Source organism: Mesoplodon bidens (genome assembly GCF_964165515.1).
Source record: "Mesoplodon bidens genome assembly, chromosome: 18".
NCBI classification, from domain to species: Eukaryota; Metazoa; Chordata; class Mammalia; order Artiodactyla; family Ziphiidae; genus Mesoplodon; species Mesoplodon bidens.
Window position 1 is genome coordinate 46,505,072 of NC_138175.1, and position 144,179 is coordinate 46,649,250.

A 144,179-nucleotide genomic window follows, 5' to 3' on the forward strand; every position below is an offset into this window, starting at 1 on the left:
AACATTCTCCAGGATAGACCATATCCTGGGTCACAAATCAAGCCTTGGTAAATTTTAAAAAATTGAAATCGTATCAAGTATCTTTTCTGACCACACGCTATGAGACTAGATATCAATTATAGGAAAAATACTGTAAAAAATACAAACACATGGAGGCTAAACAATATGCTACTAAATAACCAAGAGATCACTGAAGAAATCAAAGAGGAAATCAAAAAATACCTAGAAACAAATGACAACGAAAACATGACAACCCAAAACCTATAGGATGCAGCAAAAGCAGTTCTAAGAGGGAAGTTTATAGCAATACAACCCTACCTAAAGAAATAAGAAAAATCTCAAATAAACAACCTAACCTTACACCTAAAGCAATTAGAGAAAGAACAACAACAAAAAAAAACCCAAAGTTAGCAGAGGAAAGAAATCATAAAGATCAGATCAGAAATAAATGAAAAAGAAATGAAGGAAACAATAGCAAAGATCAATAAACCTAAATGCTGTTTTTTTGAGAAGATAAACAAAATTGATAAACCATTAGCCAGACTCATCAAGAAAAAAAGGGAGAAAACTCAAATCAACAGAATTAGAAATGAAAAAGGAGAAGTAACAACTGACACTGCAGAAATACAAAGGATCATGAGAGATTACTACAAGCAACTGTATGCCAATAAAATGGATAAAGTGGAAGAAATGGACAAAATCTTAGAAAAGCACAACCTTCTGAGACTGAACCAGGAAGAAAGAGAAAATATAAACAGACCAATCACAAGCACTGAAATTGAAACTGTGATTAAAAATCTTCCAACAAACAAAAGCCCAGGATCAGATGGTTTCAAAGGCGAATTCTATCAAACATTTAGAGAAGAGCTAACACCCATCCTTCTCAAACTCTTCCAAAATATAGCAGAGAGAGGAACACTCCCAAACTCCTTCTATGGGGCCACCATCACCCTGATACCAAAACCAGACAGATGTCACAAAAAAAGAAAACTACAGGCCAATATCTCTGATGAACATAGATGAAAATATCCTCGACAAAATACTAGCAAACAGAATCCAACAGCACATTAAAAGGATCATACACCATGATCAAGTGGGGTTTATCCCAGGAATGCAAGGATTCTTCAATATACACAAATCAATCAATGTGATAAAACATATTAACAAATTGAAGGAGAAAAACCATATGATCATCTCAATAGATGCAGAAAAAGCTTTTGACAAAATTCAACACCCATTTATGATAAAAACTCTCCAGAAAGTAGGCATAGAGGGAACCTACCTCAACATAATAAAGGCCATAGATGACAAACCCACAGCCAACATCATTCTCAATGGTGAAAAACTGAAACCATTTCCTTTAAGATCAGAAACAAGACAAGGTTGCCCACTCTCACCACTATCACTCAACATAGCTCTGGAAGTTTTAGCCACAGCAATCAGAGAAGAAAAATAAATAAAAGGAATGCAAATCGGAAAGGAAGTAAAACTGTCACTATTTGCAGATGACATGATACTATGCATAGAGAATCCTAAAGTTGCTACTAGAAAACTACTAGAGCTAATCAATGAATTTGGTAGAGTAGCAGGATACAAAATTAACGTACAGAAATGTCTTGCATTCCTATACACTAATGATGAAATATCTGAAAGAGAAATTAAGGAAACAGTCCCATTTACCACTGCAACAAAAAGAATAAAATACCTAGGAATAAACCTACCTAAGGAGACAAAAGACCTATATGCAGAAAACTATAAGACACTGATGAAAGAAATTAAAGATGATACAAACATATGGAGAGATATACTATGTTCTTGGATTGGAAGAATCAACAGTGTGAAAGTGACTATACTACCCAAAGCAATCTACAGATTCAATGCAATCCCTATCAAACTACCAATGGCATTTTTCACAGAACTAGAACAAAAAATTTCACAATTTGTATGGAAACACAAAAGACCCCAAATAGCCAAAACAATCTTGGAAAAATAATGGAGCTGGAGGAATCAGGTTCCCAGACTTCAGACTATACTACATAGCTACAGTAGTCAAGTCAGTATGTTACTGGCACAAAAACAGAAATATAGATCAATGGAACAGGATAGAAAGCCCAGAGATAAACCCACGCATCTACGGTCACCTAATCTATGACAAAGGAGGCCAGAATATACAATGGAGCAAAGACATCCTCTTCAATAAGTGGTGCTGGTAAAACTGGACAGCTACATGTAAAAGAATGAAATTAGAACACTCCCTAACACCATACACAAAAATAAACACAAAATGGATTAAAGGCCTAAATGTAAGGCCAGATGCTATTAAACTCTCAGAGGAAAACATTGGCAGAACATTCTATGACATAAATCGCAGCAAGATCTTTTTTGACCTACCTCCTAGAGTAATGAAAATAAAAACAAAAATAAACAAATGGGACATAATTAAACTCAAAAGCTTTTGCACAGCAAAGAAAACCATAAACAAGACGAAAAGACAACCCTCAGAATGGCAAAAACTATTTGCAAACAAAGCAACTGACAAAGGATTAACCTCCAAAATATACAAGCAGGTCATGCAGCTCAGTATGAAAAAAACAACGCAATCCAAAAATGGGCAGAAGACCTAAATAGACATTTCTCCAAAGAAGATATACAGATTGCTGACAAATACATGAAAAAATGCTCAACGTCATTATTAGAGAAGAGCAAGTCAAAACTACAATGAGGTGTCACCTCACACTGGTCAGAATGGCCATCATCACAAAATCCACAAATAATAAGTGCCGGAGAGGGTGTGGAGAAAAGGAATCCTCTTGCACTGTTGGTGGGAATGTAAATTGATACAGCCACTATGAAGAACAGTATGGAGGTTCCTTAAAAAACTAAAAATAGAATGACCATATGACCCAGCAATCCCACTACTGGGCATATACCCTGAGAAAACCATAATTCAAAAAGAGACAATGGGGCTTCCCTGGTGGCGCAGTGGTTGAGAGTCCGCCTGCCGATGCAGGGGACACGGGTTCGTGCCCCGGTCCGGGAAGATCCCACATGCCGCAGAGCAGCTGGGCCCGTGAGCCATGGTTGCTGAGCAACGGGAGAGGCCACAACAGTGAGAGGCCCACGTACCGCAAAAAAACAAAACAAAACAAAAAAACAGACAATGTACCACAATGTTCATTGCAGCACTATTTACAGTAGCCAGGACATGGAAGCAACTTAAGCGTCCATCGACAGATGAATGGATAAAGAAGATGTGGCACATATATACAATGGAATATTAGTCATCCATAAAAAGAAATGAAATTGAGCTATTTGTAATGAGGTGGATGGACCTAGAGTCTGTCATACAGAGTGAAGTAAGTCAGAAAAAGAAAAACAAATACTGTATGCTGACACATATATATGGGATCTAAAAACAAGAAAAGAAAGGTTCTCATGAACCTAGGGGCAGGACAGGAATAAAGGCACAGATGTAGAGAATGGACTTGAGGACACAGGGAGGGGGAAGGGTAAGCTGGGATGAGATGAGAGAACAGCATTGACATATATACACTACCAAACATAAAATAGGTAGTGGGAAGTAGCTGCATGGCACAGGGAGATCTGCTCGGTGCTTTGCGACCACCTAGAGGGGTGGGATAAGGAGGGTGGGAGGGAGACGCAAGTGGGCGGGGATATGGGGATATACATAGGCATATAGCTGATTCACTTTGTCATACAGCAGAAACTAACACAACATTGTAAAGCAATTACACTCCAATAAAGATGTTAAAAAATAAAGATAAAAAAATAAAAATAAAAAAGAGCACCTACACAAAACCTATAGCTAACATAATACTTAACAGTGAAAGACTGAGAGTTTCCCCCTAAGATCAGAAACAAGGCAAGGATATATGCTTGTACCACTCTTACTCAACATAACACTGGAAGTAATAGTCATCATAATAAGGGAAGAAAAACAAAAGACAGACAAGAAAAAAACTGTCCCTGTTTATAGCTGACATGATTATCTATGTAGAAAATCCCAAGGAATGTACAAAACAAAAACTTCCAGAACTAATTAGTGAGTTCTGCAGCAAGATAATAGATTACAAGATCAATATACAAGTTATTTGTAACCCACATACAAATTATATTGATATTACAGTCTATGACTTTGCTGTAGAATTCACCAATTATATAATTTGTATATTGATTTGTATATATGTATATGTACATATATAATTTGTGTATACTAGTGATTAATAGGTAAAAGGAAAAACACACCATTTACTTTTCCAAAGAAAATGAAACACTTAGATATACACTTATAAATCATGTATGCCATCTGTATGCCAAAAATTACAAATCCTAATAAGAGAAATCAAAGACTATATTAGTTTTCTAGGGCTGCCATAACAAATTACCACAAACTTAGTTTAAAACAACTTAACTTTATTTTCTCACAGTTCTGGGGGCTAGAAGTCCAAAATCAAGGTATTGGCAGGGCCATACTTTCTCTAAAGGAGCTAGGGGATGATTCTTTCTTGTCCTTTCCAGTTTCTGGTAGTTATTAGTAAGCCTTGGTGTTCCTTGGCTTGTAGATGCATCATTCCAACCTTGCCTCTGATTTCACATGGCTTTCCTTATGGGTCTGTGTCCATATTTCCCTCTTCTTTTAAGGATACTAGTCATTAGAGTAGTGCTTACTCTAATCCAATATGACCTCACCTTAATTTGATTACATCTGCAAAGTCTCTATTTCCAAATAAGGTCACATTCACAGGTACTGAGAGTTAGGACTTGAGTATTTTGGGGAACACAATTAAACCCATAATAAAGACCTAAAAATGGAGAGACATATCATGTTCATGGATTGGAAGACTCAGAAAGTAAAGATGTCAATTATCCCCAAATTGAAATTCTATTACAATTCAGCAAACTTTTTTTTTGTAGATATAGGTTAGTTTATTCTAGAATTTATATGAAATGGCAAAAGACCAAGAATAGTTATCAATTTTAAAAAGGTAAAGTGGGAGGAATCACTCTACCCAATATTAAGACATCCTATAGAGTGACAGTAACTAAGACAGGGTGGTATTGGCAGAGGGATAGGCACATAGATCAACAGAAGAGAACAGAAAATCCAGAAATAGACATACACAAATATAAAGGCACAGAATCAATTTACTGAAGGTAGCCTTTTCAACAAATGGTACTAGAACAACTGGACACCCATAAGGCAACAACACAAACAAAGAAATAACATGAAGCTAAAGTTTATAATTATGCAAATATTAACTCAAATGGATCACAGACTTAAATGCAAAACATAAAACCATGAAAACTGCAGGCAAAAATGTAGAAGAATATCTTTGGGATCTGGAGCTAGAAAAGGAGTCCTTATATATATATATATATATTTTTTTTTTTTCTTTTGCGGTATGCAGGCCTCTCACTGTTGTGGCCTCTCCCATTGCGGAGCACAGGCTCCAGACGCACAGGCTCAGTGGCCATGGCTCACGGGTCCAGCCACTCCACGGCATGTGGGATCTTCCCAGACCAGGGCACGAACCCGTGTCCCCTGCATCGGCAGGCAGACGGACCCTCAACCACTGTGCCACCAGGGAAGCCCGAGTCCTTAGATTTGACACCAAAAGCTAGATCCGTAAAAGGAAAAAGTAATAAGCTAAACCTTACCAAAATTAAAAAGTTTTGCTTTTCAAAAGACCCTGCTAAAAGGATGAAAAGCTACACACCAGGGAAAATTTTTGCAAACTACATATCAAACAAAGGACTAGTATTGTCTAGAATAAAGAAAGCACTCTCTCGCAATCCAACAGTTAAAAAAAAAAGATACAATTCAAAAATGAAGGAGTAAAAGACACAGTCATTTCACCACAGTGGATACAGGGATGGCAAATAAGCACACCATCATTAGCCCCTAGGGAAATGGAAATTATAACCACAAAGAGATATCATTATACACCTATCAGATGGCTAAGATAAAAAATGGTGAAAAAACCAAATGCTGGTAGAGATACAGAGAAACTGGGTCACTCATGTTCCTGGTGTGAATGTAAAATGGAAAAGCCACTTTGGAAAATGATTTGTCCATTTCTTATAAGAGAAACACTCATTTACTATATAACCCAGAAAGTACTCTCTTAAACATTTAGATTGAGAAATGCAAGTTTATGTTTACGCAAAAATTTATACAAAAATGTTCACAAGCAACTTTATTTGTAAGGGCAAAACACTTTTTTCCCCTTAGGGTTTCCTTTTAGTAAGAATTTTGATTCAGAACCAGGTATAACCTCACATTAATACTACTAGAATGTTTTGTTCCAAAATGATTTACCTGATGCTTAGTAAGAGTGATGAAAGATTTACCGTATGTACTGTATTTGTAAAGTTTCCTTCTCATTTGAATTCTGTAATAGTAATGATTAAAACACTAAATAAAAGTAATGTTTACAATAATAGCTAATATTTATTAAGCATTAACTATGCAGTACACATTGCTTTAAGGCTTTATGGTATATGTATTTACTTCTTTAAATTGCAGAACGCTATGATGAAATATATGATATTAATGGAAACTAAAACAAACAGGGGTTAAGTAACTTTTGCAAAGGAACACCCACATAGTAAACGGTGGAGCTCAGGTGATACTGTACAAGAGAACCCTTCATTTTAGGGTTGAGCTCTCATATGAATTCACTTATGTCTAACTAGGATTGAAATATGATGGAAAGTAATTCTGCACTTATATTAATCTAGCCTTTCTTAAATGTGAATTCTCTGAAGGTGAGTTACCTATGAGTTTAAGTAAAAAAGGATTCTCACATTCATAATCTGAATTTTCTGATATCCCAAAGGTGAATGTCATGGGCAAACAGGTAAAGGATTTACTACATTAATTTTTTCATACAGTTTTTCTCCATTATGAAGTTTCTTATGTTGAGTAAGGTGTGAATGACGTCTAAAGTCCTTACCACATGCATTACATTTATAAGGCTTCTCGCCAGAATGAATTCTCTGATGTTGAGTAAGTTGTGATCCACGATTAAAGGCCTTTCCACATTCGTTACATTTGTATGGTTTCTCACCAGTATGAATTCTCTGATGCTGAGTCAGATGTGAACCACGAATAAAGGCCTTCCCACATTCATTACATTCATAGGGCTTCTCACCAGTATGAACTCTCTGATGATAAGTTAGCTGTGAACTACGAATAAAAGTCTTACCACATTCCTTACATTCATATGGTTTCCTACCAGTATGAAAAATCTGATGTAGATTAAGTTGTGAGGCACAAATGAAGATCTTCCCACACTGCTTACATTCATAGGGATTCTCACCTGTATGAATTTTCTGATGTTGAGACAGTTGTGAGCCATAAATAAAGGTCTTTCCACATTCTTTACATTCATAAGGTTTTTCACCAGTATGAATTCTCTGATGCTGAGTAAGATGTGAGCCACGAATAAAGGCTTTCCCACATTCCTTACATTCAAAGGGTTTTTCACCAGTGTGAATTTTTTGATGTTCAGTAAGTTGTGAGCCACGAATAAATGATTTCCCACATTCTTGACATTCATATGGTTTCTCGCCAGTATGAATCCTCTGATGTCGAATAAGCTGTGAGCCATAGTTAAAGGCCTTTCCACACTGCTTACATTCGTGTGGTTTCTTACCTGTATGGATCCTCTGATGTTCAGTAAGTTGTGAGCCACGAATAAAGGACATCTCACAATCTTTACATTTATAAGGCTTTTCACCAGTATGGAGTCTATAATGTAGAGTAAGCTGTGAACCATAACTAAAGGCTTTCCCACATTTCTTACATTCATAGGGTTTCTCACCAGTATGAATTCTCTGATGTTCAGTAAGTTGAGAGCCACGAATAAAGGCCTTTCCACATTCCTTACATTGATAGGGTTTCTCTGCAGTATGAACTCTCTGATGGTAAGTAAGTTGTGAGCCACGAAAAAAGGCCTTCCCACATGCATTACATTCATAGGGTCTTTCACCAGTATGAATTCTTTGATGCTGAGTAAGATGAGAGCTACGAATAAAGGCCTTCCCACACTCTTTACATTCATAAGGTTTCTCTCCAGTATGAATTCTTTGATGATAAATAAGTTGCGAGGCACAGATAAAAGCTTTTCTACATTCCTTACATTCATAGGGTTTCTTAGCAACATGAACTCTCTGATGGTAAGTAAGTTGTGAGTCCCAAGTAAAGGCCTTTCCACATTCTTTACATTCATAGAATTTTTCATCAGAATGATTTTTCTGATGTTCAGTCTGTTGAAAGCCAAGGATAAAATATTTTCTGCACACTTTACACTCACAGAATTTCTCAGTAGAATGAATTCTCTGTTGTAACGTAAGGGATGTGGTTTGACTAAAATTAGGCATTTCTTCATAGACTACTAGTTGCCTAAAAAGTCCCTCTTTATTTCCTAAATGGCTTTCAAACTGGTCTCTGTATTCCTTATCATCTTGAAAACTGTTGCACTCACACTTACAGCTTATAAGTTGTTCTACTATCTCCCATTGAGATGCTTCTAGTTCATAAATTTCTCTTTTTGATGATAGCTTCTTGGTTTCACACCTGGATTCCCAGTCTGTAAGATAACAAGTAAACAAATGCTATTTTCATATTCCTGGAAAAATGAAACTTCTAAGGTAGAAATGGTGGACTCAAACTGAGTATCATACTCATAAGATGTCAGTGCAACCAATAGAACAGAAAAGAAAAATCCATAAATAGACACAATTATAAGTGCAAATTTAGCATACAATAAAGGTAGCAGCTAAAACAAGTAGGGAAAAGATGGACTCTTTTTTAATAAATGAAAGTGATAAACATAAGGATAAACATAGGAGACACTGTTTTGGGGAAGATCCCCAGTGCTCTCCTTACTTGCTGCAAATAATGAAACCTTCCTTCTCCCTTAAAAAAACAAAAACAAAAAAACAATACAACATAAGGATAAACATACAGAAAAAAGATGAAATTGCATTAGTACCTTAGAGCTTACAGTAGGATAAATTCCAAATGGATCAGATACCCTTACTTAGAGAAATGAAAACACAGAAATAACTAGAATAAAACTTGGGTGACTTCTCCTATAACTTAGGAATGGGGAAATTTTTCCAAATCACAACTTGATAAAAATGACCACATTGGGACTTCCCACATCCAGTGGTTAAGACTCCATGCTTCCACTGCAGGGGGCATGGGTTCAATCCCTGGTCGGGAAACTAAGATCCCACATGCCATGCGGTGGGGCCAAAAAAAAAATGATGTTGGATTAATTATCTATGTAGAAAAAGTAAAATAAAAAAAATGACCATGTTACAGTAAAAAACAAAAACAAAAGAAAAGGTTAGCATGTCAAAAACACATTAAGGGAAGTAAAAGGACAAGCTGGGAAAAAATAGATATGTATAGATATCTATACTTATGTGAACTCTATCTCAAAATTGCACTAGCGGGACTTCCCTGGTGGTCCAGTGGTTAAGACTCTGCGCTTCCACTGCAGGGGGCACAGGTTCGATCCCTGGTCAGGGAACCAGGATCCCACATGCTGTGTGGCATGGCCAAAAAACAAACAAAAAAATAAAGCAATAAAAAACTTTTTTTTAATTGCACCAGCAAATTTCAAAAATTCTGATGCAGAAAGTTTTCACTGAAGCATAATTTGTTACAGAAAAAGATTAACAATAACCCAACTGTCCATCAGTAGGTGGCTGGTCGAAATAATCCATGGTATATCCACATCATGGTGTACTACGAAGCAGTTAAAAAGGAATCTCTCTTTATATTAATATGAAGTGCTGATTGAAATACACTGTTAATTGTAAAAGAAATGTTGAGCTTCCCTGGTGGCGCAGTGGTTAAGAATCCACCTGCCAATGCAGGGGACATGGGTTCAAGCCCTGGTCCAGGAGGATCCCACATGCCATGGAGCAACTAGGCCCGGGTGCCATAAGTACTGAAGCCCATGCACCTAGAGCCCATGCTCCGCAGTAAGAGAGGCCACCGCAATAAGAGGCCCGCACACCACAATGAAGAGTAGCCCCCGCTCACCACAACTAGAGAAAGCCCACACACAGCAGCGAAGACCCAATGCACCCAAAAATAAATTAATTAATTAAGAAAAAAAAAGAAATGTCAACAAAAGTATGTATAGTTATGCTCTTTTTATCTTAGGAAGGGGAGGAGGTAGAAGAAGTATAAAAGTATAATACACATTTGCTTTTATTTTAAAAAGGGGGAGGAATAAACCCCACAGTTACAGGGTAGGGAAGGAACAGGTGGAGGAGCCAGGAATAGAAGTCAGATTTCTTTGAATATAACTTGTTTTGTAGATTTGACTTTGGTGATATAGAAATATATTAAATAATTATAAAACAAAATTAAATTACAAGAAAGCACAGCTTAAAAATTGAGAGAAAAAAAAAAGAACCAGTATTTACAATTGGTGGCATAACCATACAAGGAAACTACTTCAAATAACTTTCAAACATAGTAATTTGACTGTGAGATATACCCTATGAAGGGAACAAAAAACTGCCAAAACAATTATCTCAAACTGTTTTGAGTAATAGTATTTTTAGTGGTAGTGTTGATCTTCTCATTTTAGAGGCTTCTTGTATTATGTGGGATAAAATATGTAATTATGTGATATTCTAATTGCATCATTCTTAGTGTCCTTGATAACTAGGACTCCTGGCATGGGAGAAAATAGATGCAGCTGTAAGATCTTAAAAAGGGTTAAATAAAAAGCCTATAATTCAGAATCTGAATTGAATTGGTATGAACCCATGCTATAGTTTATCTTTTTTTTTTTTTTTTTTTTTTTTTGCGGTACGCGGGCCTCTCACTGTTGTGGCCTCTCCCGTCGCGGAGCACAGGCTCCGGACGCGCAGGCTCAGCGGCCATGGCTCATGGGCCCAGCTGCTCCGCGGCATGTGGGATCCTCCCTGACCGGGGCATGAACCCGTGTCCCCTGCATCGGCAGGCAGACTCTCAACCACTGCGCCACGAGGGAAGCCCTCCCCCCATTACTTTGTGATTCTCTGTGCTTCTTATTTTGCTTCATAACACTCATCACTCTTTGTATATTTTTATTTGTTACTATTTTTTCTGCTAGGAAAGATCAATGGGGATAGGGAATTTTTCTTGTTTACTGTTATATTCTCAATACTTAGAATATAGAGGGTATTTAAAAATATTTGTTGGATAAAGACTCATACAGGTTTCATTGGATCAAAAATATAAAATGTTAAACTGGTTATCATTGAAAAAGGAGGGCTATTCCCTATTTGAAAATACAGGGGAACATGAAAGAAAACAAGGGAAGTGGTAAATGGAGCAAAGAAGGGGATTCCTTAGGTAACTGATGCTAAAACAGTTTTGTCCTCCAGGGCTCAGGATTTTACTCCACAGGCCTAGGAGTAAAAGGCCTTGGTTGGGTCTGTGAGGAGAACTTTGGAGCTAATAACTCAAAGGTGTGGCCAACTTATTAAGGAATTTAACAACGGCCTCCCTTTGCCTGATCATCTCTTACTCACCTGGGCTCAGACCTCTTGCCACATCCCGTACAACCTTCCAAGGGTCCTTGCCTTGCTCCAATAAGGAGAGCACATCTGGCTTAGAAATGGAAAATCCTGCTTATAAGAATGGAAATGGATATGGTTACACTCTGCTTGTCCAGAATTAAAATTGAGTCCACTGTTCATTAAGTAAGAAGGTCAATTACAGAAAGATTCAGAGAAAGGATATCTGAAGAAAAGAGTAGATAAAAGTGCCCAATGGAGCTGTCCATTTCAAAGTCTATAAGGCACAAAAAATTTATTTGGGACTAGGGGTCTGAAATTCAGCTAGGCACTTGGAAACTTTTCTAAATTTCACAAAGACTGAAGCTAAAATATTGGGAACAAACAAAATTACCCAGTGAGACCAGGTTGCTGTAGTTCTCCAACATCACATCTCTGTACAAATCCTTCTGTTCCAAGTCCAGGCACTCCCACTCTTCCTGTGAGAAGTCTATGGCCACATCCTTGAACGACACCAAAGTCTGAAATGACAACTCAGGGTTAATGGTAAAATAAAGAAATATTTTTTAGAAGTAATGAGAGGAGAAGAAAAGTATTACATAAAGTGGCCAAAACAGAAATACGTTGAAGCTGGAAGCTTGCAATATGGCTAAGTAATGGAAAGGAAGGGAGTGTGATAAATGCAGAGCACCTAAATAGTTCCTAAACATTCCTATTACTCTGTCATAGCTTCTTGTGAACAGTTACAAGAATGAACAAAAGCCAGGTAAGTGGAGTTCTCTGATTAAATGAAATACTGGGTGCATGCACATAACACATGCAAATTCTCAAATAAGTTGCAAATTCCTTCCTCCCCTCTTCCCTTTAAAGAACTGAAAATAAGAAAAAGGAAGGAAGGAAGGGAAGGAAGAAAGAGAGGATGGAAGGAGGAAGGGAGGGAGAAAAAAGAGAAAAAAACAAAACTGATGGGCCCATTCCAAATGTCTTTTAAAATGTTTATCTTAGAAAATAAGATTTCTATATAATTTAAGAATTTATTTCCAACTCAAGTCTTAGAATAACTTAGCAATAATATTCTTCCTTGTCCTGGCAAATCCTTTCATAGACATCATTTTTATAAGGTATATAATATTCCATATTATAATTGTAATCATTTTCTTTTTTTTTTTTTGCTGCACAGTGCAGCTTGTGGGATCTTAGTGCCCCCACCAGGGATTGAACCCCGGCCCTCGGCAGTGAAAGCACAGAGTCCTAACCACTGGACCGCCAGGGAATTCCCTGTAATCATTTTCTTATTTTCCAGTATTTAGTTTGTTTTCCTTCTCTAACATCAGATCTGTTTCTAAAATTCGCAAATATCTAACCCTCTGGCTGATCATTTTACCACTCATCATTGCTCACTGTACACTTTGCTTATTCTGAGCTACAGAAAACCAATGAAAGATGAGCTAAACTCACATAGATGTGGTCCCTGACTTACACATTCTATTCAAATTTGAAATGGATCTTGTCACTGGTATTCACCTCTGAGGTATTCACTGACATGACATGCTCTCTCTCTGTTCTCAATCCTACATTTGATCACATTTCCAATCTTAAAAGCCTCACAGACCAAAGATTTCACCACATTCTGAGATAAGCAGCAATTTTCTATCCTCATCAACCAGAAAATGGAGGTCAATGAGAAAGAATGAATTTTGCATGTGAGTCCCATCTCATCAAACCACATTCTGACACAAGAGGTTCTACTCTTTCCTTAATACATTTCCTGATTTGCAGAATGGATCCCTAAATATGGCTAGAGAAGAGAGGGGCGGGGCTTAGTGAGACAGAAAATCTGGAGATAAGAATATTGACCATTCATATCCTAGAAAACAATGACTATTTGATGAGGGGAAGAAAAAACACCAACTCACATGGGGCATGGCTTAGAAGGGCAAATTATTAGTCCTCCTCTGGAGAAGTGCTGAGTCCTGAGAATACAGAGTCAGGAAAGAAAAAGGAAACCGTGAGAATAGGCTTCCTTCTAAATGACTAAGTTAAGATAAATATTTCCTTCCCTTTTCATGGCACCTGGTCCCTTCCATGCCCCAATATATATACTGAGATTTGCAGAAATATAAACAATCAAATCCCTTCCCCAATCCGAAAAAACATAGATACAGAAGAATTAATTTATGCTAAAGCAGTACCCAATTCCTATGGTGTTCTTAGGGTTCTCTGACCTGTCCTGAGTGGTTAATATTTTCAGACTAGGGGCCTCTGATCCAAAATGTATCCAAGTCATACCTGCTTCAAGGACATTGATGAGGCCCTCAGGCCTAGAAGTGCTGTGTATCCATGTAGGCCAAATCCTGGAACAAACACTTCCCACAACTAAGATCTGCCTTTTCCCCCCAGGCCCAACACACTAAATAGCTCAGGGTGCCTCTCTGGCTCGTTCTCACATTCCAAGGTGCAAGAAGCATCTTGAGTCCAAACTGTAGGCTTCATCCAGGCCACGTGAAGTCACACTAGACTCATCAAGTAACCAAGGAACAAATCCAAAGCATTCTTTTTGTTTTTAATTAATTTTTTAAAATTTTATTTAATTAATTTATTTTTTGGCTGCATGGCTTGTAGTATCTTAGTTCCCCAACCAGGGACTGAACCTGGGCCCTCAGCAGTGAAAGCACAGAGTCCTAACCACTGGACTGCCAAGGAATTCTCCAAAACATCCTTTAACAGAAAACTGCCTGGGGACTTCCCTGGCTGTCCAGTGGTTAAGACTCCTTGCTTCCACTGCAGGGGGCGCAGGTTCAATCCCTGGTTGGGGATCTAAGATCCTGCATGCCACGTGGTGCTGCCAAAAAATTAAAAACAAAAAAAGAAGAAGGCTGCCTGTTGCAGCCAATCATGGCCTCAGCTGAACTCAGGAATTCTGGAGGCAGCACTCCCTTGTTATCCTGCTGTAAATCATTCTGCCTCTAAATGTAAGGCTGGGGATGACTTGCGAAAGTGGCTGTACAACTAATAGTTTCCACAGAGCACATACTATGCGCTAGATTCTTTATACAATTAACACTTACGTGATCAGCAAACAGGTCTGTGAATTTAACCACTCTCTGCCCCCACTGGCTATAGAATCTTCCTTATACTTGTTTCTTTTCGTAACAGCTTCATTGATATAACTCACATTCCATAAATTCATCCTTTTAAAAATACAACTGAGTGGTTTTTAGTATACTCACAGAGATGCACAACCATCTAATTTTAGAATATTCTCATTATCCAAAACCCCATACCCCTTAGCAGTCACTTCCCACTCTTGTTCCCTCAGACCCTGGCAACTGCTAATCCACTCTTTGTATCTACACATATGCTTATTCTAGTCATTTCATATAAATGGAATCATACAATATGTGGTCTTTGTGATGGGCTTCTCTCACATAGCATAATGTTTCAAGGTTAGCATATGTTGCAGCATAGATTAGTACCTTTGCTTTTATACATATTGCTAAATAATGTTCCATTGTATGGATACACCACATTTTCCCCACTCATCAGTTGACGGACATTTGCATTGTTTTCACTTATTGTTACTAAGAATAATGCTACTAAGAACATTCATGTACATGTTTTTGTGTGGACATATGTTTCATTTCTCTTAGATATATACACCTAGGAACAGAATTGCTGGATCATATGGTAACTCCATGTTTACCTTTTTGAGGAACTGCCAACTCTTTTTCAAAGCAGCTGCATCATCTTACAGTTCCACCAATATATCAAAGTTCCATTTTTTCCACATCTTCACCATCTTTTGGATTAAATTCATTCTAGTGGGTTTGAAGTGGTATGTCATGATTTTGATTTGCATTTCCCCAATGATGTTGAACGTCTTTATGTGCTTATTTGTCATTTGTGTATTTTCTTTGGAGAAATGTGTATTCCAATTCTTTGCTCATTTAAAAAATTTGGTGGTACTTCCCTGGAGGTCCAAGTGGTTCAGACTCCGTGCTTCCACTGCAGAGGACATGGGTTCGATCCCTGGTTGGGGAATGCGTCGTGGCATGGCCAAAAGGAAAAAGGAAGAAAAAAGAAAAAAATTTTGGTTATTTGTCTTTTTATTGTTCAGTCGTAATAATTCCTCATATATTCCAAAATACAATTCCCTACCTGAGCTTGTGATTTTCAAATTTCGGGTCCCACTTTGTGGGCTGTATCTTCACTTTCTTGGTGGTGTCCCTTGAAGCTTGAAAGTTTTTAATTTTGAGGAAATCCAATTTATGTATTTTTTTCCCCTTTGGCTGCTTGTACTCTTACATTTAGGTCAATGGTGCATTTTGAGTAAATTTTTGTGTGTGGCATGAGGTACAAGCCTGTGATAAAATATTTCACAAGTGCTGTCTTGACCCAACGTTGATGTCATGGCTAAAAACTCTCAATTCCTCTTCACAGGAAGTTTGCTAAACCCACACCCTAAATACTTCTCTTATCAAGGTCTAACACAATGTACCTTTGCCAGGCTACCCACGGATACGTCAGTAGCCCTGCCACTGTACACAACCTTAACTGCATCCACCTTTTTCCAGGAGCACAGGTATGACATTATATGGACAACATCCTCCTCTGAGGAGATTCACTTAACATGCTCATTAAGGACATAAAAATACTCACAAAAGAGCTCACAAAAAAAGACATAGGCCACTGCCTCACACATAATGCAAAGCCCTGACACCTTGGTTAAATTCCTGAAAAGTATTGGTAAAACAGGGCAACTCTATGCCTGACGCTGTCAAGAAACTACAGTAAAATCTCTCAGCACCCATAATGTCTTTCAGTCTTATTTGGGTCTGGAAGCAACATATTCCTTACTTACAAATTTTAGTTAATCTCACTGATGCTGTTACTTACAAATCATCCCACCTTGGAAAGGAAGCTTCCAACAAAAGGCTCCAGAATCTGTTCATATTAAAATCAGTAGTCACTCCTGTTAGTGCCCTCAGAGACTCCTTCTCTGCAGAGGCTGCAGCAACCTCCTCTCACGCCTCTGAACCCCCTCTGACGGCCACCAGGTGCCTACAGGCTTATGATGCAAGAAGGTGCCCCTTTTGGCCCTATACTATACACCATTAGAGTGACAACTGCTGGCTATATACTAAGATCTCTTGGAGATAAAGGCTTTCAAAGACCCTAAGCCTGGGACTCTCTGAACCCAGATGCCTACTATGCCTTGGATCATGGAGGGAGCACCCCCACAAACTCAGCACAGGTATACCCCATAGGCTCGGCCAAGCCTGAGCCCTCTGGAATGTTCCACCTACAGGAAGGAGTGGTCTTCCCTGTCCTTAGTCCCTTGCCAGATGCCATGGTGCTAGAGGAGGTCACCCCTCCCTCAGAGCCCTCGACTAGGAATCCCCCTGGGGTTAACTAAGTAAACAGCAATGTGAGCCCACAGACCTTATGGATAAGCACTGCCACCATCATAGGTGATGGAGCTAAGTGGAATGTTGCTGCTTTCCTTTCCTTAACTAGGATGTCCCCCATAAGGGACAGGATCCAAGGATCAGAACAAGTGGTCAAACTTTAGGAAGTCATCTCTGCACAAATGTCCTGACAAACAAATGGTCCCATCTGCATATTTTTACAAACTCTTGGGCCACTGCCTAAGAGTTGTCCCTTTAAGGGTAAAGAAATCTGGGAATCTCTTGCCTTACAGATACTCAAAATATAAATCAAAGTCACTCGTCTCTACATATACAAGGACTCACCAGGACAATTCTTATTCCCTTCAGAGTTCAAGACATTACTACTAGTGACCAAGGCATACATTTCACTCTCAAAACACACAATGCTGGATTCTTGGGAAAGGCATTCAATGGAACTTTCATCTCCCAATAGGTCTCAGGCAGCTAGCTTAATTAAGAGACACAATGGTCTCTTTAAACAGCTCCCTTTTAAGTGTCAGTGTGTATGGGGATATATGTATACATATAGCTGATTCACTTTGTTGTACACCAGAAACTAACACAACATTATAAAGCATTTATACTCCAATAAAGATGTGAAAAATAAATAAATAAATGGCAGTGTGGCAAAAGGACACCTACATGTGTCTCTCTTGCCTCAAGCCTTAATCTCTCTTAATTTAAGGCCCCCTGTCTGGCTCACATCTCAAAGAAACTTTAGGAAACCTCCTTATCACTATTTCCTATATTTAGAGGGAGCATGTCTCACCTTCCATGCACATGAAGACTCATCACATATGAGGTGTTTTAATAATAATGTCTCCCTCTAACTTTATGGATTTTCAATCCTGCTGCCATTTCATAAGGGCTGTAGGTCAGATTGAGGGCACATATGCTCCTCAGACCCATTAACCATAGATTGTCCCATGGGAGAAGCAACTGTCCACCTGGTATGTGATCCATTTGAGCCTGAACTTTCCCTACCCAGGAAACCTTCCCCAATATTTGGATTATAAGGTGTTGAAAATTAATCTGGGATCTCCTTCTGATCCCATCCAGGAAATTCAAATTGGTGCATGTAGGCTAAGGCTCTTAATCTACAGGAAATACAGAAAAACATGTTAATGATACTAGACTGTGGGAAACTATACAGAACAAGTCGCCCAGTTTCTTCAACAAATACATTATAAACCAATTGCAACACATAGGTCTTATTTGGACCCAGATTCAAAGAAATTTTAAAATTTAAAAAAGATATACCCTGAGAAGCAGTCTAAACTCTAACTGGATATCTGATATTAAAGAAATATTGTTGGGCTTCCCTGGTGGCGCAGTGGTTGGGAGTCCACCTGCCGATGCAGGGGACACGGGTTCGTGCCCCGGTCCGGGAGGATCCCACATGCCGTGGAGCGGCTGGGCCCGTGAGCCATGGTCGCTGAGCCTGCGCGTCCGGAGCCTGTGCTCCGCAACGGGAGAGGCCACAGCAGTTGAGAGGCCCGTGTATCGCAAAAAAAAAAAAAAAAAGAAATATTGTTTGAGAGAAAATAATGGTATTGTGATTAAGTTTTTTGTTTTGTTTTGTTTTGGGTTTTTTTGGCAGTACGCGGGCCTCTCACTGTTGTGGCCTCTCCCGTTGCGGAGCACAGGCTCCGGACGCGCAGGCTCAGCGGCCATGGCTCACGGGCCCAGCCACTCCGCGGCATGTGGGATCTTCCCGGACCGGGGCGCGAACCCGTGTCTCCTGCATCGGCAGGTGGACTCTCAACCACTGCGCCACCAGGGAAGCCCCTGTGTTTAAGTTTTTTAAAAGACTCATCATTCACACACACACTGAAATGTTTATGGATGAAGTAATACAACAACATCTGGCATTTGCTACAAAATAATTCTGGGGTGGGCAGAGGTATAGATCAAACAAGACTAGCTATGAGTCAATCATTATTGAAGCTGAACAAAGGATGGTACATAGAGGTTCATTACTATTTTGTCTATTTTTGTACAGTTTGAAGTTTTCATAATAAAAAGTTTAAAAAAATGCTGATCATGGCTCAGTGAATTGATTTTACCACACACACACAAAATAAGGTAACAACACCATAGTTTTAAAACTCTACAATAGCATATTAATAATTTTCTTAAGCTTTCCAACAACTAGCAAAGTACCTTGAATAAAACATAAAATCAAAAAATAGTGATTAGTAAAGTAATGATACAGCCTATCTGAGGGAAAATATAGCAAGAAGTATTAAAATTTAAAGTCCACACATAAGTTGGCCCAGAAAGTAGCATTCATCCTACTAATAAACTCATCAAATGAGAATCTATATTTATCCCACCACCGTTTACAATAGTAAAAGACTGATAGCCATCTGAAAGTTAGTAAGGGTCAGTTTTTAAACATGGAAGAAGTATGGAATACAGTTCAGCTATAAAAAACGAATAAGCCCGTCATGTACTAATATATGCATAGAATCCCCCTGGAAGTACTCAAGAAACTAGTCACACTGGTTGCCCTCTGAAGTGGGAAAACTCCGTGACTAAGGGCAGAGCTGGGAGGGAGAATTCGCTGAATGCTCTTTTGAACCTTTTAAATACTTACAATATCATCTCTTAAACAATAAAATTGAGAAGAAAATACTAAAAGGCTTCAAATTTCACTCTGGGATTTATTCTATTCCTTCAAAAATCTTAGAAAAGGACTAAGTATACAGGCGGCATTAAAATATTTGGCACATGAATATGTGTACCTCAGGTTAAAAGGAGAGAAGTGGAGTGGAACATCTTCTTTGGGTCCATTCCTCTAACCTCCCCCCATCCCCATTATTCTTTGGAATAGCAACGCCCAAGAACCAGATCACTAAAAGGATCCTTGCTATAGATTTTTCGAGGGCAGAAAGATATATCTTGAAAATCCAGAAAGCAATCCAGAGACAAAAAAGAAAAACAACTTACCTTGGATAAAAATCTTAGTTGTCCAACAGCTACTCTTCCCTTGTTCTCTGGTCACCTGTGTCAGAGAAGTTGGTAAGAGTTAAATAATCTTGAGACATCAAGCCTTTCTTTGAGCCCAGACTGATTTGTTAGAAACAAATATCTTCTACTCCCCCTGATCCACCCCACGCCCCCCACCCCACGAGTTAAGTTAAAGTAGACACTCAGCCGAAGCTCAGCGACTGACCTGAGCAATGATGCCCTCCCTCTTTGGGAACCAGAGTGGAAGTCGAGAATCCGCATAGGGCTCCCCAGGTGGATTCCTGAGGGGAAATTGGAATCTTACTACCTCGATTTTTGCCTCCTCTTTTCTCAGCCCCCCGAACTTGAGGCTGTTTCTGGCTCTAAAATTCTCATTCTGAGATCAGGTCTGTGACTTAGAGACAAGCTTCTTTATCTGGTCATTCTCGCAGCTTAACACAACCGCTCTCACGTCTGAAGACACAATTACCACTCTCTCAAGTGGTCACACACAAAATCACGCAGTCCCACAGGCACATCACGTTACACACACACACACAAACACACAGTGGCGTGCTAAGGTCTGAGGCTCTAGACACGGCCGGTCTTTGTCCCGGGGCTCAGACAACGCCTCACCTTCTGCTTCTCCGGCGTCCTGCCGGGTCCCAGCGGTCCGGTCCACATCGACAGTCCGCGCTCCCTAAGCCGCTGCACGGCTCAGCTCGTTCCAGCATTAACAGCGCTGACAACCTGGTAGAAAGTGACGTTACACCCGCAGGCTTCTGGAAAATGTAGTCCAGTACCCAAAAGATCCGAGAGAGCCAGCAACCCAAGCCTTCCGAGCCGCTCTCAGTACCGTACTCCTCCCAAGACTACAAGCCGCGACCGGCGGGTCCTCCGCCGACTCCGCGAATCACTCCGCGCTTCTACCGTCCCAGCTGTGATGTGGAACCTCCGGTCGCGCTCTGGCGGGAAGCTTATTTCCGGCCGCGGGGACTTCTGGGACGTGTAGTGTGGACTAGGAGCCCCAAAGGGCCAAAAGGGGTCGTCCTGTTCTCTCAGCCTCAGCTTACCACGGGTTGGCGCTGGATGCCGCCAGAGTCCGAAGGCTCTGGCAGGTGGGGGGGAAGATAGAGCGGTTTCCGAGGAGGCTAAAGGAGATGAATCTCCAGGCCGTTACCGCAGCCTGGCCTGTGGAGGAGGACTTAAGGAGAGTGACCCTTTACTGCTGGTGAGTGCATTTGCTTCAGTATGTGACCTTGGGGGTATGGTTGTGCAGCTGTTCCTGATACAGTTTTTTTTTTTTTTTCTTGCGGTACCCGGGCCTCTCACTGTTGTGGCCTCTCTCGTTGCGGAGCACAGGCTCCGGACGCGCAGGCTCAGCGGCCATGGCTCACGGGCCCAGCCGCTCCGCGGCATGTGGGATCTTCCCGGACCGGGGCACGAACCCGTGTCCCCTGCATCGGCAGGCGGACTCTCAACCACTGCGCCACCAGGGAAGCCCCGGCAGGTGGATTCTTAACCACTGCGCCACCAGGGAAGTCCCATTCTCTAAGTTTTAATAGCTGGTGTTTTTTGATCATTTGCATTTGAGTATTTTTGGCCTTTTTTTCTCTTGATGTAAATCATGATTAAATTAGACATCACGCCACTGTTTTTTGTACATGGCATTTGGTAATAAATTCAATATTTTTGTTATAAAAAACACACCCATTTATTAGCTCACAGTTCTGTAGGTCAGAAGTCCTGTATGACATGACTGGTTTTCTGCTCAGGGTTTCATAAGGCTTAAACAAGGTGTTAACTGGCCTGAGTTCTCATTTGGTGAGAAAAAGTGACAGACAACCCAATAAAAATAGGCAATAGGCTTGAACAGACACTTCACAAAAGAGTATATTTAAATGGCTAACAAATGACATAGGAAAAGATGCCAGAAGTCAGTACTTCTCAGAGAAATGCAAATTAAAACCACAATGTAATTCTGCTACATGCTCAGTAAAATAGTTAAAATTGAAAAGACTCACCATATCAGTTGTTGATGAGGATGTGGACCAAATAGAAATCTCATACATTGCTACTGGGAATGCAAAATGGCATAGCCACTTTTGCAAAACTGGCAGCAGGTAGTTGGCAGGATAAGGTCCCCCAATGATATTCATAGTCTGGATATATTAGGGTTCTCCAGGAAAACAGAACATATATATATTGTGTCAACCTGGAATTCTAAATATATCCAGAAAAATTAAAATAATATACATATTCTGACAAACAAAAGCTGAGATATTTAATGGCAGTGTAGCTGCACTAAAATAAATGCTAAAGGAAATTTTTGATGTAGAATGAAAATTATGCCAGATGGATCAACATTTTTTCAAAGAAATCTTTGGACTTTGTGTAAACTATAGAAATATTGCTCAGCTTTTTTGGAGTGAACAATACTCTAGATTTAACTGAATACACTTGGGAATTTAAATTACTGATTTATTTGGGATGTTACACAAATATTCATAATTGGTACCATAAGTGTTGTTTTCCCCTTTTAGTTTAAAATTAAGGTTATGCAAGAGTCATAGAATTAAATATCAAACTTTCATGTTCAAATATTCTATGAGGAGATCCTTAAAGTTTTGGGAATTTTGCCTATAAAAAGGATCAGGCAATTTCTTTAGAAATGGCTAGATGTTTATTCAGTTTTTATTGGACTGAGTGTTCCTATCTCTCTTGACTCAATTCTGGAGATTTCTATTTTTGAAAAATAAGCATTTTACTTTTTCAAAATTACTGGCAAAAGGGGTATATATGCTACCCATAAAATCTCTAATTTGTAGTAATGTCAGTTTCTTAGTCATAATGCTTATCTCCCTTTTTTTCACCAGTACTTCTACAATTGTTTTCTTCAAGAAGCACCATTTGGGGCTTCCCTGGTGGTGCAGTGGTTGAGAGTCCGCCTGCCGATGCAGGGGACACGGGTTCGTGCCCTGGTTCGGGAAGATCCCACATGCTGCGGAGCGGCTGGGCCCGTGAGCCATGGCCGCTGAGCCTGTGCGTCCGGAGCCTGTGCTCCGCAGCGGGAGAGGCCACAACAGTGAGAGGCCCGCGTACTGCAAAAAAAAAAAAAAGAAAGAAAGAAACACCATTTGTGCTTTTCATCCATTTAGACTTTTCATTTTTCTATTTCAGTTATTTTTACCTTCATTTTTACAAATGCATTCCATTGTCTTTAGATATTTCTGCGATTTTTCTTAGTTTCTCAAAACTATATACTTATTTAAAAATTTTTCTATTATTCTAATACATCTATGAATGTAGAGCTGTAAATTTTCTTCCATGTAGTTTTGTCAGGCACCATTTTCTATGTAGAATACCCACTATTATTTATTCCTAGTGAAATTGTAATTTGTGTTGATTTCATCCTTAATCAAAGGGCAATTTAGATGAGAATTGAATTAGTATTTGGATATTTTGGCTACCCAATGTGTTCTAAGTTAGATAATGTGTTCTATAATATTACTATTTTTTTGTACACTTCTCATTATTCTGATAGCTGTGGTCTCAACCACCCCATACACATTTATGGACATTTTTACTCTGGTATGTCATGATTCAGCATAAAGACTGAGTTCTACAGGAAGGCTTTACTACATTTTAACATCTTTATTTAATTTTGGTTTTAAGTTTTTTTCTGATATGAAGTGTCTTGTTATTGCATAAGGTATATATTGTGGTGAAACACCATTCCATAATTGAAAGAGATGAAGATTACAGTTGCTAACATTTACTGAACAAGCCACCAGTTACATACACGGGTTCATTAACTCATGTAATCCTCATTACACTCTTTGACAGTTATTATAGTCACCTCCATTTTTCCATACTTGAAGTATAATACATAAGATTGAAAGCAATATTACATTTCTACAGATGATAAACATTATGTGTGTATATATATATATATATATATATATATACACACACACAAACATACATATATACTTATATATGTGTGTGTGCCGTTGCATAAAAAGGCTCTTGAAAATAAAGTAAAATAAAAAGGATCTTGAATGAAACTGCCAACAGTGGTAAATTTAGGGAAGAAACCAGAGTAAGGGAACTAGACAAAAGGGAGTTTAGCTTATCTGTAATGTTTAAAATTTTTTTTAGGTATAAGGCACCCATGGATAATTTCAGAAATAAAAAATAAAGCAGACAAATATACAAAATGTGCAAACAGGATATTTAAAGAATTGTTTATAAAGGCAAAATTTAGAAGGTAAATATATTTTATCAACAGATTAGTAAAATAATAGTAGAGCCACACAGATAAACACTAACTCCATTCAAGTAAGGATAATGATATGATATTTACTGACTTGGAAAACTGTTCATGATGTGTTCTGTCATAGAAAACGTAGTTTATGAAATATATTTTCTTTAAAAATTTTCTGAAAAGACTTGTTTTGACAATTTGAGAGCGGTTATTATAATGGTTGATAGGATTAAAGGTTTCTTTTGTACCTTCTGAATTCCTCTGAAAAAATTACAATAAAATATTAATATTAAAAGGAACTCTCTTCAAAAAAATAGTGGTATAGTTCTATTTATATTAAGATATATAAAAAGTAAAAATAAGACAAAAAGGTACAGGTACAATTACAGATATATATATATGTATATACATATACATACACACATATATACATATGAATACTTAAATTGTTGCCCTGAAACTTAAGTTTATATAAATAAGAATAAACCACCAAACCAGTAAGAAAGCAACTAGAAAGAATAAGTAGTGATGGGTTCAGAATCTTGGAGAAAAAGAAGTCAACTCAGAACTGCAATGCACAACTAAAAATTAACTTAATTAATATTGGCTGGTAAATAATTAATTTTAATGATCAGTAAATATACATAGGGCAAAATACCTTAGAATTAAATTAGGAAATATAAAATGAAATCCCACGGTTATTCCTTAATAAGTTCTCTGTTGTTTAGGGTTGATCTGGCACAAAATAAGTTTTTATTTTTCTCATTCACAGTTATAAATTCTGATATTAAGTAAGGAATGAACTGTTGATGGTCTTCTGACATTTACTGTATTCTTATGCATTTAGGTTGTGAAAAGCAAATAAAAGTCTCTTTGTATTAATTATGGGATATCTCATCAGCATGAAGTCCTATCTCAAATTAGGTAAATATCCATACTTGAATGCCTTTCCCCACAGATACCTTTCAGTTTCTTACCAGCATGACCTTTCTGATGTTGATTAAGATTTGAACTACGTACAAAAACCTTCCCACATTCATTGCATTCATAGAGTTTCTCACCATATGAATTCTCTGTTGAGAAAGATCTGAGGAATGATGAAAGGCCCTTCTACATTCCTTATATTCAAAGGGTTTCTCATCTATATGAATTCCCCAATGTTGGCTAAGGCCTGAAGGGTGATAAAAAGCCTTTCCACATTCTTTACACACACATGGTTTCTCACCTGTGTGAATTCTCTGATGTTCTATAAGTTTTGAACTGCTACAAAAGGCTTTTCCACAATCCTTACATACCCAGGGTTTTTCACCAGTATGAACTTTCTGATGTCGATTAAGAGATGAACTACTTCTAAATGCCTTAGGACAATTTTTACATTCATAGGGCTTCTCATCAGTTTGAATTCTATGATGTATTAAAAAATATGATGCACTCTTAAAGGCCTTGCCACACTCCTTACATTCATAGGGTTTTTCACCAGTATGGATTCTTTGATGTCTTTTAAGATCTGAGGAATAATGAAGAGTTTTACCACATTCTTTACATAGATAAGGTTTCTCACCAGTGTGAATTCTCTGATGTAGAATAATGGCTGATTTACTACTAAAGGCTTTTCCACATAACTTACATTGATAAGGTTTCTCACTGCTGTGAAGTCTCTGGTGAATATACGGTCTGAGGAACGATGAAAAACCTTCCTACCTTCTTTAGCTAGACAGGGTTTCTCACGTGTGAATTCTCTGATGCGATTTAAATATTGAACCAGTACTAAAGGCTTTTCCACATTCTTTACACTCATAGATTTTCTCCTCAGTATGGATGCTCTGATGTTGTACACTGTCTAAGGCCCCACCACATTCCTTATGTTCATAGGTTTCACCAGGAAGCATGCTCTGATGCTGAGTATGTTCTGAACCTCTACTAATGGCCTTCCCATATTCCTTATAGTTACTGAATTTCTTGCCAGTATCAATTCTCTGATGTGCAGTTAGTTGAAAGTCATGCACCAAACCTTTCTCATAGTCCCTGCATTCACAGGCTTTCTCTTCAATATAAAGTTTTTGATATAGAGTAAAAGATGTGTGCTGACTGAAAGTGTGTATATTTTCATAGTTGAAAATAACTTGATTAAATTTTTTTTCATGAGATCTTTGTTTTTTCCCAGTCTTTCTTTCACATTCCCAATCATCTCTGTAACAGGAACACTCAAGTCCATGTTTTGTAAGATGTCCCAGTATAAACCATTGGGGTTATTCTATTTCATAAATTTCCTTCTTCAGAGATAATTTCTTGGTTTCAGGCCTAGATCCACAGTCTGAAAGAAAGCACAATAGAAAACATTCACTTTTTGTTTTTCATTCACTGTTTTTTTTTCCTGGAAGAAATGAAACTTTTATGGTATAAAAGGGGAATTAAACTGTAATTAGGAGTCAAGATGGTGTACTAGGAGGACGCAGAATTCGCGTCTCCTCACAACTAGGGCACCTACCAGGCACCGGTTGGGGACCACAGACACCTAAGGGGATGGGAGGAACCCCCAGTGACTGGGTAGGACGTGGGGCTTGGGGGGAGGAGAAGTGGAGGCGGGATGGGACTGGCACCCCTGAGGGGTGGCTGGGGGAGGGGAAGGGATCCCATGCCCAAAGGGGGAAGTTGGGGAACCATTGGGAGGGCAGATGATAAAAAGGGAGCATGGCCAGGTAATCCCTGCCAACTTGGGCCCCCAGGAACCTGTTGAGACATCAGGCCCAATCCTCTGCCCACCTAGGCCCCCTCCAGCTGTGCGGGTCCTGAGGGAGTGGGAGGGAGGGAAGGGGGAGCAAAAGTAAAGGCTGGACCTCCGGGACCAGCACCCCTGAGGGGTGGCTGGGGGAGGGAAGGAGTTCCTACACCCCGTGGGACCCACCCATTGGTTAGGGGTCCAGAAGGGATGGGGGAGACCCTGGGGGAGATGGTGGGGGAGGGGTGCGAAGGAACTGAAGGGAACGGGGCCAGTGCTTTCCCCGTCCACATAGGCACCGGGGAGCCTGTTGGGCTCCCAGGCCTAATCCTCTGCCCTTGGAGCCTCCCTCCTGCCATGCCGAGCTCAAGCTCTGCCCCTACACCCCCAAACCAACAAAAAAACCAACAAAAAAAGATGGACCTACTATCCCCAGTTTTCTTTAACGTTTACTGGAAATTATAGACACTGAAGTGAGACTGTGACAAAAACTAAAAGAAAAAGAAAAAAAAGCAAAAGGTCTAACCATTTAAAAGCAAGAAAAAACTGACAAGACAGTTATCTGCAGGGAAACAAATTATGGAAGTTTTCTAAAAGTTAATAAGATCAAAAATCGACAGACATATAAAAGAGAAAAAAAGTTTTAATTGCATTTATCTTTTGAAAATTTTCCTGCTTATTTTTGGAATGAATGACTAGGTGTGAGATAACTGATTAATGAGTAAAATTCATTTGTCATTTCCTAGATATGGCCAAATTCCTCTCATATAAAGTTGTACATTCACTCAAGTAACATTTTAATTTTAGTGCCTATTTCCCCACAGCTTCTCAACTACAGTACATCAGCAAACTCTGGGATATTTGCCAGTCTGATAGGTCTCTCAGTGTGGTTTTAGTTAGCTTTTTTTCTGTAAGGAGCAAGGCTGAACATCTCCTTATGTGCTTTTGTGGATCTGCATTTGTTTTTTCACATTCAAATCTAAGACTCATCTGGAATTTAGTCTGATATATCAATAAAGTGAAAGGGTAACACACAGAATGGAAGAAAATATTTGCAAGTCATGTATATCTGATAAGGGATTAATATCCAGAGAACATAAAGCACTCTTACAACTCCACAACAAAAGCCCAAACAACTCAACTTTAAAATGTGCAAAGGACCTGAGAATATTTTGGCAGTTCCTCAAAAAGTTAAACATTGAGTTACCATATGACTCAGCAATTTCATTCCTAGGTATATACTCAAGGGAATTGAAAACATGTACAATTGACCCTTCAACATGTGTTTGAATTGCACAGGTCCACTTATATGTCAGTTTTTTCCAATAGTAAATTACTACAGTAGTACACAGTCCATGGTTGGTTGAACCCATGGATGCTGAGGAACTGAGGGTAGGGATGGCTGACTATAAATTATACTTGGATTAACCCCCACTTTGTTCAAGGGGCAACTGTAATCATACAGAAACTTGTTCATGAATGTTCACAGCATCATTATTTGTAATAGCCCAAGTGTGGAAATAATACAATGTCTGTCAACTGATGAATGGATAAACCATGATGGAATTTATTTAGCCATAAAAAGGAAGTAGTGATACATGCTACAGTATGTGAACCTCAAGACATTATGTGAAAGGGCCAGTCACAAAGACCACATATTGCATTATGCCATTTACACTGGCAGCCTATAGATACAGAAAGTAGACTACTGGTTGCCCAGGGCTGGGGAGAGAGGGAGAAAAAAGGGGAGTGACAATTAATGGGTACAAGGTTTCTTTGGGGGAGGAAGAAAATGTTCTAAAATTAGATTACGGTGATGGTAGCACACAACTCTGTAAATACAATTAATAGCCATCTAACTGTATACCTTAAAAGGGTACACTTTATTATATATAAATTATAGCTCTAATAAAGCTATTTTTAAATATAAAGCTGTTTTTTTAAAAAAAATGTATACTTGTCATTTTACCATTCTTTGAACTTTTCTGGAGGTTTGAAATATTCAAAAGATAAAAGTTGGAAAACAAACCATAAAAGTATACTTTTAACCAAATATAGATCAAAAGATGTTTTTTTAATTAAGAGTACACATTACTCATGAGGATGTAGTAAAATTTCTCTCTTATTTATGCTAATTGTATTCACTGTTTATGATTCCATTCTATCATACAGGTTTAAATACTATCCATACACCCATGCCTTTCATATTTTCTCTCCAGCCTGTACTCATTTGAAAAACCAGAAAAATAAATCCAAACAACTCATTAACTTTTATATTTGGATATCTAACAATCACCTCAAACCTAGCATGTCCAAAACCAAACTCTTAATTTAACCGTATCTTTAAGTTAACTCAATTCTTCAACTAGTCAAGCCAGAAAACTTGGAGTCATTCTCAACTCTTCTCTTTCTCTTACAACCAACAACCAAAGTATCAGCAAAATCAGCAAATTTCTGGCTCTACTATCCAACCACTTTTCATCACTTAAATTGTTAATACATTGCTCACCTGGACGCTGATTCTTTGGCTTCCCTGCTTCCACCTTGCACCTCCAATATTTTCATTACCCAGCAGCTAGGGTAAGCCTTTTAAAGTATGAGTCAGTAATTAAGACCTTTTATATATGTCACATTTTAGTCACAGTAAGAACATCATCATGATTCAAAAGCCATTACATAATCTGACCCATTCCAAAATCCACAGCTCTGATCACATTTCATATATTTTTTCCCTTCCCTCTCTGAGCCATACTGGCCACCTTGCTGTTCCTCAAACATAGTAATTCTGTTCCTGCTTCATGACGTTTGTACCTACTATGCCTTTTTTGCCTGAAATTCCCTCTTCCCAGATAACCACATGGATTGCACTATGTAATACATGTTAGTTGAATGAACGAACATACCTGTCTGGTTCTCCTCCTTCACTCCTATCTCTCCCTGCCTACACATGCCCTTTAACCCCAGTTCTCTATACAGAGGTGACTATAATCATCCCAATGCTCCAACCATTACATTTCTGTGGGCTACAATGGACTGAACTTTTGTGTCCCTCCAAAATATATATTTTGAAATTCTAACCCCTAAGGTGATAGTATTAGGAGGTGTGGCTTTCAGGAGGTGATCAGGTCATGAGGGCAGAGCCTTCATGAATGAGATTAGTGCCCTTATATAAAAGACCCCAGAGAGATTCCCCCTTCTTCCATGTGAGATTACAATGAGGATATGATAGAATATGAGGAAGTCCATCAGATACTGAACCTTCTGGTGCCTTGATCTTGAATTTCCCAGCCTCCAGAGCTAAGAGAAATCAATTTTTGTTGTTTATAAGCCACCAAGTCTCTGGTATTTTGTTATAGCCACCCAGATGGATTAAGACAGGGGCTTTCCACTCTTCCATCTTTAGCTCTTTCTTTTGGGTACCCTACTGAACTCCTCCTGTAGTTGATTCTACTTTAAAAAAAATATATTTATGGACTTGTTCCTAGGTTCCCTAGTCTATAAATTTCTTTTTTTATTTTAATTTTTAAGGGTTTTTTTATTGATGTATAGTTGCTGTACAATATTATATAAGTTACAGGTGTACAATATGATGACTCATAATTTTTTAAAATTTTATTTACTCTTGGCTGCGTTGGGTCTTCGTTGCTGCATGCAGGCTTTCTCTAATTGCGGCGAGCGGGGGCTATTTCTTGTTGCGGTGCGTGGGCTTCTCATTGCAGTGGCTTCTCTTGTTGTGGAGCACAGGCTCTAGGCATGCAGGCTTCAGTAGTTGTGGTGCACAGGCTCGGTAGTTGTGGCTCATGGGCTCTCGAGCGCAGGCTCAGTAGTTGTGGCACATGGGCTTTGTTGCTCTGCGGCATGTGGGATCTTCCCAGACCAGGGCTCGAACCTGTGTCCCTTGCATTGGCAGGCGGATTCTTAACCACTGCACCACCAGGGAAGCCCCATAATTTTTAAAGGCTATACTCCATTTATATTTATTATAATATATTGGCTATATTCCCCATGCTGTACAATATATCCTTGTAGCTTATTTTATACCTACTAGTTTGTACCTCTTATTCCATATAAATTTCTTTATATATATATATATATATATACATATATATTTTTTTATACCCACTAGTTTGTACCTCTTATTCCATATAAATTTATATATATGTAAATTTATTTATTTTTGGCTGCGCCGGGTCTTCGTTGCTGCTTGCGGGCTTTCTCTAGTTGCGGCGAGTGGGGGCTACTCTTCGTTGCGGTGCGTGGGCTTCTCATTACAGTGGCTTCTCTTTGTTGTGGAGCGTGGGCTCTAGGCGCGTGGGCTTCAGTAGTTGTGGCATTCGGGCTCAGTAGTTGTGGTGCATGGGCTTAGTTGCTCCACGGCATGTGGGATCTTCCCAGACCAGGGTTTGAACCCATGTCTCCTGCATTGGCAGGTGGATTCCTAACCACTGTGCCAACAGGGAAGTCCTATAAGTTTCTTAATAGCTTAAAAATCTTATCATCTTTTCATCATCTAGTAAATATCTTGTACCAATTATAAAATCAGTAATGATTGGAAGAATAAATGAATAAATGAGTAAAATAATGAACAGGAAAACCGGTTCAGGGAAGAAACATCTCAGAAATTTTAAGAAAGTGACACTTACACAAATCTAAATGCACAAGAAAAGTAACTGTGTAAGAATGGTCTTCAAAGTAAAGGTAGAAATTTGTTACTGAAGAGGAACAGGGGTTGTACTTCCCACTTTGAAATGGGAAGGAAGCAAGAGAAGAGAAGTATGGACAGTGAGAGGTAGAGGTAGAGGTAAGGAAGTTTGACAGTTTGGTGTAGAGGTCTTACTTTTCTCTACAGGTTTGGACTATTAATGGAAACTTCCCAGAAAACATCTCAGAGTTGTTTCCTCCATGAGCAGCTAGGTTACATCCTTCAATGCCCTCTCCTTGCCTGACCATCCCTCACTTCCCTGGAAGCAAGTCCCTTGCCACCTCTCTGCCAACCATCCAGGGCTCTTCCCCTTGCTCCAATAAGGATACCACATCTGGCTTAGGAATGGAGAGTCCTGCTCCCAAAAGAAATGGTACACAGTTTTGCTATGGGAGGCTTAGAATTCAAAATCAAAGAAGAGAGGTCACTATTTAGAGAAGATGGAGCCTCAACCCCAACGGAGCTACACATTTTCAACTCTACAAAGCTCAAGCCTTTTCCTTGGGAACAGGGAAAAGAAATGTACAGGATTTGAAAGGAGCAGAGAAATTCTCAATTGGAGAAGGAAATATTCCAGGGGGAAAACTGAATTTTTAGATACAGGTATGCTTACCAACTGAGACCAGGTTGTTATAGTTTTCCAAAATCACATTTCTGTACAAATCCCTCTGATCAGAATCCAGGCATTCCCACTCATGAGAAAAGTCTATAGACACATCCTTGAATAACACTAATCCCTGAAACAATAGATCCATGTATGAAGGATATAATAAAAGCAAATGCTTTTAAGATGGGAGGAGAGAAGTAAAAGGTAAAATACAGGTGATAAAGAAAGTGTTTATAGGAAGTGACACATAGAACAAATAGGCTGGGTCTGGAGGCCTGGAAGTCAGTATGATTTAATTTATGTCCTCAAAAAATCCCATTTCCTGAAGATAGATCAAACTATCTGTTCACAGTAGGATGTTTCCAGTATCCAACCATGTTTGGGACGTACAAAGTCTAGCTAAGTGGAGTTTCTCTATTATGTGAAATAGTAAAGTTATCATCTAGTCTAGTAATGCCTGGTATATAATCAATTGTCAATAAACAGTAGTTCCCTCCACCTACTCTTTACTCATTTAGCTCTAAGGAGAAAAAGTGACCAACTCTACAAAATATCTAAGAATAAAATTTGAGAATAAAAGTGATAAAGAGAAGATCCTTAAAAAAAGTTAAGACAGAAAAAACAGGTCATATATAAAGTATCAGGAATCAGAAATGCAATGGACTTCTAAACATCACTGTTGGAATCAAGAAAACATAAAGATATGTCTAGAGGGGAGTTTCTCAACCTTGGCAATGTCGACATTTGGGGCTGGATAATTCCTTGTTGCAGGGTTGGGGCTGTTCTATGCATTGTTTGTTGATATACAGCACCAACTCTGACCTCTACTAGATGCCAGTGTTACTCCCCTCTCCCAGATATGACATTCTAACACACAGGGAAGCCAAGGGATGACTACTAAACTTGATTATTCCACAAAGAGTAAAATAAGAATAACTGGAAACACTACAGGGATAAATACCAAAGGCAGTTAGCCAAGTCTTTGGACAGGAACTAGGTGATATGGCAAGACCATGCTACTTTAATTAGAAGCATCATATTTCTATTTGAATCATTAATACTTAAATTTTGGTATAAGTTCAAAAATCCCTTTTTAAATAAATAGACTCTGCATATAAGTTAAGAATTTTTTCAAGATGCAGGTTCATTCTTATACCACATGGTAACATAAAGGGATTTATTCTTTTTGTGAAAATTCTTTAATAAACACCATTTTTATTGGAAGCATTATTATCCAGCATATGGAATCAACTGACTTAATCTTTCTTCTCATTTTGATCTTTGGCATTAATAAGACCTTTAAGATCTGTCTGTCTGTATGGGCTCTAACAGTAAGGTTCTCAATCAACTTATGTTCTGGGATGATCCAACCTGTAGCCAGCCATCACTAAACTGTAATAAATGTTCCTGGTTCCTGAGTTGCCAGAATCTCCTGGAGGATGAAGATTCACAAAAAGACTTAGGTCAAATGAAGATTGGACCATCAACACCACCCATTTAGCTTTACTAGGAAGCCCCAGTCTGTGGAAATGATCATGACCAGATGTGAGCTTCCACTCAAGTGCTCAGCTTGACCTCATCACATCACTGTCTGTGTAAAACAGGTCTATTTAGCAGAGAATGTCCACATTTTCCTCCCTGTGCACTTCTGCCCCACCAACATTCCTGACCCCAAAGGGAAAAAGGTAATGATTCACAGAAAAAATCGTGAATACGTGACAAGCAGGGGCATCTAGGCAACAGAGCTGAAAGGATGGAATGAAAGGAAATGGTTAGTAGGCCCTGGAAAAGATGCTCCTGCCCAGGAAAGGTCGGGATAAAGAAGGCAAATGCCCATGTGTTTCAGGAAGCAGAGAGGAAGCAGCACCTCACCTGGGTCATGGCTTTCAGTCTTTCAGGAAATGTGCAGACCTCAGGGCTCCTCTTCTGAAAAAGGGCAGAGTCCTGGGAGACTGCAGGGCTGGCAGGGCCACGCCAGCCTCCCAGTTCCCAGAAAAACCCAGTTCAAAAGGCAGTCCTTTACCTTGTTGTCCCACTGTCCACTCTCTCCACTTCACAGACACATTGATAGGAATGGGAGGGAGACTGGACAAATCCTGCCCCTTCCCTAACCCGGGGGCTCCAGTCTCCAGCTGCAACAAAATAATCTCTGGACAGCTGGCCGTGTCTGGAGACACGGATGCAACGTCCTCTTCCCAGCGCCACCTTATTTCTGAGCAAACCAGTGTCTTCGCTACACCTGGGGAGCAGGACTCCGGCGAGACTAGACCTACAGCAGAAAGACTCGCCTCAGTCAAGACCCTGAGCCGGAGATGCGCCCAAATTCCGGCCCCAGATCAAAGTCTACGGGGCGCCGCTGTCCTCAAGGAAGCCATCTCTCCTCGGAGCACAACTGATCAGTCAACCCTGGACGTCGCCACATGTAAATCACCCTCCAGATGTTAAAGGCGCGGCTCGCTGATAACCGAGCCACTCGCTAAGGCCGCGGCGACAAATACACAGAAAGTTTACCGGGTATAAGGTCTCCCAGTCACAAGGCAGTGCTTACGCCCATTCGGGCTTGGCTGGAAGGCACTCCCGCACTGTGAGCCTTGCAGCCCTAAGAGCCGCTCGTCGGTGCGAAGTAGCCACTGGAACCGGCCGACGCCTCAGGAAGCTATGCTAACTAGGCCATCTACAAAGCAGAGCCGACAAAATTGCATCTGCGCCTGCGCACTTGAAGGTTTTTTGCGATGCAGGAACTACAATCCCCAGAACCCTTTGAGCCCATTCATCACCAGCCGCACAGTCCTGCCTGTACCGCCTGTGCCGAAGTCACACTTGACCTCTTTGGTGGACCGGCACTGAGTGGTGGGTGGATATCCAGACTCCCCTGTTGCTACTCAAGAGCTAATATTATTTAGTGCCTGTGCGGTAGAAGTCAGCCAATGCCCTTGGCTCACTCCATCCCATCTGGGAAGTCATTCCTCTATTCAAAAGACTTTGGAACCCAGGCTCAGAAAAGTTTAGTGACAGCCAAAACTAGAAATGGATTACAACCCAAGATTGATTTTTTAATGATTTTAAATTTTTGTCCAGGGTATTGGTTGACTAATTTTTGCCTATGCTAAATAAAATAAAAAATGAAAAGCTATACAAGGAGAAAAAATGAGCACCTTGCATCCTAGTCTCCAGACACCCAGTATTCTCCAAGCAACCAATGCATTCACCACTTTCTTACCACGACAACATGTGTGCGTCAGTTTGTTTATGTGTGTGTCAGTTTGTTTATATGCGTGTGCCTGAGTCCCTTTATACAGGTACATATGATACATTTTAAATATTAGATTGTTATACACACTTAAATATTATTTTGAGTTTTCATATTAATGTATAGATATCTCATTTAATTTGCTATATATTTCCATTAAATAGATATATGATAATTTAACCAATTTGTTACTGTAATTGACCGCCCCACTCCTCCAGTCTTTTGCTATTATATTGGAGCCATAAGTTATATTCTGTGGATATGTCTAGTAACATCTGTTACACAAATTCCTCCACAAATTCTGGAGACATGGGTACCTGCGTTTCAAGTTTTGATAAGTATTTTGCTACTGCCCTTCTTTAGGTTATATCAGTTCAGCTGTCCACCACCAACATGTATAAATTAGATATGTGATTTCCTTATTCTGTCAATCTGATTAGTGGAAATTGCATTTATAAATTTCACATATCTTATTGAGATAGGAGAAAAAATTTCCAAAGGAGTAAACATTTCTTTGCAGTTTCCCTGATATATTTTTTCATACTCACCCATTTTTTGTTAGGTCATTGCTTATATTTTCTCTTAATGATTTGTATTGCCTTGTTTTGTTATTAAGAATGTTTTCTGTTTAAAAAACTTCCAGTTTGGGATTTACATTTTGACTTTCAATAGTTTCAAATACTTTTTCATGTAAAAGTAAACAAATGTATTTTTTCCTACAATGGCTTCATGGTTTTGTGTTAATTTTACATTATTATTTTCTTCCATGCTTTTCTCTAAGATTTTACGGTTTAACCTTTAATCTTACAATTCTTAATCTACATTTTTTTTTTTTTTTTTTTTTTTGCAGTACGCGGGCCTCTCACTGTTGTGGCCTCTCCCGTTGCGGAGCACAGGCTCCGGACGCTCAGGCTCAGCGGCCATGGCTCACGGGCCCAGCCGCTCCGCAGCATGTGGGATCCTCCCGGACCGGAGCACGAACCCGTGTCCCCTGCATCGGCAGGCGGACTCTCAACCACTGCGCCACCAGGGAAGCCCTTAATCTACATTTTTGATCCATTTGCATTTAAATTTGTTTTGAGCTGGGCATTAGGGATCCATTTTTTAAAATAAATTTATTTATATATTTATTTTTTTATGGCTGCATTGGGTCTTCCATGTTGCACTTGGGCTTTCTCTAGTTGCAGCGAGCGGGGGCTACTCTTCGCTCTGGTGCGTCGGCTTCTCATTGCGGTGGATTCTCTTGAAGCAGAGCACAGGCTCTTGGCATGCAGGTCAGTAGTTGTGGCTGCTCGCAAGCTCCAGAACGCGGTCTCAGTAGTTGTGGGGCAGGGGGTTAGTTGCTCCGGGGCATGTGGGATCTTCCCAGACCAGGGCTTGAACCCGCGTCTCCTGCATTGGCAGGCAGATTCTTAACCACTGCACCACCAGGGAAGTACCCCTATTTGTTTTAAAATCTGTCCCATATGCCTGCCCAATTACATAAGGCCATTTAGCGAATGCCCTTTATTTTACAGACATGCCCATATTTTACACAGGTCCTATGAACTGATATTCTCTAATATAACCACAATAAATACTCAGAAAATTTAACAATCACACAATGTTATGATCTAATATATAGTACATATTCAAATTTCTCCCAATGATCCCAACAATTTTAAAGATTTTTAATCCAAGATACAAAGATCATGAACTATTTTAGTTGTCATATCTCATTAGTCTTCTTTGATTTAGAATAGTTCACAGCTTTCTTGTACTTCAGAATCATATTTTTGGTGTCCAGACTGCTTTTCTCCCTCGAAATGTCCTTCTAAGCATTTTTTTAAATGTCCCCATGTCTAACTTCAGGCTAAATATTTTTGACCAGAATACTCCATGGGTGATAGTGTCCTTAATGTGTCACATCAGGAGCCACATAATGTCACTTTCTCCTATTTCTTATGTTAATTTAGTTCCTTAAGCTTGTGGTCAACAGCCCTATGCACTGTAAAGCTATCTTTTCCCCTTTTTATTATTGCATAAACTATGGGGTGATGTTTTCAGACCTTTTGAATAAACATGGATACAAATTTGTCTTATCTTTGTCATATGGCTACTTAAAACATTTGTTGAAAAATCTATAACATATGATATACATATGAAATAATACATCCAAATCCTCAAGATTTATAACAGTTCAAAAGGGTATTAAATGATCCAAAATGCCTCCATTATCACATACTACCTTTCCTATGTGTTTGGATCTATAGCTGGAGTTTTAGTTCTAGTGAAGAGCTACACTCTTAATTAGTGTAGAGTTGTAATATATCTTAATATCTGATAGTTCTAATTATCCAATTTTTATTATTATTTTTCTGAATTTTACTGGTTATTCTGGTCTCTTTATTTTTCTATATAGACTTTAGAATTAGCTTGTATGTTTAAGAAGAACTCTTGGGTGTTTTTAATTGAGTGCATCACATTTATAACCTAAGGATTTGTGAGATCTTAATGATGTTAGTACTGCAATCACAGAACATGTTACACCCTTTCATTTTTTCATCTTCTATTTGCTCTGGAAATTTTTAATTAATTTATTTTTCAGTAATGATCATAGGGCTTCCCTGATGGTGCAGGGAAGCACCACCATGTTCAATCCCCATCTCTCTCCCTTCTTCTGGGACATGTATAATTCAAATGTTGGTATGCTTAATGTTATCCCAAAAATCACATAAATGGGGACTTCCCTGGTGGCGCGGTGGTTAAGAATCCGCATGCCAATGCAGGGGACACGGGTTTGAGCCCTGGTCCGGGAAGGTCCCATATGCCACGGAGCAACTAAGCCCGTGCGCCACAACTACTGAGCCTGCGCTCTAGAGCCTGTGTGCCACAACTACTGAAGCCTGCATGCCACAACTACTGAAGCCTGCGTGCCTAGAGCCCGTGCTCCACAGGAGAAGCCACTGCGATGAGAAGCCTGCACACCATAATGAAGAGTAGCCCCCTCTTGCTGCAACTAGAGAAAGCCTGTGCCCAGCAACGAAGACACAATGCAGCCATAAATAAATAAATAAATAAATATATATATTTTTAAAAAGATCACATAAAGGTTATCATTTTTAAATTTTTCTTTTTCTTTTGCTGTGTGTGTGTTTTTTTAAGCCTACAGCACCCAGTATTTCCAGGCAGTCTCTCATCCAAGTACTAACCAGGCCTGACCCTGCTTAGCTTCCGAGATCAGGCACATTCAGGGTGGTATGGCTGTAGACACTTTTGCTGTTCTGATTGGGTGATTTTCATTAGTCTATCTTCCAGATCCCTTATGCATTCTTCTTTGTCATTTAGTCGCTATTTCTTCCTTCTGGTGTGTTTATTTCAGCTACTTAATTCTTCAATTCTGTTTTTTAAAAATATTTTCAGTTCCTTGTTAAAATTCTCACTGTGTTCATCTATTCTTTTCCCTAATTCAGTTAACATTCTTATTTCCAGTGCTTTGAATTCTTTATCTGGTTAATTATTTGTTTCATTATTTTTTCAGGAGCTTTCTTTTGCTCTTTCAGTTGAGACCAATCCCTCTTTTTTTCTTTTTTTTTTTTTTTGGCTGCGCCACATGGCATGTGGGATCTTAGTTCCCTGACCAGGGATCTAACCCATGACCCCTGCAGTGGAAGCATGGAGTCTTAACCACTGGACTGCCAGGGAAGTCTGACTTTTCATTTTGCTTAACTTTCTCTGCCTCTATAAACTTAGATAAAAGTTACCTATTGCAGTCCTGAAGGGATGTTCTTATGTGGGAGTGTCCCTATACAGACTGCAGGTGCCCAGTGCCTTTGGTGGGAGAGTTGGATTTGTTGTGGACACAATCACATTCTTCCTCAGGGTCTGCTGGCAGCTATCACTTTGGTAGGAGGTGGGGCTGGAGATGGAGGGGCTAGAGCTGGAGCTAGGAGAGGTGGGACTTCTCTGCTCAGTAGCTGTCACTGCCCTATTGGGGGCAGGGTCTGATTCCAAGTTGTTGGAGCAGAAATCCTGAGGGTCAGGCCCAAGCTGGCTCTGTTTTCTTTAGGTGTGTGCTTTCCCCTCTCCCAGCACAGGCCCCTTGCCCCAGGTCGGGGGCGCTGAAGCAAGAGTGGGGGGCCTGCATGGGCGCTCAGCCCGTGTCAGCTATAGACAGAGGTCTGAGCTGTCTCCAGTGTGCTGCCCAGGCAGACACCAGCAGTTGCTTCCCTTGCTCTGTTCAGACGCAGCCCTGAGTGCTGGCAAAGTTTATCTTACTCTTTCCAATGCATTCAAACTTTCTTTTTTTTCCTACTGCTTCAACCGAGTGCTGGAATCTCTCCTCAGGAAACCTGGACTTCTAAAAGGCTCTCCCATCTGTGGGTGTCTGCTCAAATCAGCAGTCTCCAAGTTTACCTTAATTGCAGCCAAGAGGGACTAGGGCTGGTTCACAGACTCCTGCTGGTTCAACAGCCCATACCAAGGACTGTCCACCTATTACTTGATACACAGGTGGTTGAGACTCCTCCCAGGTCCGTTGGTATACAGTGTTGGATCCCACAACACCCACAGAGGCAAGTTGTGGATGTATGCCAAGTTTTAGTTGTTAAAAGGGGATGTGTGTGCAAAATTGATGGGCATCTTATGCCACCATGAGGCTGATGTTATTCTTCAGTGTTCAGATTTTTATGAAGGATCTATCCCATTTTTTAAGTTTTAGAAGCATAAGTTTCATGAGGTATTTTTCCTTCTTACACTTTACAGTCTTTATTTTTCTTTAAGAAGAATTATTCCTTGTTCAATAAGGAATAAATGTTAATCAAACTTTTCCTATATTCACTTACATAGATGTCTTTTTTCCATGATAATGTCTTTGATGTTGAGTAAGGTAGAGATCACAGTTAAAAGTTTTTCCATAAATAACAAAGACTGAGGAGATAACAATGATGATGGCTAAACTAACCAAGTATTAATTATGTGATGGGCACAACTGTAGAATCCCCATAACCAGCCTCTGAAGTACACTAATTAGGCCCACATTGCCATAAACACAACATACATGCATACAAAAGGATCTGGAGGAATAAGTAAGTTGGTTATGTTGGGGAAGTAACTAAGGTCGGGATGTTAGTCAAAGGGAAGTACAATTTTACCTATAATGTATAAATCAGTAAAAGCAGAAGAGAGCCACATATTATCTCTAAAATGAACAACAAATAAATAAAGCAGACACATTCAAAAGGGGCCAACAAGGTAACTCTTTATAATGGCAAAATTTTCATTATTTGACAAAATGGGGGGTTTGATAAAAACAGGTAAATACTTTTAAGCCAATGGAATAGTAACAATATATTCACAGACAAAGAATATTAAAGGCTGGTTATTCACAGACAAAGAATATTAAAGGCTGGTTATAGCATAATCACACTTTCTCTCAAATGCAATGCCAGATGTAATCTTACAGGATTTGCTCCAAAAATCTGACAGTGATTGTCTATGACTGGTAAGATTACAGATAACTGTAGCTATTTTTTTTACTCATATCTACATTTTTATGGAGGAAACTTGTTCTGCAAAAAGAATAGTATAAGTTTCTAAAAGGAAAATAAAACAATCTTCCAAAAGGTACATATCCACAAGATACTAAAGGATATGTAAAAGTAACAGTAACTTAACACAAACAGGGTGACACACAGATACATAGACAGATATGCAAATTTTAAAAACAAAGACTGACCTGATATCAAATCTTTATATGTATAAAAATAAACTTACCATCAAACATACAATAAAAATATATAAAAATAGATATGGTTATTAAATAAATGGTGTTAGTATGAGAAATGGGGGAGGGAGAAAAAGGGTAAATTAGACCCTCAATAATTTAAAATAATTTTAAAATGCATCAGTAATTCTGTATACTTCACAAAAAATTAAGAACATTAAAAAGAAAGTAGCAGGGTTAGCCCCCAAATAAATTTCGATGCTTAAAATAAGCACAATATACAATAAAAAGGTTTTTCAACTTATAATATTTACAAGTATGAATTTTCTGAAAGTAATGAAGGAATGAATTTAGATTAAAATATTCAAATATTTTATTCAGAGTGTTTATTTTCTGTATGAATTTTCTCAGACTGACTAACTGGTAAAGTGTAAGTATATGTACCTTAATTACATTTGTAGGGACTCTCACTAGTATGAATTCTCTTTATTGTATGGTTCCTTAACTACCTAATTCCAATTTATAGAGTTTCTCATTCACAGAGCTTCTTACCAGCATGACTTTTCTTATGTTGCTGAATTTCTGAACCCCTCTCCAAAGCCTTCCCACAGCCCTTACATTCATAAAGTTTCTCACCAGTATGTATTCTCTGATGTTGAGTACGGCTCAAGCCAGTACCAAAAGTCTTCCCACATTCCTTACATTCATAGGGTTTCTGACCAGTGTGTATCCTCTGGTGCCGATTAAGGGCTGAACCACTACTAAAGGACTTTCTACATTTTTTACATTCATAGGGTTTTTCACCTGTGTGAATTAGCTGGTGTTGAATAAGTTTTGAGCCACTACCAAAAGCCTTCCCACATTCCTTACATTCATAGGGTTTCTCACCAGTATGAATTCTCTGATGTTGAGTGAGGTCTGAACCACTACTAAAGGCCTTCCCACATTCTTTACATTCATAGGGTTTCTCACCAGTGTGCATTCTTTGATGCTGAATAAGTTTTGAACCACTTCTAAAGGCTTTCTCACATTCCTTACACTCATAGGGTTTCTCACCAGTGTGAATTCTCTGATGTTGAGTGAGATCCGAGCCACTATTGAAAGCCTTCCCACATTCCTTACATACATAAGGTTTCTCACCGGTGTGAATTCTTTGATGTCGAGTAAGGGCTGATCCAAAACTAAAAGCCTTCCCACATTCGTTACATATATATGGTTTCTCACCAGTATGAATTCTTTGATGCCGCCTAAGAGCTGAACCACTACTAAAGGCCATTCCACATGCTTTACATTCATAAGGTTTCTCACCAGTATGAATTCTTCGATGCTGAGTAAGGTTTGAACCACTGCCAAAGGCTTTCCCACAATCCTTACATTCATAAGGTTTCTCACCTGTGTGAATTCTCTGATGCCGAGTAAGGGCTGATTCAAAACTAAAGGACTTCCCACATTCCTTACACTCATAAGGCTTTTCACCACTGTGAATTATCTGATGTCGAATAAGGCCTGATCCAAAACTAAAGGCTTTCCCGCACTCCTTACATTCATATGGTTTCTCACCAGTGTGAATTCGCTGATGGTGAGTAAGGTTTGAGCCACTACCAAAGGCCTTCCCACATTCATTACATTCATAAGGTTTTTCACCAGTATGAATTCTTTGATGGTAAGCAAGGTTTGCACCACTACCAAAGGCCTTGCCACATTCTTTACATTCATAAGGTTTCTCACCAGTATGAATTCGCTGATGTCGAATAAGGACTGATACAAAACTAAAATCCTTCCCACATTCCTTACATTCAAGGAGTTTCTCATCAGTATGAATTCTCTGATGCTGGATATTGAAAGTGGGTATGTCTTCAGGAGTAAATATCATTTGACTGAAATGTCCTTCCTGAGATTCCTGTTTTCTCTCAAACTGGCTTTTACATTCCCAATCACCTCTGAAACTTGAACACTCAATGCTGTTTTCTATAAGTCTTTCCATTATCTCCCATCAGGATGATTCTATTCCATAAATATCCTTTTTCAGAAATAATTCTTGGTCTCAACCTTGATTCACAGTCTGAAAGAAAATATAAAAACATTCACTTTTTTTGTGTTCTGGGAGAAATGAAACTTTTATAATAGATAGGAAAAGACTTAACTGAAACTCATTTTAATATAGAGTGGCTTATACAGTTCTCATATATGATTGGGCATTTTGACAAACAGATAAGGAAACAGAATGAGAAGAAACACTAGAAGGTGAAGGAGTTATTTAGGAAAATAGATTAAGTCAATTGTTCCTAGATAGTGATTTAGATAAAAATACCCTAAAGATATGGGGAGCTCAATAAATATAAAGATGTCCAGGCCCCAACTCAATTTTGTTAACTAGTGTCATATACATTTAAAAATGAGTATTATTATCATTTAACCCATTTCTTGGGGTTGTTTGGAGCTTTAAGTAACTACACCAGGAAGGAAAAATCTAGGCTAGATGGTCATAAATTGCATATAATCTGATGGAGATAGAAGAGAAAGTTACTTCAGATGTAGTAGTATCTTTATGAAAGATTAATGAGGGGCTTCCCCGGTGGCGCAGTGGTTGAGAGTCCGCCTGCCGATGCAGCGGACATGGGTTCGTGCCCCAGTCCGGGAAGATCCCACATGCCGCGGAGCAGCTGGGCCCATGAGCCATGGCTGCTGAGCCTGCACATCCGGAGCCTGTGCTCCGCAACGGGAGAGGCCACAACAGTAAGAAGCCCGCGTACCGCAAAAAAAAAAAAAAAAAAAAAAAAAGATTATTGAACTGAGTAAGTCTGGAATGAGCAATAGAGAGTGAAGATTCTGTTGTGGTTAGAATATAGTTTGTTTATGCCATTTGGTAAAATCCGAAGTCTTGAGGCTGAACTTGGGAGAACAAAAAAGGGGACTTAGCAAAGGCCAAAAGCGGAGTAATTGAGAATGTAGTTTTAAAATCAGAGAAAAGGGACAAGAAGATAGGAGGTAATGTGATACTTCTGGAAAATTACAAGGAGGATGCAGATAGATGAGTACTCTGAACCCCAGCTCTGATGATTATTGAAATAATTCTGAAATCACATTAATGTATTGATATTTACACAGTTGTATAAAGTAATGCCACAGTGTTTGGTAGCTATTATTTTGGAAGACTTATATGCCATAAAAGTGACCAGGAAAATAAGAGGATTCAGAGACATCAATTAAGACCCTGAACAAATAAATAACTCAAGCCACAAAAGGTGAAAACATTTCAGCTCCATTCTCTTCCTACAATACTCAAACAGCAAGCTTGTTTAGGCTCGGCCTAAAAATGTCTTGAAATTGTTCTTTCCATTCCCACTGTCAGTAGATAATTCTAGCCAAAATTATCTTTTACTTGGATATGAAAGCAGTATTTTATCTAGCTGCTTGCATTTCCAGTTTTGCACCCTTAACAGCCAGAGTGATATTCAGTCTGGCACTGTTCTGCTCAGAATGCTTCAATGGTTTCCCACTGTCCCTCAGATAAGACCCACACTCCTTAGCTTGGTCTTTAAAATTCCTCAGAGACCTGCCTACTGCCTGCCTCTTCAAGATGATACCTCTCTCCTGTCAGCAATAAGCCATAGTTATACTGGCCTTACTTCGTTCTTCAAATGCACTAAACTGTAACATGCCCCTCCCCAACAATTTAGTCTACTTGAAATAATTCTTCCATACCTCCCTTCCCACTGCCCCCACTCTTCACCTGCAAGTTCCTGGTCATTGTTCAGATCTCTGCTAACTGGCATACCCTAATAAAGATCTTTTCTGAATACTCAGTCTTAATTTTTGCACATCTCGCCATTATTTCTCAAAGCACTTTTTTACTTTTCTTTTTTTCTTCCTTTCTTTGTGTTTAGTGTTTGGTAATGAATGATTACACATTTATCCCCTACAATTGCAAATTTCCTATATTTTTTAAAGGCTTTATTGAATTTGTTACAATATTGCTTCTGTTTTAGTTTTGGTTTTTTGGCCCCAAGGCACGTGGGATCTTAACTCCCTGACCAGGGATCAAACCCGCAACCCCTGCATGGGAAGGCAAAGTCTTAACCACTGGACTGCCAGGAAGTCCCCAGCAAATTTCTTTTTTTTTTTGGAATATTTGCTTAATGTCTGTCTGCTACCACAGAGCCAAGATTGAGGAAGGCAAGGGTAATGTCTGTTACTTTAGTCAGCTTGAACCCTGGCACACACAAAAAGATCAAAATACATTTACTGAATGGCTAATATAATAAATTAGTCTCAAAATTCATTATTCTTAAAAATAAACTTCTAAAAATAATATTTCTCTAGAAAAGGATATACTTTCTCTCAAACAGTGAAAGTGAATCACATGTGGTTATTCCTGTCCTTTAAAAAAATCTCACTAAAAGGAATGAACTGGTTTTTTAACAAAAGGAACCCACAAAGTCAAAGAAAATTGAAGAGGAAATAGCAGCAACACAACTTTTGAAGCTGGAAAGCGTGAAGAGAAATGACGAACAACTTAACAAAGAAAGATGAAACCTAACCCCAAAGTAAGGAAAACACAGAAGGGGATGATTTATGCTGCAAACCCCAGAAAGGCTTAAGAAATGGGAGCATTACATACTTAAGAAGGTCTACTAACTGGCATACAAAAAGTTAAATCAGCTTCTCAGTGTCCACTCTATAATACTGATACTCTATAATACTGATACAAATACCATCATTTGAGGAAATCCTGTAACATAAAAGAGATTAAACTAACACCAAAGGAACTTAGAAGAGAAACCACATAGGAAAACAAAATTCCAGAAGCCACCACTAATATCTTCAGAGGGATATGAGAAGCCATTTCACATGATAGAAGAATAGGATAACATAAAAGGAATAAGAGGCAAAAAAGAATACTTAGAAAATGAAAATATAAAGTGGGAATAAAAACATATCGTTAGAAGAGTTAAAGGATAAGTGAAAAATCTCTTTAAAAAGTACAAAAATATGAAAGTAGAAAATAGGAAATGTATAACACAGGGAACTATATTCAATATCCTGTAATAACCTATAATGGAAAATAATCTGAAATATATACATATGTGTGTGTGTATATATATATATATATATATATATATATATATATATATATAACTGAATCACTTTGCTGTACACCTGAAACTATCACAATATTGTAAATCATCTATACTTCAATTAAAAAAAGAACAGAAAATAGGAAAGACATTGGAAGGTCATGCAAGCCAGGTCAACATCTAATGGGAGGAGACCATTCTTGAAACTGTGCTAAGCATCTGCCAAGTATCAGGCAGGATGTTAGAAGGAATGAAGGAATCTGAAAATTGCCATTTTGAAATCACCAATCTAATAATTGATTCAGGCAAGGATCCTCAATGGGTTCTAAAATCAGAAAGTGAATGGTCAAGATAACGGATATTCACTTAGTCTCTTAGCATCAATCCACATATGATTTACTAATTAAAAAGGGAAACATGTACCTTTATACTGGAAAGGTTTGGTACTCAGTACCTTTAACCTTAAATGATGAAACTTGGTATCATCAACAGTGGAACAACCTGACACTCTGCCTTCTGATGTAATGCAATAGAATACACCTTACCACCTTTGTCAAAATAGGTAAGCTGAATCTAAGCCTCCTATTTCCATAAGAAAACCATCAGACAAATGGAGGTTGTGAGACATTCTATAAGGCAACTGTCTTGAATTCAGTGTCATATAAAACAAACAAAAATGAGAGGGCTTCCCTGGTGGCACAGTGGTTGAGAGTCCGCCTGCCGATGCAGGGGACACGGGTTCGTGCCCTGGTCTGGGAGGATCCCACATGCCGCGGAGTGGCTGGGCCCGTGAGCCATGGCCGCTGAGCCTGCGCTCCACAACGGGAGAGGCCACAGCAGTGAGAGGCCTGCGTACGGCAAAAAAAAAAAAAAAAAAAAAAAAAATGAGAGGCTGTTCTAGATTAAAAGAGAACAATGAAGCCCAACAACCAAAATAATACATGAATCCTGATTGGATCTGAGATCAGGCAAACAAACAACCAAGTAAATAAACAAAAACACAACATCAGCTAAAAAAAGACATTTGGGGGAACCACTGGAGAGATTTGAACATAAAATGTTTGAGGTGGTACTAGTGAGTTTATATTAATTTTCATAGATTTGATATGTCATTGTTATTGTTTGGAAAATGTCCTTATACTTAGGAGATGCACGCTAAAAGTATTAAGGGTAAAATGTCAGGATGTCCCCAATTATTTTCAAATGATTCAGGGGAAAAAAATGCACACGCACGCACACACACGCGTGTGTGTGTATTTAGAAAAATAAAGCAAATGTGTTAAGATGTTAACAATTGGTGATTTTAGCTGATGGCTATATGGGGCAAAGAACTGAATATTCTTTCTAATTTTCTGTATGTTGGAAAACTTTCAAAGAAAACAGAAACCAGAAACAGATTGTTTTTAAAAGTAGCATTTAAGAAGATTTTCCAGAACTGAAGGACACAAATCTCCACATTAAATGGGCTCGCTTGATACCTAGTATAAAGAATAAAAATTATTCACACTAAGATATAATTTCATTAGGTTCTAGGACAGTAGGAACAAAGAAAATACCCTAAAAGAATCCAAACAGTAAAAACACAGTGCATAAATAAAAGACCAGGAAAGAAAATACCTTTGGAGTTCCCAAAAATATTCTAAGCCAGAAGTCCTAAGTTCAAATTTCTGAGAGAAAATAATAATTAGAATCCCATGCCCTGCCAAAGAACCAGTGTACTGGTTGAAACAGCCCTTTCAGATATGCTAGAACTCACAACAAATTTAACACATTTATCTCTTCTTACATGCTATCTACGTCGAAAACCCATTTTGATACCTGGAGTTTTCTTGGAGTAAACCAAGAAACAGGAAGGAAATAAATAGGAATTCATAGTCTTGCCATGATTTCCATGTGAAAGGTAGAGACTTGATTGGGAAAGAATGAGATACTTAAATATGGAACTGGGACATCTGGTTGGGACCCAGATGAAACTGACAATCTTGAACCTCCAACTTGCTTTGGGCCTCTCTTACCAGTGGAAGAAGCTTGCAATCCAGTGTCTGGGAGACTAGCTTTCCTCTGACTGAAAACCCTATAATAACATCACCTGGAGCAGTACCTGAAAAGGCATGCTAATTCTCATGACCCACCAGAACCATTCTGTTGCCACTAGACCTGTAACAAGGGTCCAACCTCATCATGTTCCAGAGGAACAAGTAGATACTATGAGCCAGGAGGAAATAACTTACTATTAGTTTGCAAGGGCTGCCAAACCAAAATACCACAGACTGGGTGATATAAACAACAGAAACTTATTTGCTCACAGTTCTGGAGATTAGAAGTCCAAGATCAAGGTGTCAGCAGGTTTGGTTTCTTTTGAGGCCTCTCTCCTTGGCTTTCAGATGGTTACTTTCTCACTGTGTTCTCACATGGTCTTTCCTCTGTGTGGCATCCCTGGTGTCTCTTTGTGTGTCTAAATTTCCTCTCATATAAGGATACCAGTCAGATTGGTTTAGGATCCACCCTAACAGCCTCTTTTAAAACCCTGTCTCCAAATATAGTCACATTGTAAAGTACTGGGGGTTTAGAGCTTCAACATATGAATTTGGTGGGGGGACACAATTCAGTGCACAATATTCACTAAAACGAAGGTTATGGGAGCACAGTGACACTACTCTAACTGTATCTTTTTGTATAGTTTTAATGTTTGGAACCATGTTCATACAATCAAATAAACAAGAATGGATTAATATTAATTAAAAAATCAAACAATACAAAGGGAATAAATGAACCTAAAAGTATTTGAAATGAATAACGTAACCACAATGAAGGAGCAGATTAAAAAATGAATCCAGGGCTTCCCTGGTGGTGCAGTGGTTGAGAGTCCACCTGTCGATGCAGGGGACGCGGGTTCGTGCCTGCTCCAGGGGATCCCACGTGCTGTGGAGCGGCTGGGCCCGTGAGCCATGGCCGCTGAGCCTGTGCGTCTGGGGCCTGTGCTCTGTGGCGGGAGAGGCCACAGCAGTGACAGGCCCGCGTACCGCAAAAAAAAAAAAAAAAAAAAAGAATCCAAGGGGCTTCCCTGGTGGTGCAGTGGTTAAGAATCCACCTGTCAATGCAGGGGACACGGGTTCGAGCCCTGGTCCGGGAAGATCCCATATGTTGCGGTGCAATTAAGCACACGCGCCACAACTACTGAGCCTGCAGCAACGAAGACCCAAGGTAACCAAAAATAAATAAAATTAAATCTTAAAAAAAAAGAAGACTAAAAAGAGACATGATAACTAAATTCAATGTGTGATCCTAGACTGTATCCTGGATAGCAAGTCAGGGAGAGAGGGTGTGATGTAAGTAGGATGAATTGCTACAAAGAATATTATTGAGACTAGCAAAAACTTTTGTATATGGACTGTTACATAACAGTATTGCACTGTTGTTTAAATTTCTTATTTTAGTGACTGTACTGTGGTTATGTAAGAGAATACTCTTGCTCTTAGGAAATAACACACTGAAGTGTTTAAGGGTAAAGAGGCAAATGTCTGCAACTTATTCTTAAATGGTTCAGATAAAATGTGTGTACTGTGTATGTGTGTGTGTCCTCACATGCACATATAGAGATGCAGAACAATTGCAAGTGCACACAGGAATGATAATACAAATGGAGCAAAGTGTAAACAATTGGTGAATCTGAGCAGAGTACCCAAGAATACTTGGTACTATTCTATTATACAATACATGCAAAAAACACCTGGACACAGGTAAGAAAATTACCCCCCCAAAAAGAAAATTTAATAACATTAAACTCCTTTTAAAAAATAAAACTGATTTGAATTCAATACTGCAACAAAAGAATCTCAAAAAAGGCAGAAAAAAAATTAATGAAGATTTAAAATATGTAAGATTCACAAAAGTCAAACCTTGCTTTTGAAAAAAAATGAAGACTGCTGATTAAACATGTATGTATACCATCGCCTTTAGGTTTTATCCCAAAACACCACTAAAATGACCAAACGGTGATATTTTCCTATTGTTAATTGCTGGTAAGGGCACAGGTATGACAGATACTACTGACTGCCCCCCTCAAAATCATCCCTCCCCTACTTCCTTGCTACAAGAATTTTTTTCCATGGTTTTTTTTCATCAGCTCCAGAAAATGAATCATGATTTGCCTAGGCCAGTGGTTCTGAATTGATTGCTATCAGAATCAATTGGGTAGCTTTTTAAAAAATTCTAAAGCTTGAATCCCACTCCAGACCAATTAACTCTTAATATTTTTCTTCTCATCTTGTATGACTTTAAGTCATTAATTCTCAACTGTGGCAGCACACTAGAATTACCTGGTGATCTTTTAAACATGATGATGTCCGGGTTATATCCCAGACCAATTAAATCAGAATCGCTGGGAGTGGGACCCAGACATCAGTAACCAAGGTTAAGAATAACCAGCTTAAATTAAATGAAATAATTAACTCTGTTCTATTTGTTCCAGTTGTGTTTTTCTGCCTTATGCAGCCAAAAGTAACCTAATGGCAGTGGAAACACAGGTTCTAGCAGAGAGAGCTGGGTGTACTGGAAGTGTTTACTGAAGTTTAGAATATGTGTACTCTATTATCTCCATGATTTCATATTATAAAATATGGCCTTACATGAAGCAATTAAAATGAGCTCTATACTTAAGTGAACAATTCTCCACACAGAATAAAAAGCAAAAACAGTAACAATAACTACAGAGTGACTACTAACTGACACTAAGTAAATGGGCAGGTCCTCTTTTAAGTGTTTTATGTGAACCAACTCAATCCTTGGACCCACTCTATAATTCAGTTACTTTCCACATTTTGCAGGATACACTTATAATCCTTTTTATATAGAAATATTTTTAAGTGACAAAACAGTACCACATACACATTTACATGTGTATGCATGTAAAAGGATATTTAAAAAGGATAAATAATTAACTGATAACAGTGGCTACCTTTGGGTACTTTGGGTAGATACCTTGGATTGGAGATTGTAGTTACATCAGACCTGAACCCCTTCATAACATACAAATTATTTTTATAACAAAATTATAATTATTAACTAAATATAATTTAACTAAAAATAAAATTTAGGGGCTTCCCTGGTGGCGCAGTGGTTGAGAGTCCGCCTGCCGATGCAGGGGACGCGGGTTTGTGCCCCGGTCCGGGAGGATCCCACATGCTGCGGAGCGGCTGGGCCCGTGAGCCATGGCCGCTGAGCCTGCGCGTCCGGAGCCTGTGCTCCGCAACAGGAGAGGCCACGGCAGTGAGAGGCCCACGCACTGCAAAAAAAATAATAATAATAAAATAAAATAAAATAAAATTTAAAAAGGAAAGCACTAGCATTTGGCCTAAGGAGATGCTCATTGTTTATAATGGCAATAATTTGTAAGCAAACCATGTTCAAAAAAGGGGGCTTGGTAAAATGGTAACATGATAAGGCCATTACAACTCATGGTAAAGATAAATGTGTAAAGACATGGACAGTTGTTCACAATGTATTGATATTTTGGCATGATAAAGGCGGGTTACAGGTCAGTAGCCATAGTATGATCACATTTAGAAACAAATTCTCAGTATTGACAGCAGTTGTCTTTTTTTTTTGTGGTGCGCAGGCCTCTCACCAATGTGGCCTCTCCCGCCGCGGAGCGCAGGCTCCGGACGCGCAGGCTCAGCGGCCATGGCTCACGGGCCCAGCCGCTCCGTGGCATGTGGGATCTTCCCAGACCGGGGCACAAACCCGCGGCCCCTGCATCGGCAGGCAGACTCTCAACCACTGTGCCACCAGGGAAGCCCGACAGCAGCTGTCTTTAACTGACAGGATTACAGATAACTTTTGTTACTTATTTGTGCTTCTCTGTGTTTTACAAATTTGTTGTAATAAATTTTTTTTTTTGTAATGAAAGAGAGAATACAGCTATCTTCAGAAAAGTGACATATTTGACCAAGTATTCAAAGATTTTAAAAAAGAAATGATCTAAACATGGCACAGGTACAAGCAGAGACATAAAATTTAAAAATTCAAATACATAATACAAACTATTCAAATAATGTAACAACAGGTAGGCAATGCACAATGGAATACTAGTCAGCCATGAAAAATAATGAAATCTTGCCATTTGCAACTGTGTGGATGGACCATGAGGGTATTATGCTAAGTGAAGTAAGACAGACAGAGAAAGAAAAATACCCTATGATCTCACTTATATGTGGAATTTAAACAAATAAGCAAACAAAAAACAAGCTCACAGACACAGAGAACAGATTGTTGGTTGCCAGAGACAGGGGGTGAGGGGGTGGGGTTGGGTGAAATGGGTAAAGGGGGTCAAAAGGTACAAACTTCCAGTTATAAAATAAATAAAGCTTGGGGATATAATGTACAGCATGGTGTAGCGTTAATAATACTGTATTGCATTTGAAAGTTGCTAAGAGAGTAAATCTTAAAATTCATAAGAAAAAAAATTGTAACTATGTATGGTGATGGATGTTAACTAGACTTACTGTGGTGATCATTTTGCAATACAGTTGACCCTTGAACAACATGGGTTTGAACTGAGTAGTTTTACTTATAAGCAGATTTATTTCAGTAGTAAATACTATAGTACTACAGGATCTGTGGTTGGTTAAATCCGAGAATGCAGATACAAAGGAACTATGGATGTGGAGGACCGACTATAAGTGATATGAAGATTTTTGATTGTGCAGAGTCAGCGCTCCTAACCTCCACACTAAGGGTCAACTGTATGTACAAATACTGAATCATTACATTGTACACCTGAAACAAATATAATGTTATATGTCGATTATACCTCAGGAATTAAAAAAAAAGATCTTTTGGGACGCACCAAAAGACTTTGGGACCCACCAAAAGACTTTTAGGCAACCACTTTATACCATAATTGATTTAGAGGTCCCAAGAATGGGAAATAAAGGAGAGGGGAGCTAACATTTATTTAATTTCTGATGTGTACCAAGTGTTCTACATATCTTATTTCATTCTCAACAACATTGAGAATGAGAACCTCTTGTTTACAGGTTAAACAGCTCGTAGGTGGTGTAGCTGAGATCAGATGTCACATTTGATACTAGAATCCCTAATTTTTATACAATGTTACAGAGACTAGTAGTGTAGGTAAAATAACCCGAGGGATGATTTGTTTCCTTTTTTTCTGAGGGAGCCAATATTTAAACTAAAGTGTTAGTGAGAATAGATGGCAAAGAGGCAGAGGCAGAAACTGCCTGATGGAGGATAGTGTTGGGGAGGGGGTTGAGGGGGCTGGGGAAGAGAAGTGGAAAGAGTAGTTAAAAAAGAAATATAATATAGGGAGGACAGCAAAAGGTACCATACAAAACTGACTTGATTAGACAAGAATGTTATTAAAATAAAAATATTAGACAATAAATATCTACATCTGTATCTAAGTCTATATCTCATTTTTATATCCCCCACTTTCAAAAATGTATTTGAGGAGGCTAAGAATAAATTAAAAATTTTAAATCATACACAAAGGTCATACATCATAGGTATTCAATGTCAAAAACCCAGGCTAAGATTATTACTACAACTGATCATTTCTGAAGAGCTCAAATTCCTGGCAGTCAATGCAGAAGGGAAATACTATATACGATGGATTAAATTATTCCTATTTGCCAAGGACTATTTTTTTTTTCTGGCAGCGCCTTGAGGTATGTGGGATCTTACTTCCCTGACCAGGGATCGAACCTGTGTCCCCTGCATCGGGAGCTCGGAGTCTTAACCACTGGACCGCCAGGGAAGTCCCTGCCAAAGACTATTTACAGGAGATAATCAAGACCTTGATGAGAAACATGCAGAAAATATAATATCAATTGAGAGATTCATGTTATTAGACGATTCCCCAAATTTCTACTCACATAATTATAGACACAATGCAATTCAGTCAAAATCCCGAAAGATGTTTGAGCAGAACCAAACTATTTCAAAAGTGTATATGGAATGAAAAGAAACACAAACAGCCAAGACATTCTTGAGGAACAAGAAGGTAAGAGGACTTGTTCCAAATATTATAAAGTCACAGTGAATAAGATAGCAGAGTATTGCTGCAAGGGGAGACAAACAGAGCAATGGAACAAAACAAAAAGTCCAGAAACAGATGTAGCCATAATGGTCATTGATTTTGGGCTACAATGGCACTGCAGCTCAGTGTAGAAAAGATGAACTTTTCAATAAATGATACTGGAGCAACTGGATACTCACTCACACGGGGGATAAAATGAAACTGAATCCCTACCCTACACAAATCAATTCCAGGTAGTGTAAAAACATACATGTTAAAGCTAAAAACTAGGAAGCTTTTAGAAGAGAACACAAGAAAATCTTCATTACCTTGAGGTAGCAGAAAATTTCTTAAACAAGCACTAACTATTGAAAAAGATTTCATCACATTGAAATCCAAAACCTCTATTCACCCGAAGACACCAGAGTGAAAAACCAAGTCAGAGTAGAAGATAATATTTGTCACATGTGCAACTGACAGTAAACTAAAATATAGAAGATACATATTATGTATATATATTTTATACATATATTCAACTGCTATAAATCAGTTAGAGAAAAACAACCCAGTTAAAAATTGGCAAAATATTTGAACAAGCATTTCACAAAAGAGGATATCCAGGCTGGCAAGAATTAGTGTTCAATTTCATTGACAATACAGGCATATCAATTAAATGTGATAATACTAGATATCTACAAAATTGGCAAAAATTTTAAAGTGTGACGATGCCAAGAGCTGGCATGACTGTGAAACAAAAGGAGCCTTTTTAAACTGCTGATTCAAGTAAAAAACGTGCATAGTATATTTAGAGAACAGTCCAGCACTGTCTAGTAAAATTGAAGATGTGCAAACCCTATCCCTCAACAATTTAATTACAATTTTAGTATATATATTAAAGAAATACAAGCACATGTGTACCAAAATATGTGCACAAAACATTTGTAGTCACATTGCTTATAGCAGCCAAAAACTAGAAGCAAGTCAAATGTCCATGAAAAGTAGAATAGATAAGTAGTAAACTGATACTATTATACAAGATAGTATATAGAGAGCAATGGAAAAAAATAAACTGTAGTTATAGGAAATATGAATGAAGTTCACAAACGTTTTTCATGAAAAAAGACACAAAACAATGTCTATTCATACAAAGATAGATAACAGACAAAAACTAAATCTATGTGGTTTTGGAATTCATATCAAAGCTCTAATGAAAGACAAAGAAATGATCACAGTGGTTATCACCAGAAGAGCATAATTGTTTGTGATTGTGGAGGGGTACATCAGAGGCTGCTTTAGAGATGGCTGTATTCTTTTTCTTGACCTGGGTATTCCTTACATCGGTCTTTATAATTATTTGCACAAATGGGTGTTAAATGCCATTTCTTTATCTAATTTGAAAGAAAAAAAAGACAGGCATTCAAATAAATACGCACCTCTAAAAATGTTTCCAATATTAAATTATGTGGGGAAATACTTAAATATAATTTTATGTGAAAATGTTGTCTGTAAAATGGTAAATGCTGAATAAAATCAATTTTTAAATATCACACTTTATATATGTACATAGAACATACTGGGAAGAAATTATCAAAAAGTTAGCATTGGTTTTAACTGGGAATTTAAATTTTCTTCATTGGGAATTGCATTTTTGAAATTATTTAAGATAATTTCATCTTATAATAAAAAAGAAATATATTTTTTTAAGAGAGCATAAAGAAAAATTAAACCATTTGTCAAATTAGGAAGAGAAAGTCACATGTGTGGGTTGGGTTTTGGAGCAAATCACATTTCTCAAAGGAAAAATTCCATAGATCAGGTCACCTGACAGGCAAGAATTTTCAAGAGAAGGAAAGTAAGTCATATCCTGACATAGAAAAGAGGATTTCAGGAAACAAGGGGAAACGACAAGCTACCTTGCAGGTGCCTTGTGGATGTTCAAGAGCCATTCTTTACTCCACTCTGGAAGACTCTGCAAGCAGAGAAGAGCTGGAGAGAGAGAAAGGAGTCAGGAAAAACCAGGCTCTTCTGGGAGCCCAAGTCAACCTACCACCCACCACCTACAGATATTAGGTCAGACAAGTCTTGGGCGTCCTGCTCAATACCAGCATTACAGACAAGCACGGTCATCTGCAGTTCTGGGCAGAATGTGTCCCTGAGCTCACAGAGGTCTCCTGGTAACAGAGCGCTGGAGTCACAAAGGCACAGACAAACGAGCCCCACATCTACAGTGCTATATGGATACATAATCATAGGAACTCACACCACGGGCACACAGGCACCCCAAACCTCAACAAAATGGGCTGCAGACGGCCACGCAATCATACACACCCCGGGGACAGTCAGTCACAATCGCAGTCATATGTACCCCCACGTACTCATATTCCCAGTGACATACATCATGGGGACACAATGACAAATTCACACGCACCCTACCACCAACAATATCACACACACACACACACACACACCAAGGAGAAACAGTCACAAATCTCAGTTAAGCCATCCCACACCCACGGCTCAGCAAATGATCATAAATACACACACACACATCCCAAGTGTATACACAGTTTTACAACCGCGGTCAAGGAACCTCACACTCGCAAACAGTGCCACACCCGGTCACATAATTAAACCCCCATCACACTTGCACAATCAAATCCACAATCAAGCCCGTCTCCCGCCCTCACAGTTTGGTACAAGGTCACACAGACACAGAGACACAACCACAATCAGACACACACTCCTCACGATCTCCCCTTCCCAGCTGGCTCCCGTAGAGGCCGAAGGTTCTAGACACTCCCGGCTCCAACCCCGGGCTCCAGGCCATCTCACCTACGACTCCTCCGGTGTGGTCAGCACCGCTCCACTCTACTTGAAACAAATAGAGTCCAGCACCTCGCACAGCACCCTGAGGCCGTTTGCCCCAACTCTTCAGAAAATCCCGTCCACTCCTCAGGAGAAGGCCTAGTTCTCGCGGGAAGGAGCACTAGGCCTAGAGGCCTCTGGGAGATGTAGTCCAGAAAGCGACAGGCTGCTAAAAGCTATCTCCTCTTCATCCTGATTCCCCCTGGCCGCGGAAGCCTGGATTCCGCAGCGCACCTGAGGCCTCCGCGAGTCTCAGCTGACAAGAACTCCCTCGACCAAACTTTAGTCAAGTCGACTGCACTGACTCCATCACCCTGCCCAGTGGCTATAAATCCCCAGCTACTGTTACATACCCAGCTGAGTTCAATCTTTCTTCCCTATTGCGATAGTCTTTATAATAAGCCTTCCTTATCTGTTTACCTTGTCTGGTGCAACTTCTTTGACACATCCCAGCCTCAAGTTGCGGTTCTTTCAGGTTTTGGCGCTCACCCTGCAACATCCTGGGCCTCACGGCCTCCTGGGAAATGTAGTCCAGGACTTTGCCGGCGGCGGAGCGGACCCGGCCAAGATAGACTGCGTTCCCTAGGCTCTGAGGCGGGCCGTGGCCGCAGTTAAATGCCCAGGAGGCTGCTAAGAATTACGCTTTGCCCTGGGAGCGCGCAGATGCCTAGAGGCAAGCTGCTGAGGAAAGTGTTGGGGAGCCAGAAGAGCGAACCCGAATGCGGGACGTGAGTGTCTGGGACCAAAGCAGCCTAGGGAGTTTGAAGGGGAGAAATCCACAAGCCCAGTCACGTATGCGAGAGTGGGTGAAGGAGGGCCCGAGTGTGAGACCGTGATGAGATTGCGTGTGTGACTACATTTAGGGGTTAGTTGAATGGAAGAGAGACTGCATGCAGGTAAAATTGATGAGTGTGAGAGAGAGGTGGGATCAAGATTATAAGTGGCTTTGTGAGGATGGAGGGTCATATTGTGGGCTTGTGTGGTTGGGAGTAATTGTGTGTGTGTGCGCGTGGTAGGGCAAGATTGTGTGTGTATGAAAGTATGTGTGTCATCACGTGATTGTGGGCCACTGCCTGGGTGGCTGAGATAGTAGAGGAATCTGAATCCTCTCAGCCTCATTTCCTCTTCAAACTGAGATAATAGGATATGTCTTCCCGTAGATTCAATTTTAAGGAGAAAAAGCTCCCTGTTGATATAATAAATAACTTATATTTAATAAATAACTTACACTTAAGATTCCAAACATTTTGTTCTGGAATAGAATACTGAATCAGTATGGCTTTTTAAACAGGGTGTATTTTATTATGGGGGTGCCTATTTTGGGTTACATCCACAAACTTATCCCCAGATGTTTTTCTCTTCTCTGTTCCTTGGGAGACATTGATGAGGTAAATATCCAGAGATGTGATTGTTCAGCCACAATTAAAAGATGTTTAGAGGAAGTTGTATAGGTATATGATGCTGGAGAACTAGAGCAACATAGCCACATGAGGTATGGCTAACTTCTCCGTATAATCCAACTTTTGAAAATAAAGTGACATCTCTGATATATTTAGAATCTTTACATGGCATAATGATTTCAGCTTTGAGATGTAGGCTTCAGATAGTCTCAAGCCCTCTGTGACATGATTGTATATGCTCAACCTTTAAGGCAAAAGGTTATTTACTTTGTTCCTCTTTATATGGTAACTTCCTTAAAGGCCCAAGGTCAGTCTGAGTTTGGAGATGGTGCTTGAATTCAAGCCTTTTGTGATTTTCCTATATACAGGCTCTCACATCACCAAACTGCATGAAATCTTCAAGTTAGGACAAGAAAATAGGCCATGGGTGGTGAGTAGAAGAAATGAAAAGGAGTGGGAGCCTTTTCTGTACAAGTGAGTGAGTGGGAGCCAGGCAGATGTGCCTGGGACTAGGGAGAGCACAGACAGATGTTCAGTGAGGCAATTTACACCATAAAATGTTTTCCAGGTTTTGCTATATAGACCCTACTCTTCTTGAGTTTTAGTTGATGTGAATCCTTCACTCATCATTCTTCCTCTATCAGTGCCCTCTTTATTTAAGCAGATCCTAGAGGACCATATTCTCTTCATTTTCATAGCCTACATATGCAGTCAGTCCTTCATACATCTGCAGTCTTTTAAAACTCTTATTGTTTCACGCTGCTGATTCTTCTTATTACATTCCATTTTCTATCTTTCCATTGCTAAAAGCGTCAGGGTTATAGTTTACCATTGTCATTGACTTCCCACACTCATATTTCAGCAATCTCCATTACCAAGAGAAGCGGCTAGCTTAGAAATCATTGCTACTTTCCTCTTAGCTCCCCTCTCTGCCAAGTTTTTTATTTCATGATTGTTTTTAAAGGAATCATCTCATCGATTTTAAAAATTTAAATAAGGTTATAGTGAAAAAAGAAGTCTCCCTTTCAGTATTTCTCTTCTCCACATGTATCTACAGTGACTAGTTTCTTATGTTAACTACTTTGAGTTATTCTATGATTATACCAACCTATCCGTATATAGAACATCTTTATTTTTCACAAATGTTAGTATAGTATAAAGCACCTTGTTTTTTACTCACTATTATTTCTTAGAAGACACTCCATATTAATATATATTCCTTATTCTTTCTTATGGTGGTATAATGCTTTATGGTTGGGGAAATGTCATACTTTAACTAATACCATGTTAGTGAATTTTTAGGATGTTTTCAGGTTTATGCAATTTTGGAATGAAATCCTTATATATTCAGCTTTGCACAGATGTGCATGTGCATCTTTCGATTTCTTCTAAGAAGTTCTGGGTCAGAGGTTATGTATAAGTATTTGCAGTCCACAAAAGATGAATCACTTTCCATTTCCACCAAAAAATTTATGTAAGTGCCTATTTCCTGTTGCTGTCAAAATGTATTTCTTCATTCAGCAGATATTTATGGAGCCCTTTATCTGTGCCAGATGCTGTTCTAAGCCCTAGGAAAGCATCAGTGAAAAAAACGGTCCAAATTTCCTGTTCTCGAGGAGTTTACGTTCTAGTCTGGGAAAGTGACCAGTGAACGTGTAAATGAAGTATATAGTGTTCCAGATAAAGGTAAGATCTGTAGAGAAAAATGAAGCTTGGAAATAAGATAGTGAGTGACAAGGGAGTTATGATTTTAAATAGAATGGTTAGGAAAAGCCTTCCTAAGAAGAAAATATTTGAGCAAAAACAAAAGGAAGAAGCAGTGACATTTGAAGATATTTGGATAAAGAGCATTATAAGCAGAGAAAACAGCTGAACATAAATGCCATGTTAGATACAAGCCTGGTGTATCCAAGGAGCAGCAAGTAGGCCAGCCTGACAAAGTAGAGAGTAGTAGATGAGGTGAAAGAGCTAATGAGAGGACAAATTATGTAAGGCCTTGGAGAATATTTTAAGAAGTTTGGTTAGTCTTAGCAAGATGTAAAAGCAATAGTGGGTTTTGAACAGAAGAGTGACATGATCTTATATTTAAAAGACATCATTTGGGGTGCTGAGTAGAGAGTAGAGTGTAGGGGGACAAAAAAGGAAGCAGGGAAACTAGCCAATGGGCTGTTGGAATAATCCAGGTAAGAGATAATGGTGACTCGGTCTAGGGTGATAGCAGTGGTAGTTAGGAGAAATAGTTGGATTCTAGATATATTTTGAAGATAGAGCTAAATGGATTTGATGTGGGATATGAGAGAAAGAGAGGAACCTAAGCCAACCCAAATACTGCAGCCCAAGAAACTAGAAGACCAGAATTGTCATTTACTAAGATAAAACTATAGAATGGGTAGATCAAGAGTTTGGTCTTTGCGCTGCTAAACCACTGAGATCAGTGACATAAGAGGAGAATTCTAAGGAAATCTATTCGGATAAAACTAAATATAGTAACAGGTTGTTTTGGGTTGAATGGTGACACCGTAGAGATATGTCCACATCCTAACCCCCAGGACCTGTGAATGTGACCTTATTTGGAAAAAAAGGGTCTTTACAGATGTAAGTAAGTTAAGGATCGCTAGCTGAGATTATCCCAATTATCTGGATGTGACCTAAATCCACTTAACAATAGACAGAAGATGAGAAGATATAGAAAAAGGCTGTGTGAGGGCAGAGGCAGAGATTGAAGTTATGCAGCAACAAGCTAAGAACACCTGAGTCTAGTTCTGATTGTTGCTTTGCGTTTTGGGAGTGTCTTGATTTTTCTTGCCTTTTCATATGCCTTGAAATTTTTTGTTGTTGTTGAAAGCCAGACATTTTGTTTAGGACAGTAGTGTGCAGAAAAGGATTAACATAGCAGACCTGAGACTTCTTATCCTTAGAAAGGCCTGCTTGAAGTTTGGCCCTTGGCTTGCAACTAGAACTTGGATTTTGAGAAGATTCCCATTATCCTCACTGATAAGGATGGCTTACTGTGCCTAAAGTGTTTGGGCAAACAATATAATTTATACTAAATACCTGCTTTCCTTCTGAGAGTCTGAAATTCTGGTATGTGCCAGGCAGAGACTGCCCATGTGACCAGGCCCCAATAAAAACCCTAGGTACTGAATTTCTAATGAGCTTCCCTGGTTGGTACTATTTCACATGTATTGTCACAACTCGTTGCTGGGGGAGTTAATGGCCTGGGTAACTCTACTGGGAAAGGATCCTTGGAAGCATGTGGCTGGTTTTTCCTGGACTTTGCCCAATGCACCTTTTCTTTTTTGCTGATTTTGCTTTGTATGTTTTGCTGTGAGTTCTCCCAGTGAATCATTGAACCTTGGAGGGAGGGTTGATCTTGGGGTCCTGCAACACCATAATAACTGAGGAAAATAGTTTTTATGCCTGAATGGGGGCATACATTTACTTCTGCAAAGCCTTTAGTGTGGAGTTTTGAGTTAATCCAGTTAGGAGTTTTAACAACTCAGCAAGGTAAGAGAGTCATACAATTTGATTGCATTTATGTAAATTTCAAAGATAGATAAGTGACAAACCAAGATATTATTACATTAACAATCAGGATAGTCATCAGCTGGGGTCTAAGGGGTCAGAAATGATCATATGGGGTGGGCATTTCTTCTTGAGGTACCCACAATTGTCATGGTACGAACGCGGGTTGGAAAAGAATTTCCAGACATAAGGCAGAATGAAAAGAAGATAGAATTTATTAGAGGGAAGGGTCTGCCAGATAGCCAGGGAGACCCTGAGCAAGGGTTACTGGACTGTTTTTATAGCCAGGGAACAAAGGAACCTGCGAGTCATCTGCTGATTGGGCAGGGTATGTATACGTTCAGTGTGCAGAGCATGAGAAGAACGGGACAAATATCTTTCCTTATATGGGACGGGAAAGGGACAGGGCATGCTGCTTGGGAGGGCTCTGGGACATTGTAATGGTCGCAGTGTGACAGAGTGATAAGAGTCCTGTAACTCTTTGTTCCGGCAATGTTGGCCCTTTGAGTTTATCTTGTTCTTTGTCCTTGGAGCACCACAACAATGTACTGTTTCTTCACTTGTATGGCGTTACACTGAACTTACACATTCTATGCAGTTTTCTTCAGGTGTTTTCTATTTCACAATAAAAAAATTTTAAAGAAAAAATATTTAAAGGTTACCTGATGATTTTGAAAATATTGAAAAAATTACTCCTCCATCAGAAAGCTTAGATATACATCTAAATGACAAGCACATAGGAAAGGACGCAAATGAGAAAAGCTGGCAAGTATTAGCTTCAGCAAAAAGAATGGCTCAGACATGAATAACATTTACACAATACTAATGTAACCATGAACATTAATTTAAACCACTTTAAGGGTAATTGGAATAAGGTATTTGTCTGCTGATGTGAAGGATATTACACCTGGGTTCAAGGAGGAGCTCCAATGGCTTCACAGACAGGGGACACCCCTCTCCCTCTCCCGAGGGGTGCCCCATAGATCCTCCCCTTTATCCTACCCTCAAGCCGGGGCTTGTGGGATAAGAGGAATCCACCCGGCCAGGCCGAGGCTCAAGACCTTTCTGCCACATCATATGTGTCACATGCCCAGGCGGCGAGCTTGCAAAGAAAAGAATTACACGCTCCTTCCAGAGGTAGTTTCCACGGCTCTGGACTACATTTCCCAGGGGCCATCGCGTTCACGGCTACTTCCCGTCGAAAGACCGAGTTGGCTTCTGGTCCAAGTTCCCAGAGAGGGCCATTTGTTTGCGGAGGAAGAGCAGTGTGGACTCCTCCATTGAGACTTGCGTTCTAAACGCGGCCTGGAGTTCGTTGACGCTTGCCAAAGATAGAGCGGTGTGAGGACAATGGTCTTTGCCGAGCGAAGTGATAGGGTCCAAGACCGAGGCCTGTGAATTGAGACCACTGGGCTCTGGGCTCTTAAAGGTTGTCCCGGCTCCAGACTACATTTCCCAGTGTCCGCCATATCCGAGGCAAAGTTCTGTCCGCACACCGGCCCTTTCAGGACCATAGCAGGGGTCGTGCGCGAGTCCCTGAGGAACATCCACAGCTTGAGGGAACCGCAAAGTCGAGTGAGTCTAAGACCCGGAAGGGGAATGACCCCTGAGAGGCCGAGGCCGCGGCCGCGGGGGAGGGCAGTGAGGGGCTAACATTTTCGGAGTCTGAGGCTTTACCAGCCAGCAGGTGTGAGAAGGAAGACGGTGGGGAGTTGAGTATGCGTGTCCGCGCGCGCTAGCGATCGCGACAGGGAACCTTGGGTGCTTGTGTGAAATTGATACAGAAGCAAGGTGTGGGAGTGATCGCACGGGAACCGTAGAGGTGTGTGTGTGTGGACGGTGCGATGGTGACGGGAGCAGTATGTGATTGTAATTTAGGTGTGACTGTGCATGTATATGATTGTGACTGCGTCACCATGTGCGTGACCGTGTGTGTAAATATGGTAGCAGCAACTGTGAGGCCAGAGACAAAGAATTGAGCGTTGCGTTTAGTAACATTCACAGTCATTCGTGAATGTGTGGAGAGCAGTTTCTGTGGGGCTATTAGTTGGATTGGAGTAGGGTAACGTAGAATGAGGGGAGAGGAATGGGAGACAGTGTAGACCACATATTCGAAGAGTTTTTCTGTAAATATGAAAATGGAACAGCAGCTGGTGTGGGAGAAGTAACCTATCGGTATGCTGGTGGGAATGAGCCATGAGAGAAGGGAAAGAAGTTCAGGTAAGTGTGAGTAAGCCAGGCTCATCTGTGTGGTGTGTGCTGAAACTGCAAGAATAAAAGAAGGGTAGTAGCGTTGCAGCGAGTGAGCCAGGAGCTCAAGTTGTGAAAAAATAAGGGGAAGGAAATATACAGTGTTTGGTAGATGTCAGCAACAGTGAGGTGTGGTGAGATATATATGATCTATTGGCATGAAATTCAAAGGTAGAGCTTTTGTGGAGGACGAAGGGAGAACGGTCTGAGAGTAATAAGAGCAGGGAGGACACCTGCCCCACTTCCAGACCCAGTGGCAAGAGGCTGTGGGGTGGGGGTGGGGGGGAAACATAGAGAGGGCTGCAAGAGTCCTCTGGAGAGAGCCAGGTTTCTGTTAGATCCAAAGGTGAAGAGAGTGTTCAGGGAGGTAGTTGAGGATAAAAGAGGGGTTTATGACTGTGCATTCTAGAGGGCATACTGGAAAGTGTCAGGAGTTGAGGAGGGGTGAGAAAATGGGACATCCAACTGATGGGGAGTAGAATGTCTGAAAACAGAGATGATCAAGGAGCCTAGGGCTTTTTTGATGCACATAAACATGGATGCAGGGGATACTGATGCTTATTCTGGTTGGATTCACGGCAGTGTTAGAGAGGTAGTGGTGGGCTAGAAAGGTGGACTTTTAAGAATTCCCTCCGAAAGAGGGAAACTGAGGATGGAACCTTTAAGAGTGGTTGGGGTAGGCAGAATAATGCCCCTGCAAGGATGTCTGGACACCTGTGAATGTGTTTGTTACCTTACAAGGCAAAAGGAACTTTGCAAATGGGATTAAGGACCTCGAAGTGAGGAGATTATCCTGGATTATCCAGTTGGGCCCAAACTTATCACCTGGGTCCTTAAAGTCAGTATATCTTTTCCAGATGAGTTTAGAGTCCGAGGGAGATGTGATCACAGAACAGTGGTCAGAGAGATGCAAAGTTGCTGGTTAGATAAAGGAAGGTAGCCTTGAGCCAAGGAGTGTTGGTGGCCTCTAGGAACTGGATAATGTAAGGAAATTAATTCTCCCCTAGAGCCTGCAGAAAGGAGCACAGCCCTGCCAACACCTTGCTCTTAGCCCAGTGAGAACCATGTCAGACTTTTACCTAACAGTAAGATAATAAAGTTGTATTGTTTTAAGCCACTGCATTTATAATATGTTACTCAGTAGTAGAAAAATAATATAGTGGTATAGTTTCTTAGCCTCAGCTCTGTGGAAGGGTTTTGAACCGTGTGACATGAGGGGAACTCAATCCCTATTGATAAAATTTAGAACTTTAGGTAAAGCACATAGGCCCCCTCTTGTAATTTACAGTTTTGCTGCATTGTGATATTTTTTAACATTGGAATTTAATGAATTTTTCTTTGTGATCTAACATATGGTCAGTCTATAGTTATTTGTTTTGCACTTGGTTTATCTTGGATTGGGAGAAATGTGTTAAAATTCTCTATTATTAATGAAATTTTATCTTGTACAACCTGTAACTTCTGCTTCATGAAACGTCCTGCTATTCATAATTGTTATATGTTTATTGTGAATGGTAGACTTTAGTATTTTAGCATCCTCAAAATCATGGCCCTTGCTTATTTGTATGTTTGCATTTTGCCTTGTATATATTTCTCCATGATTTCTCCATAATTTGTAAAATAAACCTTTTTGTGGGGGGGGTGGTTTGCGGTACACGGGCCCTCACTGTTGTGGCCTCTCCCCTTGCGGAGCACAGGCTCCGGACGCGCAGGCTCAGCGGCCATGGCTCACGGGCCCAGCCGCTCCGCGGCATGTGGGATCTTCCCGGACCGGGGCACGAACCTGCGTCCCCTGCATCGGCAGGCGGACTCTCAACCACTGCGCCACCAGGGAAGCCCATAAAATAAACCTTTTTTGAAGTTTATCATATATACAGACAAGTGTATACTTGATGATACAAACAACCAATACAATCAAAATTGTACACCTTGAGTTACCACAAAGGGAACACCCACGTAATAAGCACCCAGATCAAGAAATAAACCATTGCCTGCATTCCAGAAGTCCCTCTTGTGCTCCTGTTCAGTCAGTAGCTTCCCCAAAGTAACCACCATACATCAGTTTCATCTGTTTTTGAACTTACGTGTAAGTGGAGTCATATAGTATATAACCTTTTGGCTTCTTTTGTGCAACATTATGTGAGATTCATCCGTATTGTATGTAAATATAGCTTACTGTTTGCATTGCTAAATGCACTAGTATTCCAGTGCATGAATATACCAACTATATTTGTCCATTCAACAGTTCTCATACAGTTGATATACATTTAGAACTCTTTATGTCCCTTGTACCTGAAGGACAGCTTGGCTGCATGTCAAATCTTTGACTCTCTCATTTGTTTTTCCACAAGTATATTGTAGGAGCTACCTCACTATTTGGGGCACTGAATTTAGCAGTCTAATGACAACTGAATTTCCTTTTTCTTATAGATGACTTGATATTTTTATCTTGATTCCCCATGGATTTTAGTCTAATAATTTTATTAGGAAATGTTTTGGTACAGACAATTTGAGACATTTTCTCTAGCAGTATAGTGTGTATTTTCATTATGCATATTCATGCCTTGTTTCAGAAAATTATTCTTGAATGTTAAAAATGTAGTTTTTAATATTCTCTCTTGATTTGGATTTCATCTATAGAGGCTCTGCTTAGTTGCAAGTTGGATCACTTCTTTTTTTTAAATTAATTTTATTGAAGTATAGTTGATTTACAATGTTGTGTTAATTTCTGCTGTACAGCAAAGTGACTCAGTTATAGTATATATATATGCTTTTCTTATTCTTTTCCATTATGGTTTATCACAGGATATTTTTTTAACATCTTTATTGGAGTATAATTGCTTTACAATGTTGTGTTAGTTTCTGCTGTATAACAAAGTGAATCGGCTGTAAGTATACATATATCCCCATATCCCCTCCTTCTTGCATCTCCCACCCACCCTCTAGGTGGTCACAGAGCACTGAGCTGATCTTCCTGTGCTATGCAGCTGCTTCCCACTAGCTATCTATTTTACATTTGGTAGTATCAAGGGATATTGAGTGTAGTTCCCTGTGCGATGCAGTAGGTCCTTGTTTATCCATCCGATATATAATAGTTTGCATCTGCTAATCTCAAACTCCCAATTCTGTCTTCTCTCACCGCCCCCCATTGGCAACCACAAGTCTGCTCTCTTTGTCTGTGAGTCTGTTTCTGTTTTGTAGATATGTTCATTTGTGTCGTATTTTAGATCCCACATATAAGCGATATCATGTGGTATTTGTCTTTCTCTTTCTGACTTACTTCACTTGGTGTGATAATCTCTAGGTCCATCCATGTTGCTGCAAATGGCATTATTTCATTCTTTTTAATGGCTGAGTAGTATTCCATTGTATATATTTACCACATCTTCTTTATCCATTCATCTGTTGATGGACATTTAGGTTGTTTTCATGTCTTGGCTATTGTAAATAGTGTTGCTGTGAACATAGGGGTGCATGTATCTTTTCAAATTATAGTTTTGTCTGGGCCTATGCCCAGGAGTGGGGGTTGCAGGATCATATGGCAACTCTATTTTTAGTTTTTTGAGGAACCTCCATTCTATTTTCCATAGTGGCTGCACCAAGTTATGTTCCCACCAACAGTGTAGGAGGGTTCCCTTTTCTCCACACCCTCTCCAGCATTTATGATGTATGGATTTTAATGATGGCCATTCTGACTGGTGTGAGGTGATACCTCATTGTAGTTTTGATTTGCATTTCTCTAATAATTAGCAATGATGAGCATCTTTTCATGTGCCTGTTGGCCATCTGTATGTCTTCTCTGGAGAAATGTCTATTTAGGTCTTCTGCCCATTTTTTGATTGGGTTGGTTTGTTGTTGTTATTGAATTGTATGAGCAGTTTGTATATTTTGGAAATTAAGCTCTTGTTGGTTGCATCATTTGCAAATATTTTCTTCCAATCTGTAGGTTGTCTTTTCATTTTGTGTATGGTTTCCTTTGCTGTGCAAAAGCTTATAAGTTTGATTGGGTCCCGTTTGTTTATTTTTGCTTTTATTTCTACTGACTTGGGAGACTGACCTAAGAAAACATTGGTATGATTTATGTCACAGAATGTTTTTCCTATGTTCTCTTCTAGGAGTTTTATGGTGTCTTGTCTTATATTTAAGTCTTTAAGCCATTTTGGATTTACTTTTGTGTATGACGTGATGGTGTGTTCTAACTTCATTGATTTACATGTGGCTGTCCAGCAAGTTGGACCACTTCTGACTTTCATTTTTTTCTTATAATAATTATCATCTCTTTGTTTCATTTTGTTCCATTTACTAACTTTTTTTGAAAATTTTATTTATTTTATTTATTTATTTTTGTCTGCATTGGGTCTTCGTTGCTGTGCGCGGGCTTTCCCTAGTTGCGGAGAGCAGGGCTACTCTTTGTTGCAGTGCGTGGGCTTCTCATTGCGGTGGCTTCTCTTGTTGTAAAGCACGGGCTCTAGAGTGCAGGCTCAGTAGTTGTGGCACATGGACTCAGTAGTCGTGGTTTACGGGCTGTAGAGCGCAGGCTCAGTAGTTGTGGCACATGGGCTTAGTTGCTCCACGGCACGTGGGATCTTCCCGGACCAGGGCTCGAATCCGTGTCCCCTGCATTAGAAGGCGGATTCTTAACCACTGCGCCACCAGGGAAGCCCCATTTTCTAACTTTTATATTTTTTGTTCCATGCTATACTTTCTGTAGTATTTCTCGTATGTTGTGCTGTTTGTAATTATTCTTCATTTCTAAAGTGGTTTTGCCTATGAAGTGGTTCTCTTTCATTCTTGAATTGTACTAGCTTTCATATGTGGTCTTCCTATCACTTCCTCCCCTTTCCTGAGATCATTGTACGATTTGTGCATGTAGTCTTGCTTCTGAGCTGTGATTGTATCATAACTTTTAAAAATTCATATTGGAATGTTGGGTAATAATTTTAATCTTCTCTGAAATTTTTAGTGAGTTTTCTTTATACATGGGGAATTTGGACACTCTTTTCAAACTTTTATCTAACATTACCTTTGGACACGGTGTTTCTAATTTTGTTTTTGGAGTGTGATTTTTTTTTTTTTTTTTTTTTTTTTTGGTATACCTGTCACTGGCACTTTCCTATGAAAAGGTGAACCGGGCAAAGTTAGTTTTTTAGGTTCTTCTGCTCAAGAGTTCCTTCCTCTGTTACTACAATAGAAGACAGTTTCTTTTAAAGATAACCCCTCTGAATATCCAGGCCTTCTTTGTTGTTCAGAACCTAACCTGGTTCAGGAAGACCCCTACTATCAGCTCTGAGAGCCACAGTGTCTTCTTTTCTGCAATTAAAGAATACAGTCAAGCTCCCAATTTATTCAATGAGGCTAGTATTACCCTGATACCAAAACCAAACAAAGCTTATCTCATAAAAATATGACACAAAAATCCTCAACAGGGCTTCCCTGGTGTCACAGTGGTTGAGAGTCTGCCTGCCGATGCAGGGGACACAGGTTCGTGCCCCGGTCCAGGAAGATCCCACATGCCACGGAGCGGCTGGGCCCGTGAGCCATGGCCACTGAGCCTGCACATCCGGAGCCTGTGCTCTGCAACGGGAGAGGCCACAACAGTGAGAGGCCCACGTACCACACACACACACACAAAATTAATTAATGTAATGCATCATATCAATAGAATGAAAAACAAAAATTGCATGATCATTTTAATAGACACCAAAAAAGTATTTGACAAAAGCCAATACCCTTTCATTATAAAAACACTATAAACTAGGAATAAAAGGGAATTTCCTCAATCTCATATAGGTTATCTATAAAAATCCTACAACTATTAATGGTGAATGTCTGAATCCTTTTCCCCTAAGATCAGTAATAAGACAAGAAGGTCTGCCTTTGCCACTTTTATTCAATATTGTACTGGAAGTTTTAGCCAGGGCAATTAGACAAGAAAAAGAAAAAGCATCTGGGTTGGAAAAGAAGGAAAACCATCTCTATCTGCAGATAACATGCTCTTTTATATAGAAAATCCTAAGGAATACATATCACAAAACACTGTTAGAACTAATAAGTTTAACAAAGTTTTAGGATGCAAGATAAATAAATAAAATCAATTGTATATTATACACTTGGAATGAACAATCCAAAAATGAAATTAAGAAAGCATTTCCATTGACAGTAGCACCAAAACAAATTAAATGTTTAGGAATAAATTTAACAACTGAAGGTGAAACTTATACTCTGAAAATGACAAAACAGGTATTAAGCAAACACTTGTACATAAATAATCATAGCAGCGTTATTTATAATAGCCAAAAAGTGGAAACAATCCAAATGTCCATTAACAGATGAATGGGTAAACAAAATGTTGTCTGTCCAAACAGTGGAATATTATTCAGCCAGTATTTCAGGAGTGAAATACTGATACATGCTACAATTTGGATGAACCTTGAAAACTTTATACTAAATGTTTTCACAATTTTGACAACCAGTCACAATAAGTTCACATACTATATTATTCCATTCCTATGAAAATCCAGAACAGGAAATCTGTAGAGACAGAAAGTAGATTAGTGGTTACTTAGGGTTGAGAGAGAGGTGGAGAGAGAGTGTAGGGTATTGAGGCGACAAGGAGTAATAGCTAAAGGATACAGGATTTCTTTCTGAGGTGATGAAAATATTCTAAAATTAACTTGTGGTGGCTGCACATGTTAATTTGCTAAAAAAAATGCTTACTTTAAATGCATTAATTGTAGAGTATATGAATTATATATCAGTAAAACTGCTTAAAAAATAAAAAAGAATACAGCCTATGTGTTTTGCCCCCTTAAATCCCCCTGACATCTCTATGCCTCCTTTTACCACCTCCACCGTCAATCACCTTTTCATAGCATTCCTGCTCACATACACTCATTGAGGATGTAGTCTGCTCCTCATAGGAATGAATGTTTCTTATGTCTTTGGAGAAGTGTCTATTTAGAGCTTCTGCCCATTTTTTGATTGGGTTGTTTGTTTTTTTGATATTGAGCTGTATGAGTTGTTCGTGTATTTTGGAGATTAATCTCTTGTCGGTTGCATTGTTTGCAAATATTTTTTCCTATTCTGTAGGTTATCTTTTCATTTTGTTTATGGTTGCCCTTAGTTTTGTGGTATGAGTGCTTTAGATAAAAATGAGTCAGTAAGTGTTATACACTTTGTGGGACATAGAGGAGATAGAGGAGATAGATGAAAGGCCACTGTCGTACAGGGAAGTACACAAGAGGGCCCTGGGCAAATGCACTGGGCTCCCAGATTGGAGAGTTTCCCTGGGGATGTCTAACTTTGGGTCCTTATTGTTAAAGGGGTTATTCAGGGGCTTCCCTGGTGGCGCAGTGGTTGGGAGTCTGCCTGCCGATGCAGGGGACGCAGGTTCATGCCCCGGTCTGGGAGGATCCCACATGCCGCGGAGCGGCTGGGCCCGTGAGCCGTGGCCGCTGAGCCTGCGCGTCTGGAGCCTGTGCTCTGCAACGGGAGAGGCCACAACAGTGAGAGGCCCGCGTACCGCAAAAAAAAAAGGGGGGGGGTTATTCAGAGCAAATCAGAATGGCCTTATCTCATATCCCGAATATCCTGATCCGTGTCATGATTTAGCATTACTGATTGGACTGAAACTTCATCCTGATGTATTTGAGTCTCTTGGGTTTTGGATAGGGCCAGGATTTCTGCAGATTTCCTCTGACCTTCCTTCAAGGAATAAAATGGTATTCTTACTCCATTTGAAAGCTCTGAGGAAAGCCTGACCTCTCATTATTCCTTCCCTCTAGCTCTGCTTTCTCAAGACTGCTTCACCGGGAGAGGAATCCAGAAGACTGAGCGACTCTTGGAATTTTAAGTTATGGCCCATGTGAGTTGGAATTTCTTCTCTCCAAAACTATAACCATTTATATCACAGCATGTCAATATTTTTATTCCTTATCCTTAAACTGCTTACCTGAGTCCACTATTCAACGTGGTAAGTGATAGTTGTGAAACAGTCTGGTGCCTTCCCTAGATGTCCCTCTTCTCTCCAACATGGCGTTCAATACCTCCTGTGACCTAATACTTTGACAGAGCACTGAAGGAGAAGATATTGTTTAAAGGAAATAGTAGAGACTTTTAAAAATCAAAACTGTGGCTCAACAAGGTGGAATTGTGTGACTAAAAGGGACCCGCTGCATGAAAGCTTTTATTTACTCTATATAATGGGGTGTTTCAATTAAGAAAGATGGGAGTTGGTGTTAGTTGGTATTCATTTTAGTAGTGGCACTTTGTCATGCTTTTAGATAGAGAATATAAGAGGAGGTTGAGTTCAGAGAGATCTGGGATTTTGCCAGGAAATCAATGAGAGAATAATATCATTAACAAGACATACGCTGATAGTCAGCTGACAGCCTAGAGATTTTATACGTTCTCCACAGAAAATGGTATTCAGTTAGAGAGTGTATCTCTTAAGAATCCTTTCAACTTCAACTAATAGAAAATTCAAGTAAAAGAAGCTGAAAGAAAAAAAAGAAAACTACTCTCACATAGTAAATCTGGAGTTGATTATTCCAGGTTATTATAGCCTCTCGGTGGTATCAACATAGAACTCATATGATATCTGTTCTTCTGGGCTGCCATCCTGTTGTCTTGATGTTTGTTACAGGAAGGCCATAACAATGTTGTGACTGAGCAACAGGAGATTTTAAGAGCATATAAGCACTTGGCTTCAGGGACACTAATTTCCATATTATTTCCCCCCACACAACAGGCAGCCAACTCCAGTGTTTTGCTGAATGTATGGACCTCTTCCTGCAGTTCCCTTTTCCATCTTTTCCCCATCATCCATCTAAAAGATTTCTTTTAACTTCACTGTTGATGTTTGGGTTTGTCATTCAGCAGTTGATGATGTTCAGGGATGTAGCTGTAGACTTCTCTCAAGAGGAGTGGGAGTGCCTGGACTTGGAACAGAGAGCTCTGTACCGAGACGTGATGTTGGAGAACTACAGCAACGTGGTCTCACTGGGTAAGATTCAGAATTTGACCCCAGAAATTCCTGATTCCTACATTGTGAACTTTTGGATTGCCTTTCAAGTGTCTAGGGGGATTTCTGACCTATTTCTGGGAAAATGGTTTGTGCTTTATAAATTTGGCAATAATTATCATCATTGGGGAACTCCATCTTCCCCATCCTTTATGCATTTTTCTTGCCCTTTCTAATAACTAAGGGACTTACAGAATCCTTACCACGTGGTAATTTCCTGTTTCTTATTTTCTGATCAGGACTTTGCCTTTATCAGCCAGATGTGTTCTCTTTACTGGAGAAGGGGAAAGAGCCCTGGATGGTTTTGAAGGATGAGACAAGAGGACCTTGCCCAGGTGAGTGAGGGCTGAGCAGGCACAAGGAGGCCATCATTGCAGGTAACACCCAGCTGTTTAGTGAGTCAGTAACATCTCTGTAATATTGGTCTAGAATTTCCTCCTCAGAGGCCAAAAGCCTGTGGGTAAAGGCCTGAGACCTAGAAATAAAAGTAACCTTTTCAACATGAATTTCCAACTGAACCTTCTCTTCAACTCCAAATACTACTCCATTTCAGTGCTCTCATTTTTCCTTCATGTTACGAAAATGTAAATGCCGTTCTTTTTCTCCAGTGGTCAGTTTATCTATGGTTTGGATTAAGTTTCTTCCCATTTCTTTTTTTCCATTTCTATATTTGTAAATTTCATCACTCTCTAAAAAAACATTTTTGACCCTGTTTTTCATTTTACCTGCTATTTCTTGAATTTTTCTTATTTTGCCTAGTTTCTCCTTGCTTCTGCATTTTCTTCATTAATTAACTCTTTCTTTTAAGCAACATTTATTGATTTTATAATTTCATTTTAGGTTAAGAAGGGTTAACAAAGAGTCTGTAATCAATTAAGAAATTTGGTATTCTTTCCTATGACTGGAACATTTTCATAAATTTCTGCAGAGTAGGCTTTACGTTAAGAGAAGGCCTAATAGGCTGCTTTTTTATGGTTTCTTGCTACAGTGAAGAGGAAATGGCAGGAGAGTGGTTAGGGCTATTGGAAGACAATGAGGAGAGAGTACAGTGTCATAAAAGACAAGTCCTGGCTGTGAAAAGGAAGCGAGGGGTACATTTGGCAACTAGATGGTAATTGATGAATTTTCTGTTATGGGCAGGAGTCAGGTTGAAATAACTTACTCTTGGAGCTTCTTTTTTATTGGAAATGTCAAGGAAAGAAAATAAATTTTATTTCCTTATTGGAATCATGTTTCTAAATTCCAGAACCTATATTGATGTTTTAAAATTGTTCTTTTTCCGAGCTATTGATACATGGAAAAACTTGAATGAATCTCAAGGATGTTATGCTGAATGAAAAATGCCAATCTCAAAAGTGTAATTGACATATAACATTCACATACTATATGAATTCATTTATACAAAATTCTGGAAATCACAAAGTTAGAGATTGAGAACATATTAGTGGTTGTCAGGGGTTAGGAATGGGCAGGGAGCAGTGGTGGTGGTGGTTATGACTATAAAGAGATAGCATGAGAGAGAACATCTTTGTGGTGATGGACTATTTCTGTATCTTGATTCTTGTGGTGATTATAGGAATCCACATATGTGATGAAATTACATAAAACTGTACACATATGTTGTGCCAATGTTTATTTCATGATTTTTATATTGTAGTATAATTATGTAAGATGTATTCATTGGGCAAAACTGGGCAGAGGGTACACAAGACTCTCTGGAGTATCTTTGCAAATTCTTGTGAATGTATAATTATTTCAAAATAAATGCTTTTAAAACTTACTTTGTTCTGTAAGGTATATACAGTTTTCTCTCATTTTTATTCCCTGAACACTACCACGTATGTTTTTAATTTTAGTTTATTTTCACATATTATGATTATACTATTATATATTAAGGTTGTTCTGCATTTCTTGTTACTGAAGTTACCACTCTTGGTACATGTCAGTTATTCCTGGGATTTTTCTGCATTAGGTGATACTTACATTTCAGATATGAGATTCCTTAGCCAAAGGGTTCAAAGTTAGAAAATCATGTGCCCAACTAATTTAAGATACTTCGTTGAAAAAAGTTATTTTATTTTATCTTATTTTATTTTTGTTTTTTTTGTGTGTGTGGTACATGGGCCTCTCACTGTTGTGGCCTCTCCCGTTGTGGAGCACAGGCTCCGGACGCGCAGGCTCAGCAGCCACGGCTCACGGGCCCAGCCACTCTGCGGCATGTGGGATCTTCCCGGACCGGGGCACGAACCCATGTCCCCTGCATCGGCAGGCGGACTCCCAACCACTGCGCCACCAGGGAAGCCCATTGAAAAAAGTTATTTTTAATCATACAAAATTATATGAATACTTTAAATAACCTGTGCTATTTATTTATAACCCATAACTGTTTCATCCATGTTTCAGTAGAGGGCCATGACATGTTCTCCCTAATTGCAGTTCTGCCTATTCTTTCTTATATCAACCATTCCAATAATTCTTTCTCCTAATTTCTTGGTTCTGTTTTATTAAAGGGAGTGGTAATTTAGGCAGTCTAACTGTAGATGCTTTATTTTTCCCAATCTTTAAAAAAATTTTTTTATTGAGCTGTAATTGACATACAACATTATATTGGTTTCAGGTATACAACATAATGATTTGATATTTGTATATGCTGTGAAATGACCACTACAATAAGTCTAGAGATCCTCTATCCCCATACAAAGTTACAAAATATGCCATATAATATTGACTATAACCACCATGCTTTGCATTATATCCTCATGATTACTTTATGTTATGACTGCTGGTTTGTACTTCTTGACCCTCTTCACCCATTTTGCCCAACCCCCCACCCCTTTGGCAACCACTGTTGTGTTCTCTGTGTCTATGAGATTTGTTTTGCTGGTAAGTTTTTGATTACTGATTCAATTTCCTTACTACTAGTAATCAGTCTATTCTGATTTGTATTTCTTCATGATTCAGTCTTGGAAGATTGTATGTTTCTAGGAATTTATCCATTTCTTCTAGGTTGTCCAATTTGTTGGTGAATAATTGTTCATAATAGTTCCTTATGGTCGTCTGTATTTCTTTGTCATCAGTTTTAACTTCTCTTTCATTTCTGATTTATTTGAGCCCTATCTCCTTTTTTCTTAGTGAATCTAGCTAAAGGTTTGTCAATTTTATTTTTTTAAAGAACCAGCTCTCAGTTTCATTGATCTTTTCTAGTATTTTTTTTTTTTTTTTTTTTTTTTTGGCTGCACTACATGGCTTGTGGGATCTCAGTTCCCCAACCAGGATTTGAACCTGGACCACAGCAGTGAAAGCCCAGAATCCTAACCACTAGGCCACCAAGGAACTCCCTCTAATATCTCTTTAGTCTCTATTAGTGAGACTAATCTCACTATTAGTCTCTTAGTCTCTATTAGTAATTAGTCTCTATTAGTCTCTTTAGTGATCTTTTATTTCCTTCCTTCTACTACCTTTGGGCTTAGTTTGTTGTTCTTCTTTTTCTCGTTCCTTTAGGTGTAAGGTCAGATCATTCATTTGAGATATTTTTGTTTCTTGAGATAAGCCTGTATCACTATGAACTTCCTTCTTAGAACTGCTTTTGCTGCAAGACATCAATTTTGGTATGTTGTATTTCCATTTTCATTTGTCTCAAGGTATCTTTTGTTTTCTCCTTTGATTTCTTCATTGACCTATTGCTTGTTCAGGAGCATGTTATTTAATCTCCAAATATTTGTGATTTTTCCAGTTTTCTTTTTGTGATTTGTTTCCCATTTTATACTGTTGTGGTCAGAAAAGATGGCTGATACGATTTCAGTCTTCTTAAATTTATTGAGACTTGTGGCATACTATATGATCTATCCTGGAGAATGTTCCATGTGCACTTGAAAAAAATGGATACTCTGCTGCTTTTGGAAGGAATGTTCTGTATATATCTATTAAGTTAATATGGTCTAATGTGTCATTTAAGGCACATATTTCCGTATTGATTTTCTGTCTGGATGATTTATCCATTGATATAAGTGGAATATTACAGTCCCCTACTATTATTGTATTGCTGTCAATTTCTCCCTTTAGGTCTGATAATATTTGCTTTATATATTTTGGTGCTCCAGTGTTGGTTGCATAGATATCTACAAGTGTTATATCTTCTTGTTGTATTGACCTCTTTATCATTATGCAATGCCCATCTTTGTGTTATATTATAGTCTTTGTTTTAAAATCTTTTATGTCTGAAATAAGTATAGCTCCCCCAGCTTTTTTGTTGTTGTTGTTTCCTTTTGCATGAACACTCTTTCCATCCTCTCACTTTTAGTGTGTGTGTATTCTTACACCTGAAGTGAGTCTCTCATAGGCAGCATATAGATGGGTCTTCTTTTTTATCCATTCAGCCACTATACGTCTTTTGAATGATGAATTTAATTCATTTACATTTAAAATAATTATAGATAGGATATACTTACTGCCATTTTGTTAATTGTTGTCTGGCTGTTTTGTGGTTCCTCTTCTCTTGCTCTCTTCCCTTGTGATTTGATGAATTTCTTTAGTGGGTTTTTTTTTTCCAGATTCCATTCTCATCATCTTTTCTGTATTGTAGATTTTTGCTTTGTGGTTACCATGAGGCTCACAAATATCAGCATATATGTGTGTGCATGTGTGTGTGTGTATATGTATATGTACACTCTACTTTAAAAGTTGATAGGTTAAATTGAATGCATTCTAAGACTCTACATTTTTACTCCTCTCTTCCCACATTTTGTTTCTGATTTCATATTTTACATCTTTTCATTTGTGTATCCCTTTACTAATTATTGTAGTTATAGTTATTACTTTCGTCTTTTAACTTTTATGTTAGCTTTATAAGTGATTAGTCTACTACCTTTACTAGATATTACCTTCACCAGTAAGGTTTTTTTTCATATGTTATAGTGTCCTAATTAGTGCCGTTTTCCCAGCTTTAAAAAGTCCTTTTAATATTTCTCGTACGGCTGGTGTAGTTGTAGTGATCTCCTTTAGCCTTTGCTTGTCTGGTAAACTCTTTATCTCTCCTTCAATTCTGAATAATAACATTGCCAGGTAGAGTATTCTTGACTGTAAGTTTTTTCCTTTTAGCACTTTGAATATATCATGCCACTCCCTTCTGGCCTGCAAAGTTTCTGCTGAAAAATCTGCTCATTGTCTTATGGGGTTCCCTCGTGTGTAACAAGTTGTTTTCTCTTGCTGCTTTTAAAGTTCTCTTGTTATCTTTAATTTTTGACATTTCAATTATATTGCATCTTGGTGTGGATGTCTTTTGGTTTATCTTGTTTGGAGTTCTCTGGGATTCCTGGATCTAGATGTCTGTTTCCTTCCCCAGGTTATGGAAGTTTTCAACCTTATTTTTCAAAATAAGTTTTCTTTCTCTCTCTCTCTTCTCCTGGGACTCCTATAATGTGAATGTTGTTCTGCTTGATGTTGTCCCATATCTCTGTCAAGCTATCTTCAGTTTTAAAAACTTCTTTTTTTTTTGCTCTCTGTTGGGGTGAGTTTCACTACCCTGTCTTCTAATCACCAGTCCTTTCTTCTGTTTTATCTAGTCTGCTGTTGAACACCTCTAGTGTATTTTTTAGTTCAGTATTCTTCAACTCTGTTACTTCTGTTTGGTACTTTTTTATATTTCCATCTTTGTTGAAGTTCTCTCAGTGTTCATTCTTCTCCCAAGGTCAGATGCTCCTCAGCATTTTTATGACCATTACTTTGAACTCTTTATCAGATAAATTACTTATCTTCATTTCATTAAGATATTTTTCCTGGGATTTTATTTTGCTTTTTCATTTGGAACATATTTATTTTTCCCTCATTTTGCTTGACTCTTTATTTTTGTTTCTATGTATTAGGTGAACCAGCTACCTCTCCCAGTCTTGAAGAGTGGTTATAGGAAGACTGGGGCTGTGTTTCAGTCTGCTGTCTGTGCAGTACCCTGGGGGTAATAGCCTGCCAAGAACTCTCTGATTGTTTCAGTCCCATGGAACCCAGAAACACAACCCACCCCAGCCCTCAGAGCCAGATATTCAAGGGATGTCCCCTTGGATGTGGGCTTGGGTATGTGGACGTCCCCCATGTTGACTCAACTTGTGTTGGGTGGGGCTGCAGAGGGCACCAGGCTGGGGCAAGACTGCCCAATGGGTTGGGTATGGCTGTGGGGACACACCAGGCTGGGGCAAGCCCAGTCACCAGCTTGGGTGGGACTGTGGGGAGCACATCCCACTGGTGCTAGCAAAGTAGAGGGAGAGTGTAAAGTGGCACCCGCCAGCACCTCCATCTCTGGAGACAGTTACAACAGGTCCCAGCAGATACTTTAATATTAGCAAAAGGATCTCCATATATGGTCTAGGCACTTTGCAAACTTCTGCTTTTTTCCTGGGTCTTGGGGTGAGTAAGTCTGTGCACAAGCCCTTTAAGAGCAGAATCCCCATTTCCTATAGCCCTTTGGTTTTCCTGGACATAAGCCCCATTGGTTTTCAAAGCCAAGCATTTTGAAGGCTCATCTCTCTAGTGTAGGTCCCAAGGTTTGGGGTGTCTAATGTGGGGCTTGAACTCTTTGCTCCTCCTAGGGAACTCTGTATTTGTGAGATCCCTCCCAATTGTGAGTTGCCACACCAGGGGTGGGGTTTTTGGAAAGACTACTTCTCTACCTCTCCTGCCTGTCTCAGTGTGGCCCTTTGATCCTTTGCTGTGCAAGAGCTTTTCAGTTAAGTGTCAGGTCTTTTTCAGAGGGTGTCTGTATTTAATTAGATTTGATGTGTCTGTGGGAGGAGGTGAGTTCAGGACCTTCCTATGTTTTCATTTTGAGCTTCCCGCCTATTTTTTTTCCAGTCTTTATGATTGAGTCTCTAAACTACTAACATAAAATTTGTAGCCTTCTTGAATGAGTTTTTGTAGAGCATTCAGCTTAGTTTTCATAAAAACAGACAACCTTTCTCTCATATTTCTTTACATAATGTTATTTAAAAATATAAATAAGGGCCTCCCTGGTGGCGCAGTGGTTGAGAGTCCGCCTGCCGATGCAGGGGATACGGGTTCATGCCCCGGTCTGGGAGGATCCCATATGCCGCGGAGCGGCTGGGCCCGTGAGCCATGGCCTCTGGGCCTGCGCGTCCAGAGCCTGTGCTCCGCAACGGGAGAGGCCACAACAGTGAGAGGCCCGCATACCGCAAAAAGAAAAAAAAAAAAAAAAAATATATATATATATATATATATATATATATAAATAAAATATCAGGAACAGTTGGTATAAACAGGTTTGGAAGCAAACAGCTGATTCATGGTAAGCGCATGGGCATCCTAGAGGTAGCTATTACTTGAATGCTTTTGTATATTGTGGACATTAATCCTTGTGTTTTCTTAAGGATTGGAGGGCGTTGGTTCATATGGAAGTCAGGAACAAAATAAGTTTCAGTGTAGCCTCACTAAAAATGGGTCATTTTTAATTAAAACCTTTAATAATTTAATAGGATAAAGGCTATTGATTTCTAGTGGGGACAAATATTTCCCCTGAGTTGTTTACTGATTTGCTACTCATTTATTCGATAACTGTCTGCTCTGTGCTTGACTTATCTGTATCACTTGTTGGCTTAATACTTTTTATTTTTAGTGTGAATGGGCATTAACATAAGGAAAACACTAATACACTAGTGCCTAATTAGAATGACTAAAATTATATTTGTTTTCTTTAGGATTTTTCTTGTATTTATTTATTTAGTTTCCTAAAATTTTTATTTTACAACTTAATCGAAGTATAATTGTAGAATAATAAACTCCACATATTTGAAGTTACAATTTGATCTTTTTTGACATGTGTGTGTATCCATGAAATTATCACTATAATCAAGACAACAAACACTTCAGTCATTGCCAAATTTCCTTGTGTCCCTTTGTTATCCATCCCTTCTTCCACCTCCGTCCCAAAGAAATCACTGACTTGCTCTCTGCAACTCTAGATTAGTTTATATGTTCTAGAATTTTATATAAATTGACTTATACAGTGTATACTTTTTTGGCCTTGTTTCTTTTGCTAGCATAATTTTCAGATTCATCTATGTTGTTGTGTTTATCAATAGTTTATTTTTTATTTCTCTGTAGTATTCCATTCATGGGTATGCTGTAATTTATTTATTCATACACCTGTTCATGGACATTGTTTTTAAGATTCTCAGCCATTATCTTTTCAAATATTGCTGCTTCTTCCATTCTTCTCTGTGTAAGTTTCCATTTACACTTGTGTTTAATCTCCTAACTGCATCTTCTATGTCATAATGCTTCTCTTATGACTTTTCCAGTCTTTTTCTCATAGAATTTTTCTTTTGACCTATATTGGTTTCTTGTTCTCTGATAAAATGATTAATTTTATGTTTTAGCTACTTGAGCATAGTTATTTTTAAACTCTGTCTTGTAACTGCAATATCTAGAATCCTTATAGATGCATTTCTGCTATCTATTGTTTCTATAGTTTCTATATTCATGTTGTCTGGTTATTTCTTTAATTTCGTGCCAGACACTGTTTGCAAAATGTGAAACTAATCACTAGGATATCTTCCTTTATAGAGAATTTCTGTTCGCTTTTACCAAGTTCTGAAGCATTTTTGTTGTTATCTCAATCCGTTGCCCTCCTTGGTCACTGGGATAAATTGAAACTGAGCTATAGTTCCTGTGTAGGTCTACCTCTGTTTTACCCACATTCCTAGGTTATGGTCCTTCAGTTATAACTCAACATGAGAGATGTTTAGGACACCCCCTGTAGACAGACCCTAGATACCAATCTCTGTTACTTTAACCTTGAGAACATGTCATATGTTCTATCAGTCTCTAAGCCAAATGCTAATACCAGTACAAATTCTTTTTTTCTTTTATTGGAGTATAATTGCTTTACAATGTTCTGTTAGTTTCTGCTGTAGAACAAAGTGAATCAGCTATGTGTATACATATATCCCCTCCCTCTTGAGCCTCCCTCCCAACCCCTCCAGTACAATTTCAGTAGTAGAAATTGGATAAGCCCTTCAGCATATTCAAATAGTAGCAGTTGTAGTATTTTCTTGCTTTGTTCTTCTAAAATATTTTACCAATAAATGTGATATCCCATGGAAATTTGGTAAAGATCACTTGAGAAAGGGCTTGAAAGCATAAAATCAAATGGATGAGCAATACTGTAAACTCAAGAAATAAAACAAAAACACCTTGGTTGGGATCATCTGACAAAATATGACTTGACTAATAGGCACAGTGGAGAAAATGAGCAGGGCAAAGTATTTAAATGTGCATAAGCAAATGGAAGAATAAGTAAGTAGGTATGATTCCATGTCTCTGAGCTAGCATGGATATGCTTTTGTTTCCTCTTATCTGTACAGAAAGTAATGTAGAATTATGTGTACTCATTTCAGTAGAGATGGAAGGCTTTTTTTTTTTTTGACGTGTAGTGTATTGTTTTTTTACAGAATTAAAAAAAATTTTTTTTTTAATACCTAACATGTGCTAAGTGTTGATTTACCATACTGGGTAAAACAGTCTAAAGTCTTTAAATTGATATCCCATGATTGGGGTAGTACCTGCACTTATTTTTTTGTTGTTGTTGAACTCCTCAGATGAAATTGACCTGAACAAAACTTTATATATACATATATATGTATATTTTTTTGGCTGTGTTGGGTCTTCGTTGCTGCACGTGGGCTTTCTCTAGTTGTGGTGAGCGGGGGCTACCCTTTGTTGCGGTGCACGGGCTTCTCATTGCATTGGTTTCTCTTGTTGTGGAGCAGGGGCTCTAGCCTCATGAGCTTCAGTAGTCGTGGCATGTGGGCTCTGTAGTTGTGATGCATGGGCTTAATTGCACCACAGCATGTGGGATCTTCCCAGAACAGGGCTCAAACCCATGTCCCCTGCATTGGCAGGTGGATTCTTAACCACTGCACCACGAGGGAAGTCCCTGAGCAGAACTTTATATATTTACTCACCTGCCTCAGCTTTTTTAGTTCATTTAAATTTCTGTTTATTTCTTGCCCTTTTTTATATTGCCCAGAATTTGTTAAACCATTCACATTTCATATGCTCTATTTATTTTATTTTATTTTATCTTATTTATGTTTTGTGGCTGTGTTGGGGCTTTGTTGCTGTGTGTGGGCTTTCTGTAGTTGTGGTGAGCGGGGGCTACTCTTCATCGCGGTGCATGGCTTCTTATTGTGGTGGCTTCTCTTGTTGTGGAGCACGGGCTTTAGGCTCACGGGCTTCAGTAGTTGCAGCACATGGGCTCAGTAGTTGCAGCATGCGGGCCCTAGAGCGCATGGGCTTCAGTAGTTATGGCGCGTGGGCTCAGTAGTTGTGGCTCGTGGGCTCTAGAGCGCAGGCTGAGTAGTTGTGGTGCATGGGCTTAATTGCTTCTCAGCATGTGGGATCTTCCCCGACCAGGGATCAAACCCATGTCCCCTGCATTGGCAGGTGGATTCTTAACCACTGTGCCACCAGAGAAGTCCCTGCTCTATTTATTTCAGGATTTATTTCTTATTTCTACATTGGAAATTTTAGTTCTCTTTGAACAGTAAAACAGTATGAATTTATTTTCTTATTTTTCAGACATGCAATCCAGGTGTAAGACCAAGACATCACCAAAAAATGGCATTTTTGACAGAGGATTACCTCAGTGGGAAATAATGGAAATTTGTAAAAAACATAGCCTTGAATGTTTATGTTTTAAAGGTGATTGGGAAAGCAAAGGTCAGTTTGAAACACAACAGGAAAACCAGGAAGAATGTTTTAAGCAGATTATGCTCACCTGTGAAAAAATTCCCACATTTAACCAGCAAACAACTTTTAATCTACTTCAGAGACTTAATACAGTAAAGAAACTGAATGAATTTAAAGGGTGTAGGAAAGCATTTTGTTCTGACACAGACTGTATTCAACATCAGTTAATTCACACTGGTGGAAAATTTTGTGATGATAAGGAATGTGAGAAGACCTTTTTTCCTGATTCAGAACTTACTCAATATCAGACAGTTTACACTGCTAAGAAAACATATGAATGTAAAGAATGTGGGAAGGCTTTTAGTTTGCGTTCAAGTCTTACTGGTCATAGGAGAATTCATACTGGTGAAAAACCTTTTAAATGTAAGGAATGTGGGAAGGCCTTTAGATTTCATTCACAACTTAGTGTCCATAAGCGTATTCATACTGGTGAGAAATCTTATGAATGTAAGGAATGTGGCAAGGCCTTTAGTTGTGGCTCAGACCTTACTCGACATCAGAGAATTCATACTGGTGAAAAACCCTATGAATGTAATGACTGTAGGAAGGCCTTTAGTCAGCGATCACATCTTACTAAACATCAGAGAATTCACACTGGTGAAAAACCTTATGAATGTAAGGAGTGTGGGAAAACTTTTACTCGTGGCTCACACCTAACTCAACATCAGAGAATTCACACTGGTGAGAAATCTCATGAATGTAAAGAATGTGGAAAAGCCTTTATTCGTGGTTCAAATCTTGCTCGACATCAGAATGTTCATGTTGGTAAGAAACCCTATGAATGTGAGAAATGTGGGAAAGCCTATGTCTGGAGTTCACACCTTGCTCGACATCAGCGAATTCATACTGGTAAGAAACCTTTTGAATGTAAGCAATGTGGGAAGACATTTATATGGGCCTCATACCTTGCTCAACATGAGAAAATTCATAATGAGAGAAAACCGTATGAATGTAAGGTATGTGGAAAGACCTTTATTCATGGTTCAGAGTTTAATCGACATCAGAAAATTCATACTGGTGAGAGAAACTATGAATGTAAGGAATGTGGAAAGGCCTTTTTTCGTGGTTCAGAACTTAATCGACATCAGAAAATCCATACTGGAAAGAGATCATATGAATGTGAAGAGTGTGGAAAAGCCTTTCTCTGGGGTTCACAACTTACACGACATCAGAGAATACATACTGGTGAGGAACCTTACGTATGTAAAGAATGTGGGAAATCTTTTATCTGGGGTTCACAACTAACACGACATAGGAAAATTCATACTGATGCAGAACCCTATAAATGTAAGGAAAGTGGCCAGATCTTTAGTCATCATTCTTATTTTGCTGAACAGAAAATTCACAGTGGTGAGAATCTTTATCAATGGAAATATTATGGGAACACCATTAGTCATGACTCATGCTTTGCTCAACACCAGAGTATTTACACTTTTGAGAAATCCTATGAACGTAAAGATTTTGAGAGGGCATTTTCTCCAGGCTCTCACTTTATTTCACTCTTGTGAAATCTTGTGATATAAAAATGTAGGAAAAGTCTTTATTCATGACTTGTTAATTGATCTCAGTTCATTCCTTCTTTTGAGAAAGCCCGTAGTGTAAATAATATTGGAAGACCTTTCGACAGAGCACGCAAAGAATTCCTAATGCAATCTATATTAATGGAGGAAAGCTTTACTGATTGTTTATCAATTATAGAATATCGGGTAAAGTCCTACAAGTAAGATGATAGTGTGAATCCCTTCTGAATCATTCTGAAAAGATTCTCCACGTCATTGATATTATGCACATTGAACTGAAGTCTAACTCATCTAGGGAAACTTTCCATCATTACTTAAATCTTGTTGCATTTCCACAAAATCACACTGAAGGTGAATTTGTGTTTTGTAATTAATCTGGAAAAGCCTTAAGCTGTGTCATACAACTTATTTGGTATGTCTTAGTTTCAGTACCTCTTACCTCCTAATTTTTTGGAAAGTAACTTAATTCTGTGTTTGCTTACTTATTAGATTGTAAGGGTTAAATTAGTTTGAGGATTTAAATGACTTAATGACCATCATTAATAATAGTATTAGACCATTTCTATGAGAGGAAGACCTTAAGAGATTATAGACGAATATGCCATCTGTATGTATATCTTATTGAACAGCAGAATGTTAATTCTGAAGAAAAACTGGTAAAATCGAATGAAGCAAAGAAAGCTTTGATTCAGTATTAATTTCATTTGCTACATAAAAAGACTCATAAAGAAAGCCTTATGGTTTTCATGAAAGTGAGGTTGTTGAGTGCTCAGCATTTTTTAAGGCATTTGGAAGAGATTTGTTTCTAACAAATTTCTAAAGCCAAATGGCATAATCCATTTTTTCACCACAATTAAATTTTGGAAATTAGAAAATAGCCAAATGAATTCTGACCTCTTGGAAGTTTAGTGCTACATATATAAACAATTCTCAGATTAATGAGTAAATCAAAAGTGAAATTACAGGCAATTTGGATGTGAATGATAATGGGACGCCTATAAATCAAATCCTATGAATGTGGCCGTAGCACTTCTCAATGGAAATTGCTCTGTGTATAAAACCAAGAAGATTGAAGGCAGTTTATTTCTTGTCACCACTGTATCTCCAGCTTTTAGAACAGTGCCTGTCATATTGTGGGGTCCAAATATTTATCAAGTTAAATAATGATTACTCAAACAAGCTAGAATAAGAGCAAATGCCTCCAAGTGAACTGATGGAAAGGTTTAATGAAAATAATGCAAAAATCATGGAATAAAGAACAATACTTAAGGATTTTTATTTTAAATCAAAATGTTTCTTTGAAGAAAACTGTTATTTACTAGACTTTGGCAGTGCCTCCACATTATAAGAAAGGAGAAATGTGATACAACCACATGTTTAGAGGAATTTTTAAAGGTCATGTAAATATATATAAACTATTAGACACAAATTTTTAAATATAGAAAGTAAAATTTATTTTCTAGGAAAACATTATCTTAAATGATTAAAATTTGAGAGTAAATAAAAAGGGCTAATTGGAAGAAAACTTTTTTTTTTTTTAATGGAGGATCAGATAATTGTATAGGGTACATCCTGAAGGAACAGAAAATCCTATGGAAAAGTTATTCACTCATGCTAAAAGACTAAGTAACATAATTCTGATAATAAAATTAGATGTAGCCCTTGAACAACATATTCCAGAATAATTTCATTCATGAACATACATGAAAAAAAAATGAGAGTCAAATGATATTTACTCAGAATGTTTAACCTCTGATCTGGATGGGTGGTAATTCTACAGTTTAAACAACAGCAAAATATGATGAAAATGTAACCTTCTCAGTTTAGTACTTAATAAGTTTATTCTATGTGCATTTTCTTCGTACCTTTTAGTATTACATGAATTAAGGAATAGTGAATATATGTACATATATTTAGCATGTTTATAATTCAGTTATTTAACAGTACTTAAACAGTATTAGGGGGACTTCCCTGGTGGCACAGTGGTTAAGAATCTGCCTGCCAATGCAGGGGACACAGGTTCGAGCCCTGGTCCAGGAAGATCCCACATGCCACGAAGCAACTAAGCCCATGCACTGCAACTACTGAGCCTGCGCTCTAGAGCCCGCGAGGAACAACTACTGAAGCCTACAAGCCTTGAGCCCGTGCTCTGCAACAAGAGAAGCCACTGCAGTGAGAAGTCCACACACTGGAATGAAGAGCAGCCCCCGCTCAACGCAACTAGAGAAAGCCCGTGCACAGCAACGAAGACCCAACACAGCCAAAAGTAAATAAATAAAATAAATAAATTTATTTTAAAAAAGAAACAGTATTAGGGAACAGTACTTCCATCCGAATTATTGTCTTCTATGGAATTTCACAACTCATGGGGAAAGTGAAAATTTTTTTGTTATATTGCTTTATTATTAATAAACAAGCTATTTCATTCATGCTGACTAAATTTTTTTTAAAGTGACCAGTACACTGAGAAAAATAACATTTAGAACTTTCTGGACATCCATATAAAGATAAGTATGAGCCATTCTGTTTTCCTTTGGCCTGGACTGCCTTGTTGAGTGTATTATCTACTGCTCCTATCTCCTTCATGGTGAGTTTCTGGATCTCCTTGAATGCCTGAGGTACATGCTTCTTGAGCTCCACTCCACTGATATGTTTGTGAATATTGGTAATGTCTTCTCTAGCCTATCTTATAGATGACAGAAAGCCCTTAGTTTTTCCCTAACCACCTTTCTTCTCAGGAGCCATTTTACTACAACCATGTTGGAAAAGAACTTGTTATAATTAGTCTTAGTGCATCTGGATAAAATGTAGGGGGTAGAAGTAGATTAATTCCTGGCACTATAAAGCAGGGTAAACTCCCAGCAAATCAAGAGATCTAAATATCAAAAAGGGGGAAAAAAGAGAAACTTAACAAGTACTATGAGAAAACATGAGTGAATTCCTTTATAACCTTGGAATTGAGATATCAATAACTATGAATCAAAAATCCAGTAGAAATAAGGAGGAAGAAGTCAATTTTCTGTAGGACTAAGGCAGTATTCACAAAGATACAGGAAAATTACAAACGAGATATTTGCAACTATATCACAAACTAATAACCATAAAGAGCCTAAAAGTTGAGATGAGAATATAAGTAACACTACATTGAGATACCACTTCATACCAATCGGACAGAAATCCAACAAGATATTAAAATATTCTATTGGCAAGACTGGAAAAACAAGGACTCTCACATTGCTGCTGAAAATGTGAAGCAGTACAACTCTTATAGGAGGGGACTGAGCAATGTCCATGTGTAATCTCTGCATATCCCATAAGACCCAGACCCTTGCTTCTATCCTAAAGATACATTGGTAAAATTATAAAATGTGGTATGCACAAAAATTTTAAAAATACTATAAGTGCAGCAGACTGGAAACAATCCAGATGTCCAGCATAAACTGGTTTAATTAGCATATTTATGTAACTGGAACATTGTGCAGCTGTATACTTCTATAGAGTGATCTTCATGATAGGTTAAATGAAAAAATAGGTAAGTGGAAAATAATATGTATATTATGCTAACATTTGTGAAAGGAAGAGAGGAATACTATATATACCTATAATTTCAAAAAGAAAGTGAAACAACATTTGGGAGAGAGCAAGGATGGAAGGTAGTTATCTTTAGTTGAACCTTGTTTTATATTTTTACTTTGGATCCATGGAGATACTTTACATGTTGACTTTTATTTTTAAAAAGAAGGCAAAGGGAAAATAGCAATCCTAATATCAAAACCAGTGAATTTGATTCACCATCAGCTTATTACATAACAATGTAAAGAAGAATAATTTCAAATGATGTTAAAATATTTTGACATAGTAGTAGGAGAGCTATATCTCAAGGACAGAGAAATACAGAGAAATCTATGCTTGCTTCCAAACTCAAAATGAAAAAATTTTTGATAGAACCTTTTACGGAGCTTTCCAGAGTACCAGCTTATTCTGAAAATTTGATAAGTAAAGGAACAAAGGTAAGCATTTATAATTTTTACACACACGCACACTACAAATCAGTGAAGAAAGAATATAGAGCTACTATAGTTTTCCTTTTTTCAAGTCTTGAGACTATAATTGATATTTAATATTTCCTTCAGATACTTATTTCATGTTCCCTTTGCTAACAGCATCGCAGATTATGTTCCCTTCGTCCCTTTTTTGGTCCATGATTTTATTATAAAAATAAATAGGGCTTCCCTGGTGGCGCAGTGGTTGAGAGTCCGCCTGCCGATGCAGGGGAAGCGGGTTCGTGCCCCGGTCTGGGAGGATCCCACATGCCGCGGAGCGGCTGGGCCCGTGAGCCATGGCCGCTGGGCGTGTGCATCCGGAGCCTGTGCTCCGCAACGGGAGAGACCACAACAGTGAGAGGCCCACATACCGCAAAAAAATAATAAAAATAAATAAATAAATAAATAATTCCTGCTCTCAAAAGCCAAAGTGGAAAACCTGAGACTTCACGTAGGATCAAGTAGAGTACTCAGAGGATTTTACTTAAGTTGTGGGGAAATTTTGCCATAGACTAAGCCCTACTCTGAGGCCACCTGACAAAGCTTAAAAGTGTACCTCAAAAGGATCAAACTTTCCAAATAATGGCATCTCAAACAAAGAAAAAATATTTATAGGCATACAAAAATATGCAGCACCTAATGGAAAAATTTATGTCTGGTATCCAATAAAAAAGTATTAGGCATCCAACATCCATTAATGAGAAGAACTCAGCTAAGAGGGAAAGAAGGAATTTCCTCAAGCAATAAAGAGTATCTGAAAAGCCAACAGCTAACATCATACTTAATGGTGAAAGACCTACTACCAGGAACAACAGAAAGATGTCTGGTCTCAACATTTATACTAAGCATTGTATTAGAGGCTCTGGCCAGTGCAGGGGGAGGGGGAAATATCCAGATTGAAAGGGAAGAAATAAAACTACATTAACATGTGAATATATGAAAAAAATCCAATGGCATCTACAAAAAAAGCTACTAGAACTAATAAGTGAGTTTAGTGAGGTTGCAGGATAAGGATTAGTATACATAAATTATTTTCTATGTACTAGCAATGAACAACCTAAAACTTGAATTTTAAAAATAGCACTTAGAACACCTTCAAGATCCTTAGATACTTAGTGACAAATCTAGAAAAAGTGCAAGGTATATACCACGAAAATTAAAGAATACTGCCAAGAGAACTTAAAGAAGACCTAAATAAGCGGGGGGAGAGAGAGACTATGTTAAGAGATTGGAAGACTTCATACTATTAAGGTGTCAGTTCTTTCCAAATTGACTTGTAGATGAAATGGAATTCCAACCAGAATATCAGGAAGCTTTTAGCTTTTTGTGTATGTGTGTGGAAACTGATTCTAAAATACACGTGGACATGCAAAGGACATGAAACAGGAAAAACAACTTTGAAAAATAATAACAAAGTTGAAGGGCATGGACTACCTGACTTTGAGACTTATTATAAAGCTAAACTAATTCAAGATTGTGTGTTATTGTAATCAAGATAGACAAATAGGTCAGTGGAACAGAAAAGAGTTCAGAAATAGACTCAAACATGTATATGGACAACTGATTTGTGGCAAAGGTGCAAAGGTGGCTTAATGGATAAAGGTCTTTTCAACAAATAGTGCTAGAAGAAATGAATATGCATATGCAAAAAAGCTTTGGTTTATACCTCACACCATATTAAAAATAACTAAAATTTATCATAGATATAAAATGTAAAACCTAAAACCATAAAACTTATAGAACTTTGGGTTAGGCAAAAATTTCTTGGGCATTATACTGAAATTTAAAGAACAATATGATAATTCATGAAAATTGAAAATTTCTGTTCTTCAACAGACACTTAAGAAAATGAAAAGGTTAGCCACCAACTGGGAAAAATACTTCCCAGTCATACTTGATAAAGGATTTTAATATGAAAAGAATTTTCAAAACCCAATAATATACTCCAATTTAAAAATGAGGCTTCCCTGGTGGCGCAGTGGTTGAGAGTCCGCCTGCCGATGCAGGGGACACGGGTTCGTGCCCCGGTTCGGGAAGATCCCACATGCCGCGGAGCGGCTGGGCCCGTGAGCCATGGCCACTGAGCCTGTGTGTCCGGAGCCTGTGCTCCGCAAGGGGAGAGGCCACAACAGTGAGAGGCCCGCATAACGCAAAAAAAAAAAAAAAAAAAAAATGAGCAAAAGATTTGAACAAATATATAACCAAAGAACATATACAGATGTCAAATAAATGCGTCTAAAGATATTCAACGTCATTAGTTATTAGAGAAATGCAAATTAAAACATAAGTAAATATTATTCCACCTATTAGAATAGTTAGCATTTAAAAAGCTGAATATACCACATGTTGTAAAGGATGAGGAAACACTGAATCTCATACATTGCTAATGGGAATTTAAATAATACAAACACTTTGGAAAGCATTTTGACAGTTTTAATTTAAAAGTTAAACATACAAAAATAGGAACCAGAGTCTCATAACCTAATACTTCAAATGTCAAGGAAACAATTAAAAAATTCTTATACTGAGAACCAGGAAAATCTAAATGTGAGTGGGAACAAACAACAGATGTAATTGTCTGATAATGAGTTAAAGCTGCTGTCGTAAAAATGCAACAAGCATTTGAAAACACTTGAATCAAATGAGAGAGAAAGATTGAGAGGGAATATCAGGAAAGAAAGAAAAGATAGAAGAAATAACCAAATATAAATATTAGAACTGAAAAATACAATAACTAAATTTTTAAAATCACTGGGATGGGCACAGTAGCAGAATGGAGATGACAAAGAAAGTAATCAATTAACTTGAAGATATATCAAAAGGAATTATCCATTCTGAACAACAGAGAGAAAATAGATGATTGAAAAAAAAATGTGGAAGCTCTTAGACCTTAGGGACAACAATGAAAGATCTAACATTCGTATCAGAATCCCAGAAGGAGAGGAGAAAAAGCATAGCTGAAAATATATTTGAAGAAAGAGGGTTTAAAAACTTCTCAAGTTTGGGACTTCCCTGGTGGCACAGCGGTTAAGAATCTGCCTGCCAATGCAGGGGACACGGGTTCGAGCCCTGGTCCGGGAAGATCCCACATGCTGCGGAGCAACTAAGCCTATGCACCACAACTACTGAGCCTGTGCTTTAGAGCCCACAAGCCACAACTACTGAGCCCGTGTGCCACAACTTCTGAAGCCCGCACACCTAGAGCCTGTGCTCCACAAGAGAAGCCACCACAATGAGAAGCCTGGGCACCACAATGAAGAGTATCCCTCACTCACCACAACTAGAGAAAGCCCGCATGCGGCAACAAAGATGCAACACAGTCAAAATAAATTAAAATAAATAAATTTAAAATACTTTAAAAAAACTTCTCAAGATTGACAAAAGACATAAACCTACAGATTCAAGAAGATGAGTAAATATTATATAGACTAAATCCAATGAAATTCACATCTAGATACACCATATTCAAATTTCTGAAAGCTAAAGACAAAAAAAAAAAAATCTTGAAAGCACCCAGAGAGAAATGAAACCTATATAACAAGGTTTCTCAACTCTGTCAAATAATTATTATTGTGGGGGGCTACTATATTATTATTGTAGGCTATTTTGCAACATCCCTAGCCTCCATCCACTAGAAACCAGTCGCAACTCTTAGTTGTGACAGCCCAAAATGTCTCCAGGCATTTCCAGATATTCCCTTGGGTGAAAAACTGTTCTCAGTTGAGAACCATTGCTGTAGAACAACAGTCATTCAAATGCCAGTGCGTTTCTCATCAGAAATCATGAAGACCAGGGAAGTAGCCCAAATTTTTTGATCTAAAAGAAAAATGATAAAAGGAAGGAACTTTCAACCCAATATTCTACAACCAGTAAAAATCCAGTAAAAATATCCTTCAGGAAGGAAAGTAATATATCTGACATTCTCAGATGAAGGAAAATCAGAATATATCACCAGATCTGCTCTAAAAAATGCATAAAGAAATTTATCCAAAAAGAAAATTATAACAGAAGAAAACTTGGAACATTAACAATGAAGAAAGAGCAAGAAAATGGTAAATATATGGGCACACATAATAGACTATCCTCTTTTAACATTTTAAAATCATGTTTGTCTGAAAATATTGCCTCATATGGTTCTTGAAATATGTAAAGGTGAGTTTTAAGACAACTGTATTATAAAGGGGAGAGTATAAAGTAACCTAACAGTAATGTTTCTACAGTCCACTTGAACTGGTAAAAGTTGATATTAGTAGTATAATATTACTAATAATATAATATCCTATATATATATAATTAGAAATTACACGAAGGGATATACTCAAAAGATACAAGTCCAAAGAAAATGTTCAAATAATCCACAGGCAGACAACACAGGGAAACCGAGGCACAAAAAACAAAGGGTACAAACAGAAAACAAACGATAAAATGTCAGACTTTAAATCCTAACATGTAATTAGTTACATTAAATATAAATGACCTGGGCTACCCTGGTGGTGCAGTGGTTAAGAACCCGCCTGCCAATGCAGGGGACACAGGTTCGAGCCCTGGTCTGGGAAGATCTCACATGCCACAGAGCAACTAAGCCTGTGTGCCACAACTACTGAGCCTGCGCTCTAGAGCCCACGAGCCACGACTACTGAGCCCCCATGCCACAACTACTGAAGCCTGCGCACCTACAGCCTGTTGTGCTCTGCAACAAGGGAAGCCACCACAATGAGAAGCCCACACACCACAACAAAGAGTAGGCCCCACTCGCCGCAACTAGAGGAAGCCTGTGCACAGCAATGAAGATGCAATGCAGCCAAAAAAATAATAATAAAATTAATTTTTAAAAAGTGTTCTTTGTTGAAAACATTTCCTAAATAAATAAATGGCCTAACCATCACTTATAATTTCACTCAGAAGTGAAATTGCTGGCTCTTTTCATGCCTAGCATAGCCATGGCTCATGGTCCCAAGAAGCACCTGAAGCGCATATCAGCTCCAAAGCATTGGATGCTGGATAAACTGGTGTGTTTGCTCCTCATCCATCTACGAGTCCCCACAGGCTGAGGGAATGTCTCCCCCTAATCATTTTCTTAAGGAACAGACTTAAGTATGCCCTAACGGGAGATGAAGTAAAGAAGATATGCATGCAGTGTTTTATTAAGATTGATGGCAAGGTCCGCACTGATATAACCTACCCCACTGATTTTATGGATGTCATCAGCATTGACAAGACTGGAGAGCATTTTCGTCTGATCTATGACACCAAGGGTCGCTTTGCTATTCATCATATTACACCTAAGGAGGCCAAGTATAAGTTGTGCAAAGTGAGAAAGATCTTTGTGGGGACAAAAGGAATCCCTCATCTGGTGCCCCATGATACTTGCACCATGTGCTACACTGATCCCTTCATCAAGGTGAATGACACCATTCAAATTGATTTGGAGACTGGCAAGATTACTGACTTCATCAAATTTGACACTGGTAACCTGTGCATGGTGACTGGAGGTGCTAACCTGGGAAGAATTGGTGTGATCACTAACCAAGAGAGACATCCTGGTTCTTTTGATGTAATTCATGTGAAAGACGCCAATGGCAACAGCTTTGCCACCCGGCTCTGCAAAGTTTTCGTTATTGGCAAAGGCAACAAACCATGGATCTCTCTTCCCCGTGGAAAGGGTATCCACCTTATCACTGCTGAGGAGAGAGACAAGAGACTGGTGGCCAAACAGAGCAGTGGATAAAATGATCTCTAGGTGACATGATTGGAAAAGTCTTCGTACTTAATTAAAGATGCCACATTTTTTAAAAAAGTGAAATTGCTGGATCATATGGTTTTTATTCTTTTTTTACATGAGCATTTACCAGCTGTAAGTTTCCTTCTTTATGGTGCTTTAGCTGCTTCCCAGTTTTGTTGTGTTGGGTTTACATTTTCATTTATTTCAAAGTATTTTCTCATTTTCTTGTGATTTCTTCTTTGACCCATTGGTTGTTTAAGACTATTGTTTAATTTCCACATATTTGTCAATTCCCCACATTTCCTTCTGTTACTCATTTCTAACTTAAATTCCATTATGACGAGAATATTCTTTGTATGATTTAAATCCTTTTAAATTTATTGAGACTCGTTTTCTAGCCTAAAATATGGTTTATCCTAGCAAAAATTGCATATATACTTGAGGAAAATGTGTATTTTGCTCTTATTGGTTGGAGTTTAGATTCTATATATGTCTGTTAAGTCTAGTTGGTTATGTTGTTTAAATCCTCTGTTTCCTTGATGGTCTTCTGCCCAGTTGTTTTATCCATTATTGAAAGTGAACTGTTGATATCCCCAAGCATTATTGTTGAATTATCTATTTCTCCCTTTAATTTTGCTTCATATATTTTGACATTTTGTCTTTAAGTTTATCCATGTTGCAGGTGTCAGAATTTCCTTCATTTTAAAGTCGGAATAATATTACATTATATGTATCTGCCACATTTTGTTTATTCATTCATCTAGTGCTGGACACTTGGGTTGCTGGGTTACGTGCATATATGTTTTTTTTTGTTTTGTTTTTGGCTGTGTCAGGTCTTAGTTGCAGCATGCAGGATCTTCATTGAGGCATGGGGGCTCTTTGTTTTGGCATGTGGGCTTCTTTCTAGTTGTGGAGCACAGGCGCCAAGGCATGTGGGCTCTGTAACTATGGCACGTGGGTTCCAGAGCCCATGGGCTCTATAGTTCGCAGCACACAGCCTCTCTAGTTGAGGTGCGTGAGCTTAGTAGTCGTGGCATGTGGGCTTAGTTGCCCCATTGCCCTGTGACATGTGGGATCTTAGTTCCCTGACTAGGGATCGAACCCACATCCCCTGCATTGGAAGGTGGTTTCTTTACCATTGGACCACCAGGGAAGTCCCTGCATATATGCTTCTAATTGTATGTTTTCTTGATTGGATTGATGCTTTTTAATTATAGAATGTACCTTTTTGTCTCTGATAATTTTGTCTTAATGTATGTTTTATCTGGTAGTAGTATAGCCCCTCCAGTTTTGTTTTTCTGCTGTTTGCATGGTATATCTTCTTTTCTGTCCTTCAGTTCTGAAATTTTATCTTTGAATCTTAAATGTCTCTTGTATTCAGCATATAGTTGAATCATATTTTTTAATTCTCTGCTAACCTCTACTTTTAATTGGAGTGCTTAATCTATTTACTTTTACTATACTCATGAGAAAGAACTTCCATTTTGTTATTTGTTTTCTATGTCTTACATCTTTTTTATCCCTCTATTCCTCCATTACAGCCTTCCTTTGTGTTAGACATTTTTCTATCATGTCATTGTAATTCCATTGTCATTTTTTAGTACTTTATTCAGCTATTTTTTGTGGGGATTGCAATAAATATCTTTATTTATAATGGTCTGTTTCAAATTAATGGCAATTTAATTACAATTTTATCTAAAAACTTGCTTCTCTACAGTTCCATTTTCTTCTTTCTCTCATGCTGTTATTGTCATACAAATTACATCTTTATATATAGCACACTGATCAAAAATGTATTTGTAACTCTTGCTTTATGCAGTTGTCTTCTACATGAAATAGGAGGGAAAAAAGAGTTACAAACAAAATGTACGTTTATATTGTCTTTTATATTTGCCTATGTAGTTACCTTTCACTGGATATAGAATTCTTGGTTAGCACTATTTTTCCTTCGGCACTTTTAATATATCGTCACACTGCCTTCTGGAAGTTATTGTTTGTGATAAGAAAACAGCTGTTAGTCTTGCTGAGGATCCCTCGTACATGTTGAATTTCTTCTTCCTTGCTGCTTTCATGATTCTCTCTTTATGTCTTAGCTTTTGACAGTTTATGGTGTCTCTGAATGTGGATCTCTTTAATGAATGTGTAGATTTGTTTTTCACTGAATTTGGGAATTTTCAAACATTATTTCTTGAAATACTCTTTCTGCCCTGTTCTCTTGCATCATCTTCTTTTTTAAAATTATTATGTAAGTTTCAGGTATACATTATAATTCAACATCTCCATACACTAAAAAGTGGTCACTTCCAAAAATGTAGCTGCAATCCATCACCTTACAATTGACTGCCTTCACCCATTGGCCCACCCTCCAGCCCACTTCTCCTCTGGTAATCACCAATCTATTCTCTGTATCTGTGTTTTTATTTTGTTTTGTTCATTTTTTGTTTTGCTTTTTGTTTTTGAGTTTCCACATATGAGTAACAATTATATGGCATTTGTCTTTTTCCTTCTGACTTATTTCACTTAGCACAATAGCCACCGTGGTCTATCCATGTTGTCAGAAATGGCAGAATTTCATTCTTTTTTATGACTGAGTAGTATTCCTATAAATATATATACCCCATATCTTCTTTATTCATTCATCCATCAACGGAGACAGGTAATTTCTATATCTTGACTTGTATATAATGCTGCAGTAAACATAGCATGCACATATATTTTCAAGTTAATGCTTTTGTATCCTTCAGATAAATACCCAGAAGTGGAATACCTGTATCATACGACAGTTCTATTCTTAATTTTTTTTTTTTTTTTTTTTGCCGTATGTGGGCCTCTCATTGTTGTGGTCTCTCCCGTTGCGAAGCACAGGCTCCGGACGCGCAGGCTCAGCAGCCATGGCTCACGGGCCCAGCCGCTCCGCGGCATGTGGGATCTTCCCGGACCGGGGCACGAACCCGTGTCCCCTGCATCGGCAGGCGGACTCTCAACCACTGCGCCACCAGGGAAGCCCTATTCTTAATTTTTTGAGGAACCTCTATACTGTTTCCCATAGCAGCTGCACCAATTTACAGTCCCACCAGCAGTGTGCAAGAGTTCCGTTTTCTTCACATCCTTTCCAACACGTTACTTTTTGGTTTTGATAATAACCATAATAACAGGTGCAAGATAAACTTTCATTGTGGTTTTGATTTGCATTTCCCTAATAATTAATGATGTTGAACCTCTTTTCATGTGCCTGTGGCCATTTTTATGTCTCCTTTGGAAAAGAAGACCCCTATCAATCAGCCTGTCCAGATATTCTGGGGGAGGCTCTCCATACTCTTTCCTTCCCAAGGAAGTAGTAGACAACTGTGATTTTTGCCCACTCACTCTTCTTGAGCTGAGGGTGGGGAGTTATGGTGTCTACCAAAACAAACCATTGTCTGTTTTCCCCCAGTTGGATAGATTGTGTCATACCTGTCAGACCTCTAAGACTGTTATGTAAAATGTCAGTTCTTTGGGTAGCCCCAGCAAAGTTGGAGTATTGAATGCATGGATCAACTCTTTCCTTCCCCACAGTGAAGTTGAGGGCTGGGATTTCTCATCTGCTCACTTTGCTGAACAGAGGCAAGGATCTATGGTGTCTACCAGCCAAAGCCACCATCTCCATTTTCCACTGGGTGACTAGACTTTGCTGGACTGTCGGAGCTCCATGACTGGCAAGACAGTAGCCAGTATTTTGGGGGAGGTCCCTAGAGTGCAGGATGTATGAACTATCTGCTTTCCTCCCCTGTGTGAGGCTGGTAGCTAGGGGGTTTCTCACTGATCATTTGGTATTGCACCAGGGACTGAGACTTTGGCAGGAGGGTGTCCCATATCTCCCTACAAGTTTTGGTCAGTCGGGTTTTGCATTTTCTTGGTGTGCAGAAGCCTGTCAATTAGTTTCTATATTTCTCACAAAGAGAATTTTTCCATGAATTGCAGAATCATTGGGTTTGTTGGGGAAAAAAGTGTCCAGGACATCCTGTTCCAGCATATTGCTGACATTCCATTTATATGTATCTTGTTTTTCTTTCTTTTTTTTTTTTTTTTGCAGTATGCGGGCCTCTCACTGTTGTGGCCTCTCTTGTTGTGAAGCACAGGCTCCGGACGCACAGGCTCAGCAGCCATGGCTCACAGGCCCAGCCGCTCCGCAGCATGTGGGATCTTCCCAGACTGGGGCATGAACCCATGTCCCCTGCATTGGCAGGCGGACTCTCAACCACTGCGCCACCAGGGAAGCCCCATTTTTATGTATCTTAAACTTCTTTATATTTTCCCAAAGGTCACTGGGGATCTCTTCTTTCAGTCTTTTTCTGTCTGTGCTTCATTTTTCCTGGCATGTTTTTAAGTTCACTGATTTTTTTCTTCTATTGTGTTTAATCTCCAATAAAATTTTCTTCTTGGATAGTTTTCTTTTCTAGAAGTTCCATCTTGTTCTCTTATATATCTTCCATTTCTGTTCTCGTTATGTTTATGGTTTTAAAAGTCTTCAGTATATCGAGTATAACAGCTTCTTTAATGATGTTATACTAATACCATTTTCCCTGCCATTTCAGTCTGGGCCAACATGTTGATTTTTCCTGGTCTTTTGTCACATTTTTCTACTTCATCATATAGACACTGGACATTGTGAAATTTACATTGTTAAATGGTGCTTATTGTTATTCTTTTAAAGTGTTGAGCTTTGCTCTGCAGGCAGTTACATTACTTGCAAGTTGGCTTGATTCTTTTGAAGCTTTTAAAAAGCAGTTTAGGATAGGTCTGAAGTGTTTGCTTTACAGATAGTTTAGCTCTACTGCTAATACATAACTCTTCTGGGCTACCTAATAAATAGTATGGGTGACCATCCCATCAGGGTCAGAATTAGAACATATCTTTGCTCTGTATCAGCTCTGGGCATTTTCCAACCAGTGGCTCCTTAATTACTCTTTGCCTGGTCTTGTAGGATCACACCCTACTTCTTTTAGGAAAGATTAAAAAGTATTCTTTTGTACATTTCTGAAACTCTTCTCTATATAGCTCCCTCCTCAACATAACTACCCTGCAACTTGCAGGCATGTCAGTCTCATGATCCTCATCTTCTCAACACAGTAACAGCAGGATGCTCTCTCTATTTGGGGCCACCTTTCTCATTATCCAGAATGTGTCTCTAGGTGGAAAGTTGGTGTGATCATGTTGCTGACTTCATTTGTTTCTCTCTGTCAGGGATCAGGTCCTGTCCAAACCTGTTATTCCATCATGACTCCAAAGGAATTCCATATTTTTTGCCCCTGCTGATGTTATGGGGAAGGAATACTGTCATACATTAATGATGAGAGTGTAAATTTACTTTTTCAAAATTTGGCATAAGCTGTTAATATAAAAAAGTACACATAATTTGATTTAGCAGTCTAATCTGTAGGAATATATTCTATGGAAATAAAAAACCAACATGCAAAAATAAGCATATAAGGATATTTATTGCACTGCTTTTCAGCAACAAAGTAATAACCTGAAAGGAAAGGATAAAGAAGATGTGGTACATATATACAGTGGAATATTACTCAGCCATAAAAAAGAACAAAATTGTGTCATTTGCAGAGATGGGAATGGACCTAGAGACTGTCATACTGAGTGAAGTTAAGTCAGAAAAACAAATTTGGTATATTAATGCATATATGTGGAATCTAGAAAGATGGTAAAGATTATCTTATTTGCAAAGCAGAAATAGAGACACAGACCTAGAGAACAAATGTATGGATACCAAGGGGGAAGTGCGGGTGGGATGAATTGGGAGATTGGGATTGATATATATATACACTACTATGTATAAAATAGATAACTAATGAGAACCTACCGTATAGCACAGGGAATACTACCTGGTGCTCTGTGGTGACCTAGAAATGAGAAGGAAATCCAAAAAAGAGGGGATGTATGTATATGCATGGCTGATTCACCTTGCTGTATAGCAGAAACTGACACAGCAGTGTAAAGCAACTATACTCCAATAAACACACACACACACACACACACACACATACATACCATAAAACAAAAAACAAACAAAAAGCCCCACAAATGACCATGAATTTAAAAATCTCCTTGTTGTACACTGCAAACAAACAAAAAAGAAAAAGAAAGAAATAACCTGAATACCCAGCTTGGGGGGAATGGGTAGGATAAATCATGGCATTGCTGTTACAATGTTCCTGTTTTATTGTAGGCATTTTTAATAAGAAAAGCAAGGTGCACAACAGACATACCAATCAAATGCAATGTGCAGACCTCATTTAAATCCTACTCAAATAAACCAACTATAATTAATAAAATTTGTAAAATAAGTCAGCTGTTCAAGATACACACTGAAATATGTAGAGGGCAAATGACATAATATACTGGCTTGGCTTTAAAATATCCTAGCCAAAAGTATTTGGAAGATGAAACAAGAAAGGCAAAAAAGGCACATATTAAAAATATGTGGTAAGTTCATGGCTGTTCATTTTACTGTTCTATTTTTGTATACATTTGAAATTTTCTACAATAAAAAGTTAAGAGAGGGACTTCCCTGGTGGTGCAGTGGATAAGACTCTGCGCTCCTAATGCAGGGGCCCGGGTTCAATCCCTGGTCAGGGAACTAGATCCCACATGCATGCTACAACTAAGAGTTTGCATGCCACAACTAAGGAGCCAGTGAGCCGCAACTAAGGTGCCCGCCTGCTGCAACTAAGACCTGGTGCAACCAAATAAATAAATAAAAGTATTTTTTTAAGTTTAAACAAAATAAAGCAAGTTACAGATAAATGGGTACTTATCCCGTTAAAACATACTCTTATTACATTCAGGTGTGGGCCATATTTGAAAACAGAAGGAAACAACAAAAAATAAAAACCAAAGTTTTAACAGTAGATGGTTGGGAGATAGTGAAGGTGATTTATTTTTTAATTTTTTGCACTATTTCTTTGGTATGGCATAAACTTTAATATGGAATGTTGTAAGAGGAATGTAATGATTTTTGAAAAGAATTATATGCATGTAAGGGAAATAAAGCTTAATTTTGAACAGTTATGATGGTATCAATATATCTTAAAGTAGCAACTAAACCAGTATTGCAGCCATGACTTCCATTTGTCTTTAATAATCCTTTGATTAGTGTACATTCCTATCCCCTCTCACTACCTTAAAAGGTAAACCCTAAGTTTTAAAATTTGATTTATGAAATAAACATAACAGTGCTGAGATAATTAGCATTCATTCAAGTTTCTCCTGTTAAACAATCTTGTAACAACAGCATCAAGAATAAAAATCTGGGCTTCCCTGGTGGCGCAGTGGTTGAGGGTCCGCCTGCCGATGCAGGGGACGTGGGTTCGTGCCCCGGTCCAGGAGGATCCCACATGCCGCAGAGCGGCTGGGCCTGTGGGCCATGGCCGCTGAGCCTGTGTGTCTGGAGCCTGTGCTCCACAACGGGAGAGGCCACAGCAGTGAGAGGCCCGCGTACCGCAGAATAAATAAATAAATAAATAAAAACCTTACTAAATTGATCTAGATGACAGAGTAGGGAAACGATTGTGAAAATTTAAGCTAGAAGGATTGTCCCTGTATAGTTTAGTGACTGATTGTAGAACAGAAAAGCATTATGCCACCCACTAAATTTAAATAACTGCAATTATGCCTTAAATTTCCTCTTATAATTATTCCTTTTGGTCAAGAATAGATTTCTCGAAGTGTGTTCACAACACAAAATATTAAGTATTATGGAATAGAAGGGATTCATGGTCAGGAATGGGAAACAGTGCGTTAAACAAAGGTAATATTTTCTTTATTGCGGGACTTCTTACAGTTTTTTAATTTGGCTTGTTCAAAGTGGAATTCATTAAACCAATAAGAAAATTTGGTTATGCATGGCCTTATATGCAATGAGGCAGAACACTTCTTCTCCAAAGGTATTTTGGAGATTATTATTTCTTGAATGTATCTTAGGACAATCTGGTTCTGGGTATTTTCTGCAAAAGGCTGCTAACATGCATATATATTACTTGTCAGAGGTATTATCAATAACCTATTATCATTGTAGCACATAACATTCTACTTACATTCCATTATTTACATTTTCTTTAAATTTAGTTGGGCAATAATGGTAGTCCCTGAATTGTAAACAACTGACCAATGATGGCATAGTTTGTCTAATCTGAGTGGAGAATGCATGATTGCATTGGCATCACCATGGTTACACTAATGATTCAGAGTGTTCTAATGGTTCTCAATCACACTTATCCTTTTTGTTATTGTTGTTTAAAAAATGGTGTATTAACATTTAGATTATAATTTTGTAATATATTTGTAAAACCAGTGTTTTTTAGAGTGGGGATAGTGAATATTAAGTTGTGAAGCAACTAAGTGGGCTGCAGTGTTCATTACAGACTATGTAATAGAAAACAGCAGAGTGCCTCGCATACGGAAAAGTATTGTCTTGCGAAATTTTGTATCAATTCTTCTATCAGTGTCTTTTATTTTACTTTTATTATTATTTGCTTTTATTTTACTAATTATTTATTTCCATTATGTACTAATACATTTCATTATATATCATCATAGTATCTTTTCCTTGAAGTGTAGAAGAAAAACATAATTCATACTTTATAATGTTCAAAATAATTGCATGCACAAACATGTCTGCTAATTAATTACTTGTTAACTGGGTTTTTAATGTTTTATATTATTCAGAAATCCCTGAGAGAATTCATGTAAGTGGTTTAACTTGAATTTAAATTATGTTTGGGAAAATTGGTTAGGGTACTTGAATGCGTTGGAAACATTATTTTTCCCATTTGAAGTAATGGGATGTAGGTAGGCTCTGAAGTTTGGGCATCTGAAAATGTACTGTTCAACCTGTTATCAGGAATAGATTAGGTTCAGATAATGAGGAAAAACTGTAGTTGGTAAATTTTGCTTTGATTTCTCATTTAAGACAATATTTTGTAGGGTTTTTTTTTAATGGCGTTAACTTGGCTATCATTTTGTTGGTAACTTCTTTTATCCTTAAAGTAGTAATTAGAAAATGTGGAATAAAGACTTCTGCTTTTGTAATTTGTTGTAGGAAAATCTCCTCTCCTTGATTTTATAAAAAAGCTCTACAACGGTAAAGAAATTTCTTCCATAGAGTTTCTTGCCAGTATGAATTTTCTGGTGCAGCAAAACTTATGAGCTCTAAAATAGAGGCCTTCATACTCTTATTATGTTCTAAAGCTCTTGTCATAGAATAAATTATTTGGGTTCAAAAGGGGATAGATGGTAATAGAATGTTTACATCTTTCTACGGTACTTATAAAATATTCCTACCATTTGACTTCTCTAATAGCATTGATAATGATGATGATAATAATAATGATAATAACACTGAGTATCAGATACTGTCCAAAGGGAGTTACATGTGTTTAATCACTTACAATTTGATCATTATTATACCATTATAGTATTTTACACATAAAGAAATGGAGGCACAGAGAAGTTACTTAACCTATCCAATTTCACAGTTAGGAAATATTAAAATAGAGATGGTGCTCAATAAAGGATATAATTCAGCATTACTTTCCAGGGTTATAGAGATTTTTAAAAATGTTTAATGGGTTCCAGAAGTCATTTATTTCTGCATTCATGAAGTTAATATAAGCTTTCTAAAAATGAGTTGATTTTGAACACAATCAAAAGGATGTCCTATTTCATTACAAACATAATATGAGTTCTCTAATATTCCAGAGCTGCTGAAGATGGGTGAAGGCTTTCTTATATTAAATCATATATAAAGCTTTCTCAATTATGAAGCCTCATATGTTGAGTAAGTTGTGAATGACGTCTAAAGTCTTTACCACACTGTATGCATGCATAGGGTTGCTCACCAGTATGGATCCTTTGATGTAGAGTAAGTTCTGAGCCACGACTGAAGGCCTTCCCATATTCCTTACATTCATAGGGTTTCTCACCATTATGAGTTCTTAGATGTTCAGTAAGGTGTGAGCCACAAATAAAGGCCTTCCCACATTGCTTACATTCATAGGGTTTTTCATCTCTATGAATTCTCTGGTGTTCACTAAGTTGTGAGCCATAAATAAAAGCTTTGTCACATTCCTTACATTTGTAGGGTTTTTCACCTGTATGAATTCTCTGATGATATGTAAGTTGTGTGGTACGAAAAAAGGTCTTCCCACATTCCTTACATTCATAATGCTTCTCACCATGAATTTTCTCATGTTGCGTAAGATATGCACCACAAATAAAGGTCTTTCCACATTCCTTACATTCAAAGGGTTTCTCACCTGTATGAATTCTCTGATGCTCACTAAGTTGTTTGCCACAAATAAAGGCCTTTCCACATTCCTTACATTTGTAAGGTTTCTCACCTGTATGAATTCTCTGATGTTGAGTAAGATTAGAATTAGAAATAAAGGCTTTCCCACATTCTTTGCATATATAGGGTCTCTCACCTGTATGAACTCTCAGATGATAAGTAAGTTGTGAGCCACGAGAAAAGGCCTTTCCACATTCTTTACATTCATAGGGTTTCTCACCTGTGTGAATTCTCTGATGTTCATTAAGTTGGGAGGCACATAAAAAGGCCTTCCCACATTCTTTACATCTGTAAGGCTTTTCACCAGTATGAACTCTTTGATGATAAGTAAGGTGTGAACCAAGAATAAAAGCCTTTCCACATTCCTTACACTCATAGGGTTTCTCACCACTATGAATTCTCTGATGGTAAGTAAGCTGAGAGCCAAGAATAAAGGCCTTCCCACATTCCTTACATTCATAAGGTTTTTCACCACTATGAATTCTCTGATGGAGTGTATATTGTGAACAATAACTAAAGGCTTTTCCACATTTCTTACATTCATATGGTTTCTCTCCTGTATGAACTCTCTGATGTTCAGTGAGTTGCGAACCACGAATAAAGGCCTTCCCACATGCTTTACATTGATAAGGTTTTTCATTAGTGTGAATTTTCTGATGTTGAATCAGATCAGAACTACGACCAAAGGCCTTTCCACATTCCATACACTCATAAGGTTTCTCACCATTCTGAATCCTCTGATGTTGAATATAGGTTGGCTTTTTGCTGAATATCTTCCTACATTTCTTAACGTCAGAGTGTTTCTCTTTATTATGACTTTTCTCATGTTGAATAAGGCATGACAAGTAGCTGAAAGCTTGTTTACATTCCTTACATTTGTACAATTTTTCCTTGGTAGGATTTATCTGATGAAGAATAGGGGACATGGAATGGCTTTGAGTGGCCTCTTCTTTACAGGTAATTTTCATGCGCATGTATGGTCTTTCCTGACTTCTCTGTTGATCCTCAAACTTGCCTTTGCACTCTGTATTTTCTCCAGGATCATTGCACTCAAGGTTATGGCTGATAGGTTTCCTCAGATTCTCCCATTGCAGTGATTCCATTTCATAAGTTCCCTTTTCTGGACATGACTTTTTGGTCTCACAGCTGTATTCCAAGTCTGTAAAATAACAAGAAAGCAAATTCCTGCTGTTTTTGTTTGTAAGAAAAAATGAACTGTCTAAGGTAAAAATGGTAGATAAAATGATAATTCTCATAAGAACAGAATGGCTTAAACATTGCTAAAAGTTTTGTGCAATTTAAAAAAAGGCACAAGGAGAGAACATAGAATGAGGGGAATTTGTAGGGGAAAATTAATTAAGAAAACAGATTAAGTCAGTGGTTCTCAAACTTTGGAGTGGATTAGAATCACCAAGGAAGCTTATAAAATTACAACAAAACACCCCTGGAAATAAACAAACAAATGCCTGGGTGGATAGCCAATCTATCAACAAATCCTATTAGCTCTCCCGTCAAAATTTATCAAATATCTGACCACATCCACTACAACCACATTAGGCCAAGCCACCCATCTCTCACTATAATAGCCTCTTATCAAATTCTTATGCATTTTAGACTCCCTCACATGCTGTTCCATCTGCCAGGAATGCTCTCTGCAAGGCCAGTTCCTTTTCGTCTAAAACATACTAACTTAAATGCCAGCTGCTCAGAAAGACTATCACTGAAAACTCTAATTGGGTCCATGCCATGTCTTTATTCTCTATATCTGCACCTTCTTCTTCATTCTTGTTTCAATCTTTGCAATTCTAGAATTACATTTTCTTTATTTATGTTGATCCTCCTATTCCTCAAGCTTCACAAGCATAGGAAAAATATGCCTCTTTATAGCTATTCCCCAGAACATAGAAAGCAAACACAGTGTTTTCTTTTCCCTTCATGTATTTTTTCAGGTCCTTCTTTCCAGTACCTTCTACTCAAGGCCAAATGTTCTCATATTTTCCAGAAAAGCATAAGGTTCTATAATGTTCTAGAAATATTGACAACTTTATACACTAAAGAAAATTTTATGTTATTCTGAACAAAGTTGGGAGATGGATGTAATTTTCAAATGTAGAAGAACACTATCCACTGTGACTGGAGCCCCAGGCACACTCTGGCAACACTGTATATAGGCTGTAGAGTGTAATAGAGGATGGTAGTGGGAAAGAAAATAAACATATATCGGTAAATTCAACTTCAAATGGTCTTTTAGAAATAAGAGTCAGAAATCTGGGAAAACGTGCTTTTGGTAAAAAGTACAATGAAACTGTAAACTGTAAAGTACAATGAAACTGTAAACTGTAAAATACAATGAAACTGTAAACTGTAAAGTACAATGAAACTGCAAACTGTAAACAAAAACCCCCACATTGGCTCAATTTAACACCAACTCGTCAGCAACATGTACTGGGATGAGAGTATCTGGCTTCTACTTTCTGTCAGAGAAGCACAATATGGTTTACAAGACAGTAGGAAAGAAACCAACTGGAATATGGTGATTAACGGAACAGTGTAAGGGACCAGATAAATCCAATTTAGATTCCAAACTGCTCTCCATGTTATAGTAACATGATAATAAAAATGGGAAGAAATATAAATCTAATGATTCTGGGGTGGGAAGCACTGTGAGACCACACAGGGTAAGGTGCTAAATGGCAACCTAGTGGGATAAAGAAAGTAAAGATAAGAATACCCAAGTCTTAAAACCTTGCTGAGGGTGAGGAATATGTATGAAATGTACTCAAATAAGTAGTTCTTTTTATTGTCATTAAATCAATGCAAGAATAACTGGGAAAACGGCAAAAGGGGCGATGACTGAAGACAACAAAATGGAGTCTGAAAAGCAGAAGGCATATTGAAAGGCCCCTTTGACTCTTACCCCCTTGAGTCCTACTGAGTCTATCTCCTAAATAGCTCTTGAATCTGTTTCCTTATCCCCAACACCACTGCCAACACTCCGAGGATGCCCAAAGCAACTCTCATTTGAGCCACGACAATAACCTACTCAGTAACGTCATGAGACCCTTCCTTCTAATTTCCATCTGGCAGTCAGAGTAATATATTAAATGTGTAAATCACATTATGTCACTGTCCTATATAAGATTCTTCATAAGCTTGCAAATGCTTTGGGGATAAAATTCAAACTTAGTAGCATCTTTCAAACTGCTTTTGACTGCAACCTTACAATAAGAAATGCATGTTACATTATTATGCATGTTATATTGTGAGTACACATGCACAAACATAAACAAGACAAATAGGTCATGAAATTTTCTTTTTTACATGCGATGCATTCTGATATTTTATTTTATTTTCTCTTCTGTGTTATTTTATTTATGAAACAAAACCAAACCAAAAAATAAAAACAAATGCTGCTCACATTCAATAAAGATGTTAAAAAACAAACAAACAAAAAAACAAATGCTGCTCACAGCCTACCAGGTCATTTCATAACCCCTAGAAGGTGCTGCCTGGCCTGGCTTCTGCCAGCTTCTCCAAACTCACACCTGGTACCTCTCCCTTACTAGGCTCCAACTACAAGGGTCTTCTTTGAATATCTCATATACACCAGGCTCTATCCTCTTATAGCCTTTAGTACATTGTTCCCTTTGCTAGGAATGCTCTTCCCTATACCCTCAGCCTCCCTACTGGCTTTCCATCCTTTCAGGGCTCATCTGAAATCTCACAGACCTTTGCAGTTCCTGAAAAGCCTTCCCCAAACCCAGACTTCGAGCAACACTGCACCTACAATTCTTTCTTCTATTAAGACAACCACTCCACTCACTGCAGCCTAAAAGAAAGGCCCCCATAGCTTTTGGTGCTGGTAAGACCTCCACATCCTGCTATTAAGGCTGGTTTCTCCTGGGAGGTCTTGATTTCCATAAACTCTTAGTGTGACAGTCCCATCACTCTTAGTTTGTAACAGAAATAAGCACCCACCTTCCCCAAAGAGACCACTCAGGACCAATCCTGTAATGCTTGACATCTCTGGGTATCCAATTACCTCTGAAAAGCTCTGGCTTCCTGGGTCCTTGGTCATCACTAGGACTCTCATCCCAATCCAGGTCTGGACATCCTCTTTTATGACCCAATGTTCTATTGCATGCTAACCAACAGACCTTCTGGAACTCACAGTGTACTTTCCAGAAGTACTCTAACCTCAGCCTCCCTTCTGATTATTCTCTTCATCTTCTTGCTCTGATTGAAACCTTGAGCACACTGCTTCCCCTGAAACACTGTTTTCCTTCACTTCTTTCCACCTACCCTCTCCCACAGTAGATATAATAGACCTTGTTGTTACCAATAATCACAACACCTCTAAAAGTTCAGTTTTGAGCAATCATCTTTTTGACCACTACCACCCATATTTCATTTACTCTTATACCATCTCTCTATTATTTATCTCCATCTTAAAGACTCTCCCTTGAAATCAAAACAAAACAACCTCTCCTTTGATTCTTTGGTTCATTTCGCAGCTCCTATCCATTTACTGTATTCCTTCCTGGCAAAACTTCTCAGAAGAGTTGTCTGTACTTCCTGTCTATACTTTTTATTCCCCTTTACTCCCACCCTCATAACTAACATTTTGCTGTATTTACTTCCAGGTTTTTTCCCTGAACTTTTATGTAGTTACATATACAAACTTGAATCAAACTTCTTTTTCCTCATTATTATATCATACTTCTTTTTCCTCACTATTATAATACTGTTATTTAAAACTTCTAAAGCATTTAAAAACTCTGTTTGTACCTTTGAGAGCTCCTCAAATGGGCCTTCCACACTGCCTGGTGAGTTAACTCACTATCCCACTGTAGTTTTTACTGTTGACTTTTTTCTTCTTCATTCTCTTTTTAATCCTCTAAAATCAGGTTTTTGCTCCTCTCATTTCCAAACCTACTTTGTCAGGGTCACCAATATCCTTCATCTTGCCAAATCCAATAGTCAATTCTTAGCCTTCATCTTACTTGAGCTCTTAGCAGTATCTTTCACAGTTAACCACTCTCTCCTTGTGTTTGTCATGGCTTCCAGTACACTAAATTCCCAATTACTTCCTAGATCACAGGTTAATCAGGAAGCTCCTGAATTTCCTTTGCTGGATCATTTTCCTCTTCCCAACTAAATGTTGCAATGCCCCATGGTTTAGCCTTTTGGACTTTATTTACCTTGCTTTCCATCTAAACCAATCCCTCCATAATCTCATCTCGTCCCATCATACAGAGATTAATCCTATATTTATCTCTTCAGTCCTGACTACCCTCCTGCAGACTTTCAAATGTGTGTCTAACTTCTCTATGGAGATATCTAATGGGCATCTCAAATGCGTAACTCTTGACTTCCATCTGCAGGCTTCCAAACGCTGATGCCTCTTTCTATTTCCAATCCTCAGCAAGTCCTATTAATCCTACCATCAAAATACAACCAGAATATAACCCATTCTCATCACCACATATTAAACCCCATTCCAAGCCACTATTATCTTTAATATAGACTCTTGAACCAGTCCTCTAACTGGTCTTTTGCTTCCATTCTTACCAGCACCAAAAGCTATGGGGGCCTTTCTACAGCTATGTGTCTTCCTACACATAGCACCCAGAGTGATCTTTAAACAATAATCCCCTACTCATCTGCACAAAAGTCTCCAAGGGCTCCCTATTATACCTAGGATAAAGCCTCACTCCTTGAAATAGCCTACAAGGCCTCATATGATCTGATCTCTGCCTATTTCTCTGACCTCATCTCTAATTTCCACTTTCACTCACTCTGTTCTAGCCACACTGACCTTCCTGCTGATCCTCAAATAAAGGAAGCTCAGCCTCTCCTCAGGGCCTTGGCACTTCTGTTCTCTCTGCCTGAACACACACTTGCCTTATTTTTACACAGCTAACTTCCTTCCGGTCTCAGTTCAAACGTTACCTCCTCTGAGAGATCATCCCTGTCCATCCTAATCTAAGAACACAGTAAGCTCTCAACAAACGTTTGCTGGTTGGAGATATCTAGCTAAATAAAAAAGAACAGCTGGGAAAAAACTCAATCAAGAAATAGAAAAAAGGATTGTCTTGGAAGAAACCAAAGGTAGTTTCCTCATTAAAGCAAAAGGCGGGGGGGGGGACATCCCTGGTGGCACAGTGGTTAAGAATCAGCCTGCCAATGTAGGGTACACGGGTTCGAGCCCTGGTCCAGGAAGATCCCACATGCCGCAGAGCAACTAAGCCAGGACGCCACAACTACAGAAGCCTGGGCGCCTAGGGCACGTGCTCTGCAACAAGAGAAGCCGCAATGAGAAGCCTGCGCACCACAATGAAGAGTAGCCCCCGCTCACCGCAACTAGAGAAAGCCCGCGTGCAGCAACGAACACCCAACATAGCCAAAAGTGATAAATAAATGACTTAATTTTTTTAAAAGGGTGGGGTGAATGTAGGAGGAAGAGCGGTAAATAGGAGGTGGAAAGGAAGTTCCTTTGGGAACTCATGTTGATATCACCTTCCTGCTCTCCCTAGGTCTCAGGTCTTCTTTCCACAGGCCTTTGAAGGGAGCTTCACACAAACATCGCAAAGTGTTGTCACTTCATAAAGCAGCTGTATTACTATCAGCAAAATAGCTGATCCTGTGTGGCCAGCTCTTATTCACCTGAGCTCCACCTTGTCATGGCTCTCACCACCATCCAGGGCTCCTTCCCTCGCTCCAATAAGGAAAACACGTCTGGCTTAGGGATTGAACATCCAGCTTAAAAGAAAAGAAATGAGACACGGTCATGGGATGAAGAGTCCCAGAGTCAAATCCAGTCCATTGGTCATCAAAGAAGAGAAACTGACAGGAAGTGATGGAGGAAGATGTGAAGGTCCGAAGGGTGAGAAATAAAAAGGTACACAGTGGGGCTGTCTACTTCTACTTTTAAAAAACCTCAAACCTTTCCTTAGGGAATAGAAATCAGAAATTCACAATGAAGGAGGCAGAAAGTATGGGAGACAAATTCTGAAAACTGTGTAAAATGATCTTACCCAGTGAGATCAGGTGGCTGTAGTTCTCCACCATGACCTCCCTGTACAAATCGCGCTGCATGGGGTCAAGGCATTCCCATTCCTCCTGAGAGAAGTTGATGGCCACATCCCTGAAAGTTACCAACCACTGAAACAACAAATCCATTTATTATTTGTGAAATATGGTGATGATTTTGAGGTGAAATGAGATAAGAAGGAGGAGGGCATTGAAGGAAGGGGGTGATATAATAAATAATATGCCATGGCTGAACACCTGTAACATTGAAGGAAATTGGGTGCCTGAACTGTAGTGTCAACATGATCCTTGATCACTGCTATTGCCACAGACAAAACTTCCTACATACACTAGGACAATTCCATTATCCAGAAAGGTCTGGGAATACAAAAGGCCAGATGATTGCAGTTTCCCAATTAAATGAAATATTGTATGCAATCACACAGCACTTTAAGCTTTCTAATTCTCAATAAATAATAAATAAATTCTCAACTAATGGGTTCTTTCTGAAATTACCTTCTCTCTTTAAAGAAAAGGATAAACGAAATTGATGAAATCTTTCCAAACAATTTTTTAACAAATCTCTGGACTGGAACATAGAATTTGGATATAACTTCGAATCTTTTTGAAGATTCAAGTTCATTAAGTCACTATATTATGTCACCAAATATAATGGACACACAGTATTTTCATTTTATGGATGTAATGATCTGCTTATTTGGGAGTATTTAAAACAAATTCTTTAATGTCTTTAGCTCTAGGAATCTAAAATTCTCAAAAGATTATACATCTGGCAGATTTTATTTGCTCCTACTTTCTGTGTTCCTAGGCTACAGCAGGCTGATGGATGCCAGTCTAGGTGCACACAGGCATCACTCTGACACATTCTGGCCAACTCCAAGGTAAGCCTTGCCTCTCATTGGTTTCTTGGCAAGAGGGATGTGGTAGGTAGACTAATGACCCCGCAAGGATGTCCATGTCTTAACCCCTGGAACCTGTGAGTATGTTACCTTACATGGCAAATGGGACTTTGTAGATGTGATTAAATTAAGAATCTTGGGGACATTATCCTGGATTTTCTGACTGGGCCCAATGGGATCACAAGGGTATTTTAAGTGACAGAGGGAGGCAGAAGAGTCAAAGAAGGAGATGTGATAATGAAAGCAGAGATCAGAATGATGTGATTGCTGGCTCTGAAAATGGAGGGGACCCTTGAGCCAAGGAATGTGAGCAGCCTCGAGCAGCTGGAAATGCAAGAAAATAGATTTTCCTCTGGAACCTCCAGAAGGAACACAGACCTACCAACACCTTGACTTTAGCCCTATAAGACTGATTTCAGATTCCAACCTCCAGAAGTATGACAGTAAGTTTGTGTTTTAGTCACTAAGTTTGTAGTAATTTGTTACAGTAGCAACATGAAACTGTACAAGAGGCAAGATCTCTTTCTTCTCAGGACTCAGTTCCCCACCCAATTTCAAAGGCCTCACAAAAAAATCTCACCACACACTGAGACTGGGAACAACCAGTAGAAATGCGGTCACTTCCAAGGGGAAAACCTAGGTTTGTAGAGATCAAAGTCTGTCATGTGTCTCATTTAACTACCTCACGAAACCACTGTGCTAATACTACTCTTAAGGGGAGATATTTCCGCTTCCTCAGGGCTCCTGGCAGAATACCATCCGGTGCAGGGAAAACCATTTAGAGAAGAATGAAGCTCTTTGCTACGATCACTCACTGGAATGGGAGAGATTTGGGAGCAGTTCCTTTACAGGACTAAGCAAGGCAGAAAATATGGGAATAAATATATCTGGTGTTCATATAACCCAACAAAATGATTGCACTTCAGGGAGGAAAGAAGAAACAGCAACTCACGTGAGGCATGGTTTTGAGAACTGTCAGAACTGATCAACTTTCTGGGCTCCTCTCCTGGAGATGTGCAGAGTCCTAAGAGGAGAGCAGGGCTGGAGAAGGAAAACAAAGCCATGAGAACAAGCTTGCCTCAGAGCCCACAAAATGAGCACCTTGGAACTACCTTTATTTCCCCTCTTTGAGGGAAGTTTGGGAAAATCTCAGCCCTCTTACAAATCCAGTGGAATCCAGATAGAGCAGAGGGAATTCAGGCCAGACTTTTCCTTAATCCCCATGATGCTGAACAGGACCCCAGAGGGTGCCAGTTTCCATGGGCATCTTACATCTGTAGGATAGGGGAGTACCCAGGGAGCCCTGGGGAGCAGCGCTTCCCCAGAGCCCACATGCTAAATGAGATGCTTCGCTCCCATGCTTAAAGGCTCAGGCCCACAAGACTGCTCCTGACTTCAGAAGCCAATTGCAAATCCCAGGCCACTGTACTTCTGACCAACCAGCTATAAATTGTGGGCTCCTACAATCCCCTCCTAAGGTTCTATACTTTGCTAGGATGGCTCACAGAACTTAGGAAAACACTTCACTTATGTTTACCAATTAATTATAATGGTTACAATTTAGGAGCAGCCAAATGGAAAAGATGCATAGGGCAAGGTATGGCGGAGGGGGAGCTTGGAGTTTCCAATGCTCTCTTTGGGATTGCCACCTTCAAAGCACCTCAAGGTGTTCACTAATCCAGAAGCTCATCAAATCTAGTTCGAGAGTTTTTATAGGGCTTAACCTCCAGTCCCACCCTCCCCTTTCCTGGAGGTCAGGTCAGTGGGTGGGTTGGAAAGTTCCAACCCTCTAATCATTTGGTCTTTCTGGTGATTAGCTCCATCCTGAAGCTATCTAGGGGCCACACTCCAAGCCACCTCATTAGCATAAATTCAGGTGTGATCAAAAGGGGTTCACTATGAATAACAAAACACACTCCTATCACTCAGAAATTTGCTAAGTTAGGAAAACCACATAGTCGATGAAGAGAAGTTCTTATTTGTAGAACTCCAGCTAAGAAATGCAGAAGGAATTGAGAGAATTAGTTTTAAAAATCACTATATGTAACACTTAATAAAATAATAGATCTCAGCATCAATCATAAATGGATGTTATAACCTCTACGTCAGTGTTTCTTACCTTTTTTTTTCATTATTAGTTCCCCCAAAGCCTTTTAAGACAACTTTTCTCTTGATACCACTTACCTATGAAATTTTAATACCACAGATATACTGTATATGTGTTTATGTACTGTGTCCACAAACCATTATAATATTTAGTAAGAGTTTTGTCCCCCTCCCTGCCAAGAACCAAGTTTCACCCCCGTGGGGGCAATACCCCTCCTTCTGCCATTGAGAATGCATGCTTTAGGTGAAAGAGGAAGAGGGCATTTTATACAGGAAGAATTAAGTGGACAGCACTTGAACACCAATCAACATGGCATCACCAGAAGTGGGACACCAGACTTTAAAAAACCTCAGGATGTGATGTCACAGGAAGTACACAACATAACCTATGAATTATTTTTGCCTGAAAATGTGATTTAGGCAAAATATGATCTGAATCTGATCAAGGCTCTAGATCTAACTACCCCTTAACAGAAATATGTAGCATAGGGGAACTAATTATATGACACCACAAGGAAGAAATTAGCCAAAAGGAGAATGCACAATATTCTGTAAACAAATAACCTAGTTTTTCTACAAATCAATGGCAACAAGTAAAGTAAAAACAGAAAATAGAGAAAACTGTTATGGATTAAAGAAACTTAAGAGATTTGACAGGGACTTCCCTGGCGGTCCAGTGATTAACACTCCACACTTCCAGTGCAGGGGGCCCAGGGTTTGATCCCTGGTTGGGGAACTAAGATCCCACATGCTGGTCGTCCAGAATAAAAAAAGAAAAAAAAATAATAAGAAAAGAGATTTGACAACCAAATGTAATGTGTGGACCTATCTGAATCATGATTTGAACAAACCAATTGTAAAAAAATCTATCTTCCAAAGAATTGGGGAAGTTTGAATATATCCTGGGTATATGATATTATGGAATGACTTAGTTTTTAAAGTTGAGATAGCATCGTGGTTATTATTTTAAAATATGTCCTTTTGGTTACATAAGCATACAGGTGATTAAAATAACACTTTGAAATACTAAAGGAAAAAGGGGGATGGATAGGTATAAGGATATTTGCAAATGTGTTAAATTACGGCTGAGCGTTGGACACACTGGGATCGTATTATTTTCTACCCTGCTTGAAAATTTCCATACAAAGTTAAAACAAAAGTCCACATTTCCTCCAGAAAGTATAGTTATCTTTCATCAAAAATCTTAGACCAGAAAGGGCTGATTTGTCATCAGGTGGAAAAGGAGAGGTGCAGGTGTGGTTGGTGAGTAGAGTAGTAGACTGGTGAGGCCATCCCTGGAGCGCCATGATTCACAGGGATAGCAATGCCTAAGGACAGTCACGGGTTTCTCCTAAGGTTTCTCCTTAGGAAGATGTTGCAGGAGGTAGCAGCATCTTGAAAAGAAGAAACTCGAGAGAAGAAAGAAAATGGCAACATATTTTAGAAGAGACTTTTAGCTGTGCAATATTTTTTTCCTTTCCTCTGTATGCTTCTGTTGGAAAAAGGAGAACAGAGGAAAAAGAATCAAAGGATATCAAGCCTTTCCCAGAGCCGACCAAACAGTTTAGGACCAATTCCCACAACAACTTCAGGCTGAGAGAGGGATCAGTTTTTCCCCATAGGGCTCTCAAAGTAGAATGGGGCATCCTGTTAGGGTGGTCTTCTGCCTTCCTGGGGCATAAACTCTCATTGTAGGGGCATCTTCAGAATAGCCTCGTTCTCTGTAAAGTGAAGGAACTGCGGCACCTGGAACCGCGCGATTCTTAACTGGCGAGACTCTGTCCCTGTCTCACGGCGGGAGAGTACACAGTCACTAAAGGGGCACAGCAGCCAAGTGCGTCAGATGGCGGCAGGTGAGCCCGTCACGCGGCCACAAAAGCGCGCGCACACTCACACACCCAGCACTGTGGAACGTTCATGATAACATCTCCCTGCTCCCGCTGGCCGGGAACCAAAGTCACAGCGCCGCTTTTGCCGGCGGAGAGCGACGCCAAGTGCACACTCATACCTGCGGCGCAGAGGACCACAGCTGATAGCACCACGCCTCCGCCGCTAGGAACCGAAGTGACGGGGCCGACGACCAGCGAAGAAGGGCACAGCCACTCCGCACTGGCAAGGCCGACTTCCGTAAGGAATTAACCTGAGTGCTACGAAGTTGGAGATATGTAGTCCAGAGCCAGGATCGTCTCGATTCCTGTCAGCACCGAGCCCCAGCCGGCACACCGGTATTCCCAGCACCTTACAGGAACTTCCTTCTGGATGCTCCAACCCAAAGGCAGCGTGCCGGTCCCAGCGAGGTAGTGCACTCACCTACCGCTGCAGACTGGATCCTTAAACCAAGGAGTAACGGAGTAAGTGTACGAAATGGCGCAGGGACGCGGTGGCCTCCGGGAAATGTAGTCTTAAACATGAACCCGGCCCGATCCAACAGATTCCAGAGGCAGTTGGCCACGTCCTGTGGTCCGGAATCGGGCGCGCCTCGGGGCTCCCTTGCTTGAACCCGGGAACTCACGCTGCTGCGGTGTGAGCCAAACTATTTCATTTTACTCAAGTGACTTCCCAGAGGTTCTAGAAAATCCCAAAGAGGTTACCAGAGCTTGAGTCTTGCAGTGATGCCTTCAGAGAAATGTAGTCCAGGGCTGAAAAACCTGCAGAAGTCTAGGAAGCAGGGTCCAGATTTCTTAGAGTTCTGGCCCGGACGAGGTGACGGTGACTACCGGGTTGCTGCTCAAAGGGGTTCAGGGGTGTGATGCTTACTTCATGGTCTTATGTGTGTGTGTGTGTGTGTGTGTGTGCGCGCGCAAGGGCAAGTGTTCTCTACAGGGAAAGGGAAGACTGTGGGGTGTGTGATGTGTGTCAGATTGTGCTTGAGACTGTGAGGAATGTTAGTGGATAAGTATGTGATCCATTCGGGATTGTGTTAAATGTCTGGGGATGGTTGTAACTACAGCTTTCAGGATGATGTATGGGATTAATCAGACAGTCTATGATTAAGTATTTTATAACTTGTAAGAAAATGCTTTTTCTTTGCATGGTTGTGAATTTAGAATAGATTCCATGGAATTATAGAAATGTTAAGTGAAAGATACGTTGAGAGTTCACCTGTAGTAGTGAATGTGGGAAAAGAAATGTGTGAGCATAGTATTGTGAGAGTGGGTATGATTGTCTCATGATGCAGTTCTGTATAATAGTGGTATCTTTAAGCTTCAGTTTCCTCACCTGTAAAATGAGGTTAACATTCGTGTAACATTTGGAGCAGTGCTGTCCAATAGATGTTTCTGCAGAACTGGATTCCATGTCCGATGTCTGTGCTGTCCAGTACCATAGCCCTGGCCACATTTAGCTATTGAGCACCTGAAATGAGACTAGTTTGACAGAGGAACTAAATTTTTTATTTTGTTTAATTTTAATAAATTTATATTTAAATAGCTATATGTGGCTAGCTAAATTTGACAGCCCAGTCTGAAGTATCAATTTGCCTTCAAGATTTGGAGGGGAGAAACTTAAGTAATTTCATCTAGCAAATAATTTGAAAAATGAGTTTACATTGAAATGAAGAGAGATGAAAAATGCAAATTCAGCTTTAGTCTTTATTTGGGGGGGAATAATTTGCATAGAGTCCACAAATATTACTATATACCGCAATGATATTTTTTTTACATACCACACACAGATCAAGATAAAGAACATTTCGGGAATTCCCTGGTGGCGCAGCGGCTAAGAATCCACCTGCCAATGCAGGGAACACGGGGAAGATCCCACATGCCACGGAGCAACTAAGCCCGTGTGCCACAACTACTGAGCCCGCAGTGCTGCAACTACTAAAGCCCGGGCGCCTAGAGCCCATGCTCCGCAACAAAGAGAAGCGACTGCAATGAGAAGCCCGCACACTGCAACGAAGAGTAGCCGCGGCTCTCCGCAATTAGAGAAAGCCCGCGCGCAGCAACAAAGACCCAACTCAGCCAAAAATAAATAAATAAATAAATAGATTAAAATAAATAAATAAAATAAAAGGTAAAGAACATTTCAAGGATGCCAGAATGTTCCCTTGTGCCCCATCCTGGTCAGCTCTGACTTCACCTAGAAGTGACCATTTTTTGGACTTATAGCGCTATAGATTAGTTTTGTGAATTCTTGAACTTCATTTAAATACAATCAGTGTAATGATATGTGTCTCGCATGTTTTTTTAAAAAAATATTTATTTATGCATGCTTCGCCGGGTCTTAGTTGCAGCATGCGGAATCTTTAGTTGCAGCATGCATGCAGGCTCTAGTTCCCTGACCAGGGGATGAACCCGGGCCCCCTGCTTTGGGAGCTCAGAGTCTTACCCACTGGACCACCAGGGAAGTCCTGTGTCTGGCATGTTTTTAATCAACATTACAGCTCTGAGATGAGTCCTTGTTATGGAGTATAGGAATAATTCCTGTAGCCAGCTAGTAAATATTTTGGGTTTTGTGTGCCAGATGTTCTCTGTCACAACTGCTCAACTCTGCCAGTGTAGCATGAAAGCAACCATAGACAACATGTAAACAAATGAGTGTGGCTATATTCTGGTAAAACTTTATAGACACTGAAATTTGAATTTCATATAATTCTTACATGTTGCAAAATGCTATTCTTATTTTTATTTTTTTACATCATTTAAAAATGTAAAACCTTTCTTAGGTCATTGGCCATACAAAAATAGGTGAAAGGCCATATTTTGTCCATAGGCTGCAGTTTTTCAATTCTTACTATGATTCATTCATTCTGTATTGACAAACATTTGTGTGATTTCCAGTTTTTTCTTACTATGAATAAATCTGCCATGATCAATCTTAAAATATTTTTTGGTAGACATAGCAATCATTTCTATTAGGAATCCAAGAGTGGAATAGCTGGATCATAAAGTAGGTCTACATTTATATGTGTAGGTACTGTCAAACCATTTCCCAAAGTCTTTGTGTCAGTCTACACATATGTCAGCAATGTAAAGGATTCCAGTTGCTCCATATCCTCTTGAACACTTGGTATTGTTAGTCTTTTAAAATTTTTACAATACTAGTAAGTGGGTAGTAGTATCTCAGTGTGATTTTAATCTGCATTTCCCTGATTAATACTCACTTTGTCATCCTTTCATATATCAACCATTTGGATAACCTCTCTGTTGAACTGCCTGTTTAACTCTTGACCATTTCATTAAAGTCAGTTTGTGGGGTTTTTTTTCCTATTTATTTATAGCTATTTGTATATGCTGGGATATGAGGCCTTTTGTAGGATATATTTATTGTAGATATCTTTCCCAGGATATGGCTTGCCTTTCACTCTGATAGTGAAGTCTTTTTTTTAACATCTTTATTGGAGTATAATTGCTTTACAATGGTGTGTTAGTTTCTGCTTTATAACAAAATAAATCAGCTATACATATACATATATCCCCATATGTCCTCACTCTTGCATCTCCCTCTCACCCTACCTATCCCACCCCTCTAGGTGGTCACAAAGCACCGAGCTGATCTTCCTGTGCTATGCGGCTGCTTCCCACTAGCTATGTATTTTACATTTGGTAGTATTTATAAGTCTATACCACTCTCTCACTTCATCTCAGCTTACCCTTCCCCCTCCCTGTGTCCTCAAGTCCATTCTCTACATCTGTGCCTTTATTCCTGTCCTGCCCCTAGGTTCATGAGAACCTTTTTTTTTTTAGATTCCACATATATGTGTTAGCATATGGTATTTGTTTTTCTCTTTCTGACTTACTTCAATCTGTATGACAGACTCTAGGTCCATCCACCTCACTACAAATAACTCAATTTCGTTTCTTTTTATGGATGACTAATATTCCATTGCATATATGTGCCACATCTTCTTTATCCATTCATCTGTTGGTGGACACTTAGGTTGCTTCCATGTCCTGGCTATTTTAAATAGTGCTGCAATGAACATTGGGGTACATGACTCTTTTTGAATTATGGTTCGCTCAGGGTGTATGTCCAGTAGTGGGATTGCTGGGTCATATGGTAGTTCTATTATTAGTTTTTTAAGGAACCTCCATACTGTTCTCCATAGTGGCTGTATCAATTTACATTCCCACCAACAGTGCAACAGGGTTCCCTTTTCTCCACACCCTCTCCAGCATTTATTGTTTGTAGATTTTTTGATGATGGCCATTCTGACTGGTGTGAGGGGATACCTCATTGTAGTTTTGATTTGCGTTTCTCTAGTGATTAGTGATGTTGAGCATCCTTTCATGTGTTTGCTGGTAATCTGTATACCTTCTTTGGAGAGATGTCTATTTAGGTCTTCTGCCCATTTTTGGATTGGGTTGTTTCTTTTTTTGATATTGAGTTGCACGAGCTGCTTGTAAATTTTGGAGGTTGATCCTTTGTCAGTTGCTTCATTTGCAAATATTTTCTCCTATTCTGAGTGTTTCATCTTGTTTATGGTTGCCTTTGTTGTGCAAAAGCTTTTAAGTTTCATTAGGTCCCAGTTGTTTATTTTTGTTTTTATTTCCATTTCTCTAGGAGGTGGATCAAAAAGGATCTTGCTGTGATTTATGTCATAAAGTGTTCTGCCTATGTTTTCCTCTAAGAGTTTTATAGTGTCTGACCTTACATTTAGGTCTTTAATCCATTTTGAGTTTACTTTTGTGTATGGTGTTAGGGAGTTTTCTAATTTCATTCTTTTACATGTAGCTGTCCAGTTTTCCCAGTACCACTTATTGAAGAGGCTGTCTTTTCTCCATTGTTATATTATTGCCTCATTTATCAAAAATAAGATGACCATATGTGTGTTCATTTATCTCTGGGCTTTCTATCCTGTTCCATTGATTTATATTTGTTTTTGTGCCACCATACTGTCTTGATTACTGTAGCTTTGTAATATAGTCTGAAGTCCAGGACCCTGATTCCTCCAGCTCCATTTTTCTTTCTCAAGATTGCTTTGGCCATTCGGGGTCTTTTGTGTTTCCATACAAATTGTGAAATATTTTGTTCTAGATCTGTGAAAAATGCCATTGGTAGTTTGATAGGGATTGCATTGAATCTGTAGATTGCTTCAGGTAGTATAGTCATTTTCATAGTGTTGATTCTTCCAATCCAAGAACATGGTATTTCTCTCCATCTGTTTGTATCATCTTTAATTTCTTTCATCACTGTCTTATAGTTTGCTTCATACAGGTCTTTTGTCTCCTTAGGTAGGTTTATTCCTAGGTATTTTATTCTTTTTGTTGCAGTGGTAAATGGGAGTGTTTCCTTAATTTCTTTCTCAGATTTTTCATCATTAGTGTATAGGAATGCAAGACATTTCTGTGCATTAATTTTGTATTCTGCTACTTTACCAAGTTCGTTGATTAGCTCTAGTAGTTTTCTGGTAGCATCTTTAGGATTCTCTATGTATAGTATCATGTTATCTGCAAACAGTGACAACTTTATTTCTTCTTTTCTGATTTGGATTCCTTTTATTTCTTTTTCTTCTCTGATTGCTGTGGCTAAAACTTCCAAAACTATGTTGACTAATAGTGGTGAGAGTGGACAACCTTGTCTTGTTCCTGATATTAGTGGAAATGGTTTCAGTTTTTCACCATTGAGAACGATGTTGGCTGTGGGTTTGTCATATATGGCCTTTATTATGTTGAGGTAACTTCCCTCTATGGCTACTTTCTGGAGGGTTTTTATCATAAATGGTGTTGAATTTTGTCGAAAGCTTTCTCTGCATCTATTGAGCTGATCATATGGTTTTTCTCCTTCAATTTGTTAATATGGTTTATCACACTGATTGATTTGCATATATTGAAGAATCCTTGCATTCCTGGGATAAACCCCACTTGATCATGGTGTATGATCCTTTTAATGTGCTGTTGGATTCTGTATGCTAGTATTTTGTTTAGGATTTTTGCATCTATGTTCATCCGTTTTAATGGCCTGTATTTTTCTTTCTTTGTGACATCTTTGTCTGGTTTTGGTATCAGGGTGATGCTGGCCTCGTAGAACGAGTTTGGGAGTGTTCCTCCCTCTGCTATATTTTGGAAGTGTTTGAGAAGGTTATGTGTTAGCTCTTCTCTAAATGTTTGATAGAATTCGGCTGTGAAGCCATCTGGTCCTGAGCTTTTGTTTGTTGGAAGATTTTTAATCAGAGTTTCAATTTCAGTGCTTGTGATTGGTCTGTTTATATTTTCTATTTCTTCCTTGTTCAGTCTCAGAAGGTTGTGCTTTTCTAAGAATTTGTCCATTTCTTCCACGTTGTCCATTTTATTGGCATATAATTGCTTGTAGTAATCTCTCATGATCCTTTGTATTTCTGCAATGTCAGTTGTTACTTCTCATTTTTCATTTCTAATTCTATTGATCTGAGTCTTCCCCCTTTTTTTCTGGATGAGTCTGGCTAATGGTTTATCAATTTGGTTTATCTTCTCAAAGAACCAACTTTTAGTTTTATTGATCTTTGCTATTGCTTCCTTCATTTCTTTTTCATTTATTTCTGATCTGATCTTTATGATTTCTTTCCTTCTGCTAAGTTTGGAGGTTTTTTGTTCTTCTTTCTCTAATTGCTTTAGGTGTAAGTTTTGGTTGTTTATTTGAGATGTTTCTTGTTTCTTGAGGTAGGATTGTATTGCTATAAACTTCCCTCTTAGAACTGCTTTTGCTGCATCCTACAGGTTTTGGGTCATCGTGTTTTCATTGTCATTGTTTCTAGGTATTTTTTTATTTCCTCTTTGATTTCTTCAGTGATCTCTTGGTTATTAAGTAGTGTATTGTTCAGTCTCCATGTGTTTCTATTTTTTAATGATTTTTTCCTGTAATTGATATCTAGTCTCATAGTGTTGTGGTCAGAAAAGATACTTGATATGATTTAAATTTTCTTAAACTTACCAAGGCTTGATTTGTGACCCAAGATATGATCTATCCTGGAGAATGTTCCATGAGCACTTGAGAAGATAGTGTATTCTATTGTTTTTGGATGGAATGTCCTATAAATATCAATTAAGCCCATCTTGTTTAATGTATCATTTAAAGCTTGTGTTTCCTTATTTATTTTCATTTTGGATGATTTGTCCATTGGTAAAAGTCTATATGTGTCCCTAGGTCTGAAGTGGGTCTCTTGTAGACAGCATATATATGGGTCTTGTTTTTGTATCTATTCAGCCAGTCTATGTCTTTTGGTTGGAGCATTTAATCCATTTACATTTAAGGTAATTATCTATATATATGTTCCTATTACCATTTTCTTAATTGTTTTGGGTTTGTTATTGTAGGTCTTTTCCTTCTCTTGTGTTTCCTGCCTAGAGAAGTTCCTTTAGTATTTGTTGTAAAGCTGGTTCGGTGGTGCTGAATTCTCTTAACTTTTGCTTGTCTGTAAAGTTTTTAATTTCTCCATCAAATCTGAATGAGATCCTTGCTGGGTAGGTAATCTTGGTGGTAGGTTTTTCCCTTTCATCACTTTAAATATGTCATGCCACTCCCTTCTGGCTTGCAGAGTTTCTTCTGATAGATCAGCTGTTAAGCTTATGGGGATTCCCTTGTATGTTATTTGTTGTTTTTCCCTTGCTGCTTTTAATATTTTTTCTTTGTATTTAATTTTTGATAGTTTGATTAATATGTGTCTTGGTGTGTTTCTCCTTGGATTTATCCTCTATGGGACTCTCTGTGCTTCCTGGACTTGATTATTTCCTTTAGGGAAGTTTTCAACTATAATCTCTTCAAATATCTTCTCAGTGCCTTTCTTTTTCTCTTCTTCTTCTGGGACCCCTATAATTCGAATGTTGGTGCATTTAATGTTGTCCTATAGGTCTCTAAGACTGTCCTCAATTCTTTTCATTTTTTTTTCTTTATTCTGCTCTGCAGTAGTTATTTCCACTATTTTATCTTCCAGGTTACTTATCCGTTCTTCTGCCTCAGTTATTTTTTTAAATATATATATATATATATATATATATATTGGCTCTGTTGGGTCTTCATTGCTATGCGCGGGCTTTCTCTAGTTGTGGTGAGTGGGGGCTACTCTTAGTTGTGGAGGGCGGGCTTCTCACTGTGGTGGCCTCTCTTGTTGCGGAGTACAGGCTCTAGGCACCTGGGCTTCAGTAGTTGCAGCATGCGGGCTCAGTAGTTGTGGCAAACGGGCTCTAGACACAGGCTCAGTAGTTGTGGCACACAGGCTTAGTTGCTCTGTGGCATGTGGGATCTTCCTGGACCAGGGCTCAAACCCGTGTCCCCTGCATTGGCAGGTGGATTCTCAACCACTGTGCCACCAGGGAAGTCCTGCCTCACTTATTCTGCTATTGATTCCATCTAGATAATTTTTAATTTCATTTATTGTGTTGTTCATCATTGTTTGTTTGCTCTTTAGTTCTTCTAGGTCCTTGATAAATGTTTCTTTTATTTTCTCCATTCTATTTCCAAGATTTTAGATCATCTTTACTATCATTATTCTGAATTCTTTTTCAGGTAGACTGCCTATTTCCTCTTCATTTGTTTGCTCTGGTGTGTTTTTACCTTGCTCCTTCATCTATTGTGTGTTTCTCTGTCTTCTCATTTTGCTTCACTTTATCTCCTTTTCGCAGGCTGCATGTTCGTAGTTCCCGTTGTTTTTGGTGTCTGCCCCTAGTGGCTAAGGTTGTAGTGGGTTGTGTAGGCTTCCTGGTGGAGGGGACTAGTGCCTGTGTTCTGGACCTTGTCTTTCTGGTGGGCAGGACAATGTCTGCTGGTGTGTTTTGGGGTGTCTGTGACCTTATTATGATTTTAGGCAGCCTCTCTGCTAATGAGTGGGGTTGTGTTCCTGTCTTGCTAGTTGTTTGGCATAGGGTGTCCAGCACTGTAGCTTGCTGGTCATTGAGTGGATCTGGGTCTTAGCATTGAGATGGAGATCTCTGGGAGAGCTTTCGCCATTTGATATTACATGGAGCCAGGAGGTCTCTGGTGGGCCAATGTCCTGAACTCGGCTCTCCCACCTCAGAGGCACAGGCCTGACACCCGGCTGGAAGAAATAATAAAAAAAGAAAAGAAAGAAAGAAGAGAGCAACCAAACCAAAAAACAAATCCACCAATGATAACAAGTGTTAAAAACTATACAAAAACAAACAAACAAATAAACAAAATGGACACACAGAACCCTAGGACAAATGGTAAAAGCAAAGCTATACAGACAAAATCACACAAAGAAGCATACACAGGCACACTCACAAAAAGAGAAAAAGGAAAAAAAATATTTTTTTTAAAAAGGAGGAAGAGATCAACCAAATCAATAAACAAATCTACCAATGATAATAAACTCTAAATACTAAACTAAGAGAAACATAAAGCAGGAACAAGTTAGATGCAGAAAGCAAACCCCAAGTCTGCAGTTGCTCCCGAAGTCCACCGCCTCAATTTTAGGATGATTCGTTGTCTATTCAGGTATTCCACAGATGCAGGGTACATCACGTTGACTGTGGGGATTTAATCCGCTGCCCCTGAGTCTGCTGGGAGAAATTTCCCTTTCTCTTCTTTGTTCGCACAGCTCCTGGGGTTCAGCTTTTGATTTGGCCCCGCTTCTGCGTGTAGGTCGCCTGAGGGCGTCTGTTCTCTGCCCAGACAGGATGGGGTTAAAATAGCAGCTGATTAGGGGGCTCTGGCTCACTCAGGCCGGGGGGAGGGAGGGCTACGGAATGCGGGGCAAGCCTGTGGCAGCAGAGGCCGGCATGACATTGCACCAGCCTGAGGCGTGCCGTGTGTTCTTCCAGGGAAGTTGTCCCTGGATCACGGGACCCTGGCAGTGGCGGGCTGCACAGGCTTCTGGGAGGGGAGGTGTGGATAGTGACCTGAACTTGCACACAGGCTCCTTGGTGGCTGCAGCAGCAGCCTTAGCGTTTCATGCCCGTCTCTGGTGTCCGCGCTGATAGCCGCGGCTCGCGCCCGTCTCTGGAGCTTGTTTAGGCAGCACTCTGAATCCCCTCTCCTCGCACACCCCAAAACAATGGTCTCTTGCCTCTTAGACAGGTCCAGACTTTTCCCGGACTCCTTCCCGGCTAGCTGTGGCGCACTAGCCCCCTTCAGGCTGTGTTCACGCAGCCAACCGCAGTCCTCTCTCTGGGATCTGACATCCAAAGACCGAGCCTCGGCTCCCAGCCCCCACCCGCCCAGGTGGGTGAGCAGACAAGCCTCTCGGGCTGGTGAGTGCTTTTCGGCACCAATCCTTTGTGCAGGAGTCTCTCCGCTTTGCCCTCTGCACCCCTGTTGCTGCGCTCTCCTCAGTGACTCTGAAGCTTCTCCCCCACTCCCCCGCCCAGCCCCAGTCTCCGCCAGTGAAGGGGCTTCCTAGTGTGTGGAAAATTTTCCTCCTTCACAGCTCCCTCCCAGAGGTGCAGTCCCGTCCCTATTCTTTTGTCTGTTTTTTCTTTTGCCCTACCCAGGTATGTGGGGAGTTTCTTGCCTTTTGCAAAGTCTGAGGTCTTCTGCCAGCGTTCAGTTGGTGTTCTGCAGGAGTTGTTCCGCACGTAGACGTATTTCTGATGTATTTGTGGGGAGGAAGGTGATCTCCACGTCTTACTCCTCCACCATCTTGAAGGTCTCTCCTGAAGTCTTTTGAAGAATAGATGCTCTTAATTTTAATGAAGTTCAATTTATTAATCTTTTGTTCATGGTTGATGTCTTTGCCTACCATAAAGACACGAAGGTAGAATTCTCTTCTTCTAGAGGCATTATTGTTTCAGCTTTCTCATTTAGGGCTATAATCCATCTCAAATTAATTCTTTTTATTTCTTTTGAGGTGAAGGTCAAGGGATTTTTTTCCCCATATGCGTAACAAGTTCTCCCAGCACTATTTATTGAACTTTTGTGATAAGACAAGTAACCTTATATGTGTGCATCTTTTCTGTACTCTATTTTGTCTCATTGGTATATTTAGTTATTCTTGTACTAATAACAAACTGTTTTCTGAATAATATTGAAATATCACGGTATAAGTTTTAAATTTATTCTTTTTCATTATATTGGCTATGCTAGGTCCTATTCAGTTCCCATATATATTTTGAGAACGAGCTGGTTGATTTAAAACCTGGAGGGGGCTTCCCTGGTGGCGCAGAGGTTAAGAATCCACCTGCCAATGCAGGGAACCCTGGTTGGGGAAGATCCCACATGCCGTGGAGCAACTAAGCCAGTGCACCACAACTACTGAGCCTGCACTCTAGAGCCAGCAAGCCACAACTACTGAAGCTGGCACACCTAAAGCCCGTGCTCTGCAACAAGGGAAGCCACCACAATGAGAAACCTGCGCACCACAACGAAGAGTAGTCCATCCTCACCGCAACTAGAGAAAGCCCGTGCACAGCAATGAAGACCCAACTCAGCCAAAAATAAATAAAATAAAAAGTAAATACATTAAAAAAGAAACAAACCTGGAGGGATTTAACTGGCTTTTCTTTGACTCTAAAAAAAAAAAAGGTGAATTGATCTTAATACTGAGTCTTCCAATTCGCAAATATGGTATATCTCTCCATTTCTTTAGGTCTTCTTTAATTTCTCTCAGCAATGTTTTATAATTTTCACTGGAGAGGCTTTATGCCTTTTAAAAAGCAGCTTTATTGAGATATAATTAACATACCATAAATTTCTCCCATTTAAAGTGTTTAGTTCAAGTGGTTTTTAGTATATTCACATTCATGCAACCATCCCCACAATTTCTGATTTTAGAACATTATCATCACCTGAAAAAGGAACCCTATACTCATTAGCAGTCATTACCAATTCCTATCCCCTACCCCCCAGTTCCAGGCAACCATTAATATTCTATCTGTGTCTATATAATTGCTTATTCTGGACATTTCATATAAATAGATTCATACAATATTTATTTTTTGACTGGATTCTTTCTCGTAATGTTTGCAAGCTTTATCCTGTTGTTGCATGTATCAGTATTTTATTACTCTTTATTGCTGAATACTGTTCTATTGTACAGATATGCTACATATCTTGGGGGAAAACATTCAGTCTTTCTCCATTAATTATGGTGTTAGCTGTGATTTTTCATAGATGCCTTTTATTAGGTTGAGGAAGTTTTCCTCTATTCTGACTTTGTTGAGTGTTATCATGAATGGATATCGGATATTGTTAAATGTTTTTCCTATGTCTATGAGATGATCATGTGCTTTCTGTCCTTTATTAATATGATGTATTATATTGATTGATTTTTTCATTTTTTTGTTTTTTTGAGGTTTTTTGGCTGCATTGGGTCTTCATTGCTGTGTGTGGGCTTTCTCCAGTTGTGGTGAGCGGGGGCTACTCTTTGTTGTGGTGAACAGGCTTCTCATTGCAGTGGCTTATCTTGTTGCAGAGCATGGGCTCTAGGTGCACGGGCTTCAGTAGTTGCAGCATGTGTGCCCAGTAGCTGCGGTGCACAGGCTTCAGTAGCTGCGGCGCGGGCTCTAGGGTGTGCGGGCTTCAGTAGTTGTGGCTTGTGGGCTCTAGAGCACAGGCTCAGTAGTTGTGGTGCATGGGCTTAGTTGCTCCAAGGCATATGCCCCTGTGTTGGCAGGCAGATTCTTAACCACTGTGCCACCAGGGAAGTCCCTGATTTTTGCATGTTAAGCCAACCTTACATTCCTGGCATAAATACTATTTGGTCATGGTGTATAACTTTTTTAAAAAAAATTTGCTACTGGATTCAGTTTCTTAGTATTTTGTTGAGGATTTTTGTGCCTTTTTGTTACTTTTGTGGTTTTGTTTGCTATGGTAAATACTTTTGTTTTAAAATTTTACTGTTTAATTACTTGAAGCTAGTATACATGGACACAATTTATGTTTTTCTAGTCACATATCCAGTGATCATGCTAAATTTATTTATTCAAATACTTTTATAATTCTTTTGAATTTTCTAATACAAATTATGTCATCTGCAAATATTGTTATATTTCTTCTTTTCCAATCTTTATACCTTTTCCTTCTTCCCTGTTTATTGCACTAGCTTGGGCCTCCAGTATGACATTGAATGTGAATATTGGTAGTAGATTTCCTTGTTTTGCTCTCTTGAAGAATCCAGCAAGTATATTATCTGTAGGTTATTTAAAGATGCTCTTTATCAGATTGATAAAAGGCAATTTTCTTCTATACCACTTTTGTTGAGAGTTTTTATGAATTTGTACATGATTGATATTTTGTATTCCATCAAATATTTGGAAGAATTCGCCAGTGAAAATGTCCAGGAGGAGAGTTTCCCTTGTGGGGAAATTTATAATTAAACATTTATTTTTCTTAACAGAATTACTCAAAATTTATATTTCTTCTCATGTCATTTTGGTAAGTTATATTTTAAAAGGAGTTTTCCATTATTTGAAGTTGTCAAATTTATTGGTATAAAGTTGTCCCTAATGCCTTATTTATCCTTCAAAAACCTATAAAATCTTTTTCCATACCTGATATTTTTAGGGTTATTTTCCTCTTTCTTGGTCAGTCTTGCTAAGGCTTATCAATTTTGTTAAACTTTCAAAGAACTGGTTTTTGGCTTAGTTTATTTTCTCTATTACTACTTTGCTTTCTATTTTAGTGATATCAAACTTATCTTTATTACTTCCTTTTAAATACCTTCTTTGGGTTTAAATTGATGTTCTTTCTTTTAGCTTCTTACAGTGGAGGCTTATACCATTCATATTCAATATTTTTTACTTTTTGATATATGCATTTAGAGCTAGGAACATGCCTTAAATTACTGCTTTTACTACAACACAAGTGGTTTTTTTTTTACAAGAGGACAAATCTTACACTTTTGTTTATTTACTTTTCAATAACTTTAAATCCTTGAAAGGTACAGCATCACACGGATTCTGTGTCCAATGGCCTTAGCAAGAAGATTGCTTTGGGATTTGGCATGAACCATGCCACTGTTTCCATGAACACCCATTATCTTTCCCCAGATTACTCTGGTTTTGTTAGGTTTTCCATCAGGAGTTACTGTGTTGTTCTTTGCTTTGTACACATAAGTACATCTCTTGCCTAGATAGAATTCAGTTTCATCTTGAGCATATATACCTTCAACTTTCAGGAGAGCTGTGTGCTCCCTCTGGTTCCATAGACCCCACTGATAGCCAGCAAAAATGGCCTTGGACCACAGCCTTCCAGACATATTTGTCATTTTAGAAGTCCTGTTCCCAACAGGCCCCACTTATTTGCCCCCGAAGTTCAGCTGCGGGAGCTCCACACACCTCCACAGGGTCCAAGATGGTTGAAAAAGCCCAAGTGTGGGTTTTTTTTCATTATTATTAAGGTCAAAATATTTTAAAATTTCTATTCTGCCTTATTATTTGACCCATTGATCTTATAGAATTATATTGCTTAAGTTCAGATAACTTGGGAATTTTTCAATATTTTGTTTTGTTATTGTTGTTGTTGATTTTTATTTAAATTCCATTGTGATCACACAATATACTGTACATGATTTCAATCCTATGAAATGTATTAAATCTGCTTTATGGCCCAGTGTATAGGCTATTTTGCTAAATGATCCATGTTCACTTGAAAAGAATATATATTCTGTCACTGCTAGGTGTTGTATTCTCTATTTGTTAAGTTGGCTAATTGTGTCATTCTCATATTGTTACTGATTGTTTTGGGACTACTTATATATGAGTTAATAGGACTTGTGTGTTAAAATCATTTATTTATTAAGGTGGCTTTATCTTTTTCTCCTTTTTAGTTCTGTCAATCTTTGCTTTCAGAGTAGAATTCTAAAAATTCTCCCACAGTGAGATATTATCTCAGTAGCTGATTGGCAAAAAAAGTTTTAAAGTGTTACAAGTGTTGTCAAGGATGTGGAACAACTCTCAACTATGTGGCAGTAAGTGTCAATTGAAATGATTCTGGAAACTCTTTGACATCACCTGGAGAAGCTGGGAAGCACATGCCCTAGAACAAAGCAAGTCCACCTGTAAGTATTTTACTTTAGAGTTATTCTTACACAGACTTTTAAAGGCCTACAGAAATGTTCAAAACAGCACCACTTGAAATAGGAGGGAAAAATCTGGAAACAACTCAAATATCCATCAAGAGGCTATATAAATAAAATTTGGTGGATGTACACAGTAGAGTGCTGCCCAACATTGAGAAAATGAACAAATTCCCAGAACATAATGTTGAGTTTTTTTTTAAGTGACAATACATAGAATGTCATTTCACTAAATTTCAAAACACATGCAAATCTAAACAATATGGGGATATGTACATATATGGCAAATCTATAAAGAAAACCAGGGGAATGACTAAATTCAGGTGATGGTTAACTTTATGTGAGAAAGGGGAGGAATGAGATGGGGGAGGAGCATCTGGGACACTTTAGGGACTTCCCTGGTGCTCCAGTGGGTAAGACTTTGAGTTCCCAATGCAGGGGGCCCAGGTTCGATCAATCATTGGGGAAACAGATCCTGCATGCATGCCACAACTAAGAGACTGCATGCTGCAACTGAGAGTCTGCATGCCACAACTAAGAAGTCCGCATGCCACAACTAAAAGATCCCACATGCCACTACTAAAGATCATGCACGTGGCAATGAAGATCCCGCGTGCTGCAACTAAGACCCAGAGCAGCCTAAATAAATAAATATTTAGGACACTTCAAAGGAATTGATAATAACTTTTTCTTACGCTGAGTGGTAGGTCTACAGAATTTATTTTCATTCATTCAACTGTACTTATGTTCATATATATATATATATATATATGCTTGTGTGTGGAATTCTAAGTTAGTAAATAGGCTCAAAATGAAACAGGATGAAAACATGAAATAGCTGAACAATTGTTATTACTGAATTCAAGCCAAGGAATTCTTTGACACAACCCAAAGAATTAAAGGAATACAAGAAGCAAGAATATAAACCCAGAGAATGTATTCAGGAGAACTTGATGAAGATAAAACTAGAAAATAATGGCATAGAAAAATTTAAAAAAATACAGTTGACCCTTGAACAACACAGATTTGAACTGTGCAGGTCCACTTATACATGGATTTTTTTCAATAAATACGTGCTGTAGTACTACATTATTTGCAGTTGGTTGAATCCTCAGATGTGGGACCTAGGATGTAAATATGGAAGACCAACTGTAAAGTTATACACAGGTTTTCAATTGCACAGCGGGTCAGCGCCCCAACCCCCATGTATTTCAAGGATCAACTGTACAACCAAAACTAGTTTTTAAAAAAATGACCAAAATCTTGTCATTTGAAAAGAGCAAGGGTAGACTTTTGCTTACATACAGTGAGTAGGTCACATGCATTTATTTCCCATCACTATCTAAAAAGAGATGAAAATAACAATGACAACAAAAACAAATGTGAAGACAAAACTACAACAAATAAGAAAATTCAAGGAACTCTGGTATGAAAGAGCTTATGAGTGTGATAAATTAAGCAATTTACAAATTCCCTGAAAGGCCCAGGTTCCACAGAAAAGGACCTTGGTGAGGTATGGATCTGGAAGTAGAGGACTGGTTGAAAATGTATACACAAACTCATTGCCCTGATCTTCCCCCTCTACAGTTAACTTTGCTCCTTGTCTAATAAAATGCATTTGACCTCTGGATAAATTGATTTTGAGAAGATGTAGAGGATGCACAAACAAGGACACACAGACACAGTTAGAATGAGTAATAACCACAGTCTGAAATCTTCTTAAGCTTCTTTCCCTATCCTGGTCCCAGTCTCCAGGAACTCAACACATAACCTTCACAGGCAGGAAACTGGAGGAGTCCTCTAAGGAGAAACTAAAGAGCAAAGAGAATAGAATTCTGGGGGTGTCCCAGAGAAAAGATTGCTTCTGAAATCCATCAGTCGGCAGGCTCTAACTCATGACTGAAAGTAAGGATTACCACATGGTTGAGAAAAGTACCTAAAATGAAAGACAGAGAACAATTCAAACAGGAAAAGGGAATTTGGTCATAACAAAGACAATACATGTAGCTAAGAGAACTTTAAATAAATAATATTTACATAATTGAATATCATACCTATCACATGCATAATATAATTATATATTATTCATATAATTATGAATTGAATATAATATATATACTATATATAACATTAATATATAATTTCATAAATATCAGAGAAGATATTGCATTCCTAAAGAACAGTATACTATATAGAAAAAAACCATGAGAGAGCTCTTGGAAATTAAAAATATGAATTATTAAAAATTAAATAGAAGTAGAAGATAAAATTCCTAGAGTTGAGTAAAAAGATAGAGAAAATAGGAAGAAAACATTTAGAAGCTTAAGCCATGTAAGTTCCATCAAATAATTCCAGTGAGAGAGAGGAAAGAAGGAAAGAAAGAAAATACACAAAAAATTTCCAGCCCAGAAGTACATGAGTCTCTAGAATGAAAATATCCACCTGACACCCAGCATTAAAAAATTTTAAAGAGGGATTTTCCGGGTGGTCCAGTGGTAAAGAATCTGCCTTCCAATGCAGCAGGATGCTGGTTCAATCCCTGGTCAACGAACTAAGATCCCACATGCTGCAGGGCAAATAAGCCCGCATGCCACAACTACTGAGCCCATGCGCCTCAGCTAGAGAGCCTGCATGCTCTGGAGCCCACTTGCCACAATTAGAGAGAAGCCCATACGCCACATGGAAAGATCGTGCATGTTGCAACTAAGACCTGACACAGCCAAAAATAAATTTTAAAAAAATTTTAAAGATCCACACCAAGGAACAAAATTACAAAATTTTAGTACATTGTGTGATATATATCACCCTAAACTTTCCAGGAGGGTTGGGAACACAGATTACGCACAAAGAAATAGAAAACAGATGACAAGTCTTTACAAAAGCAACATTAGCTACTGTAAGATTTTATCTGATGTTATGCCTTCAAATTCTAATTTATAGTAGAATTCTCACCACAGGCAATAAGTGAGATTGCGATAAAGGTATTTTCAGACAGTGAGAACTTAAACATTTACCTCAAAGGCATGCATTTGAACGAAGTTGTTGGAGAGAGGCAATCAGCAAAAATGAGAAACATACAAAATTAACAAGACTTGGAACATAGGAATTCAATTCCGGAAAAGGGAGAAGGGAAGTCTTACAGAAACCCTGCAGTCCAGACTGGAGCTACAAGATGATGGCTGTGAAAGAGATTCGGCAAGGGGGAGAAAAAGTATCAGATAAATTTGAACATTTGGAAAAATCATTGCTTAGAGTTTGACACTTTGGAGGGGTGGGGGGAACATTTAGAAAAGGGTAGCAATAGGAGCAAGTACATATACATATAAACCAAGTCAGCTAAATCCACAATAAAAAAATTTGTGTAAAAAATATACTTGGGGGCTTCCCTGGTGGCGCAGTGGTTGAGAGTCCGCCTGCCATGTCCCGGTCCGGGAAGATCCCACATGCCGCGGAGCGGCTGGGCCCGTGAGCCATGGCTGCTGAGCCTGCGCGTCTGGAGCCTGTGCTCTGCAATGCGAGAGGCCACAACTGAGAGGCCCGCATACAGCAAAAAAAAAAAAAAATATATATATATATATATATATATATATATACACACACTTGGCTCTGAAGCACAAAAATATATAATCAGTATATAAATACCAAATACTGCTTTAACCAATAACTGTGATATAGGCATATTTGGAAGTGGTAAAGAGAGAGGAATGAGGGTGGGAGGGTCTTGGTTTTTTTGTTTTTTTTTGTTTTTGCGGCTTCTGACCGCTGTGGCCTCTCCCTTTGCGGAGCACAGGCTCCGCAGCCACGGCTCTCGGGCCTAGCCGCTTCGCGGCATGTGGTATCTTCCCGGACCGGGGCACGAACCCGTGTCCCCTGCATCGGCAGGCGGACTCTCAACCACTGCGCCACCAGGGAAGCCCGAGAGTCTTGTTTTAAATGAAGTCTGAAGTTTTGATCATTAAACAGGACATTTAAATTATTTTAACCACTAAAATGAGACTGATAAATTTATTTACTTATTTTTGGCGGCATTGGGTCTTCGTTGCTGTGCACGTCTTTCTCTAGTTGCGGCGAGTGGAGGCTACTGTTCGTTGCGGTGCATGGGCTTCTCATTGCAGTGGCTTCTCTTGTTGCGGAGCTCAGGCTCTAGCCTCGTGAGCTTCAGCAGTTGTGGCATGTGGGCTCAGTAGTTGTGGCACACGGGCTTATTTGCTACGCAGCATGTGGCTTCTTCCCGAACCAGGGCTCAAACCCAGGTCACCTGCATTGGCAGGTGGATTCTTAACCACTGTGCCACCAGGGAAGCCCGAGACTGATCTTTTAACGAACAGTGGTAAAAGGAATTTTTTATTACCTAAGAGTAACTAAGGACGTTACTGGGCTCCTATACAAATATATAATTTTTACTCCCCTTCATGTTACCATGTAGTCCTCATTTCTACATTTTGGTATGGGCCCAGGAATACATTATTATGATCCTATCATAATAAAGGAGATAATTTTGTCTCCTTTTTCCCCCAGTATTTATGCCTGAAATTATTTTACTTAATTAAGTGCCAGTCATAATTCTGAAGGCACACCTAACTACCATGTAATTAATCAAAATGCCACACATCCAGCCTCATACACAGAAACAGCGATGCACAAGCACAGACCCTGTGGAAAACCATAACCAGAGGCGTTGGCCTATCAAAACCATTCCAGAAATAATGCACGATGGAGCACAGCCACATTCACGGATACACACAATCTCACGCACTTCACTAACCAACCGCGCAGACTTCCGGCTTCAGAGCTGGGCATAATCGTCTATTCTCTGCGGAGTCATCGCAGTACCCCATCCAAATAATTACACGCAAGAATAGCCCCACGCACAGAAACAACCCTGTCCAGATTACACACTCAGGCACACTGGCATCCAGCCGGCTCTGGAATCCTGGCCCCTGGCAGGTTCTACCGCCCCGTTCCAAACCCAGCAACTCCCTCTGGAAGAAGCAAGGGAGCACACTCACTCCTCTTTGCGCCTGCGCACTAGTGACTGTGCGGAGAATTCCCGGCAATCTCCGGGAGGGGCGGGTCGCGGAGCCGGTAACCAATGAAAACAAAGCCAGAGGCCAAGACGCTTCCCGCAGGGTAGCAGGCCGGAGTCGGTCTCAACCCGTTTTTCCGAGGGTTCGTGTTCACGGGTCTGAGGTTTCCTGGAGCCTCCTCGGCCTTTTACCGCCTCCTACATGCTTGGAGGAGGCGTGAGAATTGCGTCTGACAGAGACAGGCACTTCCCAGAACCCCAGCGTCACAGCCCTGGGAAAGAGCTGTTCTATGCCTGTTCCACTGGAGTGTGGTGAGACGGGAACCCGTGTAGCCGCAGCTTTTCTCAGACACCTATGTTTGGGAGGGGACAGGCGGCACTCTGGAGACCCGACTGCGCATGGGAAGCAGAGGGTTTAGGGCATTTGGGGCCTAGAGTCTTCTGCCGCTCTATGTTTCCCCCCAGGTTTCCACCAGGTTGGTGCAGGTTGACCTCGTGTTAGGCTGCACCCTGCAGGTATGCAAGCCGTGTAGTTGCCCAGCAGCGGGGTTGCAAGAAAGAGCATGGAGATAGCGGTAGAGACATCAAGGGTTTATTGGCTAGGGAATCTTTCAGCTCTGAAGCAAAGGCACTGGGGTGATACCCCACTGTGTATGGCAGACATCAGGCAGGACACAGGCAGTAGTCTTCCTCTGGGGGGAGGAGAAGGAGGAGGAGGTTACCAATTATAGGGGAATTGATGTCAGGTGGGCTCATTAGTTTCCAGGGAAACCAATAGAAGAGTGTGTCCCTCACTGCCCCTTTGGTTAACAACCATCACTGGGGCAGGTGTTGCCCCCTGATAAACTAGCATGCTGTAGCCATTCTGGTCTTGATCTCAGACAGCAGTGAGCCATGGCTTGAAGTGAGATTTTAGTTCCCCGCCCAGGAATTGGACCTGGGTAGCCCAGATGAAAACCAGGAATCCTAGCTGCTAGACCACCAAAGGCTAGGGGCTAGAAGCAAAGTTCCCTTGGCTTTTGCCTCATTTGAAAAATGAATTTCTCAAGGAGGCAAAAACTGCAAAAACAGGTACAAAGTTTATTGTTAGAGACACAACACAAGTGGGAGAGCACACGGAGAAACAATTTGTTTATTTAAGACAGAAGCAAGACAGAGATACGCACCCGGAGAGAAGGGGTGTGGGTGTCCTCCCTAATGAGGAGGAGCGCAGTAAAGAGGAGGTCAAATAATTGGGGCTTGTGCTGCAGCACAAGGGAGCAAAGATGAGGAACAGGCACCCTTGCTCACTCCCTGAGAGGAGCTGCTTGGGTCCTTAAATGGGGTAACAATGGGAGCAGATCCATGGGTTGGGCAGGAGGCGTAGCCTAGGTGGTCAGCCCACCCCCTTGGTGGTGCTGTGTACCATGCTTTTGCTCCCAGCCCCTCAGAAACGGCAGTTGGTTTGTGGCTTTTTGTATCCTATTGTTCATAATTGCCCCAAATGCGTGTGTGTGCAGTTATTTTTAGTCCCTTATAGTTTCTTTGTATTCCGTTGCTCAAGGAGATGTCTGTCCAGGTGCAAGCACTCTGGTAGAGGGTCCCAGGTCCCAGCCTATCTCAGAAGGACCCATAGGACACTTCTGGAGAAACGAAGGCAATGAACGGCCTCGGGTGACCAGCTGCAGTGTCAGAACTGCAGCGTATCCAGAGCTGTGAGCCCAGACATTCTAGTCTTCTATTTTCTTTGCGTGCATGTGAAAGTGAGGGGCAGAGATGGTAGTGGAGACTGGGTTTTGACCAATCTTCAAGAAAGACCAGATATCTCAGGCACCCCTTTCCCTGGCTACTGCCATTCTCCACAGAAGTCATGTGAGAAGGAGAGAATTGCTGCTGCACATCAAAAAATCAAAGTCAAGGTGAGTTTGTGCTTCCTCTTTGTTGCATGAAATGCATTTCGTTTTTCAGTATGTGGAAACGTCTGGTGTCCTCCTGAAACATTTTCATTGATTTACCCTTAAGTCTTCCTTCCACAGGGAAAGTCACAGGTCCTGGGGATAGATCCCATTCCCCAGTGCACCCAGATGTCCTTCTGGTTAATTATTTGCATTTTGCAAATAATTTAATTCTTCCTGTTGACTCTCTTTTATTAACCATTCTTAGGCTGTAGAAATGCAACTCTGGAGGATAGTAGACTATTATTTTAGACAGTGATTTATTAATGAAGAGAATATACCTGCTTGGAATCACACACTGGATATTCTTAATCTTCTACAAAGGCTTGAGATCAAAAGCAAATAGGGTAGGAGATGGTTTGACTCATTTCAATCAGTGACAAGGACTTTGCTTTTAAGAGTACGAATGTAGTTGGTGGTTTGAGGGGTCTGTTTCAACTAGGGTGGAGATCCCACCACCACTCTACTCCAGAATACCTAATGGTATTTTTTGTAGTACTGGCCAGGTCTACTTCCTGGTTTGTCAGCATAACTTTGTTTCAGGCCACATTTTTGTGTGATGTGTGAGCAGTATGGTATAATGGCTAAGAGTGTGGGTCTAATACCTGGGTTAAAATCCTAGCTCTAACACTTGCTAGGTGTGTGAGCTGCTTGGGTAGTTTATTCAACCTCTCCTTGCCATAGTTTCTTTTTTTTTTCCCAAAATATTTTGTAAAGACTATTTTTTAAGAGCAGTTTTAGGTTTACAACAAAATTGAGTGGAAAGTACCGACATTTCCTATATATCCCCTGTCCCAATACATACATAGCTTACCCCATTACTAATAACCCCCACCAGGGTGGTACCTTTTTTTTTTTTTTTTTTTTTACCAAGGATGAACCTACATCAACGCATAAGTCACCCAAAGTCCATAATTTACCTTACTGTTGTACCTTAGTGTTGTACATTCTGTGGCTTGGGACAAATGTATAATGACATATATCCATCATTCCAATGTCATAGTGTTTTCATTACCTGAAAGATCCTCTGTGCTCTGCTGATTCATCTCCACCCACCCCCCACAAACACTGATCTTTTTATTGTCTCCATGGATTTCCTTTTTCCAGAATGTCATATAGTTGGAAGTAAACAGTATGTAACCTCTTCAGATCAGCTTCTTTCACTTAGTACTATGCATTTAAGTCTCCTTCATGTGTTTTCATGGCTTGATGGCTTATTTCTTTTTTAGCACTGAATAATAGTCCATTGTCTGGAGGGACCACAGTTTATCCATTCACCTACTGAAAGTCATCTTGGTTGCTTCTAAGTTTTGGCAATTATAATAAAGCTGCTGTAAACATCTGTGTGCAGGTTTTTGTGTGAACATGTTTTCATCTACTTAAGGTAAATACCAAGGCTCTTTATTACTGGGTTGTATGGTAAGAAAGAGTATGTTTAGTTTTGTAAAAAACCACCAAACTTTCTTCCAAGGTGGCTGTGCCATAGTTTCTTAACTGGAAAATACCTACCGTGTAGCATTATTATGAGAGTTAGATGAGTTAATAGTGTAAAGTCCTTAGAATAGCCCCTGGCACATATTAAAAGCTCAGAAAACATTGCCTGTTATGATGTGGTAATTCTGGATCGTTCCCCCTCAGCTTTCTGCAGATCAGGAACAATGACAGTGTGAACTTAAATTTCTTGGCACTTGTAGGTAAGAAAATGAAGCAACTGCTACTGAAGTCCTGTAGAGTGGCATTTAACTCTATGCCATTTACCTTCCTTTATGGGATTCCAGGCAACAACTGAATCCTTGATTTCCCCCCACACACACACTTATTGAGATACACTTGGCATATAACATTGTGTAAGTTTATGGTGTACAGTGTGAAGATTTGGTAAATGTATACATGGTGAAATGATTACTACATAGTTAGCTCTGTGTGTGTATGTGTGGTGAGAACATTTAAGATCTACTCTCTTAGCAACTTTCAAGTGTACAATACAGAATTGTTAACTATAGTCACCAAGCTGGACATTAGATCCCCAGTTAGATCTTCTAACTGGAAGTCTGTACCCTTTAACCAACATCTTCCCATTTCCCCAGTGCCCTAGCACCTGGCAAACTCCATCCACTTTCTGTTTCAACGAGTTTGGTTTTCTTAGACTCCACATATAAGTGAGATCATACAGTATTTGTCTTTTTCTGACTTATTTCACTTACTGTTATGCTTTCAAGGTTCATTCATGTTGTCCCAAATGACAGGATTTCCTTCTTTTTTTTGGCTAATATTCCAATGTGTGTGTTTATATCTATATATAAAGAAAATGTGTTGTATGCACATATCACATGTCCATTTAACCCATTTTCTTTATCCATTTATTGGTGGACAGACAAGCTGGTTGCATGTTTTGGCTATTGTAAATAATGCTACAGTGAGCACCCCTGCGAACATGGCACTGCGAGTGGTGCGGAGCGTGCGGCCCGTGGTCTACAACCTGCGCGCCTTCTCTGCGCCCAACGCGCCCTGCCCGCCGCGGCCCTGGGGACTGTGGGTGGGCGCCATCAGTGCGCTGTGCACCGGACCCGCTCTCCTGTTGGGTCGTAAATTCACAGACAAACATGAATGGGTAATAATAGAAAAAGGTGTTGGAACAGTGGGAATTAGCAATTTTGCACAGGAAGCTTTGGGAGATGTTGTTTACTGTAGTATGCCTGAAGTTGGGACAAAATTGAACAAACGAGGAGTTTGGTGCTTTGGAAAGTGTGAAAGCTGCTAGTGAACTATTCTCCTCTATCAGGAGAAGTAACTGAAATTAATGAAGCTCTAGCAGAAAATCCAGGACTTGTCAACAAATCTTGTTATGAAGATGGTTGGCTGATCAAGATGACACTCAGTAACCCTTCAGAACTAGATGAACTAATGAGTGAAGAAGCATATGAGAAATACATAAAATCTATTGAGGAGTGAAAATGGAACCCCTAAATAAACTAGTTTGAAACAACTTAATCTAGCATAGTTGTCTTAAATTAATGGTGGATAGATTTTTAAAAAGAACCTTTTAGCAAAAGAAACTACTTGCAACAATGTTGCCTGAAGAAAATACCCCTTAACTGTTTAATGACTTCAGATAACACTGCATCTTTTTCACAACACCCTATAATTTTTAGGCTAATCTCCAGTTATAATATTCAGAATTCCTGAAATTATCTGTGGTAAAACTAGTTATAAAAATTATGTAATTCAAGGATAACATTGTTATCTTAACCTTGTATAATATTGTAACTTGCTTACAGCCATCCCTGGATTTGGGTCAAAACACTCAATGAACTTCCCACTGGAAATAAATGGCAGTGGAGAAAAGTTTGTTAGTTGTATAGTGTCCAGTGAAGAACGTTACTATCTTAATTTTGCAGTATACTGTGTTTGCTGGTGCTATTTCTATACAGTGAAGCAACAGCCTTGCAGGAAAATAAGAAACAGTTTAATAGTAAAATATTCAACTTCTTAATTAAAAAAAAATAATGCTGCAGTGAACGTGGGGGTACAAATAAATCTCTTTGAGATAGTGATTTCATTTCCTTTGTGTATATACCCAGAAGTGGTATTGCTGGATCATATGATTGTTCTCCTTTTAAGTTTTTGAGGAACTGCCATACAGTTTTCTATAATGGCTGCACCAATTTACATTTCTACCAACAGTGTACAAGGGCATCCTTTTCTCCACATCCTTGACAACACTTGTTATCTTGTCTTCCTAGGGACAGATATTCTAACAGGTGTGAGGTGATATCTCATTGTGGTTTTGATTTGCATTTCCCTGATTAGTGATGTCAAGCATCTTTTCACATACCTGTTGACCATTTGTATGTCTTTGGGAAAATGTCTATTTAGGTCTTCTGCCTTTTATTTATTTATTTTTTGGCTGCGCTGTGCAGCATGTGGGAATCTTAGTTCCCCAACCAGGGATTGAACCCATGCCCCCTGCAGTGGAAGCACAGAGTCTTAACCACTGGAAGGGAAGTCCCTTCTGCCCATTTTTTAATAAGATTTTTTTTCTCTTGAGTTGTATGTGCTTCTTATATGTTTGAGTTATTAATCCCTTATCACATATATGGTTTGCAAATATTTTCTTCCATTCTAAAGCCTGCCTTTTTATTTTGTTGATTGTTTCTTTCTTTCTTTTTTTTTTTTTTTTGCAGTACGCAGGCCTCTCACTGTTGTGGCTTCTCCCGTTGCGGAGCACAGGCTCCGGACGCACAGGCTCAGAGGCCATGGCTCACGGGCCCAGCCACTCCGAGGCATGCAGGATCTTCCCGCACCGGGGCACGAACCCGTGTCCCCTGCATCGGCAGGCGGACTCTCAACTACTGCACCACCAGGGAAGCCCGATTGTTTCTTTTGCTGTGCCGAAGTTTTTTAGTCTGATGGAGTCCTACTTTCTTATTTTTTCTGCTGTGGCCTGTGCTTTTGGTGTCATGTCCAAAATATCTGATGGAGTCCTACTTGCTTATTTTTTCTGCTGTG

At 39.1% G+C, this 144,179-nt stretch overlaps 5 protein-coding genes and 2 pseudogenes across 16 annotated transcripts; 3 read left to right on the top strand and 4 right to left on the bottom strand.

Annotated features, from left to right (window-relative positions):
- Positions 1 to 5,058: 5,058 nt before the first annotated feature.
- LOC308606048 (uncharacterized protein) lies at positions 5,059 to 20,904 on the bottom strand. Of its 4 annotated transcripts, XM_081216495.1 has the most exons (9): positions 20,815 to 20,900; positions 20,595 to 20,708; positions 20,185 to 20,260; positions 19,959 to 20,013; positions 15,260 to 15,585; positions 13,473 to 13,529; positions 11,951 to 12,077; positions 11,572 to 11,670; positions 5,059 to 8,615 (listed from the first exon to the last, which is right to left on the bottom strand). In XM_081216495.1, the coding sequence occupies exons 6-9, from the start codon at positions 13,479 to 13,481 to the stop codon at positions 6,868 to 6,870; spliced, it is 1,983 nt and encodes a 660-aa protein (XP_081072621.1). In that variant the 5' UTR covers positions 13,482 to 13,529; positions 15,260 to 15,585; positions 19,959 to 20,013; positions 20,185 to 20,260; positions 20,595 to 20,708; positions 20,815 to 20,900; the 3' UTR covers positions 5,059 to 6,867. The 4 variants fall into 4 exon arrangements, with proteins under 4 accessions (XP_081072621.1, XP_081072623.1, XP_081072620.1 ...); XM_081216497.1 differs by having other exon boundaries at positions 11,572 to 11,667; positions 20,595 to 20,904; XM_081216494.1 differs by having other exon boundaries at positions 20,595 to 20,904.
- A 2,725-nt stretch (positions 20,905 to 23,629) lies between these two features.
- LOC308605610 (uncharacterized protein) lies at positions 23,630 to 57,696 on the bottom strand. Of its 5 annotated transcripts, XR_014013718.1 has the most exons (4): positions 57,156 to 57,260; positions 56,237 to 56,309; positions 32,260 to 32,383; positions 23,630 to 26,539 (listed from the first exon to the last, which is right to left on the bottom strand). XR_014013718.1 is itself a non-coding variant. In XM_081215819.1 (3 exons), exon 3 carries the CDS (start codon positions 43,189 to 43,191, stop codon positions 41,740 to 41,742), a length of 1,452 nt encoding a protein of 483 aa, XP_081071945.1. In that variant the 5' UTR covers positions 43,192 to 43,269; positions 56,237 to 56,309; positions 57,609 to 57,696; the 3' UTR covers positions 41,316 to 41,739. The 5 variants fall into 5 exon arrangements, 3 of the variants coding, with proteins under 3 accessions (XP_081071945.1, XP_081071944.1, XP_081071946.1); XR_014013717.1 differs by lacking the exon at positions 32,260 to 32,383; XM_081215819.1 differs by lacking the exons at positions 23,630 to 26,539; positions 32,260 to 32,383; positions 57,156 to 57,260 and adding exons at positions 41,316 to 43,269; positions 57,609 to 57,696.
- Positions 57,697 to 63,359: 5,663 nt separating this feature from the next.
- On the top strand, positions 63,360 to 88,024 carry LOC308606675 (uncharacterized protein). 2 transcript variants are annotated; one of them, XM_081217846.1, is made up of 5 exons: positions 63,360 to 63,688; positions 72,148 to 72,227; positions 73,241 to 73,367; positions 73,625 to 73,720; positions 83,970 to 88,024. In XM_081217846.1, exons 2-5 carry the CDS (start codon positions 72,219 to 72,221, stop codon positions 85,646 to 85,648), a joined length of 1,911 nt encoding a protein of 636 aa, XP_081073972.1. In that variant the 5' UTR covers positions 63,360 to 63,688; positions 72,148 to 72,218; the 3' UTR covers positions 85,649 to 88,024. The 2 variants fall into 2 exon arrangements, with proteins under 2 accessions (XP_081073972.1, XP_081073973.1); XM_081217847.1 differs by having other exon boundaries at positions 73,244 to 73,367.
- A 6,619-nt stretch (positions 88,025 to 94,643) lies between these two features.
- On the top strand, positions 94,644 to 95,431 carry LOC308605582 (small ribosomal subunit protein eS4-like; annotated as a pseudogene). Its single transcript has one exon. The product of its transcript is annotated as a small ribosomal subunit protein eS4-like (transcript).
- A 9,493-nt stretch (positions 95,432 to 104,924) lies between these two features.
- ZNF571 (zinc finger protein 571) lies at positions 104,925 to 118,158 on the bottom strand. 2 transcript variants are annotated; one of them, XM_081215771.1, is made up of 5 exons: positions 117,831 to 118,158; positions 114,669 to 114,757; positions 112,802 to 112,928; positions 112,431 to 112,526; positions 104,925 to 106,923 (listed from the first exon to the last, which is right to left on the bottom strand). In XM_081215771.1, exons 2-5 carry the CDS (start codon positions 114,675 to 114,677, stop codon positions 105,230 to 105,232), a joined length of 1,926 nt encoding a protein of 641 aa, XP_081071897.1. In that variant the 5' UTR covers positions 114,678 to 114,757; positions 117,831 to 118,158; the 3' UTR covers positions 104,925 to 105,229. The 2 variants fall into 2 exon arrangements, with proteins under 2 accessions (XP_081071897.1, XP_081071898.1); XM_081215772.1 differs by lacking the exons at positions 112,431 to 112,526; positions 112,802 to 112,928; positions 114,669 to 114,757; positions 117,831 to 118,158 and adding an exon at positions 112,284 to 112,342.
- A 13,400-nt stretch (positions 118,159 to 131,558) lies between these two features.
- On the bottom strand, positions 131,559 to 132,138 carry LOC308606341 (large ribosomal subunit protein eL33-like; the record flags this gene model as incomplete). The annotated part of the gene is made up of 1 exon (XM_081217093.1): positions 131,559 to 132,138. Exon 1 carries the CDS (start codon positions 131,898 to 131,900, stop codon positions 131,559 to 131,561), a length of 342 nt encoding a protein of 113 aa, XP_081073219.1. The 5' UTR covers positions 131,901 to 132,138.
- A 9,966-nt stretch (positions 132,139 to 142,104) lies between these two features.
- Positions 142,105 to 142,648, top strand: LOC308606202 (glycine cleavage system H protein, mitochondrial-like; annotated as a pseudogene). Its single transcript has one exon. The product of its transcript is annotated as a glycine cleavage system H protein, mitochondrial-like (transcript).
- The last annotated feature ends 1,531 nt before the right edge of the window (positions 142,649 to 144,179 follow it).

Excerpts from the sequence above, each read along its gene's own strand:
- ZNF571 (XM_081215771.1), bottom strand. Across the intron at positions 112,527-112,801 it reads CAGCCACCTGATCTCACTGG|CTGGATGTTCAATCCCTAAG; the intron begins GTAAGATCATTT and ends TTTTCTTTTAAG. Across the intron at positions 106,924-112,430 it reads CATGACAAGGTGGAGCTCAG|ACTTGGAATACAGCTGTGAG; the intron begins GTGAATAAGAGC and ends GTTATTTTACAG.
- LOC308606675 (XM_081217846.1), top strand. Across the intron at positions 73,368-73,624 it reads CAGCAACGTGGTCTCACTGG|GACTTTGCCTTTATCAGCCA; the intron begins GTAAGATTCAGA and ends TTTTCTGATCAG. Across the intron at positions 73,721-83,969 it reads GACAAGAGGACCTTGCCCAG|ACATGCAATCCAGGTGTAAG; the intron begins GTGAGTGAGGGC and ends CTTATTTTTCAG.
- LOC308606048 (XM_081216496.1), bottom strand. Across the intron at positions 11,671-11,950 it reads CAGCAACCTGGTCTCACTGG|CAGGATTTTCCATTTCTAAG; the intron begins GTAATTTTGTTT and ends CATTCTTATAAG. Across the intron at positions 8,616-11,571 it reads GGCAAGAGGTCTGAGCCCAG|ACTGGGAATCCAGGTGTGAA; the intron begins GTGAGTAAGAGA and ends GTTATCTTACAG.
- LOC308605610 (XM_081215819.1), bottom strand. The coding sequence starts at position 43,191 with ATGGAAAGACTTATAGAAAACAGCATTGAGTGTTCAAGTTTCAGAGGT.